General features: G+C 41.8%; 6 protein-coding genes across 9 annotated transcripts; 4 read left to right on the forward strand and 2 right to left on the reverse strand.

Moving 5' to 3' along the window:
- The first annotated feature begins 2,112 nt into the window (after window positions 1-2,112).
- Window positions 2,113-32,820, forward strand: bmp7b (bone morphogenetic protein 7b). The gene is made up of 7 exons (XM_058644008.1): window positions 2,113-2,856; window positions 22,515-22,707; window positions 24,284-24,432; window positions 26,772-26,975; window positions 29,021-29,097; window positions 29,695-29,805; window positions 32,050-32,820. Exons 1-7 carry the CDS (start codon window positions 2,457-2,459, stop codon window positions 32,197-32,199), a joined length of 1,284 nt encoding a protein of 427 aa, XP_058499991.1. The 5' UTR covers window positions 2,113-2,456; the 3' UTR covers window positions 32,200-32,820.
- A 4,560-nt stretch (window positions 32,821-37,380) lies between these two features.
- Window positions 37,381-43,718, forward strand: irf10 (interferon regulatory factor 10). Of its 2 annotated transcripts, none has more exons than XM_058643859.1 (8): window positions 37,381-37,796; window positions 39,326-39,521; window positions 39,627-39,703; window positions 39,840-39,894; window positions 41,331-41,435; window positions 41,534-41,920; window positions 42,017-42,135; window positions 43,360-43,718. In XM_058643859.1, the coding sequence occupies exons 1-8, from the start codon at window positions 37,626-37,628 to the stop codon at window positions 43,462-43,464; spliced, it is 1,215 nt and encodes a 404-aa protein (XP_058499842.1). In that variant the 5' UTR covers window positions 37,381-37,625; the 3' UTR covers window positions 43,465-43,718. The 2 variants fall into 2 exon arrangements, with proteins under 2 accessions (XP_058499842.1, XP_058499843.1); XM_058643860.1 differs by having other exon boundaries at window positions 41,334-41,435.
- A 32-nt stretch (window positions 43,719-43,750) lies between these two features.
- zmp:0000000926 (genetic suppressor element 1) lies at window positions 43,751-65,258 on the reverse strand. 2 transcript variants are annotated; one of them, XM_058643870.1, is made up of 3 exons: window positions 64,991-65,258; window positions 46,435-48,176; window positions 43,751-45,417 (listed from the first exon to the last, which is right to left on the reverse strand). In XM_058643870.1, exons 2-3 carry the CDS (start codon window positions 48,016-48,018, stop codon window positions 44,965-44,967), a joined length of 2,037 nt encoding a protein of 678 aa, XP_058499853.1. In that variant the 5' UTR covers window positions 48,019-48,176; window positions 64,991-65,258; the 3' UTR covers window positions 43,751-44,964. The 2 variants fall into 2 exon arrangements, with proteins under 2 accessions (XP_058499853.1, XP_058499854.1); XM_058643871.1 differs by lacking the exon at window positions 64,991-65,258 and adding an exon at window positions 51,990-52,369.
- Window positions 65,259-83,779: 18,521 nt separating this feature from the next.
- Window positions 83,780-94,147, forward strand: LOC131469046 (dysbindin-like). The gene is made up of 4 exons (XM_058643882.1): window positions 83,780-84,280; window positions 92,188-92,337; window positions 92,452-92,601; window positions 92,854-94,147. The coding sequence occupies exons 1-4, from the start codon at window positions 84,238-84,240 to the stop codon at window positions 93,129-93,131; spliced, it is 621 nt and encodes a 206-aa protein (XP_058499865.1). The 5' UTR covers window positions 83,780-84,237; the 3' UTR covers window positions 93,132-94,147.
- A 3,083-nt stretch (window positions 94,148-97,230) lies between these two features.
- cdh26.1 (cadherin 26, tandem duplicate 1) lies at window positions 97,231-108,149 on the forward strand. Of its 2 annotated transcripts, none has more exons than XM_058643866.1 (19): window positions 97,231-97,347; window positions 98,170-98,229; window positions 98,328-98,420; window positions 98,530-98,691; window positions 98,839-98,986; window positions 100,046-100,215; window positions 100,313-100,441; window positions 100,530-100,712; window positions 101,198-101,469; window positions 101,663-101,808; window positions 101,907-102,137; window positions 102,222-102,443; window positions 103,391-103,515; window positions 103,774-103,848; window positions 104,768-104,821; window positions 104,933-105,010; window positions 105,497-105,535; window positions 105,648-105,722; window positions 105,885-108,149. In XM_058643866.1, exons 1-19 carry the CDS (start codon window positions 97,321-97,323, stop codon window positions 106,122-106,124), a joined length of 2,529 nt encoding a protein of 842 aa, XP_058499849.1. In that variant the 5' UTR covers window positions 97,231-97,320; the 3' UTR covers window positions 106,125-108,149. The 2 variants fall into 2 exon arrangements, with proteins under 2 accessions (XP_058499849.1, XP_058499851.1); XM_058643868.1 differs by having other exon boundaries at window positions 97,316-97,401.
- A 3,098-nt stretch (window positions 108,150-111,247) lies between these two features.
- mtg2 (mitochondrial ribosome-associated GTPase 2) lies at window positions 111,248-114,173 on the reverse strand. The gene is made up of 6 exons (XM_058643879.1): window positions 113,714-114,173; window positions 112,741-112,888; window positions 112,474-112,589; window positions 112,164-112,382; window positions 111,942-112,080; window positions 111,248-111,707 (listed from the first exon to the last, which is right to left on the reverse strand). The coding sequence occupies exons 1-6, from the start codon at window positions 113,933-113,935 to the stop codon at window positions 111,316-111,318; spliced, it is 1,236 nt and encodes a 411-aa protein (XP_058499862.1). The 5' UTR covers window positions 113,936-114,173; the 3' UTR covers window positions 111,248-111,315.
- Between the last annotated feature and the right edge of the window lie 452 nt (window positions 114,174-114,625).

Here is a 114,625-nt window from a genome sequence, read left to right on the forward strand (position 1 = left end):
TGCTACAACCTGTTGGAGTGGTTTATATTTGCACATACTGGAGGCTGTTGGAGGCAGTTGATCATAAATATGTTGTTTTCAGATGTCGTGGGAGCACTTCTGCACTTGAACAATGAATTTACTGCAAATATATCCGGACCCTGCTGGCAGGAGTGAGTCAACTCATCACTGGCCTGGCAGGCATTAGTAGAGGACGTCTTACTTTGCTGCTTTATTGTAAATGGGGCTTGACAGTGTGTATTAGTCACTGTGTAAATATTAGCGCTCGTGTGTATCGACAACATATCAATTTGAGTGAAAGATAACAGAGAGGAATTGGGTCTCTCTCCTCTTTTGGCAGTTTGTCTTCTGTGTGAGTGTCTTTGACAGAAGGTTCAAAGACTGTTTGTTCTGCTTTTCTGCTTTAGTTCTCCCTGTCAAAGGCCTCTCAGTGTGGCTCACCCAGCCTGGCCTCAGCCTGTGCCCGCTGTTTACTATGACAGTCACCAGGTCCATGGAGGCACAAACAAAGGGGGGTCTGTTCTTATTGTCCTGTCCGGGATTGTCAGCCCATTCTGGGTTGACCTCGCCAACCTTACAGCAAGGGTAAGAGAGCGAGCGTAAGACAATGACAGAGAGGGAGAAGAAATTGAGAGAAAGAAAGAGAGGAAGATGTATAGTTATAACTAAAGCCAAGATCCTTTCAAGTCGGCTGTCGGAAACTGCTGTAATGTAAACACCTGCGGCCATTAGCTGATTCTATCTGAGGCACCGGATAGAAATGTTTATATGTTACAGGCTACTACTGAAAGGCCATTTAAAAGCAAATAGAGGATTAGATATACAGAATGAGTAGTGACAGCCTGTGTAAGCTTTCAGGCTTTAAGCTATGTTGAACTGTCACTGGAAAAAAAGGAGTAGTGGAACGCCTTTGAAGACAAGAACAACCACATTAAATGGGCAGGAAGGTGAGCTAAGTGTAGAATACCCCAAGACATGCTCTGCCTCCTTTCCTCCCTTCCTCTGTTTGCAATCATAGCTTAAGCTGTCTGGCAGCCTCTCTAGCTGTGCCATTGAAGTCTAATTTTATTGTCATAAAAAAAAATCACCTGGCAAGCTGTAGCTCGAAAACACACCGAGTGCAGAGCTTTTAAAACTCCACTCTCTGTGTATAGTGAAAGGTTTTAGGAACGTCTGTCATTCCTGGTGCGAGGACCTGATCTGAAGACCCCTTCAGTGAGAGCAGAACCAACAAGAGGGTCAGGAGCCTTCCTTTAAAGTGTGGTGCTTAAGAGGTGCTGGGGCCAGGGGGACAGATCGAGGGATGGAGCAGCTGCCAAACATCTGCACCCCCTCCCTTGCAGCAGCCTGCGCTTTGTCTGCACCGCTGCCTTTGTCACAAACTTCTTGCTCCAGCAGTGCGGATAAAAAGCTTGGATGTCTTCAAAAATGCAGCATGAAATGGCAGTGGTGAGGCTGTAATGCTGCTTTCAGCACTCACCACCACATGACCCCATGCGTTCAGACAGTGCACCTGCAGCAGAACACTGGGTATAGTTTATAGACATATTTTTTTTAGTGTAGTTGTATGTGGTTATGACACATTATCAACACTGACCACATCAACTGTGCTGCAATTTATGGTTGCTGAATATGTTCACTGCATTATTAAGACATCAAATCATGAGACAAATTATCATCATTTGTGTAGATTTAATATGAGAGACTTTTCCTTCTGTTCCCGGATGGATGCCATGTTGTCAGTGAGAGTGTCCTGGTCCCAGGCTGGTTCACGGTCATGAAATCAGAGCCGATAATGCACCAATAATACCTCACACAACCTCACTTAACTAAAACTAAATCTAAAATTCTGTATGAGCACTAACAGGACACTAACAGTGAGAAGTCTTATTGACACTGCACATCTGTCATCACTGAAAACCAGGCAGGACAATCATCCAGGGAGTATGACTTGTGGGAAAGGAATGACAAAAAGTGCTTTTTCATAAACCAAAGTATCATGATACAAATCTCGTCCTAATCCGTTTTGTATTTGCACATGTTGCCTCAAGCCTCTCTACAACTGATAAGAGAAGGCCAGGTTAGCCATCTCTCTCTCTCTTTCGCTCTCACTCACTCCTGCTCCTCCCCGCACACACAGCGCCTCCTCAGAACTTGTCCGTGTCTCTCCCGGTCTCCTCTCAGCCTCCACGCTGCAGTTACAGGCTGCACTACAACTGGCTGGATGAAGACAAGAGTTCCGCGTCAGCGCAGTCTGCCCAGAAAACCAATCAATAAAAAGGAATCAAGGGTGAAGTTGATGGTACATGTGGGAGATTTTCCCTCAATATGAGGGTCCGTGACTGATTTCTCTGGATATTTAAAACGGTTTCCCGGTTGCTTTAAAGTTCTATATCATTTTCCACCCGGAGAGTTTCGGCGAGCAGACGTGGTGGGCGCAATTACGCACGAGAACCATGGCACGGATTTTGGATAGACGTGCTCCAGTTTTGCTCTTGGTTTGGAGCTACTGCGTCCTGGCGGATTCCGCCTTTACGAACTTCAGTTTGGACAACGAGTTCCATTCAAGTTTCATCCACCGCCGGCTGAAGAGCCAGGAGCGCAGAGAGATGCAGCGGGAGATCCTGTCGATCCTGGGGCTGCCACACCGGCCGCGACCGCACCTCCACGGGAAGCACAACGCGGCGCCGATGTTCATGTTGGACCTGTACAACGCCATGTCCACAGACGGAGGCGATGACAGATACTCTTACCCCTACAGGCCCGTCTTCACCACTCAGGGCCCCCCTATAGCCAGCCTGCAAGACAACAACTTCTTGAACGATGCAGACATGGTCATGAGCTTTGTCAATTTAGGTATGGCTCCTCTTTCTTTTACTCTGTGTGATCAAAAGCTATTGGGAAAAAACAATATTCAGCCAAAGCATCGTTAAAGGTGACAGGAATTAAAGCCACTGAAGTCAGTCCAGTCATCTAACCTGCTCCAACAGAACTTTGGTCATAAAAATGAGCAGTGTGTGTGTTATTTATGATCTCAAACACACATGAAGTTTCAAAATAACAGTTTTAAGACTTGTTTTGATTCTAAATCTGTTCCTGTGGTGACTGAAAAGTAGCCAATGTACTTTAATGTAGTGTCTGGGCTTCATTATCACTATCAGGAAGGATTATCCACTTGTTGCAGCTGGTTTTTTCAAAAGCCCAGCAGGGGTATTTCACTCAAAGCAAAGGTTAAGTGTCTGAGATGACATTAAATCTCGGGACTAGCAGTACTTTTTATTTTTATGATGTCACTCCTACATGTGCACACAGGAGAAGAGCACAATGACTGTGTTTATGTGAAATTGTTTACAACTGTTATGCAGCTAATATCCAGGAGTGTCACATTCCAGTGGTCCCTCTCTGTTTAACAGCTGTGTAGCCAGCTAATGTTCAGGTACTGGAGCCAGCAGCTAATATGTCAACCATGTGTTATCTAAAGAATGAGTAAGTCAACATCGTAATGGGTTCAAAGTGCACTGGGTGCTCCCTTCACTCTAATCTGGAGACATAGTTTTAGACACCCAACAAAATAATGCCACTCTGAGCTGGATTGGAGTCACTTCATTTGATTTGTGGTGTTGTAAACAGGCTCGTCCGGTACAATAGAATCCTCATTTCTTCTCCTTTAGTTGATAGTTGTTTGGTGGAAGACGGCGCTTATCTAATCAGCGTCGTTATCAAAAGTGAACAGTTTTATTGCCGTCAGCAACAGTCGGTGGTTGTTAAGTGCAAATTATCACACCATAAGCAGAAGGTGTTGGGTTTATGGACACACACACAACGTCATAAGCAAATAATGCTCAGTCAGTCAGTTCAGGCTCAGCAAATTGTGTTCACTCTCATGCACTCCAGATGAGGATACGTGTGTCTTATTGTAGATTAAACAGTATAACAGCTCATCTTATAATATATGATATTTTGAATATACAGCTGTCATACGATTTATTTATTTGATCGCGATTTAATCGCATTTATGTCATAGTTAACTCACGATTAATCGCACATTTTTATCTATTTATCTATTCCCGCTTGGAGACGGAGAAGTGCACAGTGTGGTGTTGTAGTTTTTCTAACGTTGCTAGTTGTTGCAGCAGCATGTGAAAATAACACCAAAAAGAGCGTTAATCTCGCGATAAAAAAATGTACGCCGTTAAAATGGATTTGCGCCAACACCGTTAATAACGCGTTTAACTGACAGCACTAGTTGAATATGTTTGATCTGTGTGGAAAATTAAGTTTGTAAACCACTCACTCATTCACTCACTCACTCTCCTACGCCAAAGTCTGCTCACAAATTAGCTCACTGTGACACAGATTGTGTCACTTAACTAAATCTTAACAAAGGATTTTAAATACTGATGTCACATTTGAACTTTCTGATCGAGGCAGCAGTGGATTGACAACTGTGTGCCATGATGTGACATAAGGGAGAAGTTAACGAACTTCTTTTTCTCTCCCTTCCGGCAGCTATCAGTGCGAGTGTGAGTGTGTCTAGCCCCCAGACCGGTCTTTACCGGTCCCAGAAAGAGTGGCACAGGTGGCAGCATGCTCAGCAAGCGTACTGTTGATAATGTATCAGTCACTTAATACAGCCACACTTCAAAGAACCAGAACTTTCCCTTTAATACTCCAGTTGTGCATAAAACAAGCGATACAGTAGTATGAACTTTGTTGCAGACACGGTCATAAAAATGTTTGCAAACCCAACAGAGTTTTAGTGAAGTTTTGCACAGACACAGTGGGAGTTTAAATTAAATCCTGGAAAGATCATTGTCGGAACGTCTTGGCAAGAGAGAGGGAGGTGACACTGGCTCCTCCGCTGCACTGTGTAATTACTGTGGGAGCTGCTGCATTGTGACTATTTTAGACAGGCTGCTGTGACACAGATGGATTTGACCACAGAGACTCACAAAGTCAAGGGCCTCGCAAAGTCAAGGGCCAAGTCAGAATTAAGGGAGATTTTGAGAGAGAGAAAGAGAGAGGGAGAGCGATGGGAGGGATAGTTGGCACTGAGTTTATTACTTTTGTAAGGATGACTCCCAAAGTGAAAAGGAAAGCTAAATAAAAACAAGTCAGAATTATTTATTTTGTAATTAGAGGGCCATTGCACATCGGTGTGAGACTGCATTTTTGTCATGTTTTTTTCATTGTCAGGTTTCTCTCATATACTACACCTAATACAATCTCAACATACATTATCTCAAAGCTCTGTACATAGACGACATTATAGAGAGCAGAGAAACCCAACAATTCATACAATTAGCAAGCACTAAGCATCAGTGGAGAGAGAAAAAAACTCCCTTTTTAACAGAAGAAGAAAATCTCTGACAGAACCAGACTCAAAGATGTGCGGCCATCTGCCTCGACCGGTTGGGGTGAAAGGAAAAATGGGAGACAAAGGAGAGGAGGGGGGGAGTGAATGGACAAGAGCGAGGTGAGGTAGAGAGGTAGAGATAGAAGAGAGAGACCAGGAGCAGAAATATAACAATTGTATCAAGCTATAAGGTTTAGACAAGACAGTTCTGAATCAGTGATTACATCTTTATAGAACTTGGTATAGATTGGTGTATGACTGATAAGGCAAATAAGAGTCCATGAGAATTTTGAAAAGTGAATTCTACTGCTCAAAAAACCCAATCGTTCATCAGATTGATGGACGCTGCTGCTGTATATACACAAACGCTCCCTCAGTCAGGTCTGATAGCGTTTGCTTGACATAGTAAATGACTAAAAGTTACACACTGCTACTTTAAAACAGCACAACACATTATAAACTGCCAGTTTGAGAAGACAAGTCAATCAAACAGATTGGTTATTTCCTCTCCAAATTCTTTCCTCTCCACATTGGCTCGTTGTGGGTTTGTTTTCGTATTTAGTTTTTTTTTTCTGAGACTAAAATGAGTGTGGTTTAAAAAAAAAAAGAAAAAAAAAAAAAAAAAAAAAAATCTTCCATGGCACTAAGATGCCAAGGTACATCATTCAGACTTTGGTCCAAGGCTTTCTGTTTCCTGAGAGGCCTGCTTTCCAGCAGAAGTTTACAATTTTTACTCACATAGTATTATTTTCACTGAGAGCGCAATGCTTTGATATGAGAAGGAAAATGTTGATTTCTTTGCCCCGTTCCACTCAGGTGAGCTTGTATACGTTGTCGTAATTTTTTTAATGACTACTGCAGACTCCACTCGCTCCACTCATGCAGCCGGAGTGGGTGTGGGCATTTGGGACAGACCCCAAGCCAGGGACGCCCCGCTCGCACTGAGTCATGTCAGTTGAAAAGTCCAACTGTGTAAATGGCCAACAACATCGCACAGACACTGGGTGCAACACACTCGCTCTGTGACTCTCACATAAATCCAGAAATATAATGATCTGTCTGTCTTTCTATCAGTCCACCATCTCTCTGTCCCTCTGTCTGTCCATCCATCCATCCATCCATGCAGTGATGTTATTTTATCATGTCCCAATGGTCTGTGGCAGCATTAGCCCTTCAGCCACTGTGAATTAAAGAACTTCCTCCTTAACGAAACCACAGCTTCCAGGGCTCCGGCCCACTGCTTTGGTCCGTGCGTAGCTGCAGTTCAGCGTAGTTCACGTTAAACTCTCGCTCACACAGGCTTCGTCACAGACTCTGCCAACCGGGCACATACACAAACATTCATCATGCCCAGAGGAGCCGAAAATGCCCATTCACTCATCCCAGACCACAGGAAATGTCTGCTATTCACATCCTGAATGACTGAAACAGTAGCAACATCATCATCATCATCACCATCACCTCTGTTTATGTTTGGGTGAGGGGGTGTGGGGGTGGTTTTATGGACTTTTACTGTAAAATGTTATCATCATGAGGTACGTTAGTCACCGTTACCCTCTTCCCCCTCCTCCTCCTGTTCCCATGAAACTGTGCTTTGATTTACTGAAGCTTTGGTGAATGTGAGGAGAAGAAACAACGGTCCATTCCAACTACATGTATTTTAGTCTTCATATTTTGTTGTTCTTAGAAAGATGTTATTGAAGTTTTATTCTTTTTTTGTTCTATGTAATTCTTAGTTAACATCAACAGTACACTTCTTTACCTTGTGCGCAGCCCTGACCTCTTTGATTCCCCCTGAAGATGGTGAAAAGATCATCAGCCATTTCTTTAAGAAGTTGTAGTTTTTTTTACAGTTTAAACTGGAATAAATATTGAATTGATGGCAGATACACATTTGGTGCTCAAATTGTACATGTGAGTTGGGCCAAACGTCAGTGTAGAGATGTTCTTTGTGATTTGTTGACAGAACAACAACAAAAAAAAGTATATACAATATCATCAGTTGTACGCGGTCACAGAATAAGGAGTTTGGTCTTGTGCTGTGTTCAAATTGTAGCCTTTGTTTTAGAGTCCTGGTATAGTACATGCTGACTCACTGGAGTACTGCCATAAAAGCAAACATCTTACAGTTCTGGTCTGTAGTTTAGTCCTCAAACCCTTTTGTATCTAAATTGTTTTCTTTTTCACGTCCTCACTGGCACATTACCAACAGACCTTGCACTGTGCATTGCATGCATGGTTTATGTTGATCTATTTATTATGTTTTTATGTCTCGTATTGCACTGCAGCATGGTTCTCTTGTCTAAGGCAAGTTTCCCCCACGGGAGGCAAATAAAGAACCTTTGACTTTGGGCTAGTGTGCTGTGAATCAGTTGCTTTTAAACCTTAGAATGACCTTAATTTCCTTAGAATGAGCCTTTATTTTATATCTACATGAGGAGCAGAACGTCTTTCACACAGTTTGTCACAGTCTGTTTCATCTCCATAACAAACAAACCCCTCACTGTCTCTGGTGTTTGCATTTTTACATGATCTGATTATGATGAAGATTCTCCTAGGTGTTTAGCTGGGACACAATATTATTGCACTGAATGCGACTGAATCCAACCCACCGACCCCTTACTTGTTCAGTGTTTAAAGTCCTATGTGTAACTTTAAGGATGGTTTACTGGCAGAAGTTAAATTATTACCCATAATTATGTCTGAACAATTGTATAATCACTTTAAAAGCGGTTTATATCTACTTTTACGGAAGCCTCCATCCTGTGCCACCGTGTTATTTAATACACAAACAAGAGAGATTTATGCAAAACAAGGAAAAATGGCTCAGCTGACATGAAGCGAATACATGAACCAAAAGGAGCAGAAAGTGGGCAACAACAATACGTGACTATTACGACCTATAGGTGCGTTTTTAAAATAGGTGCCCCCCCAGTGGTAGTATAAATAACTTCAATCTGGTACCCTGGGTGTGTCGTCATCAAGTAGCTTTGATGAGGTTGTTCTCGGCTGTTCTCTGTCCGCAAAATAAACCCACAGTTGCGTTTCAGTCGAAGGACAGGAAATGAGAGGAGTCCATAATGTTATTTTTCACTAAAATAGTGTAAAAAGAAAAAAAAAACAAACAAAGTTTCTTTCTCTTGTTGTTACAGTATGAAACATTTAGTTAGTCACGCTCTCACAAAGTCTAAACCATTGTGTTGCACAGGGTGAGTAGTTATAGTGTTGTGTGTCAACCGATATTTAATAAGATGACGCTGTGATCGTTGGAGGGAGAAGTATCAGTGAGTCAGTGGGTAATTATCGTATGCGTTACCTTGGTGACCTGACGGGGCGCCACCTGGCACTGTCTACTCCCGTAAGAGCTGCCGTCTGTCTTTCTCTCTCTCTCTCTTCCTCGTTCTCTGCTTTAGAGCGAGTGAGTGTTAATGGGAAGGTAATGGAGAGCAGAGAGGGCAAGCGTCTAATGGGAAAATGAGTTTGGGTTTATTACAGACAGCGTTGTGTCAATATGATTCTAGTTAAGTGGAGCTAGTGGAGCTTGACGACGCTGTTCAACAGCCCAGTGTCCTTGTCCCAGTGTACAAGCAGAGAACTGATTTATTGACTGAACCATGTCTGTCCCCACTATGTTAGGTGGTGATAGAGCCACATCCCAAGTCTTCCTACCAACTATGAGCTTCTAAATATTAAATTGTTGTCAGAGAATAAAATCGTTCTCGCAGTCAATCAGACAAATGTACTGGCCTGGATTTTGTCACGCTTTTGTTTGTACTGACTTTTTATGGGTTTCAAGCCCTGGAGGTGGGAACTGTGGTGCATGTGCTGAGCACCAAAGCCAACCTGAATCACACTTCCAGACACATTATTGGTGTCTTAGTATCAGTGGTGAGGGAAGCTCAGCTTCCTCTAAAATGTGGTCAAATACTTACTGTGTTGAATTTACATTTCAATACTGAACGTGGGTTAGAGCGTGGTTAGAACGTGTCACTAGTTTGTTCAGAATCAGCTGTTTATCACGGTTGATGGATTGTCTTACATGGTTTTCGTATTCCCGTAGCAGCAAATCCACTTGAAGCTCAGCTTCAACTGTTCTCTGTGGGATGGCACAGCATTTGTTTGGTGATTGGACAAATGCGGCAAAAAAAGTCACTTCCTGGGAAGCTCACCTTCTCTGGGAGTCACTGGAGCAGCGGAAACCAGTTTTAGATTGACAGTGTTGCAGATATAGCTCATTATTAACTATTATAGCGTTTCAGTTTTACATAATTATCACGATTCCTTGTTCTAATTGTTTGTTTGCAGAATTTATGAATAAATAATTAGGCCTGAAATGAGCTTTCCCTGTTTCAAAGACCAGCAACTGCCACTGCTTAGTATGATGTTTGCTTTAATAGCATATTTTAATCCAGTTTTAGTCACAGACAAACAAAATAATTAGTCATTGTAAACAGAACGACTGGCTTACTCCCACTCACACACTCACACACACACACATACAGCTGCACGCTCAGAAGGAATCACGTCACACCGCAGTCACATCAGAGGCACACAGCTCTGATTGTTTCGCCGATAGTGGTCCACATGTTAAAGTTCAAGTGAAAAACTTTAATATCTTACTTACAAAAGTACTCCAATCCTCTTGTCTTCTTTTCATTTTCTCCCCACCCTCCTCTCTATTGCTCCTCGCATTCCTCTCCTCAGTGGGCTGCCCGTAGTGCTGAGGTTAATACAGATGTTTCCCTCTGTCTGCAGGCCAAAGCAGCTGTGCAGTGAAACTTTATCTTTTCAGAGTCCAACAAGTAACCCCTCATCGCAACCTCCACCATCGTGTCTGGACTGAGCTGTCTCCAGTCCGTCCCACACACAGGACCATGTGATACCAAATTTTGAACCAACAGTATTGATTATCAGCACCAGGCCTCCACGTTTTAATTAGTTAGTTATCATATGGTCCCAGTAGTGTTATGGTGGGGGGTTTAGTCTCCAACCTCCTGCTCTGGTCCTCACCTCCAGAGGTTTAAACCTCCTGTGCTCCCAGACATAAAACATTTCAACACTTTCTCATGTTCTTCTGTGTGTTTTTCTACTCCGCCTCCCTCTCACACATGCACATGTACACATATACACATTTCTCTGAACCCAAAACACTGCTCGCCCTGTCGCAATCACTCACTTCTCTCGCAGACATGCACGCGCACAAGCCCGTTTTGCCCTCTCCTGAGTTGTTGATTGGACGGATTTGTCTTTGTCACCGTGTCTCACACCAGGAGCTGTTGTCCAAAATGTGGAGAACTAGAGAGACTAAAAAAAAAATGAAAACACGAGCCTGTGTTGGAGGCCGGTTTTCCCTCTGCACATGCAGCTCGTCCTGAGCACTATTAGTATGCCTCTTTTTTCATCAAGATTTATGCTTTTGCTTCTGTGCACACTCCCAGTGGACTGAAAGCCCATAGATGTATATGTACATGTGCACGGAGAAACGCACACACTTTTCTTGTTGGGCCAAAAGGAATGCTTCTGGAGCTAATTAGTGTTATTGAGTGCATGTTTATTGCCTTCTGCTGGACGGGGAGTGAGCAGAAACAGAGGAATGTAAGACTTGGTACAGATAGCCCTGCCTTCCTGTCAGGTAATTTCTCTTAATGCTCTCTGCGATTTGATGTATTACGTGGAGGCCCAGTGTGTAAATAAATACTGCAAATGGAGACAAAGAATCTCTCCTTTTCATAAGCTTCAGGCAACTTTACAACGTCCACAGCTGGTGTGATCCAAGAAAGTAATGTTTTGTTTTGTTTAGTTTGTTTTTTTTTCTTCTCTTTTGCTTTGATTCACCTGTTGAACCCATGAGTCCAGAATGACATCTGGATGCTCATAGCAGAGCCTCTGTGCTCTTGGCCAGGCCGAGGCACTTGCTGGGAGAGATGATGAAACGCGCCGCGGGTGGGACTTGACAATGTGGCGAGTGGTCAAAAGGCCCAGATGTACTAAGCAGCAGGCGTTCTCGCTCTGCTCCCCTGATGGACAGAGCTTCTTCAGTGCCAGGAATGCTGGACTCCTTTTAACTCTTCTAATTATTTCAATAAAGTTTTCTTCTGTCAGAAGAGAACTCCAGTTTTTGGTTAACAATGATGATTTGCCGCTCAAAGAAGTGAAGATTTAAAGGCGATACATGCAATCAAAATGTTGGAGGACGTGGAGAAATAGGGAATAAGGAGCCACACCTATGCCCCACATTACACTGTGTTCAGACATAAAACCATACACATACAGCATCTGTTTCAATTTTATAAACTTTGAACCTATATGGTTGATTTTCACGTGTCAGCAATAAGTGGGAGGATTATCACATGATGAGAGGAGACATAAGCAACGATGACAAACTGTAAAAACATACACATTAAACATCTGCCAACAACGTGTATGAAAGAGGGAGTGAGAGAGTGTAAGTTAACCTTGACTGACTGAAGCTTTTTGTTTTGCTTCCCTGTCCTTTCTGGCCTCGTTTTACTTCTCCTCTGGTCAAGACATTTTTAGAGGGGTAGTGAGGCTTTTTAGGTTTGGTATCGTTCAGCATTTCCGACCTATAGCTGCAGTACACTGCGTTTAGCCGTGTTTCCACCGAGTGGAACGATTTGGTTTGGAACAGTCCCCAAAACTGCACCAACTGTTCCATTTTTTGGGACCCTTCCCTTGGGGTACCAGAGTAATGGTACGTTATGTACGGGTGGAGCCAGACCCACGACAGAAAAGCACCACTCCCTTGCGACCGGTGTTTCTACAAAGTTTGACGTCTTGTTGAGACAAACAGCCACAAACTGAGCAGAAAAAAAACGAGCTGCTCCGTTGTTGTCTATTGTGTTGTGTTTGATGTCGTTCGTTGTTGGCGCACCGGTACAATGTCATGCTACACTTAAACGTACTGTTCTGTACTGTTGAAACGCAAGCCTGACTTTATCGTACTGTACCAAACCGACCTGTAACCATGATGGAAACGCACCATTTGAGTAACTCTGCTGGAAGCCCTGTTTAAATGTTACGGGTGGCAGTGTTTAGAACACCAAACAAACAGAAATGACGATTTAAATTCTGAATAAAATGACTGTACTATTGCTCATCAGTGAAACTAGTATTTGATGTTTAACAATACTTACATATAGCACCTTTTAAATGTGAAAGAACAGGACCTGATAAAAAAAAAAATGCTGCGAAAAAACGGAACGCATGACGCTTCCAAACACTTAGCCACTTCCTTTTCATCTGGGCTACTTTGGCTCGGCCTTATCAGTGACTGGCAGCGAATATAAGACTCCCCTGCACTTCCATGTACCAAAGGTACCAAGCAGTGTTGCTGAGAGAGCAGATGTGGGTCAGAGCACAGCCTGTGATCCTGGGACCAGCAGCTCCACTGCACTGCAGCAAAAACAAATAAAAGTTGTCTTTGCTCTGTACGGGGGGCACGGACAGGACAGAGGGGAGAGGAGGGACGAGATGAGAGGACAAGAGAGTGCAGAGGTAGATCAGTATGTTGTGCATTTTCTTTTCATCCATTTCTTTCATTATTGCTTTCCCTTGTGGAAACATAGTGTGATTTAGAGCCTTCGTGTTAGACTAGTTATGTGTGTGTGTGTGTGTTTGTGCGTTGTAAAACACTTTTTTAGAGCCACCTACCCTGCCCAGTCACCAGCTGCACTGTGTGTGTGTGTGTGTGTTATAGTTGCTCCTTGCAGAAGACTGCGTTAGAGCGGAAGCTCGTAATACTGACCAGATTCCTCACCAGGCTGCGGCAGCCAAATCAAAGCTTGTAAAAGCCAAAGCAACAAGTGTACGCAAGCATTTTTATGATAAGTGATGAAATATTGAGTGAGAATGAGCACCGTGGAATATGAATTGCATGTGGCAGGTTTCTGCAGTATTCATTTAGGCAAGTGTGCAGCTGCGTTTCCCTTGTGTTTCCTCCGTGGATATTTTGTTTATTTTAAAAAGGAATGAGCTGTAATCAAACAAAATAAACAACAATCTGATCAAATCTGCGCCAGTGTGCTCGTCACATGTGGGGTGAGGGAGTAAATTATACATATATATACACATATATATGTGTATATTCAAAAAATCCATGTAGACGCTGGAAAATCTGCGTGTCTTTGTACTGATGTGTGTATTGTATGTGCATTTTTCCTGTGGTCTATAATAAGAGGTGGCTTGGCTGGTCGTGGAGGGTGTGGCCCCTGTGGCCACCAAATTAAAGAACATAAAAAAAACAAGGGGATGAGGGGAAGAGTGAGTGGGGGAAACTGAATGGCTGTGGTTTCACGTCTCTGAGTTGCAGCTAAGGGAAAGTGCAGATGGTCACAGTGACATTAGTGCAAGGAAAGAGAAAGATTCCTCACTGCTTGGCACAGATCTCTCCACACTCCTTCATCCTCTGCTCTCCTCAACACGTTGCATCACACCACAAAACAATGACCGCTGGGAGATTTAGGATGTGGGTTTTCTTTGTTGTTACTGTTGCCTTTTACTAATGTACAATCTTTCCTTGGCAATCTTCGGAGGAAACAAGATGATGTCTCAGTTCCAATTTCCGAGATGACTCAATTCGCCCTGTAGGACCTTCAGCTTTAGTGTGGGATCTTCAGATTAAGGGTGGACTTGTGTTTTCATTGGCAATGCTAAAAATGAAGAAGAACACAGCTTCACTATTTCTCTGATTTACACTTTCCTTGGAGCCACATGGGGCCTGAGGCTCTTGGATATTGAAATAGGATAATGATATCTTATTAACAAACCTAAAGGGATAGTTTAGGCTCTCTGAAGTGTGGTTTTATGAGGTATTGGCACGCCTTAACATATTTAAGTCGCAGTATGCTTGATGCTTCTCCCCCTCACCTTTACACAGCCTTTTCTGGCTGTAAACAGAAGTTTGTAAACCACTCCCTACCTGCAGCAAAGTCCATAGGGAAAAGCAGCAATTTTACATCATGGCACACAGGGGTTGTTAATCCACTGTTGACTCCATGAGTAAGTACAAGTGTTCTATCTTTGCTGACTTCATTGCTTGAAATACTTTGGTCAGATTTACCTAAGTGACACATTTACCAAACAGACCAGCAGCTCATGTGTCTCTGCAGGATAAAAACACTGGTTTTCTCAAAGGGCTTTGGTGCAGGAAAGCAAGAAAGGGCTGTCTTATGATGATATAAACACATTCTTAAAATATCATTGACTTAATCTGGCATATATTTTTTTAAGGCAAGCTTCAAGTGGCTAGAGTTGTGTTTTCCTTATGTTTTCCCTAGTTTAATTGAGCTAAGGCCATAGTCCGACTAACACAGGCAACAGACAACTTGCTGAGTCAGACTATACATGCGTGGTAGAAAATCAGTTTATTGGCCATGTACGCCTGACTCCGCATCCGTAGGTGGCGCTGTATCTCTCTATGAGCTAGTGCGTAGTGAATCAGTTTCCTGTTGACCTTTACGTCACAGAAAAAACGGTGAGATGGATCCTGCTGTGCTTTTGTATGTTAATCGTGATACAAAGACGCCGCCACAGTTCATACGTCGTCTCCGAGGAAATTTTGGAGTCTAACTCGAGTCCGACTAAGCGTGTACATGCATGAGTAGTCGGACTATAAATCGCATTATCGAGGTATGTTAGTCCGATTAAGACTAGCTTGATTTACGTCGGATTAACGCGTCTACATGACATTAAGAAAACTGAATTATTGTCTTAGTCCGACTAAAATCGGACTTTGTGTGGGAGTGTCTACCAGTCCCATGCATGTTCTGGGCACGAGCAGTGTATAAGACCCTGACTTTGTGTCAGTTCCTCACAGAGCCACACTTCAGAAAACGCATGTCCCTTGCTGCACTGAAATCAACCTGTATAAACATTAAATAGTTTGGAAGAGTCCACTGTTTCTCTGTGCAGTAACACTGAGGACAACGTTAAAAAGAAAACATTGCAAAAAGGGGGCAAAAAAAACTGTTCTGAACCAGCGACAATTTTCCACTTCATTACTCAGTTGTACTGGGTTGTATACAGACCTCCTTAAGATATACTGTACATTTCAAACCTTTTGGGAAATGGGCTTATTTACCTTTTTGCAATTAGGTGATAAATTGATTTTATGCTCTGCGGTAAATATGAAGCAGCAGTAACTTATTGGAGTCGAAACAGTTGGCCTGGCAACAGCTCCCTGCCAAAAAAACAGTCCAGCATCTAACCCCCATGTGAATTCTTGGTTTTTACACTTAGTTAGTCTGTTTTCAGTCTTTATGCTCCTAAGCGACCCAGCTGCAGTTTCATCTTCAACACATCTCTCATCCACCTCTCTGCCAGGATATGTGTGTGTTGTGTAAATTGATGTAAAAGTACCTAAAATAATAATCTTATATGATAATCAACACAGCTGTTGCTTTCTCGCCTGCCTCATCTGCAAATGGCAGCGGCAGAGCATCATGGAGAGGCTTTACAGTCGGATACATTCCTGTGAGATCCCAGCTGTTGCATAGCCCATGTAGAAATCTCTGGTCCGTGATGCCCAGCGAAGCATGAGGTGGAACCCAGCACTACAGTTTATGGCTGCAGAGGGCAGCGATGATGGCTGCAGTGAGAGGGACAGAGAGAGGTCACCGATGCTGCTGTGGGTTTATCATCACAGACCGCTTGATGACCTCCAGGTTAGAGAACTCCGTAAAGTTGAAGAACTCTTCTTCGTGCTATTATCGCCTCTGCCTGCAGCACACACACACACACACACACAGGCTCAAAGGCGTGGGGGTGCACGTGCGGACTCACTGCGGCGAGTTAATGATCGTTAACTGTAAGTTATTGCATGAAATGCCACTGACCCTCTCCCGAGGAGCCGGCGCTGTCGGGCCCTACAGCAAGATAAATATATCACACAGGCATGATGTCATCAGGAGTCACCAGTGGGCAGGATGTTTCCTAACGTCATAATCGTCCTACTGTGGGTACTCACCCAGGACCCAAGAGATTAAAACCTTGCTTACTCTTTATAGAATAAACATCTTGAGCGATCTACCCCTTCCGTGCTTTTCGTTTTCCTTTCCCTTCTCTCCGTTTAGCTTCTGGAAACTTTTTCCTACTCATTTCCACACCTGTACTTTTTGAGTAGGAGCTAACGTTGGATCCTTATCGTGTAATCAATCAACTTAATATTACTTTTTTTTTTTTTAGTATTACATTACTTTTAATGGACTTCCACAATCCATTATGAAATAATGCAAAAACAATGCAATTAGAAGATCACAAAGGCTTCAATTTAAAATGTATCCTTTGCAGTATGTCTGACCCAACGTTTATATTATAATGTATAATGAAAGAGCCTCAAATGTTCTTATGTAAAACATACACGTTGGAAGTAATCCATATATTAAAGTTACATCCTCACATTAGAATATAGAGACGTTAATATTTAGATGGTATATTATGTGGTAATGCTCAAACATGTTTTAAAGCTGTAAGAGAAGCATGTCTTAAAAGTTTATATGACAAATCAAATCATAATCACATAATCTGGCAGAAAAATTGCAGTCAGATTATGTCCCCAAAATCTTTGAGTTCTATTTACCACTTTACTCTTTGGGTATCAGGTGTGTTGTTAGAGTTAATGGCCTCTACAGGGAGGCAGATAGTGGTTCCCACAGTTCACTCAAAGGAACTGAAGGTGGGGCGAAGCTTAAGCCATCACTTTAGGGAAGCAAGAGCAGTGCCAGGGGTGAAACACCCCCTCCACCCCCCCACATTCATCACCCCCACAGAGAAGCGGAAGCGTGCGAGGCAGGACTAAGAAGTGTGAGGGTGCGGAACAGACACTTGGGCTAATTCGAGCCGTCAGATCTGTCTGCTGCTGCTCCGGAGCCCGAGGTGTCAGAGAAGTGTCTTAAGGTCCACAGGCCCGGGATGAGAGAGGGGAGGGGGGGAGGGTAGAGGATCGGAGAGGAGAGGGAAAAGAGAAGAAAAAAGGGAAAAGAGGGACATACAACTCAGGGCTACATTCACATTAATCTGTTTCCATTCAAAGGTGCATATATTCTGCTTCCACATTTATCCCAACATTTTAAGGCCAATAAACAGAGCAGTGAGAAAGTGACATTGGCTCAGTTTTCAAATGAAAGCTCAGGGGCTTTGTTTGAGTCTGGATGGACAGAAATGGAGACCTTTGAAAACAAAGGCGGAGGTACCAGCATTCACTTCCTGATTGGCTCTTATCAGTCGTTAAAATTCGTAGTAGCACTTTCTGAATCTAAGCAAACAAGTGCAGGAGAGAGAATAAACCTACTGTGTGTTAGTATGGACACACACACACACTGATACGGAGCTGGACATTAGCTGGAAAATACTGTTTTCAAATGAAAATGGAGTAGTATGGATGGAAGTTTAAGAAAAGTGAAAAAATGATAAGGTTGGAAATATTCTGTATTTTTGTAGGCTCGGCCAAAACCTCAGTATAAGCCAGTGTAAAAGGACACAGTTGACGGTTGTGAGGCTGCTGGAAAACAACTGCTTTCAATGGAAAGTAGCCTGCACAGGGACAAATGCAGAATGAGCTTGTTGGACAGTACTGGTGACTCCGATCTGTGGAAAAGCAGTTTTCGCTTTGTCCAAACGTTCCCACATTAGTTGCTGAAAGGGATCTGAAAAGTTGTCAAAGAGGATTCGGCACATCAATGTACCAAGAAAGTATAACTTTCTTCAGAGTTTTGCTTCAATACTCCAAAAATGCTGTGGAGTAAATGTTGGTCAAACAAACTCTTAAAGACCTTTTTTTGTTTTTGTTTCTGCATGTCAGCAGTGCAGTGAACCTCTAATCAATCTATTTTTGGAGTAAGATTTAAGCGGGCACGACTGTCCACAGAGGCAAACACATTAAGGGAACCATTTACCCTGGGCCGCGAGGAAACATAAATCTTGAGAGATGCTAACGCAGCGCTAACCCTCTGGTTACCAGGTGCGAGGATTTTGAAGAATGAAGAAGTCACCCCCCCCCCCCCCCCCCACACACACACACACACGATATCTGTGATGTGTGCTGCTGTGCACGTGTGTGGCCTGTGCAAGTCAAATGATGTGGGGTAACTGTGCATCATCAGCAGTTTGTGTAAAAAGTAAAACAGGCTGAATGATAAAAGCAGCTCACTGTCTGTGTGTGTGTAAATGTGTGTGTGTGTTTGTTTCTGTGCATGTGTGTGTGCTGTTGCATCTCTAATTATGGATTACAGAAACCCATAATGATTGTGTGTGACGCACAAGACTGTACACTTCACAGGCAATACTTTGTGATAGCTGTGTGTGTCTGTTGTGTGTGTGTGTGTGTGTGTGTGTGTTTGGACGCTGGCTACTTTAAATGAAGGGCTCATCTGGTATGAAAGGGTGTGTTTTGCCATGTTTGTGGTGAGCGTATTTGTGCGACACAGGTGGGGCGACGACTACTCACTTCCTCCTGGAGGAAATCATAAATGCTCCCTCTTGGCTTTAACTGTTCATCTAATGACTGCCACCTTCCTGTAACGACCTACGAGAGACAGAAAGTGAAAGAAACAGAGAGAGAGAGAAAGAGAGAGAGAGAGAGAGAGAGAGGGAGAGGGAGGGAGGCTGCTGTTTAAACGAAATTCAGAGTGGAAACGGAAAAGTGGAGTGATAGAAACAGTAAGCATACAGCTGCTCATGGCAAAGATAAAGAGCTTTTTTACAGTAAAGGGTGCGGGAGGCGGCTCTGGAGGCGAGAGGACAGGTGTGGCTTCCTCCCTGGAGAGGCAGCACACCTGCACAGTGCTGCAGGAGGAGGAAGAACTCCCTAGATATATGGCTGGAGACTAATCACAGCCTGGAGTGCAGAGGTAAGAAGGAATCCGGAGAACATTAAGTCATTGTTTCCTGGAAGGATAACAGATTTGAATCCTAGCACACTTCCTTACAGTAAGCTGTGTGCTATTATGCTTCTGTTTTGCAGTACATCATGATAGTATTCAGTGACTGCCTTTGAAAGCAAGAGCGGTCTGTCCAAACACCCTCAAGGTCAGGATCAATCAAGGGATTCCAGGATAAAACATGTGGTCCTTTTTTTCCTTTAAACCATGTGTCACCATTTAGGCTATTATGAATCTTTTTAACGGAGGAATCAGAGAGAGAGAGGGAGAGAGAAAAAAAAACAATTAACAGAATTAAGGGCAGTAGTTGTGAGGATGGGTCACAAGCAGAAACAGTGGTGACGTGGTTAGCACTCACAGCATTAATGTTCTGCAGTCTGTCACTGTCAAAGTTTGCACTGTCCAAAGACGTCCAGATTAGCATAATTTTAAGCCTAATGGCAGCTGGGATTGGCTGCAGCTTCCTTTGCAACAGAAGAAGAATAAGAAACTTTTTGCATTCTGTGTCTGCAGAGATTCATCACGCATTTCCGCTTTCATGTACAAAGCTTTCTTTGAGTGATGAGGTACCAGAGGACTTTCTCACATAACCTCAAGCAAGTGTCCTAATGGAAAAGTGTCTTCTTATGGCACGTGGTACCTGGTACTTTTTTTAGTACCTGCTCTGGCGAGATTCCAAGCGAGTCCTGGACACGACATCCGACGCAAGAATCGAACCAAACAATGCTGAACTGTAGATCAGTTAAAAATCCTTAAAACATGCGTTCATGCATATCATCATACAACATTTAGCAAATACATTTCTAAAATCTCAGAGCAGTCCGGTGTATTTAGCGACAGCACTGCTGAAAGCCGCCGATCGTGAGCTGAATCACAACCTGTTCAGTGACTGTGTCTGCACGGTCATGCAGGAAGTACTGAACTAATTCTAATGATTCAGTTACACTGAATACAACTCATCACTAGTTTGTGTTGCATAAACAACGTCACCGCAGGTTTAGTTTCGGGAGGAAAACGACATGCCTGATACCAAACTGAGTAGAGTAGAGCCCAATAGAGGCAAGTATAGTGCTAGAACTGTATGGAAAAGCACCATGAGTTGTCTCTATTTGGACGAATTGAAGAGAATTCCCTGTGTATGTCCACATAAGGTCTGCAGTAACTGCCATAGACATGAGTGGATGACAACAGTTACAGCACAGACATTGAAAGTATGATTCCGGCCTCATGGATTGTTAAGATAGTCGTGTAGTAGCTGCAGGTGTAGTCTTCAGGCTTCAAGTACCACTTGTTTTAAAGAGTCTGCAAAGTGTTGCTTATGTACATGACCACAGTTCCAAATTATTAGTATATATATTGTATATTTAAAGTTTCAACATGAGTTTGGCTCATCTGTATGTTCTTGTGCTCTTTGAAACATAGGTTGTACATGTGTGGATTTCCTTGCATGACCTCAAGAAGGCGTCCGTGCTTATACTGTCTTCTCCTTTGGACTGTTTTCTGGAAAGAGTTATGCTGTATGGAACATATGCAGTCAGCGTGTTAAGTTGGCAAACTGTAGGGCTGCTTACATGTGTCTTTATATACATGGCCGGAAGATGTCATTCATGTCAGGAGAACATCTGTGGCTGCTGAAAGAAGTAGAATTCTGGCCTAATGTGTTGTTAGGAAACACTTTGAGGTATAGTTGCTGTATGTTGTTGTTGGATTTGAGAGTCGGGACTTCATGAAAGACCTTGTGGGTGTTTGAGAAGTGGAGGTGGCAGGAAGAAGTGAAGCGGGTCTGATTTAAGTCTGCAGTGAAACCACTGACCTCCATTGTGTTCAGGAAGAGTTGAACAGCTTCCCAAAGCAGTCCAGTGTGCGTCCGATGCAGATAGAGGACAATCGGAGCCTAAAGCTCGGCCATCTAATGGCCAACAGAGTGCAGAGCTGTGCCTCATTGGCGAGTAATTAGATCCTTTCTTTTACTCCTGCTCTGTCCAATCATTTCACAGTGCTGCCTTTGTGTTATGTCCTGCAGCAGCAACTGGGTTTAATAGAGACATCAACAAAAGAGGATGTAGCCAAGAAGAAAGTGAGGGGGGGGGGGAACTATGCAAAGGAAGAGGGTAAACAGGGGATGAGAAAGTGTGCATGGAAAAAAACAACACGGCATTCTTGCGGTGAGCGAGGTACAACATTTGCATCATCCCCGACAGCTGTGCGCTGTCATCAGAAATTTGCTGGAATTGTAATGCACTTGTGCGTGTGTGCACGTATTTGTCCGCTGATGTGTGAGCGCGATGATGACGGGACTCGCTTTCCTGCCAAACTCGGGGCTCAGAGCCACGGAGGCAGTCAACTCTGATAAAGAATTGTTGAGTAGCGATGGACGGCGGACACAAGACTTGCCCAGCTTTGACTCGGGGCTGAAGAATTGATCGTTTGAAACAACACAATTAACAAATCAGTTTCTGAACGAGCATTGACTGTGGCTGTAGTTTCTCATTGTTTCCGGGTGATGTCTTTTGATTGGCTGCTTTGTCAGTCAATAGAAAATTGATAACATTGATAGATGATATAATGTTTCATGACCTTTGCAATGTTATTACGTTTGTATGTGCAGTGATATGTGTACGTGTGGGGGGTCTGTCTGACAGTTGATGAAGATAGAGGCGGAAAGGAGACCTCGGAGATGATGAGAGACAAGGCAGTGACCCCTGGGATGTCCTGCTGGGACATGAGAGGAGCAGGGTCAGGTGGGGCACGTCTTTGGGGTACAGTGGGGGGTTGAAAAGCTGGTGCGTGCGTGGATGAGGAGAGGGAGGAGGGGTGGGGGGTTACACCAAACACGATGAAGCCCCAACTCATGAGAACCAGATGACGTTCTGGGGCTACGAGAGGAAGACAAGGAGAAGAAAGGGTCTCGTAAAGCTGTCAGAGCTCACCTGCATCTCTCTATCAGGGTTTAGTGTGCACCAGATGCATCGCCCCTAGTGCTCATGAAAGTTTCCGTCATGAGCCAGCATGTGTAACGCTTGATATGCTTAATCTGATAATCTGACCGATGATGTCAGGATCCTTGCTGACGAGAATAGAAAACAAAAAAAAGAAGATACACTTTGTCTCATTTTCAAACATGTGTTGTTCTCCTGGGAGACAGAGTGTCATATAAGTCACAGCGTTCCTGCAAACCTTTCATGTCTGCCGGTTGGATTGACACAAAGTTTTCTACCCACTGACATTAATGTATATCTGTTTCATTTTGTATTTTTCCACAGTGGAGCACGACAAGGAGTTCCTCCCGGTGCGTCGGCATCACAAAGAGTTCAGATTCGACCTTTCGCGGATCCCGGAGGGAGAAGCGGTCACCGCTGCGGAGTTTCGTATATATAAAGACTTCATTCACGAAAGTTACGACAACGAGACGTTCCGCGTCAGCGTCTACCAGGTGCTGGAGGAACACTCTGATAGGTGAGTCTCTGACAGTAGCAATAACGTTTTATCCTTTTGGAAAAGATTAGTCAGTCGACCGAGTAGTTAATCGTTAGTTAGTAGCTAGTAGTTATGAGATTGGTACAGACATTATAGTAAGAAATACCGACATTCACAACATCACAACCCTGGAAGCAAAGTAAGCTCTACTATTAATTTACTTTATAAGTACCCTACACTTGTGCTTTCTCTACCCTGCCATGTCAAAAATAATATTTAAGCAAAAGCTACACTACATAGATAGAAATATTCGGACGCCTGACCATTACACCATGGTTTACATACGTATAAAGATACGTTAATATGGAGTTGGTCCCCCTTTTGCAGCTAGAACAGCTTCCACTCTGGACTTTCCTCAAGAATTTGAAGTGTTTCTATGGGAATTTGTGTCCATTCATTCTGTGGAGCATTAATGAGATCAGACACTGATGTTGGACGAGAAGGCCTGGCTCACAGTCTCTGTTCCAGTTCATCCCAAAGGTTCTCAGTTAGGGTTGAGGTCAGAGATTTGTGCGGGCCAGTCAAGTACTTCCAAACCCATCAAACCATGTCTTTATAGCCCCTGCTTTGTGCACTGGGACACAGTCATGTTGGAATAGAAAAGGGCCTTCCTCAAACTGTTGTCCAAAATGTCTTGGTATGCTGAACCCTCAACATTGTCCTTCACTGGACATAAGAGGCCTGGACCAAAGGCTGATTGAAACACCTGAATTAGCAGGTGTGGTCAAATTTTTGTCCACATAGTGTACGTCTAGATATCTAATCAATTAAAAATCTACGCAGTTATCAATATCTTCGTCTCCATGCTGCTAATCCGGGCCATCCTGAAGATATAACTCTGAAATGGCCCACACTCTCTCGGACCCCTCGTGAAGGTTTCTGTTGTCCAGAGGGAACAACACAGTCATTTATTCCTTTGCCAGCGATGGGCCTGTGTACGTGAAGGAACCAGAGCTTGGTGACACACAATCTGCCCGGCCACAAAACAGGTCGGGATTCACCAAAGAACAAGAAATATTTTTGGCCTCCGATGGCGAGTGAGCAGAAAAACCCAGAGTTCACCGTTGAACAATAGTGGTGACTTCGATATGCACTGATTCACTCACTACTTTTCACACACTTTTTTTTCCCCCTTTTTCACAGCTGTGTTTTTGTCTCTCACTTTCTCTCTTGCTCTTTGGCTTTCTGGCTCTCCCTCAAAATTCCAGCCAGTGATGGACTGTGTATAGTGTATGAAAGGACTGGTCGTTTATAAAGCCATTATTGTCAATTAAGAAAATGAAGTGTTCCCTTGGGCCTCACCATCTGGAGCCCTCTCTCTCTCCCCCCCACACACCTCCCTCCCATCGCGCTCTCCCTTTGATTCACTCCGTCTCACTCTGCCGATTCCCTCGCTCTCTTCCCGCCCACTTCGCTTCGCGCTCCGGTCACTTAGCTTTACACTCCATCACATGGTTTCAACCTGTCTTTTGTAATTGAGCGTATGATCCTCACTGACTAATGACTTTAAATGTGTACCTTCTTTTTGTTTCGTCTTTTTTTTTGTCCTCTCCAGAGAGTCAGATCTGTTCCTCCTGGACTCGCGGGTGATCTGGGCAGCAGAGGAGGGCTGGTTGGTGTTTGATGTGACAGCCACCAGCAACCACTGGGTCCTGAACCCTGGCAGGAACCTGGGGCTACAGCTGGCCCTGGAGACCACAAATGGTGAGTGTCATTCAGATCAGTCTACTCCTCGGCGTGTAAAAACTTACAGATGGCCATTTTAATGGTAGACAGACATACAGACATACAGTAGATTTTGAAAATAGACCAAAAAAAAAGAAGAAAAACAGGTTGGAGGTTTGCTCACCTAGTAGAGAAAGTGCAGGCTGTGGTCTTGCAGGGGGTGCTGTGCCAGTCTCAGCTGACATAGGGCGAAAGGTGGGGTCACATATAGAGACAAACAACCACGATGTCCAATATGACCCTAAATGGGAACATAATTTACAAAATTGACATCATGTTCTATTGAAGAAGATCTGAATTTAGCGATCGAGACCATTAACTCCTCAGGAAAATGTTTTTAAATCAATTATAAATCAATAGTTTCGTTTTAATCATACATTTCCATTCAAATGAAGTCCTTTTTGCAACCTGCGAAGTCGCCGCTGGTGCATCACTGCTTTTCCCAGCCGACTTCCGTCAACTGGAAGACGACGTCCATTTTTATGTATGCGAGTATGTACATATGGTGTCCTACAGTGGTCCAACAGTGTCTCTCACCCGTTTGTGCGTCCTCTGTTCTGCCCTTACGAGGAGAAAAAAGAACAGAAATAGTAGTGTAGTGATAGTAGAGAAGTAGTGATTCACTGAAAAGAGGCACAAGACACATGTTTGTGCCTTGGGCACATTAGTGGTACGCCAGATTCCCCTGGTGATAAAATCATATAAAATACTGTTTGTGCTTGGAAAAAAAAAAATAATAATTAGAATCACTTTATCTCTCGCTCCATCTTAATCTAATTTCACTATACCAGTGTCTGGAGTATATTATGTGAGGAAAAATCATTTTTTTTGTTTATTTAATGCACTATTGTTTCCAGGTGGTATAATTTTATTTATTCACTGTCATAAAGACGCATCAGTTGTGAGATAAAGACACAGGTATTTCAATATTCAATGTTCAATGTTGTGAACAATAAACATTAATGTTGTGCCTTCAACTCACATGCACCTTCCTGCTTGGGGGTAAAAGTTGAAAATGAAAGAGCCAGCAGCCTGGCTGCTGTCCAGCAACAGGAAAGAACCGTAAAAATCCCAATTTGAACAAATGACCTTGAGTTAAACATCTGCCAGTATTAATACACAGGCTGGCCGCGTTGCTTAGTAACTTCGTCGAAAGAAAACAAAGTGCCTGTCAAGTTTGAAGCCACTCAATCCCCAGAGCTCTCTCCACTGAGTGCCAATCTAATGTTTTTTTTATCACTCTCCTCCTTCACCTGCTTTCATTTCCTCATCCACATTTTTTCATTTAAAATTTGGCTATTCTGCCATCTGTCATTTCCACCACTGGGCTTAATTACCAAGAGAAAGTTTGTTTTGGTTACACAACAAGTTAAGTTGATCAATAAATCATGCGCCCCGGTGGCCAAAACAAATTTAATGAAAGCAAGACTTACGGGGTATCAATATTAATGTGGATAATATCGTTTTTCTCTAAGAATTACAACATGTGCAAATGTAGCCTCCATTCAGCCAAGCTTTTAGCAGCTTCACCAAACTTAAAAACTCCCAGGTACTCCCCACTTTCATGCAAGAAAATGTGTGTGTTATGATACAACGTGCATTAGCATCCACTGTGTGACTTTCCCCTGAAAAACACCAGAGAATCACATGAGAAGATAAGTCCAACCCCTGCTCCTGTAATCATCCATCATTCTGTCAAACCCTCAGCATCATCAGCAGCCATGCAGAAAACACGTCGACTCATTGCAACGATAACATCTCAGCGGGAGTTTGTCATCGTCACAAGGTGCAGATGTTAGTCACCGGAAAACTTTATCAACAAACAAGAGCGTGTTTGAGAGTTTATCTTGTCACAGGATGACAGGATGTTACATGTTGCTTTCACATTGTGGGAGGAGTGAACTCGCGCTCACGTGTGTGTGTGTACGAAAGGGTGAGCGTGTACAGACAGGCAGCAGCGACCAGAAGCCTTGTTTTACCACCAAAACGGTCATCAGAGAGACATTCTTCTGTGAGAGTAAGAGAGAGAAAAAGACAGCGCACAAACACACCCACACATGTCTCTCAAACGGGAGAGACTTTGATGTTCAGTGTGCGTTTGCTTTTGGCATTTCTGAGGCGGAGAAAGGGATGAGAAAAAGGGAAAGGAATTCACAGAGGGAAATCTAATTTGTAAAACTGAATGTGGCTTTAAAGGCATGGCATTTTAAGAGAAGAAGGACCACACACATGCAAAGTGAATGTCTCCACATTCGTCAATACATCTTAAATATCTTTCATTCATTATCTTGCATTGTTCTCTGTGTCGCCCCCTACAGGAGAGAGTATAAACCCCCGTGTGGCGGGGCTGATCGGTCGCAGTGGGCCCCAGAATAAACAGCCTTTCATGGTGGCCTTCTTCAAAGCGACCGAGGTGCACCTGCGAAGCATCCGCTCGACGTCCACCGGGAACAAACAGCGTAACCCCAACCGCTCCAAAGGGGCAAAGAGCCAAGAGGCACTCAGAGTGGCCAGTGTCGCAGGTAAACACTCAAAGTGTGTGCATATATAATGCAGCCATGGATTCACTACGGCTTTTATTGGCTTTGTGACGGATTCATGGAAATGGGTCACAGACGACAGACACTAGTTGGTTCATGTGCAAAAAAAATATGAATAAAAATCCCCAATTAAAGCTGAAATCCAGTGATTGTCATGAAGAGAAGCAACGTTACATTGTTACTTGCTTCAGGCTCTATCTGGCAGTACTATCAGCACAGGGGCGGGCGGAGACAAGGATAAGCATGTATCCCGTCACACTGCTGAAGCGTCGGGTTTTTGAAGAGTAGAATTCACTTCTTTGTGTTTTCAGTCAAGCTTTACTAGCGTAATGTTGTTGCCTCTGTCTGTCTTGACATAAAACAAATCACTTCCTGTGTGCAGCTCGGGAAGTTGAACTGACTAAGGGCGCTTTCACTCCAGCATAGTCCAGAGGACTCAGTACACCTTCATTTAGTTTGGTTTGCTTTCACACTGCTGTGGAAGCGGACCAAACCACCTGGACGACATCACAGAGAGACACAGTTTCAGGCGGACCAGAGTTCAAGCATAAGCTCTCACACCTGCCCAAACGAAGCGGACTATCCGAGGAAACCAACTCTGGTTCGTTTAAAGTGGACCAAACTGATCTGGTGCGGAAGCGCCGATTATGAATTGTGTCTCACTAAGTTTTAAAGCTAAAAAAAAAAAAGGAATGGAAGGTATGGGGAAGCCAAAGATGGTGTTGGCGCGTACCCCATCCCTTCAAACTGTAATGTTACTGAAGTGTAATCCACACAAGAAACAATAAAAATAAAGTGACATTCACTGGCAAACTAGCACTTTGAAGTATTAAGAATAAGAATCTTCTTTAAAAACAATCGCTAACTTAAAATGGCAAATTGACAAGATATAGTAGGTTGATCACAAGTTAAAACAACTTAACCTTCTCTGTTGAAACATTATGTTTATTCACCATTATTAGGGCCAAAGGTGAACTTTCATTCCTAAGTTCAACCACACTGAAATATGTCACAGTGTACATTTATTGCTGTACATGGGCCAACACGTACAGCGTGTACTCTATTCGAAAGCAAACACTCGTATGAGTTCACGTGCATACAGCACGTCCAAGACCAACACAAGTATAGTTGCTATTGTTGCTATTGGAAGTGATGGGATTCTTGCACGGCAGAACTTGCGTGTGTGAGTCCGGGGCCTTCGTTCTGGAGGTGCGCGAGGGCTCTGTTTATATGAAGCACTGAAATTTTACACTGTAATGCCTCAGCTTCAAATATCCCTCCACTGTCTTTGTTTATTTACACGAGCATTACGGCACGGTTGGGGCCAAGTTCCCTGCGTGGAGGTGAGGCAGCGCAGGCTTTTATGGCGGAGCACATCTGTGATGTGCTGTGGGGCAAGCGGGGCCACAACACATGGGCCAAATGGGCCTGCTTGGAACGTTGGATACCAGTGGTCTTTAACTGGATGATGAGAACCAGCCACTCTTGATCACTTCCAATGAGAACCACACTCGGAAAACTAATGTACCACAGAGTCCCAGAGGTCACCAGAAGAAGAGGAAGAGGGAGAGGGAGAGATAATATTAGATAGAAAACAGACTATTCTTCTTGAACACATGGATGGTGTAATAAGCCGAAATGAGTGTGGAGAAAGGAGAGAGGATAAATAAAAGGCTTGAGTTATGAAAAAATGTGGCCAGCCTACTCTTTGTGCACATCTGTTTCAGCCAGTGGGAACTCAAAGCCCAGCAGAGTGACTTCTAAGCAGGGTGGCCCATTCATTTGAAGCAATTACCAAACTGCTGCTGTATCTGGAGGTGATTTCCCTCAGTCATTGTCTAAATGTTAATGTTGTATGTGGGGACACTGGCTGTGTTTGGATCTGTTCTTTGTCTCTGCTTAATTTGGGCCCGACTGTGGTATATATTTAATCTTTGCAGCTGAATGAAATCATTGGACAGGACTGTACTGAATCTCTCTCTGTCTCTCTCTTTTTTCCCCCTCCCCTGTCTGTCCCTTTTCCTCAGAAAACAGCAGCACTGAACAGAAACAGGCGTGCAAGAAGCACGAGCTCTACGTCAGTTTCAGAGACTTGGGGTGGCAGGTAGGAAAAGTGTTCCTCACGCAGGTAGAACCAGGTTACACAAGCCTGAGATCCAGGTCCGGTCCATGTTATCCCAGCATCATGATGAATGACCCAGCCCGTATATACTTAATTAAAGCCCTGTTTCCACCAAGTGATACTGATAGGTTTCTGTTGTGAAACGATTGATCCGGTACCATGCATAAGTAGACACACTGCAGGCCACTGACAGAAAATCATCACTTGCATATGACAGAAGGAAAAATCGATGGTTGTTTTTGGTGCATCCTTCAGTCTTCTCTCAAACAAAGCTCGTCTTCTGTCTTGCTGGATGTCTCTTTGGTTTACTGTGTCATGTTTTTCTTCTTCTTCATGGAAGAAGAAACTTTTTGACAAGTTCTGCACTGGTATGACGTCACACTACTTACCCAGCTGTGAAATAGCGACGTAATGTACGTATGAGGCCCAAACACAATCCAGATCAGGTTGTACCATTCCAAAATGCACTGAAACAAACTAAACTGCACTCGGTGGAAACAAGGCTTTACTTTCCAGTGGCAACAATTCTTTCTTCTCTGTCTTTTCTAAAAATGTCTCTGTCTCCCTCTTCATTATCAGGACTGGATCATTGCTCCAGAGGGATACGCGGCGTACTATTGTGAGGGAGAGTGCGCCTTTCCACTGAACTCCTACATGAACGCCACAAACCACGCCATTGTGCAAACCCTGGTGAGTAACCGGGAAACAAAAACCCAGCAGTCATGTTACGAGTCTAATCATCTCATCAACTGTCAGAGTAGATGCTGCAGCTAGAGGTGGGGAGGAAGGAAAAAGTGGATTCTTTAGATGCGTCGGGTTCTCAATAGCAGGTCTTGTTCACGCAGCACAATGCGGAAAAGGTATTGGCCGCACACACATAAACACACTAAATGGAACAGTGCTTTGTCCTCGTCCTCTGTGACTCACGTGTCCCACTTCCAAGCGTCTTTGTCTCACGTGTGCAGCAGTCGGTGTCTCGCGAGGTCCCATATTAAACTGCAACTCAAAGGGAGAGCGTGATTACAAACCAGCACCAGCTGTGACGGTCGACTTGCAGCTGCTTTCATGAGCCATCTTCATACCCCGCCCCCTCCCCCCCCACACTTCCTGCTGCAGCTGACGGCCCACCACACCCACCACCACGGTCAATTATCACAAATTTAAATCCACACGGAAATGGATTGTTTTTTCTTTGTCGTTTGGAATTCAGTTTTCCGTAAAAACAAGGCATCGTTTCAGGAAATGTCAGGAAACTCCCTAAAATGATTTTAAGCGTTGCAGTACATATGCCAGGCCTGTATGTGGCACTGTGACGCTGCTACTGAAATACACCACAACCACAGAATGAAGAAAGAAAATAAAAGTTATCATAAACAAACAGATCAAACGATCTCCAAACAAAAGAAGAGGACGATGATGATGACAGCGTTTTGGTTGTCAACACGCAAGGGTGGTGTTTTGAGATTTTTCCCACTCTGGGACCTGTTTTCAAACGTCATTTCTGTGTGAATAAAACACAGATTCAATAAAAAAAAAAATGTTGGCGGATTCACATACACATGTTTTCGCGTCGACACCCCTGAATTCTGTATTAAATACTGCTGCTGTTACAGGGACACACTTAGTTTTTCTCCGAATTCTGTTGCCACGGTCGGCGAAACAGAACCCAAATGCAGTTTTCAAACCAGACAAGACTTTAATAAAAACAAATAATAATAAAAAAAGAAACTACTAAGCAAAGAACAACAATGAAAAGCAGAGGGAGGTTAATAAGATAAAAGAACAGAAGAAACTAAATACACACAAGGAACAGGGAGCAAAACCTAAGTGAACAGATGAACACAAAACAGACAAACTAAACTAAAATAAATAAGAGAAACAGAACTAAGTCGTCAGTTACCTTGAATTCACCACAGTCTAAAGAAGAAAAAAACGCTCATGACACATGGAAAATCAAAAACCAGAGCAAACCAGAACCAAAGCAAAGCCAAAGTTCATAAAAAAACAACCACATAACATTCAACAAACCACAACAAAGGTCCAAATCAAACGAATCACAAATCTTATCATTTACCGTCGGAAACGATAGATAATAAATAACACTTTCATCAGTGATTCATCACCCTGTGCGACACTCACTCACTTCTGGTTACGTGTCGTTCTCATTTCATTGAGGTCAGGGGGAGGGGGTCAAAGTCCAACTGGGGGGGGAAAACAACTGATGAACAGTTGTTTTATTTAATATCATGAGCACTAACGACATTTGTGATCACATCATTTCAAAGTGTTTACTTTGATACAGAACGATACATAGTTCACAGTAAAACAAACATATTTATGATGCAAAATGAAACTATAAATATCAAAAGTTTTGAGAGAGTTTGAGACCTGTGGTTTGAGACCAGTCTTTCCGGGTCAAAGCCCGAGCATCAGCAGAGGCGGACCTAGACTCTCGGGGGCCCTTGTCTTTGATAAGCGGCAGAGGAGACTACTTCTACGTCTATGGCTATTTCTTCTGTTGTCGAAATGTTTTTTCCAAAATCTTTATATTATATAATTTTATAACTGAGAGTCTGAAGTTCTGTACATTAATGTAATGCTGGTGGTTTTGCAGATCGTATAACAATCCGTCCTCGGGTGCATTTACACCTGTACTTACAAGTGGTCTGACTCACTCTTTTTAATGCCAGGTGTAAAGGGGGGCCACTGTGTGCCTGGAGGTCCGGAAACCTTTTTGTCTCGTATGCCTGTCGTGTCTGTGCGCCTCTGTGCGTCAGTATCTGTGGAGCATTAACTACATTATCTACGACTGTTAGTCGGACTTTTTCTAATGTCACGTTAGAAAACGTACTAACTGTTTCATTCATGGTGCACGTGATGAATTTCAACATCTGATTTCACCTCTCTCTCTCTCTCTCTCTCTGTCTGTCCCAGGTTCATTTCATTAGTCCGGAGACGGTCCCTAAACCATGTTGCGCTCCCACGCAGCTCCACGCCATCTCTGTGCTCTACTTTGACGACAGCTCCAACGTCATCCTCAAGAAATATCGCAACATGGTGGTCAGAGCCTGTGGCTGCCACTAGCGTCTTCGCACACAGACACACACACACACACAGACACACACACATGCTCCTGAGATTTTTTTTTCCAGTTTGTCCTGAGGCACAAACACTGAGTTAAGTCTTCACTTAACTTCCACATGAACTCACCTCTGTAACTCAACTCGATATTCTCTTTGTCTTTGCCAAACAGGAATTTCAGTCAGTCTTAGATTCTCCGACACACACACACACGAACAAACACGCACACACTCACGCGTTTGTGCTTTCTACTGTGTATACAAGACATGTAAAGCAGTGATTGTACTGTATATTCCTTCACCGCCAACAGTCTTTTTGTTATTTTCCTCTGTTATTGTAGTTCATTCTTTTTACTGTAGATTTTTTATTATATATTTTTATGACTGAGAGATTGAAGTTCTGAATTTCTTATATGTACATTAATGTGTAAATATTTTTTCTCCTTTTTTTTTTTTTTTTTTCAAAATGAAGCAATACGTGTATTTATTTCCTGAAATGTCACATGGGTTTGTTTTTGTTTTTTTTTCCCCCTCCTGCCTGTAATGTTAATGTAATGCTGCCTGGTTTCTTTCACGTGATAGCACACACACACACACACACACACACACACACACACTCGAAAAAGGAAATGAAAACAATGGTGACAGAAAACTACTTGGACGTAAAGGTCGTAAATGCACCTCGAACAGTACGAGGTGACGACCGTGGACCTGTGGGAACATCTGGATGTTTCATCAGAAGCTGTTACACAAACCTGACACTCATTTCTTTATATATATATATATATATATATATATATATATATATATACATATATATATATCTATATTCTGTATATATAGATATATATATAACAACAACATCAGCATCAACTCGACAATCAGCTGAACTGTGGAGAGAGAGACGACGGCGATCTTGTACAAAGCCTTTTTCTCAGCGCAGAACAGTTTTCAGGTTTATACTCCTCTGCTGTAATACGATCTGTCATATTTAAAAAACAACAGATAAGTCTATTTATTTGAGAAGCTGGCTAAGCTGTTGCTACATTGTGCTCCGATGTCTCGAAAACACGTATGTTTGACTGCTGGACTGGTACAACAACAATAAACTGGGAGAAAATGGAATAAATGCATGTGGAGGTGTGTTGTTGTTGTTGTTGCTACATCTGTTAACCCTTAGAACACAGTTACTATGTTTAAACATACAGTAAAAACAGAGGCTATAGGAATGTGCATTATAGAGTGTATTATATCCTTTTTTTCAGCACAACCTAGACAATCTGATGAAAAAAAAAATAATTTTCACCAACTATATAAAAACACCTGAGCAAAAAGAACTGAAAACGATTAAAATCCGATTGAATATGCAAAATTTGGAAATACATCACAGTTCAATGTTCACTTTGCTCGTTTTTATGAACAAAAAGAAAAGAAAAACGGTCTATTTTGTGACTTCTGCACAGTTATTGCTTCTCCATATCACGACTAAAAATGTGATATAAAAATTAATCATAACTTTGACTCAACACACAACAAGACGAAAAAAAGGGCAAGGGTTAATAACTGCTGACATTAGATCTGTCATACGTGCTCCCGAATTTGAAAGCAAACTTTAGTTTTTAGTCAGACGTACATGTTTGATTCACTCGAATGTGTGTTTATGTGGTTTATTGAAGTTAATTCAGCAGCTCATAGAAACATTTAGGATCAAAAACACGATGCTATTAACACACAAAGTGCCAACTTGTAAGAGGTATTAAAATGCAGCTACACAGACATTCATGCACTCATTAACCTATAATCCCACATTCATGTACATGTATACAGTGATCAACAAATATTATTTATTGGACCAGCTGTCATAAAAAATGGGAAAACATAAATATTTCAAAAATGTGTTTAAAGCTAACATTTGTATTGTTATTTATTTGGCAAATAATAAACTGAATTCACCTTTTTATTCTCTGTGGAGTCAGAAATGAATCCAGCATAACATTCAACCACTAAAGCTAATGTTTCTGTTTAGGAATGCAAGTAAATAACTACAATTTGACATTTAAATTAAGAAATAATAATGTGCTTTACTATGGATAATAATAATTATCATATTTTAGCATAAAAAATATAATTTCGGTTAAAAAGCTTCTACATCCAGGCAGAATTTGCTGCCAATGTCACGTAAAATAACCGTCATGTGCCATTTGTGATAAACTGGGAAAATACTGGCAGCTTTATATTACTTTTTTATTTTATGAGATTTATTCAGAAAGCTGTTCATTCTACAGTGATTTTTTTCTTTTTAGGCTCAAGTTTGTGGCACTGAACGCCTCGTTATGAAAAACACAACAAAAGCTGAACAAACACCTGTCTGACTCAGTGTTTAGGGTCAAACTCATGGCTCGTGTTTCATTTGTCAGAGCTAGAATCAGTATTTCTGTGCGTGTGTGTGTGTGTGTGTGTGTTGCAGTGAGTCACACGTCGCTCACACAGTTTTCCGGTTAGATGCAGACGGAGCAGTGAGGGGAATAACGGAAATAATTACTCAATAAAGAACAACATGCTGAGATTTCTGAGTGCGAGAGGCTTTTTTTCCCCCTTTAATGCATTAAATAAAAAACTTTGCCACTGATTATCACGACAGGGGCGCATGTTTACTCTGTGACTCATTTATTTTGCACAGGCAATGATGACAACGGGTGTATTAAAGGGAACAGGATGAAGAGGGTGAACATGCACAGGGTCTCACATTAGTTTCATTATTATTATCATTACCATTATCATTATTATTAGTAGTATTACTATTATTATTATTACATCCCATTTAACTGCTCTTTTTGTGGTTATTCAAATAAAAGTTAACTGGGCAGGAATATGAAAGTAGGAAAGATTTACACTGCCCCCTGCTGGGGAAAAGAACTCACGGACACACACTCTTTTTATTAGGTTATGATATCATATTGTGCTGCTTCTCTCCTTTGATGATTGACTGTTTTGTTTGCTGTATATTTGGTTTGATTATGATTTGAACTGAGCTGTAAATGATGAGCTATTTTGTCCAGATCTCAGCACTGACTCCTGTCGCCAGACGCCCTGATTCTTAAAAAAAGGTTTAAAATATACAAGGATAACTATTTTGTTGTCGGTTTTTTTCAGTTTCAGTGGCTTTGATAAGAATCTAAAGAAGGTGTAGCATGCTCGTAAAGTTCAGGAAAGTGGAGGAGGAAATAAAAACCCATATACTTTCAGTTTCACGTAAACGGTTTGGGTATGAGTATGTGTGTGTGGGTGTGTGTGTGTGTGTGTGTGTGTGCGTGTGTACTTGGAGACCAAAACCTGGTCCCAATGAGGAAGAACCTAATTTCAGAAAAACTGGTTAAAATTAGGATTAAGATGTGGTTTCGGTTTGAGACAAAGCTTTGAACCGACTTGTGTTCACATGAACGGATTTCAGTGTAGTGTCCTCACAAGAACAGCTTATCAAACGTGTGTGTGTGTGTGTGGGTGATAAGTGTGATAAGTGTGTTTTATAGAGCGTGTACAGCTGCTTTCCTCCAGATTAAATCCTTATAACGTGCAAATGCAGATTATTCCTGTGGTCTTTAGTCATTTTGTCTGATGTCCTGGTTTATGCATATGATACTTGTAACATTGTAATTGAAATCATTTACGGATGTTTTTAAAAAAATTAATTTTATTTTATTTATTTATTTTTTTTAATTATCCTTACGGCCTTATGGCTCCTATAGCTTGTGGCTAAAGGGCTATTTTTGCTTTAATTGAAGGCAGTTGTATTTTAAAAACTGTAGCCCACTCAGTCCCACAGGAACAGGTTATCAGAAACGAGATAAGCAGCTACTTTTCCAATAACATTTGGAAAATACCCAAAAAATCTCAACATTTTAACATGTTAAATACATCTAAACATGTATATATATATATATGTATATATATATATATATACAGGTCAGATTATCAATCACAGTGTCACAGACTCTTGTCGTGTGTTGTTCGGGGGCTGACAGTATATGTTTACGATAAAGGGGCACCATATCCCAATCTTGCCCAGGGCAGCAAAATGCACAGGACCGGCCCTGTTAGTATCAATAACTCCCAAAATACACAGGTTGTGGAACGGTTGCGTTGCGTATCTCATCTGGCGTCGCCGCTGAAACGCATCTATTTTGAAAGTAGGGAAATAAAACATCCGGTTAACGCCACATCGTATGTCACCTAAGTACATCACAGGAAGAATCCTTGCAGGCCCATGCAGCGTGCTCCTGTGTCTTCGGTGGGTAGGAACACTGCTCTGTTTGCAGTGTTTTTCTGTTCCCCCAGACGTACCGCGAGAAAGCCTCGTCTTGTGACTCCAGCTGTGAGGAAGCAGCAAGAAGTGTAAATTGGCGGAGCTGCAGTGCATCTGTTAGGTTCTGCGACTAGTGTATTTTAGGGGTAAGGGAAGAGTCCAAAGTGCCCCCCCCCCCCAATCAAAATCTGCTTAGGGCCCCATAAAAGCTTGGGCCGGCACTGGACAGGACACCTGCTGTAGTGCTTTAGCCCACAGACTGATTTCTGTTAACGGGCGAAAGGTTTGAGCAATAAAATGTGATTTTAAGAACACAAACAGCTTTTCGTCTGTTAAATTTTAACACGGTGACCTGCTCTTTTATCAGAGTAACCATATATGTATCACGTTGTAAAGATCTGAAGATTGGCAACTTCTACACTTTAAACTTCTTACAAAAAGTAGCTAAAATTCCCTCACAGATAAAAGAGTCAACCAGAAAGTCTAAATCCTGGTAAGTTAAGTGTATTTTCCTTTTTAACTTATTTCCTTATACTATGTCAACTACTGCTTGTCCATGTATAGAGAGTCAAGCAGTGTATCCAAAGTGCCCCCCCCCCCCCCATCCCCCCATCAAAATCTGCTTAGGGCCCCATAAAAGCTTGGGCCGGCACTGGACAGGACACCTGCTGTAGTGCTTTAGCCCACAGACTGATTTCTGTTAACAGCTTTTTGTGTGTGTTAAAGTTTAACACTGTGACCTGCTCTTTAATCACAGTAACCATATATGTATCACGGAAACATGGACATGATTAATGTTTCATTACATGCCAGCGCGCGCAGAGAAACCGAAAGTTCAGAGTGAGTCAATGTTTTCACTTTCGCTTCTCGCGCGCACCAGCTTCTGCCTTTATACCAAGACTCTTAGTAACGTTTATTTAACCTAACTTCGTCGTATTACATTTTTATTTCTATATATAATCTATATATATTATAATCTCCTGCTTTAAATAGTAGAAGTATTATAATTTTCCTTTGCCGGGTGCGAGCGCGTCTGATCCTCTGTGTAAGTGTGTGTGTGTGTGTGTGCACGTGTGTCTCTGTTAAAAACGGGTGTTCGTTCGTGTCCAGCGAAGCATGTGTAGAAGATGGTCGAAGGAGCCAAGCTGCACCTGAAAGAGTGGCTGATCCGTCAGATCGAGAGCGCCACGTTTGACGGTCTGTGCTGGGAGGATGACGCCAAGACCATGTTCAGGATCCCGTGGAAACACGCAGCCAAGAAGGACTACAACCAGATGGAGGACGCGGCTCTGTTCAAGGTCAGGAAACGGCACCGATGTGGACGTTTGAATCCACGTCGTGTTTGTTTACAGTGCTTATAACATGTGTTTAATAGATGCCATATTATGTTCAGTTACAGTGAAGTCAGTGAGTTGCCAAACCTAATTTAAGTTAAACAGTCTAAGCGCAATAATTACTACTTTGTCTCAAGGGCCAAAGGAAATGAGCTCAAGGAAAAACAAATAATAATAATAATAATAATAATAATGATGATTATTATTTTTACCTCTTCCAAAACCATGAAAATATGGTGTTGATTTCAGGAGTCTGATAGAATGATGTTTTCACATGCTGTAGGTACAAACTACATGAGATAATTCTAAATTATATTTACTGTTTAGTTATGTTATTGTAAAAAAACAAAACAAATATGAGGTTTTCTTTCTAATTTCACTGGGAAAAGTAAACATTTGTCACTTTACTGTGACAGACGTGTGTTTTTACATTTATTTTCAGGTTTCATCATCAAGGAAATGTAAATATGAACAGTTCTTAAGTTATTATTATTATTTTTTCTTTAAACGTTAATTTCACTTTTATTATGTAAAAGCAACAAGTTGAAAAGATCTGAAGATTGGCAACTTCTACACTTTCATCTTCTTACAAAAAGTAGCTAAAATTCCCTCACAGATAAAAGTCAACCAGAAAGTCTAAATCCTGGTAAGTTAAGTGTATTTTCCTTTTTAACTTATTTCCTTATACTATGTCAACTACTGCTTGTGCATGTATAGGGAAAAAAACCCTGACCAGTACTGAAACGGATTAATTTAATCAGTATCACTTCAACATATTAAAGGCAAATGAAAGTATTAAAGATAAAGAATGTCCTATTTCTTTAAATCATATAATGTAACATCATTATACATTATATTAAACAAACCAAAGGGGGAAATTATAAGTGTTACAGCAGTGGAAAAAAATGCAGTACTCTGCAAATTATATATACAGTGTACATTCAGTTTGCTACTTTCAAAATACTATTGTTAATGATCATTAATTAAGTTGATTCAAAAGTAGTAACAGATCAACCAGTCTTGTATAAAGTACCTAAAAGGGATACATGATACAAGTATCTCACCAGAAAATGACTTTAGTAGAAGTTGAAGTCACTTTTTATAATATTTACTTAAAGTATATGACATTTACTGCACTTAAGTATCAAAAGTCATATAGTCTATATAAGTCTGTATAAATACAGACCATAATACCAACTCTTCTTCTGATTTTATTTGGTAGTAACGAGAAACAAAGATAGTTAGAGGAAATGTAGTGGATTAAAAGTAAAAGTTGCTAGAAATGTAAATAATAAATTAAAGTACAGATATGTGAATTTTGTACTCAAGTACAACAATGACAACAACACACATTTTCCTGATTAACAAAATGAAATCATTAGTGCAGAATTTTTCTTTCATTCAGTCATTTTTTTTTTGTATTTTTTTGCTCCCTACATATATACAGTAGTTTATTCATTAAGATAGATAAGTATGATCATGTCTATGTTCAGGCCTGGGCGGAGTATAAGGGTAAATACAAGGAGGGGAGGGACAAGCCCGACCCCACCATGTGGAAGACTCGCCTCCGCTGTGCGCTCAACAAGAGCACGGATTTCCAGGAGGTTCCTGAACGCAACCAGCTGGACATCAGTGAGCCGTATAAAGTCTACCGCATCCTGCCCGACAACGGCTCAGCCAGGCCAGTAGGTAAAACCAAAGCATATGTTTCTTTTTCTCTTTTAAATTCTTCTTATTATTATTTTTATTGTCTATATATCTGTATTTTATGCAAACTCTCGTCTCTCTCGTCAGAGTCTCCGCTCGTTAAAGGTCGTGTGATTAACCAGGTGAAAAGGTCCCCAAAGAGACAAGTTTGTGAGAACAAACAGGTCAGCAGGACAACTTAAAGCGATGAAACTATAATTTGATTTAAAACATAAAATGAAGCACTGAACTGAACTTTCCAAATACTTGGCAATAACCTCATTCTATGTTTCCCTATTGTTGTTGCTGTTTTATTTGCAGATTCGTTTTAATAATGAATCATTTCAAGTGAAAAAAGAAGAAAAACCATGGACTGGTAAGTTTTACACACACTGTAATTCATACTGTACTGTTATGTCTTATGTCTGCATCTGCCTCCAAACAAGCTCGTCCATTTAACCACTGTATGTGTGATATGGAAACAGGTTCCACTGCCTTTTGTTCTGGGCCTTGTTATAAGTCATTATTTATGAATATTTATAGCAAACCTTAGTTTTTTTTACTATTTAAGACAGCGCCCAATCTATTTTATTTCTTGGAAGACTGAGAGGGATCACAGTTAAAGATACACAATAGTGCTGCTGTTGTTTTTGTTACAATTGCTCCCACTGAAGCGTCACAGGTTTATCTGCTAATTTTAGTGTGAAGGAAACTTTAGTGACATCTATTGGTGAGACTCAACTCATCCCTCCCTTTCCCAAGTTTGTCAAGGAACTATTTTAATGGCCTTTGCAAACCAAGAGGTTCATTCTTTCATTTCTTTATTTGTCTGAGTCGTAAACTTCCACTTCTTTTGCATAAAAACATGCTCTGGCTACTTTGTCCACTCACATTATTAGGACCTTAAATACAGCAGAATGTCTGTAAAGTAAGAACGAGAGGTATGAGACAGTGAAAGTAAACTGACTTGTGCCGCTCTCCTACACGTGTGTCATAATTTGTGCTTTGAATGGTCATTAAGAGCCTCCCTTCCCTTTCTGTGACATGCCTTTATCAATAAACCCGTGTTGTCACAGTCTCACCCCGGTCTGCGAGTGTGACTCCTCTGTGATCATTCCTATCGTCGCAGACATGATTTTCACACGCTGATGTCACACGTTTGTCAGCGTCTCAGCACCGTATTCCTAAACGGTTGAATAACTGCCAGATATCAAAAGTGAAAGTGATCTTGAAAAAGGGGCAGAAGCACTCAGTCGTTGAGCATTTTTATGACAATTCCACAGACGATCATTGAGGCTGCGTTTTTCCTTTACATACAGTATATACAGAGGCTGTAAGAATGTGCAATATAGAGTGTCTTACATGCTTTTTTATCAGCAAAGTCTATAAGCACTCTGATGTTTTTAACATCACTAAACACACCTGAGCAAAAAGTACTCTCATTTTATTTTTAAAATTGGATTTAGAAATTTTGAAATACGTCACAGTTCAAAGTTCGCTTGACTCGGTTTTATGGACAAAAATAAAAGAAAAAACTGTCTCAATTATCACTACTAAAAAAAATATGCGATACAAAATGAATCATAACTTTGACTCAACAACACATAAGAAAAGCCTGAATATGTGACCTGTAAACACACATCCCCAGGATGTCCATATAAGGAGTTATGTGCATTATTCCCACAGCAATTTACCGCGGGTGCACTACGATGGAACAAATTATAATGGACATGTTTTGTAGGGATTTTTACTCACGTGTGTCACGGTGTACTTACCGTCCTGCGAGTGTCACGTGTCTCTGTGTTGCTTCAGCAGATCCGATGAAGGAGCACATGTACTGTGAATTAACCGGGAGAAAAAAACAGAATCAAGTTCCCGCTTCCATTACTCTCCTCCAACCTGGACTTAATGTAACAGGTAGGCATGTTTAAAATCAACTGAACATGTTACTGACCTTTGTCTTACACTGTACGACCTGGAGAGAGAAAAACAAGCAGCATTCTGTGTGTTTGCAGACGTCCGTATGCAGGTGACATTGTTGTACCAGGGTCAGAAGGTGATGGAAATGACCACCACGAGCCCAGACGGGTGCTTTATCCTGCAGGGACAGGTTCCTTTGGGAAACGAACGCATCTACGGACCCTGCACCGCCCAGCGGCTCCCGTTTCCGTCCCCGAACTCGGTGTCGTTGCCGCCGCACATGACCGAAGCCATGAACTGCCTGTTGTGTCACCTTGAGCGGGGCGTGCTGCTGTGGGTGGCCCAGGACGGAGTGTTCATCAAGCGTTTCTGCCAGGGCCGGGTGTACTGGAGCGGTCCGATGGCCCAACACGCCGACCGGCCCAACAAGCTCGAGCGAGAAAAGACCTTCAAACTTCTTGATATACCTAAATTCATCAGTGGTACTGCAACGCACGCATAAACAACAGTTAGATTAGTCAATCATTGCTCAATCTATGCCATGGATAATCTGAATATCACAATTACTGTCTGTGCAGAGCTTCAGAACTGTCTGCAGGGGAAGGGAACAAAGCCGTCTTACAAAGTTGAGCTTTGCTTTGGAGAAGAATATCCCGACCCCAACATACCAAGGAGCAGGAAACTGATCATCGCACAGGTCAGTCGTGATTTGTTCGTGCTTTGTGTCAGCTGTAGTTTATATTATATTATATATATGTAGTGTATATTACTCTATACACTGTATAATGATTCACTTTAAACTTTAAATTAAATAGTTTTCTTATTTTTCCTTTCAAGGACCTCTTAATCAGGGGCCTGTATAAGGCAGAAATCCCATTTCTTTTTTTAAAGCGTTTCGACTCGACTTGAGTATGGTATAGACATTTAACACAACAATCAAGCCGAACAATGCCGAACTGTAGATCAGTTAAAAAGACTTAACAATCCAAAAAAACTTGGGTTAATCTCCAACAATTACCAGGGAAATGTCTAAAATCTGAATATTTAACAGAGGAGTCTGGTGTATTTAAAGAAAGCACTGCTGATCACAACCGGCGAGCGGTATCACATGGCAGTTTCATGCAGCCGCGCAGTGATGACTCCGCCCACTAAACTGTGCTGTGCCGAGGTGAGCTGGGACCATAGGTGGAAAAGGGTCTATACTGTTGAAAACTATTAATATCATTAAATTTCATTAGCTGCTTTTCCAGGTAGTTTTATTACTAAGGAACGTTGTAACCCGGGGAAAAGAATTCCCGGTAATCTGTGTGTGGTTTGCGTTTCCACCACGCGCATCTCAAAGTTCCGGAAAAATGACACTTGGCCGTTTCGTGAGCCTGGACCTCGACGTCCGTCCACTTCTCATACGTCATTTCTTTTACCCTTATATTTTTTAAATGACAGACCACCAATTAGTGTTCATCAGCACCTAGCCCCGCCCCTTTAGAGTTCCTGGTAATCCGAAAAGTCCTTAGTCGCTAGTACGTACTTCTTTTGATGAAAGTTTGGGATCGGGGGAAAGTTTTTCCCCGCGTAGTTTCGGTGGGAACATGCCAAAGTTTTCAAAATTCCGGGTAAATGAGAAAAGCTCCTGTAGTTAAAAAAAAAAGGCACTCATGTAAAGGTTAATATTATTGGCTCATGTATGTGGTAATAATGTTTTATCAATGACAAACACATACAACACAAATCTAATCACATTATCTATCAGAAAAATCACAATAGGACACTTTGACAGAATTGTTCAGCCCTTGCTGTCAAAGGTCTGTTTGCGTTCATCTCTCTGTCAGTTTAGACTAAAGCAGTAGTATTATAAACCACCAGAAGATGTCCTCATAAGCATACTGAACGACTGCGCTACATTTGTTTTCCTGTCGCTCAGGTGGTGCCATTGTTTGCAGTGGAGCTTCTGCAGAAGTTCAACCTGGGAGAGACGGAGGAGAAGCAGTCGGCTCTCGGCTCGGACACAGCGGGTGACAACATGTAGGAAAAGTGTGAAAACCTACCCTGCGCCAGGGAAACCATGAACAATTTGCAGATTCTGAAGCATTGTGAAGCTTCAGGCCTTTCCTGTGATCATCAGGAAGTAGAATATCATGAGTCGAGATGTAGAAACAGTGGATGTAAATCTTTTTGCAATACAAAAATGAGCATTGAAAGCAATGTTCTTGTTTCTCTTTATAATACTGAGCTGTAAGTAAAACTTCTTTTTGTTGTGTATCATACTTTATATAAGACATATGGAGAATAAATTGACACTTTTAATTAAATCTATAAAGCTTTTTTTCCCTTTATTTCTAGCGAACATCATATAACAGATTCACAATTGTTTTTTTAAAAAATATACATATATTTTTTGTAGCTATAACATTTAAAAAGGAAAATCAACAGGTCATTTTTTATTTATTTTTTGGAAAATAAAAAAACAAACTCAAAACTAAAGTGAAAGAGTGTGCTGAATCAAAGGAGATACCCGTATCTGAGTTTAAAATACTTTCATTGTTTTTCCCTGCCCTCGAAACATTATACAGTACATAAAAAAAAAGAAAACGAGATGGGAACAGAAGCGTACAGTACACAGGGGTCGAGAGTATTCACAAAGCATCATGTTCCAACGTGTTATTAGCACCAATACTCCTCAGCCAGACTGCATTTTCTTTTTTTTTTTGCTCTTTCCATTATTCGGTTTTTAATGGAAAAACACCATGTGTGTCAGGACGATGTGGCACAGACCCGTCTGTGTGGGTGGGATTGTCTGTTACGCAATTTTCATTAGTGTTCTCCCTTTCTCAGAAACAATGTTAAGAACATATTGGAGGGTAATGCCTTGATGAACGACCGATTTGAAATGACTCCCAGTGACGAGGATGAAAGAAGGCGAAAGAGTTGCTCATACATTCACTTTGCCTTTTTTTTTTTTTCCCAGAGCCGATACACACGCATCGACATCGGCTCAGAAGCGAGGAAAATTAAAGAGAGAGGAAAGAAAAATGCGTTGGGGGAGGAGAGATTGCATTAAATCTGTTTAGCATATTTACTGTATATATAACATCTGTAATATATATATATATATATATATATTTATAGTCAAATATTGTTCATATATATATACCTGCACTTCTTCAATAGCGTTTACTTCCATGACTCTGACTGAAAGATGATACCCTGCAGAAAACACTGTCAGTAATTAAGTGTGTGGAACTATCGTTACAAAAACAGAGTGAACACGGACAAGTGCTTGATTGTCTCACTACAAAGTCTTCAGTGCGTCTGTAAGGAGCCTCCCAGAGATCCTTCCACGGATCCTTCAGTGTGAACACCCGTAAACTGCATTTTCTATATATATTTATATTTAATTTTTTTATTCCTTCCCTGCAACCCTACCTTGAGGTCTCTCCATTGTTTGTCTTCATGGGTGCAACAGAGACAAGGAGGGTGTGTGTGTGTGTGTGTGTGTGTGTGTGTGTCAGTGTGCACGTGCAAGTTCCTACTGCCACTTCATTAGCTTGGAGCCATGAGGTAAATCCAGGAGACTTCCATCAGTTCCGGTTGCGGGAAGTGTGTCGGGGGCAGACCAGCGGCGTTTGCGCGGACGCGGCTGCTCTTGAGCGGCCAGAGTGCGTGGAGGTGCCGGCGCGGTGGGGGGAGGGTGGTGAAGAAGAGGGGGAGGAGGGGGTGGCGGTGGCATCTCCTCCCTGTGTGAGCCGCTGGACTCTCCCATGACCCTGGAGGAAAACTGCGTGCGATGGGCCCGGGAGCTAGTGCGCGCATGTGTCCGATGGCTTTGAGTGGGTGTGGGGGTGAGAGCCAGGCAGACGTCCCCCTCCATGAGCTGGCGGCATGGCAGGCCATACAGCTGCGTGGTTCTCTGAGGACAGCAAGAAGACCAGCCTCGGTCCTGCACAAAGAACGGATACTCCGCCAAGACCTTCAGTAACTCCTACACAAAACCACAACATTGTAAAACACTTGACCAGGAGTGTTGTCATGTTTGACACGTACTTTCACCACATTTCTTGGGTGTGTGAAAATGCATGTGGATCTAATTTGAGTGTTTAGGGTATGAAGAACAAGAAGAAAGAGTCCAAACTCATTTGGCTGCTTTACACACACTAACCATATATATGTACGTAAGAAGTATGTTATAATAGTCAGGGGTTAGGGGTAAGGATGCTGTAAGGATGAGGGGTTTAACTGAAATACTGGCTTCACTGATGAAAGCCAGTTCATTCACAATTTAAATTTTAAGATTTTGCATGTTTTAGTTTGGTGTTTAGTTCTTTTTGTGCCGAGTTGTGCGAGTTACTCAAACTCAGCAACCTTAAGAGGCCTCGCTGCCCATCTCAAAAATGTCTGAACCAGAAAAAAAGAAAAACAAGGGTCTGCAGAAATACGTATATGTACATATAGGTATATATATACATATACATTCATATATATATATAAAAACATATTTATACATACATATATATATATATGTATATATATATATATTTATGTATATACATACAATACAGACAGATACAAGTGGAGAGAAAGTCAAAGTCAGATGATGATGTGAATAATTTTCTCCCCGGACAGGGAATCAAAACAAAAAGCTCCAGCCAAGGTTAGCTAATGCTCTCTCACTCTCTCTCTCTCCAATGCTTTTACACTCCATTATTGTCGCCTCCACTTATCATGTGGTAATTCTCCGGTGCTGCTCACAGCAGACACTTTCACTTTCAATTTCCACTGGTGGCTGCTAAGCGAAAATTAATAAAATGGGTTGAATGTTTATAAAACCAAAACAGATGGTGGGACGGTTAGGTGTGTGTGTATGTATGTGTAACGCAAGTGTAAAGCCGGGTATAAGTGCAGCTCCATGTTTCCATGTGTTAGCAACTCTGGCAACCACACAATAATTTGAATTGGTAATGTAGACATAGACATACCTAAATCTACTGACACCACTGACCTGAGTGTTGCGGTCTGTGAGGTGGACCTGCAGGTGGCTGAAGCCCCGTGTACTGCTGGGCGAAATCAGCAGCACGGTGCAGGTGCTGAGGTGGAACTCTGAGGACGTGTCCGCACTCCTCAGGAAGTCCTCGGTCCGCAGCTCCTCCACTCGCTTCAGCCGCCCACTGGCCAGCTCGATCAGAGAACCCTTGGTGAAGTGAGGTAGGAGCGCATTGGGGGATGGGTGAGGGTCTGGGGGCGAGGGCTGAAGATGGCAAGGAGATGACTCTCTCCCTCTGTCCCTTTCTCTGTCCCGTCGTCTCTCGCGCTCTCTGTCCCTTTCTTGGTCTTTGTCATGTTGTACGTGCTTCTCTTTGTCTTTACCTCTCTCCCTGTGTAGGACTTTTTCTCTGTCTCTTTCTTGGTCTCTTTCCCTATCCCTTTGTAACCTGTCATGGCTGTTAGGAGGACCCAGGGGTGAGTGAGGTGAGTTCCTTAGATTGTGCTGCCTGGGGCCTGGCTCCCTGTGCAGGTTGTACATAGGTGTTCCTGAGGGGCTATAATGGGGGTAGGTTTGAGGAGTGGGGTGGTGCGCTGAGCCCAAAGAGTAGTAGATCTGGGCCTCAGCTGGTGTGGCCCCTAGGGGGTCCATCAGTCCCCCTCTACCTGCCCTGGAGTCTGGTCCAAGGGGATGGGGACTGGTGCAGAGTAAATTCGAACTTGTCTTAACTAAACCATGTGGATGTCTGTCCTGCAGCGAGGAATGTGGGTCAGGGTCCTCCTGAGTGTGCGAGTCTGACAAAAATGTCTCTCCAGATAGGACACTGGATGTTGGATCCTCGTGATGTCTGCGTCCACCATTGGTATGGGAGCTGTGTGGACTAAAGTCCATCCTGGTTCTGCTGCTTTCATATTCTCCTGTGAGCAGAGGCCTGGAGTTTGAGACAGTCCTGCTGCCTGGCCCATCCAGGCCATTGGGCCTCTTGCCCAAGTACCTGTGTCTGGCTTCAACTAAGTTCGGGTCATGGGGGTAGAGAGAAGGGTGGCTAAACAAGTATGACGGGGAAAAGAGAGAAGAACTGTAGTCCCGACGGCCACTGTTGACGTAGGACCACATCTCTCTAGAATCGGCTGGAAAGGGAGTCTTAAACGAGGAAGCAGACGAGGAAGAGGATGAAGGTGGCAAGGAGAGGGAACCCTCACCTCTAAGCCACCTAGAGGAGTGAGGCAGTGGAGAGGAGAGAGGATCATCTTTCCAAGCAGGAGAACCTGAGCCCCTCCTCTCACGGACCTGTCCAGGGAAAAGGGGAAGAGAGATTGAGGGAGAGTAGCCCAGGTGCCACGGTAAGGACAGAGGGAGGCATGGTGCAGGGGCAGGAAGAGATGGAGGGGTGTGGAGGAGATGTGGGTTTGGGTTTGTCAAAGCTCGGTCCCTTTCACTGGCTTCCCTGCTTCCTTCCCCTCTGCCTGTGCTGGGCCGACTTCGGACCGGCACAGGGGGTTTGAATTCGTCCAAAGTAATTTGGTGTTCCACCGATCCTTGCCGAGACTCCCTCTTCTTGGGAGGGAGGCACTCTTTGCTGCGATCGGGGCTGGGATTCATGGGTGGGCTCCAGCGACAGCAGGGGCCCCCTGTGTGTCGGCGTAGGCTAGGTCACATGGGCCTCACGTGAGAACGAGGGGCGCAGACAGAGCGGAAGGCTGCGACACAGCATCACTGTCAGAGCACGGTGGATTCTTTTGAAGTGAAGCACCACTCACCTAGAGAGAAGATGAAAGAGGACAGAAACAGAGATAAGGTGGGTAATAGAGCATGGTGGGAAAGACACAGATGTAAGGAAAAAGTGTGAAGAATTGAAAAGGACAGACTGCCGGGTTTGTATCCAGAGGCGTTTAAAGGGTCTTTGGAGGCCCCAGGGGTAAGCAACCTGGGGTGCCCATCAATCTAGGAAGCTAGTTGCATGGGCCTTTGTTGGGATGTTTCAACTAAGGCTTTGTTGTAGACTTCTGTGTCTACACTGTATGTAAGCGATCAAAAAAATTAAGGGAATTCTCACAAAATTGCCATTGCTAGAGCCTATGGCCCTTCAAGAGGAACTCTTTTGCAGTTATTTGCCAGGTTTTGGAAATAAATATTGTTTTATGAGACTGATGACAGTAAAAATCAAAGTATGTTTTTTTTCTTCACAGCTACACGGGAAACAGCATCGTTTCCAAAGGTCCAAAGGTCTCCATTTTTGCCTGTCCTGACCAAAACTCTCAACCTAAAATGAAGCCAGTAGCATTTTTAGCCACCTCAGTTCTGAGGCTCTGAAACACCGGGGGTTGTGTGGAAAACAGGTGCATCCAGAGCAGAATGTATCTGTTTTTAAGCAAAAACGTAGCCGTTCTCCTCTCTCCTCTCAGTTTAGGGCCCCCAGGCAACTGCCTGTTGCAGTGCACCTGGTGGCATTAGTTAAGGCATCGCCGTCAGTCACGTCAAACGCGCAAACAAACCTCTAGCCTCATCAGGCACATCGAGATAAATCATCCACTTGACCACATCCACAAAGGTCAAAAATTCTGAGCCTCGTAATAGCTGTTGCCAATTAGTCAATCCCTCCATGCACTGTGGTGGGACTGAAACTACATAACTTACTCTTTTCATTCAAACACAGCACTCCCACATATGGTTTAAAAATACATTTTGTAGCCATTGAAGTTCAGAGGCAGAAAACGCACACACACACGCACAAATCACTCACAGCAGGCGCGTTTTCATCTCTGACTCTTGGGGGATGATTGGAATATGTAGATATGTTTTTGTACCACTTTCGTGAGCCACCCCCACGACACCCCCGGGTGTTCTCTATATTGTTTGTAAGCTTACTACTGGCACCCCCCCCTGTTTTTTTCAAACACACATGCATGGACAGCAGCGGACACACCAACTCTCCCTCGGGCGGCTGTACTTACTCCCCCAGTGACAGGCAAAGCTGGTCACCACCCACCCAAAAGCTGACAGAAACACTGTTGATATTACCACCAGTTGTTGTGCATACAGGGTATGTGTCTTAGCATATTAATTATGTGTCACAGCAGGAGTGTGGGGAAGTGTGTGTGTGACTGTTGGTCTGTCGATGCATGCATGCATGTCACGTTTGTCTGTGCATTTGCATAATGTTTTTTGTTTTTTTCCATGGCGGAATTGTGTGAAAGTATGTTAATGTTTAAACGGGGGTTTTTTGTGAAGTGATGGCTGCACTGCAGCGCCATCCCAGCTGTTCCCTCCTCCTCCTCCTCCTCCTCCTCCTCCTCATCCACCACCGCCGCCGCCACAACACCGCGATGCCACTCAGCCCCACACTCACCCGCAAGTCTGTCTCAACAGCCTACCAACTCCCTGCCATCTCACCATCCGCCACACTGTCACCATGGCAACTGTGTCCACACACACATCCATTCGTTTGGAGAGGTTAGATGGGGATACACCATGGAGAGGCGGGTAAACTGTTGCTCATCAAGTGACTTGGTCCAAAAACAGAATAAGTGTTAGCGCGGAGCAAGCTGTTTGTGCATCTGAATGGAAAACTGAAAACGGGGTGGTGAAAGGAGGGAGGTCCATTGTCCCAAACACTGACAGGAGGGGGTGTGAATGTTTGTGATGAACAGTTTTTGTCAGCAGTTATTGGGTAAATAAGGGTGTTTGTGTTATGGCGTGAAAGCATTTTAAGTCCAGTTTCAGTTGGTTTATTCTCAGTTTGGCAGCAGCACTCTGCAGCGACAGTAAATGAACTAATTGAACTGTTTTTTTTGGTTTTTTTTAATCATACACTGGAGATATAAGGCCTGTCAGGCAGCAGCAGAAACCCGGCAGTCATTCCTTATATGAGTCATAGATGCATATCTACACGTACATACGGGTTCATTTATTTTTACAATTATACTTTTATATCAATTAACAAATTAATAGCATCATTATTTAATAAAATGTGATGACTATTTTTATTATTAAGGTGGCACAGAATGAGAGTCTAATCACTTAAGTGGTAACACTGTACATTGCAGTATAAAATATGGTAATATTATGGTAATGACTTGTAATAGGGAAGTCAAATTATGTTAATACAAATTTATTTCTATCATAATCACCAAGTAATGGCTTGGAAATAACAATGGAATATGTGCGAGGATGAAGTCACACAGCAATACTAAGGTAATTACCAATTAACTTCATATTTTAATGTAAAGTATTATAATGGTGGTTCTTATTACCAAGGTTTTAACTGCATGTTATGTAGGTAATAATAACAATATTGGGAATAATATGATAGTACTGTAATATTATCTCTTTACCACACTGCTAACACTTTACAATGAATTTACGTATCATAATAATACTTATAAAATGATGAGTAACCACATTACCGTGTTATCACTGTGATGTAAAGTAAAGTGAGTCACTTGAGTCACTAAATCTGGTTCAGCTCTCTGCATTTTCCAAACAAAATAATCATCATGTTATATCCACAAAGTGACCTACTGTTAGACTCTATAGCTTTTATTTAAATATAGAAACAGTGCATGTGTTTGGAGGAACGCTAATAGTTTACCCCAGTGAGTGCAAGCCTTGAATTGTGGTAGTTAATGACCCGTATATAAAAAAAAAAAAACAACAACTCCGAGAACACAACGCCAAGTTTCTCACAGTGTCAGTACACACTTCTAAATGTGGATTCATATGAGGATCACCACCAAAATACAATCATTTCATTCCTACATCACCAGAACATTTGATCCAAATCACTCCATTACTTTTCAAATTGTGCTGTTGACAAACAGACAAACTGAGAGACGAGCAGGACCCAAAACATAACTTCCTTTGTAATTATTAAATTAGTTTTTTAATATGTTTGCCAATTAAAAAATGTCCGTGGGAAAAGAGTATTGAAATACTGCCTTTTTTGTCTAAATTCTAATTATTTCTTTTCTTTTGTAGGAAAAAGCTTGGCAGCAAAAAAAAAAAAAGGTTGCAAAAAAGTGTCTGAAAACAAAGAATTGTGCATGTGGAGGAGTTTGCTCAGAAACGTCTGGTAAGAAAACACTCCTACACTGTGCAGACATGCACGCAGAGCTGGAGCTGATCTACAGCGACTGTGATTGAAGCATTCAAGATCCAAGGGATTGCAGTAATAAAGAGGTTACACGTTTATTTTGACTAATCCTTCCTGAAGCCTTCTCATTTCCTTTTGTCGCGTATGAAAATGCAAAAATGCCTTTATTTTTCAACTTGATCTCAACTTGCTGTCACGTATGACAAGTCTTTTTTTTTTTTTTTTGCACTTCTCCCTCTCATCCCGCCTTTTTCTCTGCATGCATTTCTCAGGAGAACTGTACCTCTACACTTTTAATTGCAAACCTCATTACAAAAAAACCCACACAGAATGTTCACAACTAGTTTCAAGTATTTTACAACACAAACTGATTAACAACATCATCACCTCGTGCTCTTAAAGAACCGTGGAGAGAGAATGTGGGAGTACAGACCGACAGTGATGGAGCTGGCAGATGTTGTGATGTGGCGTTAAGACTGACCTTAGTGCGGGTTGAGCTCACGTCCCGGTATTAGCTGTCATTCATAATCCAGTCCTCCCAGAGGGTCAACCCACTCCACAGCTTGTCACTGTGCTACACTGCTCCTCCACAACACCAGCGCCATGCAGTTACAACACCCGCAGATATCAGCCGCCTCCAGCAACACACTGCCTCTGATCTCTGTGTGTGCATGTAATAACACCAGCAAGCCCACCAAACTGAGGGAAAGAACCGAGAGCCCGCTATCTGTCTCTCTGTCAGTTGTGTATACGAGTGTGTGTGCGTGTGTGCTTGTGTGTGCAAAGGGCTGAGGAAATGAGTAATATCTAGCAGTGAGAAACATGTCTGCTAAGCAGAGCCACATAGGCAGACCAGTTGCTGCTGCCGCCCACTTGCTTTAATCACTGTGAGGGATACAAATATGCATACACACACACACACACGTATACCTTATGTGCACACACACACACACACACAGAGTCTAGGATGCAGCATGCACGCATGATGTATGTGACGCTTTGCTGCCTTTATACTCTCTGATGAGCTCATGTGAAGTAAGTTTCCCCGGCTAAACTGATCACTTCATTAAGCAGTCGTCAAATCCTTCATCTGTGTTTCTGCAGAACACTTGAGACGCAAGATTAAGACATAAAAGAGAGGGAAAAGATGGAGGGGAGGCAGAGAGTTCATGAGAGGCAGGGAGGGACGAGGTGGGAGGCTCATCCTACACACACTCTCAGACATAGGCTTGCACTGTTGCCTCTGACTCAAAACTAAAACTCACAGCACATCACACATCACACACACACACAGACGGTTCGTCTTTGTGTCTTGCGCTCTCATCGGAGCACTTTTGCGATTAACACACTTGTTAAAGGAGCTTTTATGAATACATCTGTGTTGGCCTCATGTGCAGTCACATAATTATGCACATGATGTGAACTCACTGTGACTTTGCACGCATGCACGGACTGAATGATGCGCTCCAGTGATCCAGTCAGTCCATTTAAAAGTATGCTAGCAAGTCAGAAGTCAAGAAACCTGTCAGCACCAGAGAACTTAACACGACCAAGGTTGGAACTGCAATGTTGTGCAAACACCTGTTTATGAGCGTGATACTGTGATAAAGCCACATTTTAAACACTGGTGTGAGAGTGAGAACGGGAGCAGGGGGAGAAACAGGATTTAATGAAGATATCTAACTCTCATTGGTGGTTGATTGTATAAGCAATAAAAAATGATAAAAAAAAAAAGAGACTCTCTCTTGTCTCCACAGGCAATTCATCCATCGCAGAAACACAAAGCAAAGTGCAGACTCATACCCATCAACAGTAAATTAGAGTTTAACCTTGTCTAACTTCTCCACCTCAGTGCAATGAAAAGCTAATCAGACTTGGAGGTGTGCAGACACATCATCTTGAAGGCCACGCTGAAACGCTCTCAAAAAGAGGTGACAATTGACAAGAAAGTCTCGTCTGACATTTTCTCTCCCTCTCTCTCTTTTTTTCTCAGTGAATGCTGTTTGAAGATTGTGTGCACCGAGGTTGTGTGGGCACAAGTGCTGTCTGCTCTGGTTTTTCCTTGTAATTGTGTGCATTAATAGAGACAGTTGGAGACACGCGCACACACACACGCAGAGAATAATAACTTGAGTATTGGTTTTGAGTCACTGTGATACTTCATCTTGGTAAACAAAAGTAACCACAACATGTAATCGTGTGGAGTACAGAGAATTACATCTGTATACTTAATGATATTATATAAAACAACAAAAAAAACTCAATAGGCCAAGAATGGAAACTTTGAAACCTTGTATTCCTTTCTCATGCATTTAACATAACATGCATTTAACAGATAACAGATAAATAACTAATTTGTCTGAGTAGTTCTGCAAATATGTGAAACGATTACATTACACAAAGCAACCCTGACCTTATCAGTCACAGAGTCAGCACTCGCCATTTAAATGAAACTGTCCGACACTCAATTATACAACATATCCTCCCACATAGATAACATTTTATTCAACTAATACCACAACGGATTAAGTTCCGACTTCATCAGAAAAAGGTGCTTTTTTCTAATTGAAATGTATGAAAAAATTATGCAGTGCAACAAATCAAATATTGAAAACAAGTCTGAAGTATTTTTAACTCAGACTCAACACCTCTGCTCTGTAATCACCATTGAACTAATGCAAAAATACAATCACACGTTGTAACACATAAAGGATAAATCAGTGTTTGATATCATTTTTCACGTAATGCGTCACAGTCCAATCATAGTGAAAGAGAAGGGAAATGGAGCAAAGCGTATTTACTACGATGTGGAGATATAGAAATGAGTGTTGTGCTCTGCTTATGTATAATACTTTGATATTTAGACCCACACACACACACAAATCAACACCAGCTAACACATCATGGAGTCATACTGAGCTGTCGATCAACCACACGGGCATTTAGAGCGTTCTCTCTGCAGCCTCGTCACTCTGACTGACTTTGTACTATTTAAACGATCCATAACACACACACACACACACACATAGAGGCGTCATGGCTGTACTAGGGAAGGTCAGACTATGTGTCATAATAGTAGTGATGGATGTGTTAAACGGCATCAGAGGTCAAAGACAGTCGAGAGTGGAATAACCTCCTGCTCCTGAAACGGTTTCTCCTCAACTCTCACATTATTTGCTGTCTGAGTATTTGGTACAAGAAAAAACAGAGAGGCCATTTTGCTTATCTTTCTTCTTCTTTTTTTTTTTTTTTAACATTCCTCACACGTAGCCTTGTATCGGGTGTCTGATCACGTTTCAGGCCGAGTGCGGGATCTATGATGGACATCTGATGCAGCAGAAATTTGTTGCTGAATGTAACGGATCTGAAGAGGAGAGGAGAGGAGAGGAGAGGAGAGGAGAGGAGCACTGTGACAGGACTCAAACAACCCCTCAAAAGATCCTTCACACATCAACCAAAGCAGTAACGTAACCGTAACAGAAATGGGAGGCGAGATGGAGCGGCCTTGTAGTGCCACGACTCAGGCAGAGGAGAGAGCAGCTACAGCCATGATGTCAGAGTGACATCCGTGTCATTGTGGAGCGTGCTCTTTCACCTCAAAGGCCCCGGTATACTTCCGCACACATGCCAGGTCACACTGCGTGGACCCTGGCGGCATACCAGTGTGGACCGTGGTATACTAGCGCGGACCCTGGCTGCATACTAGCGCGGACCCTGGCGGCATACCAGCGCGGACCCTGGCGGCATACCAGCGCGGACCCTGGCGGCATACTCGCGCGGACCCTGGTATACTAGCGCGGAACCTGGTATATTCGCGCGGACCCTGGTATACTCGTGCGGACCTGGTATACTAGCGCATCAGTAGTATCTGACTTCACCATCGGGTGGCGGTACAAGTCTGGACGCAGGGAATAGGACGCATTCCTACCAAAGAAGTAAGTATACCAGGACCAGCAGGTAACATGTGCATCTTTTACTATTGTTAGTGATTAGTAACATAACTGAGTTACGTCGTCAGTGATAGTTCTCACTCATCCAGGTCACAGTCTTCTGACAGAACCGAAGAAGCCTCTTGGATGAGCGGTGAAACACCTTCAACTCAACTCGCGTAAGTCCAGTCGCCTACAGCCAACTACTGTAGAATAGTTACACAATTTTACACACAATACACTCTGGTGTCCTCTCATATGTGCTGTGCTTTATTTTCCATCATTTACAAAATCAACATCACTTTCCCACAGATTTAAATTTAAACAGTTATTTTTGCAACCAGCAGAGTTGCCCCCTAGTGGCTATTCAATATATTGTTATATAGTAACTTCCAGGTTGGCTTCAGGAAGGAAACTGAAAGACTACCTCCATTTTTTATATATGGTCTCCAGGTGGAGGAGGGGAAGTACTACGAGCCTTGTGGGTGTGGTGTGGTGTGGTGTGGCTTACTCCATAAGGAGCTGGGCTAAGCTGATAAAAGGACAGGGTGATACGAGTGTTCGCTTCACGGGCAAAAGGCCAGTTCAGTCTTCAGCGTCCTGACCCATTCAGGATGAGCCAGCAGCCCTGCCCGTAGCAGGGTCACCCACAATGAGGATGGGCTTACGGCTCAGGAGTTACTATTAACACCCTCACATACACACTGAATTGCACAGGCATGCACGCACATGGTGTACTGCTAGTGCACAAACTGTTTTTCTTTCTTTTTTTTTATTAAATTAAATTAAATTAGATGTAATGTAAGATAGTAGTTGTGCAAACTCTTGACGGACAAAAAATTACAAGTTATTGTAAATTACAAGTTATATTATCAGTAGGTGGTGTGTAAATGTTTATAAATCTCATTTATGAACTACTAAAGAGATCTAATATGCAGGTGTGATGATGATGCAGACTATAGGGTGGCAGCTGTAATGTATTGCTAGGTTAATCCCCATGAATCCTAAGTGGTACGGCCTAAGAAAGGCTTAGTATATTATAGTGTGAGGAAATCCCCCTGTGTGGTGGTACAGGCCATTAGCCCCTAGGGTATAAATAGGGCAGCTATGTCCCCTTAAGCTGGCTTTTACGCAATATCAGTTAAAAATATGACTTGACTAATTACCGTACATGCGGGTCAGCCAGTCAGCAGAAGCAAAAAAAATTCCCCCACCTCGCTGACCGCAGTGCATGACGGCACTGTTCCTCGGTCTCATGCTCTCTGCTTGAGTTATTGCACGCACACGGGCACACATGCAGCCGTGCACCCACAGGTCAGCAGAGATCGACCTGAACAGCACTTCCACAAAACGTGTCGCGGGTGACATTTTCTGAGGCGGCTGTCGCGCTCTTGTCACTGACATTTAAGTGTTTTTTACTAATTAGCGCTTTGTCTCTCCGTGATCTCAGCAGCGATAGAATACGGCCTTTGTTTTTAACCACAACTATGGTTTCAATTCAAATAGGCATCATAATGACTAATGACACAAACATTGAATGCGTCACTGGTGGTTAGACGACAGCCAGTCACGTACTTCTAATGCACGGTCATGTTTTTTATTATTATTATCTTTTTAATTTCCATTCTTGCTGTTGATTTCAGTTTTCCCAGCGCCCGGCCGGCTTCACCGGCTCACAGGAAGCAGTGACTCTCATCAGTCTGTGACATGATTAGGCCTCCTTACACCCCCGTGAGTAGTACACTCTCACACTATGAGATCAGTGGCTTATGAGAGGACAGGAGCAGATAGTAAAGGAGAGGAGAAGGAGTGAGAGAAGCAAAGTGTGACAGGGTAGAAACAGCTTGACAGAGCAAGTACAACAGTGTGTGTGTGTGTGTGTGTGTGTGAAAGAGGAGAGGGATTACTCTCCATTCCAAAGATTTGTTGTTTTTGGCACTGTCCCCTGGTGGCTGCCAATCAAACCAGAGTTTCTGTCGGTTCTCTGGTTTAGCAGCAAAATGTCAGCAATGTAAGCAAACATGGCAGTGGTATCTCCATGGAGAAAGAGCACAGCCAGGTCTGGCCGTGGTGGCTCAAGTGCCATTCATTTACAGAGAAACTGTCTAGACTGGCATCACAGATGCTGTCTGGATAACCTTTATCACTGGCAATATTCAAGGTAACATTGCTATACGCTATAATCATTGCTATACAACTCCTCCTACATTCAATCTGCTGCCCAGTCTCACTCTCTCTCACACACACACACACACACACACACACACACACACAGCCAGTTACTCAACACATCGGTATAGTTAGAGGGAGCTGCAAATTATATTGAAATTATATATTTCTGATGAAAGTAAAAGGAGGTAGTTGGCTTGTCCAGGTGCTGCTTCTCACCCCACACAACAGCTGGAATTCTATGATATATGTTGTATAGATAATCAATGAATGAATGAGGAGATGGATGGATGGATGGAAAGTAGAAGTTCCACTTGAGAATCAGGGAGCAATATAGACAAAACAGGCTACCGGGAATTTAACAATGGCACCTGCAAAGAACGATACCAGTTGGCCATCACACTGGTGTGCACTCTTTCGTATGTGCCACAATTTGTCATCTATTTTCAACATAATTTGCATTACTGACATCATGTGCTATTGAAGAAGACCTGAAACTAATGAGTAAGATCATTAACCCCTCAGGGAAATGTTGACTGATGTTATAAATGAAGTGAGAATTAGACTCATTTCCCATTTTCACTGCTACTTCACATCCTACTCAAACTGGAAGACTGTGCCTTTATCCAGTCTCATTGGAGATCCTTCACTCACTGGCCACTTTATAACACAGGACACTTAAAAAATGTAGCCCATCCACTTTAAAGTCCGACATGTTGTGCGTTCATAAACGGTCTTCTTCATATCTTGGTTGTAACGAGTGGTTATTTGAGTACATTGAGTCATTGTCCTCTGACCTCTGGCATCAATAAGGCGTTTTCTCTCAGAGAACTGCTGTTCCCTGGATATCTTGTCTTTTCTTGGACCATCCTTTGAAAACTGAGATGGTCGTGTGTGAAAATCATACTCGATCATCACTCTACGTTCGACACATCAGGTCTACATGGCCTGATGTGTCGAACGTACCTAATAAAGTGGCCAAAAAGTTGTGATTTGCTGTGTGATTTCGATACGAGGCTGCACGGTGATGTGGTGATTTGCACTGAGGCCTCGCAGCAAGAAGGTCCCTGATTTAAATCTCCCTTCAGCCGAGTTCTCTCTGTGTGGAGTTTTGCACGTTCCCCCGATGTGTGCGTGGGTTTTTCTCCTCGTATGCTCGTACTCTCCCTCCCACCGTCATCAGACGTGCAGATTGGAAAATCTAAATTGACCAAAAGGTGTGAATGTAGGTGTGAATGTTTCTGCGTCTCTGTATGCTGGCCCTGCGATGGTTCTGGTTGACCAGGGTGAACTCCTGCTTTGGCCAACTGTCAGCTTGGATTAGCTCCAGCTCATTGCCACGCGACTAGAAGAATAGATAATTTGCAGAATGAAAAAAAGAAATAAAAGGAAATGGCAAGCGCTTCAATGCTACAAGGTCATACACGTCCACACTATATAGACACTATAGGCTACAGGATGTCTCAGATGTTACACTTTTTATACAGTGATATTGATACTGTGCCATATATATTGTTTTGTCCACGGTGGGTACAAGGCAGCAGATTTACTTGCATGTGCTCGAGCAGCCAGAAAGACGAGCCCGGCTGAGGGAAAAAGAAAACAAATAATAAATAAAACTGTGGGTGTAGGTAGTGGGTGGCAAGGTTGAAAGGTTGTTCACCCCTATTGTAAATAAAGTGTGGAGGAGGAGGAGGAGGAGGAAGAGAGCATACTGCTTGATTATACATAAATGTTAGCGAGTCAAGGCTAAAGAAAACCGATCCACGTTGAACACAAAGAGAAGAAAAGACTCTGGACAGTTTGTGTGTCTCCATTCGAAAACATCCGCGCTGTATTTTCACATACGGAAAAGATTGTACACTTTCCTCTCACGGGACATCCCAGCTGACAAGTGTGTCTGTCACTTTAACGTGCTCCGACATGGTGTCAACTGTATTCAAACACCTGCCTCTGTTAAGGATTATTTATCAGTCCTTTGGCTGAGCTCCCAAGCCAATTCATACTGTATACGTCTCCAAGTGTCGGAGTGCTGATCTGGGAACAGTCGTCAAGCAGGATAACTCCATGTTGAATTTTGTGCAGTGCAATTTAGTCTGTGATTGCATCCTGGTTGATGCACAACAAAGCAGGTGGATTGTTTTAACATTATTGAATAATTCTTAAGTAAAACACTTGAAAATTGCATTTTACCCCCAAAAAAGAAAAGTCTTCCATGACTCACATATGTGGGTCTGTGGGGAATGACAGTAAATCCAGAAGGAACTTTTCCAGTGGCCCTTTTTCCAACAACTCCACAAAGAGGTGGACCTCTCTGCTCAAAAGTTTGGGTTCGTTTGTCAGTAAATAAATTGCCCTCTCACTAAATGCATTCATGAGGCGACGTATGCAGGAGGAAGAGCTGCTGCTAATGGTGACAGCAGATGTATAAAGTTAATTAAAATCAGCGCGCTATCAGCTTTAATTCATCTCTTGACACATGGCAGATGTGCATATTTTGCTTGACTCGTCAGCTCACAGGAAAATTAAAAGGTTGCACCTTTCTGACTGCTTGTTTATGCAAATAGCGAAGCAGCCAATCACGTGGCAGCTACCTCATTTAGACACATGGTCAAGACGGCCCTACTGAAGATCAAAACTGAGCATCAGCATGAGGAAGAAAGGAGATGAACTGGAGGTGAATGACTCTGAACGGAACTACAGTATGTCGCCTTGTTGACGCCAGAGTTCAGAGGAGAATGACCACACTGGTCCAGAATGAATCACAACAGAAAATAACTTAGCTTTTTACCAACCAAGGTACACAGGAGATTTCTGAATGCACAAAACATCACGCCTTGAAGCAAAAGGCAGAAGAGCACACATGCCACTTTATGGCCAGTGAGAGCACATTTCTGTGTTAAAGTGTAAAAAAATACACAGTGGTAAGCGACAGTGAAAATGATGATCTCTTACTCTCTCTCTCTCTTACACACACACACACACACACACACACTCACACTCTCACGCACACACATCCTGCAATGAGCTGGTGAGTGTTTCCTCGTTCTCTGAGACTCTCAAGAGGAACTATAAATGAGTTGGTGTGGTGCACCCTCCAGCACCTCCTTATCTGTATCAAACACACAATAAATGTCAGTGGGGTGGGGTGGGGTGGGGTGGGGAAGACGAGGAATAAACGCATCATATACAGCACAAGCCCTTGACACAAAAGCATAGATTCCTAAATGATCCCGCACAAGAGTGTCGTCTCTGCATGAATGTACACTTCACTAAGTTTGTCTCTTTCACTTTCAGTCGCCCCTCCCCACCCACACTCTGTCTTTCCCTCTCACTTATCTGTCTGTTTGTGAGCACACACTCAGCGTGGGTGAGAGTGCTAGAGTAGAGTATATGACTGTCAACACAAGGTGCAGGGCGTGTGTGTGTGTGTGTGTGTGTGTGTGTGTGCGTGGTGCTGAAAGTGGTGAGGCACATCAGGGTGTGATGAAGAGCTGTGATAATGACAGGCCATACATTATATAACATTCAGATTGCATAAGGATTAAGGATAATTTTAGGTCCAGATATCGAGGATGTATAAGTATTTTCCTCTCGTGGGCACGCTGCCTCTAAGTGTGTGTGTGTGTGTGTGTGTGTAAAAATGTTCTAAAGTGTCCTGATTACTTGAGCAGCGTGTGGGTGTCAGTAAACTAAAGTGTATTATGTGTTTGTAAGAAGGGGGCACGAATGTTTTCGGATTTCTTTCATAGCTATCTGCATATCAAAACAAGTACGTGGGAATGTTGGCACGTTTGTGTACAGTGTGCATAAGGGTGTCTTTATTTTGTGAGCTCCCACTCATTATCACTTTTAGACTTCACAGAGATCCACTCGGAGAAGACGAGGGAGCCAAGTCTCCTTACTGAGTGAAAACCTGGTAACTTCCAGTTTTTTGGTGATTTTGCTCACAATGGAAGAGCACGTGCTCCTTCGTAGAATTTAGAATTCTCTCTCACGCAGCTACTCAGTTACAGGGCTAATGGTCCAATAGGATGCGTTGTATGGAGTCACAGAAGTGATGCAGAGCAGATCGAGTCCTCCTCTGTGCACTACGCTCCTTGCATGAGTGTGCCCCTGTAAAAATAGACCTCTTAAAGGGCCAGCAACCACTCAACCTTCTCCCACAAGAGGCCTGTTCTGCTCTTGAGGGTGACAGGACTCTAAGCAGCACGGGATGAGAGAACACGCTGTATTTCTCATTCAGCCCACAGAGACAAGACAAGGTGTTATTCCCCTCCCCACCCCCACCCATCATCATTCACAAGGGCACATCTCTGGTACAGAGTGAGAAAGGAAAGTAAAATAGAGGCTCTAATCTTGTTTCAAACAAAAAAGTACTGGTAACAAAGGAGATCAGGGTTTTGAAGCCACCTCACTACAACTATAGCTCCACGACAACATGAAAAAACTGATTTTGAGATATATATAAATCAAAGTTGTTGCACTAACACACTCAGATAATGTGGTTTGGAACAGAACCAAACTGGTCCAGAGACATATGTACATAGATGCCACATTTGACTGCAGGAAAATTAGGCCGTCAATGTCACCGCCATGTTAGGATTGGCATTGAGAGCGAGAAGGATCCGTTACTGCTGTGCTGCTCGGGACTGTACACATCGCTTTTCAAACAAGACCCTGACGAATTAGTAGCCTCCTGCACAATTTCCATACGAATTAAACATAAATCCTTAGATATAAAATGGATTGATCCATTAAATGTCAACATTAGTGTGTTTTATTGTGAAAAACCACAGTTTCCATGTCTGCTTGTATAGTTTTACAGGGCAGACTTGCCCATACCAAGACGAGGGATGTGCTGACGTATCACTGAAATGGGTAATGTGGCGTCTCCCTAAATTTGTCTGCAATCTGCTCATGTTCCACAGTTCCCGCCCCTAAGTTATGAACCTAGAAGTAATAGAAGTGGTACGCAGCAGAGGACGTTTCGCAATCCTGTCACGCAACAGTCAAAACAAAACAGCAGCACATTGGCAGGAAGCCGTGCTGTTTGCTTGTTCTCCATGGTGTTTCCCCCCCGCCTTTCGCCCTATGTCAGCTGGGATTGGCACCAGCGACCCTCATGTGGAGGACACAAGCGGTTGAAGGTGAAGGATATTTCAAAACACTCGGGCTCAAGCAGAGGGAGAGCATTTTACCCAATCCCCAAAGAGTTGGATCACTGCTAAAAAAAAAATCACTCGAAATGAGCCTAGAAGACAGAGCCGTGAGAACCCACAGGCAACATGTACTGTATTATATCTTTTCAATGCTTTCATTTTGAGGTCTGAGCATTCTCCGGGAGTACGATACGGGAAAGTTTTTTCAGAAAAGATGTCAGGACACTGCAGACGTGGAAAAATGTCCACTCCAGGTTTTTCCACACTTGTAAAAAAGCACCGTGGGAACACGATACGGGTCAGTGATACGTTGCTTGATCTCCCTAGATTTAAAGTGTGCAGTTAAACTCTGATCGCAGGAGACCAGACCTGGTTTGGTTCATTTTTGTAGAAGCCTTTCCTGCCTCTGTGGTAGTGTGGCAACATACAGAGACAATAATAAAGGATTGATGCTTTGTCAGCTGAGAGAATTAAATATTCAAAGTGAATAAAGTTGTTTTAGTCTGTAAGGCAATAGTTTAACTGGAAATCGCTGAAGCTTACGGGGGTATATCGCCACCTAGTGTAGTGGAGTGAGACACACTTCATTTAATAAATCAATTTCTCATATAATGTATAATTTATAACAGGACAAAGGACAGTAATCCAATCAACTGTACATGGAAAAATACTGACAGAGACACTGAGGGGAGGGGTTCCATGATTCAACAAGCAAGTAACAAATCCAACACTTTCAGCAGAAGAAGCACACTTTGTGATCACATACTCAAAACAAGCTTTCCTATAGGTTGAGTAATTTGTCAGTGACTAAAGACTTCCTGTTGGCGCCGGGCAGATTGGCATCATAATTGAAACGGGCTAAGTAAATTAAGTCGGCAAGCGGGGGATAAATGTTGTGCGTCTCCTATAGCTGAGATCTGTTTGTAAGTATTCCTGCGTGCAGCATATGGCTACATCGCTGCAGCAGAAGGACACGCCTGATGTAACAGAAATAGACGTACAGTAATCATAATTGTGTACGCTGGCATAGTGTTTCGACAGAACGGTGAGAAAGACGGTGGGAAACGGAAAAACAGAACCGCAGACGCAGCTCTAAACGGGTGGAGAAAGAGACACACACACACACACACGTAAAATCAGAGACTGTGGAGAGTCAAAAAGTTCAAATTTAACAAAAAAAAAAAGGAAGCTGACATGAGAGGTTGTTTCAGTAAACGGCGTGTCATTTATAACTGACTGAATATAGCACTAGTGGATTCAAATGCATCTGCATCCCATGTTAGAATAAGATCTACCCCAGAGTTGCCCCAAACATCTGCACCTCCTATTTTCTCTCTTCCGCTCCTCCTCCCTAATTCCATCTCCTTCCAAATTGTACCCGACTCATCTAACATATCCATTCATCCCAGTTTAAGCGGGCTCCTCCAGGGCCTCTGCCTATGTCTGGACCAGGGCTATTTAAGCCCACTGCTCTAATTCTGAAAGTCCTGATCTGCTGTCAGGCTGAGTAATGGACCTACACCTCTCCGTCTCCACCCCTCTCTTTTTCTGTCCGTCTCACACGTTCATTCTCTCCGGATCAGTCACACTTTCCCTCTCGTTCACACTCTCTCTGTCATTCTCCTCAACACTCAGAAAATCACCCACACACACAGGTGCTGACTTAGATGAGTATACATTTGACAATCACACACACACACAGGTTTAAGCAGCCATCTGCTCTATCTATCTATCTATCTATCTATCTATCTATCTATCTATCACACCAAATATATTTGAAGAATACTTCCCATCCATTAACTTAAATGTTATTTATTAAATAACGTGCATTAAACGAAGCTGTGATTCAATTAACAAACGTGTATATTTTGGAAAAATGGCTGATTAACCTATTCAGAAATAATAGTAGGTGTTACAAAAATGGCAGCATAACTAATTTTGCTCTATTTATGAATCGGTTCATTCTAGTCACTCGTCCTAAAAATAAGTCTCTTAAGGTTTATACCAAAAAAGGTCCTGAAGATGTAGGAAAAAGAGTACACACACACACACACACACACACAGAGAGAGTACCTACAGCAACTCCTGAACTGGTTTTCCCCAGAGCACTCAATTCACACAGCACAGTCTGTTTATCCCTTCATTCAAAGTTGCCAACACACCTGCACTCCCTCTCCCGCTCCCTCTCTAAACACACACACACACACACAGTGGTCACATACCTTGCTAGTGCCTTTGCGTGGCAGGTTCACTCATTGGATCAGGCAGCAGCAGCAGCAGCAGCAGCAGCAGCAGCAGGAGCAGGAGCAGGAGGAGGAGGCTCATATATATATGATTATCCAGTTTGGAGAGTGTGGAGTCTCTTCCTCCTCTCTACTGCTCAGCCTTCCCTCCCATCATCATCCTCCTTCTTCTTCTTCTCACTCTCTAAATGCTTCTTTGCTCTCGTTACGTCCCTGAGAGTGTGCTCTCTTTCTCTCTACCCGGCTTGCTTGATCTTTCCAACCCCCCTTCCTTCCTTCCTTCCTCCCTCCCTCCCTCCCTCCCTCCCTCCCTCTCTCTCTCCCTCACTCTACAGTAGCTGACACACACCTTCTATCTCAGCCTCACAACTTCAACCTACAGCCATGCCTTGCAGTAAGTCTCTCTGACACACACAGTGACACTTGATAACTTTTTTTTCCTTCCCTGCCTAATATGCCCTCTCTCTCTCCCTCTCCCTCTCTCTTTCTCTCTCTCTCTCCCCCTCTCTCTCACTGGGAGCGTATAATTAGACAGAGCTCAGTGGTAATACAGTCAGGCTCATTGTAGGAGCCTTTGCATTGCTGCTCATGTTTGGCTGACGGCCCAGTGCCTTCACTCATTAACCTCTCTTGAGCTGCAAACTAGACCAGCCCCACGGCTCAGGCTATTTGCTGCGCCACCTCAGCCTCTTAGACCCATCAGCCAATCCGGCGGCCCACAAGGGATGATGGGAAAGGTGTGCTCACTGCACTGCACTGTACTGTAGGTGAGAGCGCCGGACATTACGACCAACACGAGGTTATGACATACTGTAATATTCACAGGAAGTGTGATGCCAGCTGGTCCAATCTGAAATACCTCAGATTTCATCACAGCATCACAAGTCACTTCCCGTTTAGGTTTAATCATTGGTTCATGACCTGCACGCAGTGAAGTGGCATCATGTGCTTTTTTTTTTTTTTTTTTCTTCCCTTCAAGGTTAAAAAGACACACATTGATCTTATTGTGAAACCACTGGGAGGTATGGGAATGTCCTGCGTCTGTGAGCCTCACTTCCCGTCATACGTGACCATGTATAAACCCTCCAGGGTGTGTGTGTGTGTGTGTGTGTGTGAGTGTCTTATCTCGGTGAAACAGCAAGTGCACATAGGGAAAAAGCCTTGAGAGAGCGAAGTTGCAGCGAAATCACTTCCATTAAGTTTTGAACCATTATATTTGATTAAACCTAAGTGGTTGAATAGTGTCTGCATTAGCCTGTGCCTCTTTGTAATTAAAATAAATGAGCGCTTACATCTTATGCTTTAGAAAATGTGAAAATGTCTCTAATCACCAAAGATTGGTGAGAAAAAAATGGATCATTGTTTGTGAACGCAAAGTTTACAAGTCAAACTGAACTTAACATATATATATATATACTGTATATAAAAAAAAACACTATTGCACTATGGGTATGTATTTTACACAGGAGAAGAAACTTAATATGAAGTCGAGGTTATTGCTGTTTTGTTTTGTGTGGTTTTATTGTCAGAAAGCAAACAAACAATAGAACAAAAGGATTTCTGTCTGCATCTCTCGCTCTGGTTTAAACAACACAGGTGCATTCGTGTCCCTGACCACTCATCTTTCATAAGTAACTTGTGTGAAATACTAAAAAACACAAATAATCGCAACTTAACGAAGCAAAGCCATAGCTAAAATCAAATAGAAATAAATACTCACTATCAAGAAGCTGATTATAAAAAACAAACTAAATACCAAAACAAACTAAATGGAACACGAAGAATTATGACTATTGTTTATAACGAGTTAACGATACAATGTGTTTTTTTATTATTCCCCGCACTATTTTCTTGACCTTTACACAATGTGCAAATAAACAAACTTTAATCTGGTTTATTGTCTCATTTGTCTTTAATGTAAACAGTGAAACCTGAATAAATAAATATGTGTGTGAAACAGCTGACCTCACCATCATGTCATACATATGGAATGATTTCCTTTTTTTAAGATGAAAATAATAAACTACGGTCACATTGTGAACATGCGATAAATCAGTATCACAGTTTTCTAATGTTCGGTGAAGTCATGCGACAGGTTTATGCCACTTATTCTATTAAAGCGGGCTTCGACCACAACAAGGACTCCATTGCGTGCGGTTACATTTATAGCTTAGGTTTTTTTTTAAATCTCATAATTGCTCTGTCTGCGGTTCACTATTCTGTGCTTTCACCGGCAACGTCGTGCTCAACTCTAACGCTGAAGACGAAGAGAGGCCCTTTCAACCAAACAGATTAAAGCTAAAGTACATCGCCGCATCATAACCTTCATAGATCATATTCTCTTTAAATCAGCACAGTGATAGTCGGAGCTATTGTAAGCCATTAGGTCAGCCTTTAAATGTTGAGTCATCTCCGACATAAGCTTTGAATATCCTCTGATACTTCAGAGCCTGTTTATGGGCATAAAAGGTCTAGACTGTGTGTTTGAAGAAATATATTTTAAATCATTTATATAAACTTTTATTTGCCTCAATTAATGTGCAACACAGGTTATCACGGATTTCATGTCAAGGAAGTCTTATCTGTTGAAAGTTTCTGTTTGACTGGAGTAGGAGGGAGATAGTGATCAAACACCCAGAGAGGACGGGAGGGTGTGACTACAGCATGTATCAAGAGATCACATGGTGTTTGTGTGTGTGTGTGTGTGTGTGTGTGTGTGTGTGTGTCCGTGTGCAGTCACAGTTGCATGTATCTTTTTTCCTCTTGTGATCATTAGGCACTGTGGAGGCCAAAGTGTCTTGGTATCGTTTCCTCTCTCCTTCTGTCTCTCCCATTCTCACTTCTGCATTCACACTACAACGTCCTATAAACACACATGTAAATAGAAGTGGGAAAACATTTCATTTGTCGCTTAAAAAATAGACTCAAGAAAAAAAAAAGAACTACGTTTCTTTTGGTCAATTGGGTTGTATTTGTGATGCAGTCAAAACTCCAACTTTGCACATCTGGGGTATTCGGTGCCAGCATTGGAACAAAAACAGGGTCATTGGTGATGAGTTTGCGTAAAATGCTTGATCCTCCACATGAGGGTCACGGGGGGTGTTGGAGCCAATCCCAGCTGACGTAGGGCAGAAGGCGGCATGTACTCCCTAAACAGATCACCAGGGCCAACATACAGAACAACCATTTACCCTCACACTCACACCTACGGTCAACTTCACGTCCAGTGACCCTGATCCCTACTCGAGCTCGAGTACCCGGAGAAAACCCATGCACACATGGAAAGAAACTGTCAGTATCAGTCATGTAAACTCCTAGAGCAGTTGCATGAGTGATTAATGTCATAATTATAATTTTGCTGCAATGGCAAATGAAGCAAGTCTTGTTGCCACTGAGTCTTTTCACCGCACAATTAGACACAAGAAGCCGCTCACAACTCTGGCCTTATATCCACACGGAATCAGAACTCTCACCCCATACCGATGTGGTGCACATGAGGGTTAGGTTCGAGAGCTCGGACTACTATGACATCATCTTTTTCCCAGAGTTGCATACTACAGTCCTATACGCAAAAACGCAAAGGTGGCATATTGAGATTTTATTTCACCCTGGGACCCGTTTTCCAAAAATAGTGTTTTAGGGCTTCCAAAGCGCCGGCTCCATGTGGTACGCAGCCGTCAGTCATCTGAGGTCCCGTGTGCCACTTACTGCATTTGAAAAAGGCACCAGCTGTGTCAGTCAATCAGCTCACCTGAGACTGCTTTCATGAGCCCTGCTCTCCACACCTTACTAGAGCTGAGTGCCAACCACGTCCACCTTTAAATCAGTTGGTATAATGTTCATGCACTATGTGAAAACACCAGATATACTGTCATTTTACATCTGACTCTTTAACACCTAAGCCTCAATTTTTTTTGCTTATTTTAACCATAAAAGGGCTAGAAACTGTGAGTAGTGCCATTTTTGCAAAAATAACTTTAAATATCTGGCAGTTATTTACAATTTACTGCATGTTAAAATAGTTTATTAACACAAACACAAACTCCAGATTTAGTTAAATTTGAAATAAAAGTATAAAACATTTGATTGCGTTTTTGTCTCAAAACAGGCCAAAAAATGGAAACTATATACAGGTGTTTTTACAACTCTCTCCGCTCTGGTGACAAAGATGCTAATTTGACAGCTTCCTGCAATAGTGCGAGGGAATTTACCGTAATAACCACATGTTGGTGTTGACGTGCAACTTCTCAGCTTTCAGAAACCGCTTTACGATAGCACAAGAGTTAGCCAAAAGATGACACTGCTGACAGTAGCTTTAATAGGCCCTTTGTGCGGCCGCCATTTTAAGTAGTAACACGATTACTAGTAAAACCACCGATGTAAAAAAAATCAAATAAATAATGGCATAAGGGCTAATTATCGGAAATGCATCACAATAATGACTGATATTGAGTGATGTCATCGACCACATCGGAAAATGTGGTCGATGACTTCCACCACAGTGGAAAAGTGACCATTTGATTTGGATTCTCACAGGATTTGTGAACATATGAACCCACTAAATAAAAAAACAACAAAAAAAGGCAATTAACACCATCCGCATCGCCAGTGGTGTTGTGTTGTGGTGTGTGTTTTTTCATCCCTGCATCACCTGATTTGTGAAGTCGAGAATGTGCCAGCGACATAACGAGTGGAAGGATGAGGAAAATAACCACATGTCGCAGCTCAGTGACAAAATTATGGTTCTTATTCCGTATATTTTACTTTGGTGCTTCAATCTTTTGTCTGATCCAAACAATGAAGTTGTAAAACCGCTCACAAAACGTTCATGGTTATGTACAGTGCTCTCCTATAGTATTGGAACAGTGAGGCCAATTCCTTTATTTTTGACTGAAAACATTTGGGATTGAAAAATGGGTGGGTTCAAACCAAAGGTGCTATCTTCTATGTTGTGTATCAGATCCAGACGTAAATACCTGGAAGTAAAAGCTGAAATGTTCATCTTTTGATGTCAAACCCAAATGTTTTCAATCTATGGCAAAAATAAAGGAATTGGCCTCACTGTTCCAATACTATAGGAGGGAACTATATATGGCTATGACTATGACCTGCAAACGACACAGGTATTTGCATCACTGCAAAAATAAAGAAGAGAAAAATACCTACGGGCACTGACTGCACCATCATTTGACCCTGGAGTGAATGTCAACTGAACACATTCCCTCTGGTCAAACTGTGAAACTCTGACATCACAGTGTCACAGTCGTCTGAGAGACGGTGCGTAACATCTCCGTTTCAGAGAAAACATTACTCAGAGCTTAAAGCGTAAAATGGAAGCCACGGATGGGAAATCTGTGATTTCTTATGGCTAAAAAAAAAAAGTCATAAAAACTGACAAAAAGAGTCAGCCACAATGCAGCAGCACACAAACGTGACTGCTGCCAACACACACACTCACTCAGTATGCGTGTGTGTGTGTGTATAAGTGACTCACCCCGTGTCAGTTACTCCTCGACTAAAGTGTCCTTTCCTTTTTTTACTTCACACCTCCCCAGTTTGCTATTTTTGGGCCATGTTAGCAGAACTAGTAGTATCCATGAGATCTATCTCTCTCACACACACACAGATGGACACGCAAAACACACTATAAAAATTCAAAAGCCTTTGGGGGTGTTTTGGAAGAGCACGCGCTCAGGAGAGCGAGAGAGAGAGGAGACAAGCATGTTTTATGGTGTGCTGGCACAATAGCTGATTCAACAGAGCAGACAGAAATATCCAGGGTTACTCGCAAAGTGAAAAATATCGTATTGCATAAGATGGTGAAAGGACCTGATCACGTAAATGCAACAGTACCTCGCTCTCTCTCTCTCTCTCTCACACAAACACACACATACACTGTGATGTCCTAATAGTGTCCTGCAAGCAGGCGGGCAAGCAGAGGAGGGCCAGGGTAAAGAAACTGGAGCTGAGGCAGAGTGCTGACTCAGGGAACAAATCAGTGGGGGAGAGAGAGAGAGAGAGAGAGAGAGAGAGAGAGAGGGGGGGGGGGGGGGAGACGTGAGGCTTCACAGAGGCCCCGTGACTTGCGTGTGGTGCAAAACCAAAACGTCTTGACCACCACTCGCTCGGAGCACTTTATCTTGTTTTACTCGTCAACGCTGAGGTTAAGCTGCTCTCTGTTGTGAAAACAGAACCAAAAGTTGTACACATGCAGGAATTCCATTGAGAAAAAGGAGAAGTAAAACAGATAAATCAGTTTCGGTTGTTGTAATGGTGTTTTCTCAGTACGCTGTGACATGTATACATATATGTGACACATACATATATATATATATATATATATATATATATATATATGTACATTTTCTTGTGCTGAACGTGCTGTAATCATGTGGGAAAGCTGCCGCGTCATTGTAGGAGTGGCTCTAACCCTCTAACGGTATTGTCTGTTACAACCAGCGGTCTAAAGTAATCAATTACATTTACTCGCGTAACTGCAATCGAGTAGGTTTTTTCGTGTACTTTGTAAATTTGTAATTTTACTTTTACACTTTTACAAACGTTGGAAATCACATCAGTTATTGAGTTCCAAATATGGTCGCCTGAATTTAAAAGAAAATAACCTTGTTAAAAAAGTAAACTATACTTCTTTTACTTGTCTCTAAGTAAAATGTTATCAAAAATAGTGGCACTCTGATTACAACTGTCAGAAAACAACGACACACATTTAAAGTTATCAGAACCCAATAAGATTTATGCGCAAACTATTTGTAACAAAGTAGACATGGACCAATTCATTTGCTGGCTGGTTTTATCAGCTTGACGAATCCAAAAAATGAATCAATGAATGTCTTTTTTAAGTTGACCCAGTTTGGATCATTTGTTGTTATTAAACTGCTGTATTTCCTTTTTTTTTTTGTTACCAAATGGAGGGAATCCTATATCAGCCATGAGTTGCACTGAAGTCTAAAGATTGGCACACATATCGATCGACAAAAGTGATCCATCTCGCCATAATCCAAACTCACGAGTGTCTTTGTACACGTTTCAGTGTGAGTGTGGAAGTGTAATACTTAGAATGTGCTCTAAACAGAAGAGGAGCGAGTCAGCAACATCCAGGTGGTTTTGTTTTACCCACAGATTTCACTTCCCCTTCTCTCTTTCTCTCTCTCCCCCTCTCTCTCTCTTTCTCTCTCTCTCTCTGCCGTACTCGTCCTCTTGTTGTCTCCCTATGTCTTTCCTGCTTCATTATTTGTCCTTTCTCTCCGGCTAAAAATACTCGCTGCCCTGTCACTATAACAGATCACCTCAGAGGGAATTTGTTGCAGACAGAGGACAATATCTGATAATGCAACGATACAAACACACACACAGACACACACAACATAATAACAGTGTCAATGAATTAATACTGTATAAAAGAGTGCAGTAACGACAAGAGGTCGCAGCAGTTGGCGAGCTGGAATAAGAGATACTCCATCTCTCTCACACACATGCGCGCACACGCAGACTAGGTTGCACCTGTGCTGCGTTGTTCAAAATCACAGGAATATATTGTGTGAGAAAACTACTTTGAGTGGAGTGATGCAAACAAAGCAAAGCACAGACGTGTGAGAAAATGTCCACGAGGGCCCCGCGTGAGAATGGGTTTTCATGCAGGGGGAGAGAGAGTGTGAAAACGAGTGGGGTTGACGGACCACTCTTGTGACTCGTAAAGAAAATTAAATAAACAACAACTTCTCACTCCTGCTTTCACACTTGATGTGCAACTCAGCCAAGTCTGTCAGAGCCGGCGTATAAGGAAGGTGTCACTGGTTAGTGCTGAGGAGAATTTTCTTTTTCTTCTTCCCATATATCCGCACTGTTCCCATGGAAACTGAGCTGTGACCTGCGGCGACCCCGCCGACAACTGGCGAGCGATAAAGGTGAAGTTGCCATTTAGCGCAGGTCAGCGGTGGAACATTACTGCATTCATCATTTCTTGCAGGTCACCATGGTGAAGTTGATTATGAGCATCGGTGATGAAGATGGACAGTTTTTCTGTGCGGATGTGAAGATGGCGAAAGCCGGTGTAAAGCAAAAATATGTATAAATCTCTTCCGACTTTGCAACTGGCCAAATGTGAATGATTAACGAGGGTGGAGGTGTTTAAAAGTAAGGTTTCCAAACGTGTAAAATACAGCAACATTCTCTACTCTAATGCTGTGGGGACCAAAGTAGGTTCATCTGTGTTTGTACAGGATTTAAACCAAAACAAATCAGCATCAAACCTCCTGTTCAACAAACACGTGGAGAAGCGACATGTTCATATGTTCATTCATATATATACGATATACATAATATAAGCAGTACACAGACGAATACAACAACAGCAACAATAACTTTGAAAAATTAAGGACTAACATGGATTTGTCATATTAAAGACAGTAGAGTACGAGAAGGTGCAGTTTTTCCACAAGAGAACGTGTAAATCTGTGATAACACGTTAATTTGAGGAGGAGTTACTCTAACTATGGCTCCGGTGCATCATCGAGCCATGCTTTTAGCCACGCCCTAAAGAAGTCCTGAACAGAAGACTGAAGAGAAAATGACTCCATAATTCGTTACTATGCAGGTTTTTTTTTTTTCACATGTTTTCAGCCACTATTTTCTAACACATATAATGTGTGAAGAGGAGACACAGTCACAATATGACACAGTTAACCAGAGGCTTTTAAAAGTGGGAGGGCCTTCCTCAGGCCCTCCCACTTTTAAAGAGACAAAACATTTTCAGGGGTAAATTAATGCACAATTTGGGTGAATGGATTGTTGCTTTGGAGACTTTTTCCAGCAGAATCGCCCTCTAGTGGCTATTCATTATATTTTCACTTCCTGATTGGAAACCGAGGAAACCAACTAACGCTGGCCATTGTTTATATATGGTATAAGTTTGGCACTAGTTTAGAAACCTTGATTGGTTGGACAATGAGCACACGCAACACACATTTTTCTATATTACTCTGACAGTACTTGTAGCACAGTGATAAATGTATCATGCGCTGTGTACTTCAATATCTACTGTGTTTTTCTTTCTTTTTGAGGACATTTTGACATATTTCCTGGAAACCTTAAAGGGTTTTTAAGGGTTAAGACTTGGTTTTAGGGTTAGGTTTAGGTTTAAGGACTTAGATAGGATGGTTAAAGTTTAGGTAAGGGGCCAAGAAATGCATTATGTCTATGAGTGTCCTCACTAACAACGATGTAAAATAATGTTTGAGAGAGAGAGAGAGAGAGAAAGTTTAATTTTTTTTTTTAATAATTTGTGAGTGCAAGGTCACTTTTTAATTAAATGTATTAATTTAATGACCCTCTTTTAACAAATATAAATGCAAAATGCAGTGTTTTGAAGGCTGCACAGTTGAAGGTAAAGTCGAATGACAAAGACCTCGGTCTTGCTCCATCAGACAGAACAATGGGATTGAAGTACGCGCGTGTTTGTGCTTGTGATGAAACAAAGAAATATCAAAGACGTTAGAAGAGAAACTAAACTGAGCAGGTTTTTACCACAAGTGCCAAAGTGAGTGTAAAAGAACACTGTAGTAAGAAAAGTACTCCGTATCTGATTGTCTGATGTCTTAGATTGTCTTTCCAGGCTCTATATTGGATCAAATAAGAAACTTTATTGCATAGACATGAAGAAATTGGGTAGACATGAGTGAGTGGGTATAGCAGGGTGAAGAAGCACTATTATGCAGGGCAGAGGGGACTTTAAAACCGTATGCTGGAATCTGACACGCATATGCGACAATTTGATTTTCTTAATTTTAATATGAATGTTTTAATTTTCCATTTAAATGGCCTGCCTTTTTCTTTTTCCTTGTCTCGCTGCATCTCTCTCACTGTGTCTGTCTGTGTGTTTGTACAAAGGCTTGCACCACAGCCATGCTACCTGTACTTCGACAGGCTGTGCTGTCTCATTATCAGAGTGACATTTGTGCAGTCCTGCAGAGCCATCTGGATGCGTCCCACACACATGTGAGAGAAACCAGCCTGGGTTTGGATCTGACTCACTTCAAACAGCCTCTCAACCCACACACACTAGCATACACACACACACACACACATTAGCATATATACGCACACACTAACGCACAAACAAAAAAATACAGACGGCACAAATTGAGCAGTTTCCACAAGTGAATATCTGACATTTAACAAGCAGTGAGGTGACAGAGTGACTGAGTAAAAAATTCCAACAGATGCTTCACAGTTAGAGTTTCTAATCACAACAATGGAGGGTCATTGAAAGCAGCTGCATGTAAAGCTGTTGACTGCTGAAGAGCGAGCACAGGGCCCACAGTGCTCAGTGGGATGTGCATGTGTGTGCGTGTGTGTGTGTGTGTGTGTGTGTGTGTGGGACAGCCCCACAGTGAATGCAAATGTCTGTGTAAGTGCCACAGGTTGGAGTTGTGAAACTGTGTCTAAGACTCACTGACAAGGAGACCATGAACATCGGCTTCATGTACCCAAATGCTCAATCGTCCAGGAAAGCACCGAAAAAATTCAATATGTGATCGAAGTTATTGCTGTAGTTTCAACAAGACAACAATGTCGACGAATGTGAAATAATGTGATATCGAGGAAACAAAAACAAAAAACACAATGGATGCATTTTTTTTATGTTAAAGCTTAGTGTGTGTGTGTGTGTGTTTTTTTTTAATTCCTAGAATGACTTTTCTCAAAATAGTGATTTTGTGGTTTGGTGTATAGGTGCCGTAAGCTACAAGGACTAAAAAAAGGAACAAACATAAAGAAGTCTGATATATGAGTCAATCTGTAAGACTTTCTATGTGTGTATATGTGTGTGTGTGTGTGTGTGTGTGTGTTCATTCGAAAATATATGCATGAGGACTAATTTTATATCCTCTTTCCTGAGCTCGCTGCAACCAACTGAGGGGACATTATGACTGTCGCGCAACTTTTGTGAAAATACCAAATGTAGTTTCGCTATGACTGTGCCAGTGCACATGTGCACCCATATGTGAGAACCTCAAAGTTAGCATACTGACTTATGAGTTAATACATGCTAAAAAAGGGTGCTTTGCGAATAGTGCATACACACTTCTATGTTCTCTGTCTCTCCCCCACTCTCTCTACGCAGAATCCTGGCTCTCCCGAGTCCATCACCTGAGCAGCTGTGTGCATGCGGGTTGCAGTTTGCCACATGTGCTGATCATTGACATGCTACAGCTCTGCTGCATGCAACGCAGGCCTCTCTCTATCCCCTTCATCTCACTCTCTTTTTCCCCCTCCTACCTTCTCTCATGTATAATTGATTGCTCCCACTGTACCAACTTCATTTGCTGGCTGTGAATAATGAATGAGACACGGAGTGGAGGCGCTTTTTTCCTCTCTGCTGGTTTGATACCCGATTAGCCATTGTACAGTGTATATACAGTACATGCTATCCGTGACCCGGGCCTCGGGTTCCCAACATGTGCCACCAAGTGACGGAACGCTGCCAAGAAGGCTGCTCTGCCTGAGAGAGAAGGCATGACGGCATGAAAACAAATTTAAATTCAATTAATACCATTCAATAGGTTTATATACAACAAAGACAATGCAACATTGATGACCAAGCAACAGGCATCTGCTTTACTGCATTGCTTGAAATCCTCTTCACATCCCGATTGTAACCAATTCAGCTCAGTCAGCTGTGTAACGGACAGGACCTGTAAAAACACCATCCAATCATGTACAATGGCCTGAAATAATGAATTGGATCGTGATGCATCAATCAACCTGCCATCTTCCCCCCCGCATTGCCATTGTGGCTCTGTTTCTACTGGACAGGTGGGTTAACAGGTGGGTATACTTTTAGCATAGTATTTGTTGTTTTTCTTTATCACGTTGTCAATTGAACAAGTATGCAACCGTCACAGAAAAGAACCAAAAATGACATGACATTCATTTTGTGTCTGTTTTGGTTTGAGGTTTTGGTCTGTTGTGAATCAGACATTCCAATCACTACCAAACCTAAAAAAAGCCTCACTGCACTTTTATAAATCATCTCAATCAGAGGAGACTGAAAACAAGTGTCTGCAGTGGAGAGGCATCATTAGAATATAGACAGCAAAGGGGAAGTTGAAGACAGATCACAGCTTCTCCTAGACAGATACACAAAACAGGGAGCTTTAGTAATTTATATATATATGTATATAACGTCTTTACAGTCTTTTTTTGTTTTGAACTGCAGTCGCCATTCTAAACGTCCGTGTTGTAGCTATACAGTAAGTCATCTTCAATACACCGTGAGTCAGAAACAGCTGTGCTGTTGCATGCATATGAACCCTGTGACTTATGGCAAACGTACAGTGTCGCGCGGTGTAAGCGCCTCCACGCACAGATGCGCACATGGGTGCACATAATTCATACTGTAGTCACACAGTTTCAAAAATACACTCACGTGACACGGACTGTCACACCGAGCTGCTCTGTCCGTGCCATGTGACGCACACTCCACTTACCTCCTTGACACTATTAAGTGGACCTTGAAGCTGTGTCTAACATGCACCAACACTCACTCATTCACTCATTCACTCACTCACTCACTCAACCACACTCACTAATAGCATGTTTCAGTTCCACAGTTGCAGAAGTGCAAGCAAAGCATTATTCTTTCTTCTTTTTTTAAATTAAGGGGTTAAAGATGACATCATGGTTTGTTGAGGGGGGGGTTACATCATTCCACAGCCTCACGTGTCCTGGAAGAGCCGATATGAGTGGCATGCACACACACACCCCCGACTCCCCCACATCCTCCTTCATCTTCATTCCTGACTAAACCACACACCTGCTCACACAAACACATCCTCATTCATGAAAACAAAACCAAAAAAAAACCCAAAATGCAAATGTAACGGTGACGCTCATGTGCACGGATAAAATAATAAACACATTGTTGGAGAAAGTTGTCTTGGACAGAAGGGGCTCAGCGGGGGCAGCAGAGACCAGAACTTTCTGCAACCTGATGGAATGAGCGTGTGTTTGTGTTGGATGAGGCAGGGTGACGGCAAGGATGCTAATGAGGGTAATGAGGGTGTGAAAGAAGGATGAAAACAGCAGTGTGAGAGATGGTGGAGGTTGGGGGATGAGGATAATATTTATGATGTTTGCATCTTCAGCTACAAGCACCAATAAGCTTCTCCATACATGTACATCTATTCTGTTCTGTACACATCGACACACAAAAGGACTCGAGAGTGTTTTCCTCCACCCCGCAGAGTTAAGCGGCTGTCAGAGTCTGAATATGTCTCGATACACAAGAGGTGAGTGAGACAGACAGACAGACAGACAGACAGACACACACACAGAGGAAGGGCAATGAGAGAAAAGACTATAAGAACACAAGGGAGCGTGAGAATGAGAGATGTACTGTAGGGAGCTGCATGGGAGGGAGGTATATAGAGAGAGAAGCAAGAGAGAGACGGAGGCAGAGTAGATGAGTGTGTGTGAGACAGATAAATAGAGACAGAGCGAGAAAACAAGAGGAGGGGGAGAGTGTAAACAGCAGGTTCACTGGGTTCAGTGTGCAGCAGAGGAGCTGAAAGATGGGCATCAGAACTCAAAGCCCAGGGGGCTGGATAGTGGTGCGTGAGTCACATACCCATGCATACATTCACACACACATACACACATACAGTATACCAACTGTGTGTGTGTCTGTGTGTGTGTGTGTGTGTTCCACAGTGAGAAACGTCTTAATGCTATTTCATTTCTGAACATGAACCATTACACACGCAAACCCCGGGGAGACAATCTGAGACGTAAATAATGAAGCAATTTAAAACGGGTGACAGCACTGACAACAAACCTTTAAAAAAAAAAATGTATTAAACAGCCTGGTGGCATTCACAGATTCACAGAGGGATAGTTCCGGCTTTTATAAGTGTGGTTTTATGAGGTAGTAATACAATATAAACAAAGATTTTTGCAAGCGTGCCATAAACCTGCCTGTCATAAGAGATATGTTAGCCTCTTAATGAAAGTCCTATCTTACAACATCTATGGCTGCTTAAGTCTTTAATATCTTAAAAACATATATATTGCTGTCTTTTCCTCATCATTCCACTGTTTTATCCTGCATTTGTCAGCTGTTCACTCTGTAAAGCAAAAGTCTGAAGAAAAAGGTCAGCTCGATTTATCTTAACAAATGTCAAGCGAAGCAGCATTTTCATGTCTAATACTGCAACACTGTAGACACGAGTCAGCATAGATTTTATTTGGTGGCTAAACTTTAACTGACCTGAATTAACTATTACATTTTTTATTTATTATGATACGATAGGTTTTTGTTGTGTCGACTCACAAAACATAATCAGTCACTACATTATCTGCAGGTCACGCAGGCCGCGTTACTGTGTGGTTTTGCATTTGTATCTGCCGATGACTAATATCCACCAGAAAACGCTAAGTTCAGTGCTGTTTATCAGTGGCAACGCTCAGCATGACGAGTCAAACCGATACTGTCACAGTCGCCCTGTCCAAGTAGCCAGTTTTCTCTACATGAGTCACGAGCTCTCGTTGAGACGCCGAAAAAACACTGCACACACTTGCAAAAACTGACATCACAAACCATCATGTTAACCCACATCTGATCCTTCCGTGCACACGCTTTCACAGCTCGTGTGTAAACACACAGCACAATCAGAGAGCTGTGACTATTTCCGATTTCAGACCTCATTCAGCGAAACTGGGGCTCACACAAAATAACATGTCCAGAGAAGCAGGAAAGAGCAAAAAACGCACCTGGGACATGACATACTGCACCGTGCTCTCCGTCAGAACGTTTCAGGGATATAACAGGTACATACTGTAACTGTCACATCCACAAAGACAGAAAAAGAGTGCACTGGTTGTATTCATCGGATTTTTGCTGATTTTAAAGAAGCTGCCACTCACTATGTCACATTCTCTACAATGTCTGGCAAGCTCCGTTTCACATAGAAGGTTGTGCATCTCACAGCTGAAGAACAACTTTCTACTCGCACAATGGCTAATTAACACCTCGACGGAGCCATGTGCTTCTCCGTCGGCGAGAACAAAGGCTCGGCAACTGTTGCCTCTCTGTCCTGCCACATGTAGCAAACTGCGTCTCTCAATACTGTCTAACAAGGAGGCACATGCTGGAAAACTGGCAGGCAGGTGTGCTCGTGGCACTTGGATGTCTGTTGCTATGGTGACCCCAAGAATATCCCCACACAGCACAATGTGATATTTTTAATAAAGTATGAGAGCTTTGACTTCACTGTCTGGCGAGGCGGAGAAGATGTGAAGTGATGATGTCAACTTTTCTTTTTTTTTTTTCTTCTGTTGCCAAGGCAGAGCTTCAAGTCTTTCACCTGAGAAACCCCATCATCGCATGTCAACAGGCTCACTGAAGACTCAAATGAATGCATCTGGGATAATCATATATGTAGTGTGTGTGTAGGTGTGAATGCACGTATGCGCGCGAGTGTGTGTGTGTGTGTGTGCGCGCGCACAAATGTGTATATTTACCACAGTATGACTCACAAGCCACATCAGAGTCTGTGCTGCACAAAAATTGAGACAACACAGTTTCAAAGAGGAAGCCAGCACTGACAGAGCTCAAAGAGCAACAGGCACAACCCCCACACACACACACACACAAGTGCGTGCACACGCACATGTGGTCAGTGAAAATCCCCTTTTATTCACTCGTGAATGAATGAAACCTGGGAGAATCTGAGACAATTTCAAACCCTCGCGCTTCATTCAACAACAAACGTGATAAGTCTCCTGAAGTTTCCTCCAAAACTTAGGCCCTCCACTTTTTGACAGGTCACAGGAGGAAAATCACAGGTGTCACAGGTGTCACTTGTCAGACGAATGACGACTGAGTGACATTTAGCTTCCTCCCTTTCGCGGGGAGCATGTGGGTTCACCATGTTTAATGTCAGCACTAACACCTGTGCTATTTCTGCTAAGACATGTCAAAATGGCTTCTGTGCAATCGGACCTTTCATGTTTTTTTTTTTGTTTTTTTTTTGCCTTAAGTGTCAGTGTCATGTCTTTTGGAGGAGTCGTCGTGCTGAAGTGCACACAGCAGGTATTTTTCAGTGTGCCCAACAATGTAATACACAATCTTCCCCAGCAGATGTCAATATTCACTCACTGGAGAAGTTAATATGAGGTGGCGAATAGATGAAGTGATGTGGGGGGAAAAGCTCCCACACGCCAGTGTTGGACTGTGATAGGACGCAGCTGACTCGTATGACTTCCTTTTTTTTTTTTCAACACAGGTCTAACATGTGATTCGGATCAGATGTGAGAACTGTGAGGCGCTGAAAGTCTCCCTCCGTTTAAACGTGACATGGAGCAGATCGGGCCCTGAATTGCACCTTGTTTTATCTCCTGACAGAGTCTGCAGGGAGGTTTTCTGTGACATTAGTGGCTGGACCGGAGCAGCCACTTCCAGCTGACGTGTGATGCAATTGGCTGTTAGAAACCTCTTATTAGGGGGAGGGGGAGTGAAGACCAAAGACTCTATGATCCTAAGTGCCTATTAAACCCCCCCCCCCCCCCCCCCCAGTGTGACAGTTACAGCATGTGTGCGTGTACGCGTGCACATGCTTAATTACCGTTTAGTTATGTATGCTGCTGTTTAGCCTTGCATTTGGAAACCTCTTCAGCCACAAAGTAATCTGATTTGATTTACTGATGCCAAAGTCTTTTCTACAAAGTATATATACGAGAAATTAATAATAAAAGCTCTAGTGCATAACTTATAAATATAAACAAATGACTCCTACATTCAAACCTCTGCCAAATGAGTTCACACGACGCTGATTAAGCCCATCAGCTCCACATGTCTCTCTCTCTCTCTCTGTTTCTCAAAATAATAAAAGTGTCTGGATGTCGTTGGGTCTGGCGACATTCCCGTGCTGCACACAGGAGGTGACTAAATTCAACATTACATAACACAAGACAGAGGCAACAGCAACCTTGCACTCGTAAAGACACAGATGGTTCCAAACAGGTTGGAGTAAGACTATAAGCAGATATGTCCATGAAAAGTTTCACAAAAAGTCATTTTTGGGAAGTAAGCTTTGCAACCCTTCTCACAAAAGGCCTCTGAAATGTTTAGTTGTAAATATTTTCGTACAATTTATCGTATTATCGTACAGTATACCTACAAAGGATCACAGAGGAAAGTGAAAATGTCAGGGACAGAGTTAGCTTCCGCTGGTATTAATACATAATTGATGACTTACTTTCTAATAAGCCATTCGGCCTAAATGTTATCTAATCGTTAATAAAGGGCAATTGGAGTTTCTCACATTTTTAACCTCGCTACCAAGTCTGTCAGTGTCAATGTTCAGAAGACGTGGATGCTCTCGCGTCTCTTTTCCAGAAGGTATAAGTGATCAAATGGTCCATTAGGCTGCTCCTTCTATTGCATTAAAGTGCTGGCTGAAAGGGAAAGCAATGCTGGAGGGACAATTCACACCAGCCAAATGGATTTTGTGCTACCTATAGGATCTTAAATTAAACAACTAAAAGGGGGAAGACCATTAGGTTTTTTGATAGGAAATTCTCAGCAGCCACAGCTGACCTATTTGTTTCTAATTAATGAACTCTCTTAACTTGATAATGTTGAGCATTAGATTTCAGTCACTGAGCAAATTAACATGCTGATGTAATGTAGTGCTTACGAGACTCACAGGGATGCGAGCGCTGCTGGTCACATCCTACAAAGAGGCAAAGAGGCAAAGTGAAATACAAATGTAAGGAAAATAGATAAACAAACACAATTGTGCATGACAACCCATATACAACGCAAACAAGAAATGATGTAGATTCTAGAAATACATGGACAATTTACTCATATTATTATTATTTAAATTTTTTGACGTATTTATTTCTGTAATTTCCCTCAAGTTAACGTATAGTAAATCTCTGCATTTACACCTTTATAAAGTCAATTAATTTCATGAATGAATGAATTGCTGTACAAAAATGAGTTAGTTTTAGACTGCTTTGTTTTGGGCTATTGTACGGAATATTTTGTTTCTATCAGTCTCTATTGTATTGTATTTTTTTTTTTATTCAGCTTATTACGCGCAATCTGCAAAATAATAATAATAATAATTATTATTATTATTATTATTAATAATACATTTTCATCATTTACTTTACTTTTTTGTGTTTTTGTATTCATCATAGTCTATTCTGGCCTATGTACTGATATATGACATTGGTTTTTATCTTTTTTATTGTATCTGTTTTTATTGTTTGACTTGTTTGCTTATGTTGTTTTTATACTTTCTGCAGTATGTTATTGTTTTATAGGTCTATTATGGTCCTATGTTTCTACATTGAATTTGTTTCATTTATCTCTGATGTACAGCACTTTGTTTCAGCCGTTGTTGTTGCTGTTGTTGTTAAAGTGCTTTATAAATAAAGTTGGACTGGACTGGATTGGATAAATGATGGGTTTTTATGCGAGCCACTATATGTTACATGTGGTATGAATAAAATGCAGCACCTCCTCTCTTAAGACAGACCATGTCTAAAGCTTTAATTCCTCTGCAAAGGGAATAAAATAAATAAATAACGTAAATAAGCTGTGGTGAGCTGAGATGGGAGGGGTGTAATCCTGGAACCGTCCTCTTCATTACATAAAAAGCGTATACTCCTTCTGATCCTGCTGACCCCCATGGTGTCACAAGTTGGTACAGGCCACAGTGCTGTAGCCCACTACAACTCACCCCCCCTCCTCAATCCCCCTCCCCTCCATCCCTAAGCTGCACAGCTCCTTACAACCCCAGTGAGCCTGTCTGACACAGAAGGCAAGACAGCATGTGTGTGTGTGTTTGTGAGAAAAAGAGAGAGACACAGAGGCAGCTGATGGGATTGTGAAGCAGCAAAGGCAATCAGAAAGAGAGGGAGAGCACGTCAGCAAACAAAAGGCAAGAGAGGCAGAGCAGGAGGAGAGGAAGAAGAAGAAGAAGGGAACTCGAAAGGGGGTAAAGGGTGATGAGAATCTACTGTGGTTGATAGTTCAGGTGCCACCAAAGTCCAGGGATGCGGTGACTAGATGACCAGCCGCTGCACACACACCAGCATCCTGTCCTGGAGCCTCGACAGGACGGACGAGAAGAATCCACTCTCACTTTAGGGCAAGAACACTCTCCTCAACCCAGTCCCACATCCACTGGATCATCATGTCGTCCACTGGCTCAACCAACCACAACAAACGACTGGCATGTAAGTAATCAACAGTGCACAATGTTGCCAAAGAGAAACTTTATGTTCTCAGCAGGGATTTGTTTTTCACAATACAGTGTGTTATGATTTAAAGTCCAGGTATAGTCCAGTGTACTGTGAGCAAGTCAAGCTCCAATATCAATTCTACGATGACCTCTGCATTGAATCGCTCATTGATCAGCAAAATATTACAAGTTATTATGAATAAAGTGTTGCTTAATCTTTGATTGGATTGCGACTCCTTAAAAAAACAACAACATCTAAGTAAGCCATGACTCATATGATGTTCCTGTGAAGCTCTTACTGTCCAAAGTAACAGTAACTGCCACAGGCCAAACCGCCTTTAACCAAATAAGCCCTTGATGGTGACGCAACACCGTTGAGCAAGATGAAGTTTAATTACAGCAAAGGGATCACCACGGCTTCCTATAGGGTCTGACTAAAATAAATGAAGAAGGTCTGTACTTAGGAGGAGACACTAACTGCTACCTGCCTGACAGAGAAAGTGTCTAGCACCATGTAGTTGTCTCACGAGAGCAGTTTGTTGTCGAGAGGAAAATCTGCTGCTGTCTCGTTGCTGCTTTAATGAATAAGTGTCTGTGTGAGGGGTGATAATGTACAGACTGTACGCACACAGTTAATGTATAGGGAGGAAAGGCAGCGACGACTGAAAGCCCTGTTTTGATTGACCTTAATGGGGTGCAGTGGGCATTGCTGGAGGTCATCCCGGCATTTAGCCCTGAGTGAAGTGCTGTAATGGCTTTGGGAATGGGAATGGGAATGGCCTGGGAATACACAATCTGATCAAACACTTAGAGAGCGGTTGGTCAGACAAGGTTCAAGAAACACTATGTGCACATGCACCGTTGGGATAATAGGAAACCTGAAGGTGACAGTGAACCGATGAAACAGATGTAGCCTTCGAGATACGACCGTGACAATGAGTAATTAGATATCTATTTAAATAATGTGTTAATGTTAATGTTTATTGCTGTTGTAGGCTAAGAGGTCCAGTGTGCAACACCGACATTTAACATTATGTTTGTGTAACTGTAAACGGTAAAGGGAATTTATGCCACTAGGCGTCTCTCAAGCAAAACAACAACAAAAGACCTAGTTTGCATAGATCGGGAAACAGTGTGGGATCATGGGAATTGTTGTCTTGTTCATTTCCGTTCCCCTGTGCCTTCACTTTTTATGGGGGAGAGATTCCTTGGTAGAATGTGCAGCAAATGGCAATGATTAGTGGAAAAATACAAACAATTTAAAAAAAGACGACACAATAGCTGGTTATAAAAGTGTTACGGGGCCTTTGACTGAGAAGTTATGTTAGAGAAGTGAATGGCGTCATTAAATGGCAGCCAAAATGAAACGCTCCATTACCTTGAATAGAAAATACTGATTTCTATGTATTTTTATGGAGTACAATACCTAATAAAACCCATTAGTCTCTTTGTTTTCACATATTTTAAGGCAGAAATGCTCTATTTTTTAACTTTAATTAGTTATACAATAGAACATTTATAGTATGTACTGTATGTGTTTTCATACTAGAATTAATGCAGCATTAATTCTAGTATGCAAAGACCACCCTAGTTTCCCAATGTGCTTGGGAACGGGAGGGGGGTGTTTGTTACATTCTGCTATAGATACTATATTCCCATTAAATGTCACCAATTATTACATCCTGGACCTTTAGGTTTCCCAAGTCTAAGATAGTGTGATGAGATGACGAAAAGCAGGTGCTCTGGTGGCACGAGTGACCAGTCTGGATTTATTGTGTGTTCATGGATAAGTGTGTGTGTGTGTGGGGGGGGGGGGGATTGGGGGATTGGGGGGAGGTGGCGGTTGTGGTGCAGTGATCTCACTCATAAATGATTTATGCTTGATGGATTGCTGAGTCTCCGAGGCCGGCAGAGGAGAGCAATTGCCTCAGTAAATAATAACAGTAATACCTAAAAATGATGTGGCCGTTTGCGGCCGGGAGCCGGGTGACACCATATTTGGCCCGATGGGGGGGGGGAGGAAGAAAGGGGCCGTAAGAGAAGAGAGGGTGGAGTTTGAGATTAATGGGCTGTCAAATGTGACCGGCCACGGTGTGCAACAACCTCACTTGCTGCGTCCAACACAAATAAACACCGAGCCTCTCTGTTCACAGAAAACAGAAAGATGATCATGGGATTTGCTTCCATTTGCCGCGGGGGATTGACTGCTCCAACATGTGACTCTGTGGTTCAATAGAAACATTTGTTCCCTGCTTCCAGTTCAGTTCCTGGGAATCTTGATATACAACTGCACCATTAAATGACACAGAGCAGGCAATGGTGCATGTGTGGATTTAGAGTTGAATGTTTCCTGACAGAAAATGTGTGGAGGTTCCCTGCGTGCCCCTCGTATTTTGAGAACGCGGTTTACCTGGGGCAAGAAGACACAGTTAAGCGATGCCTCAAATCACAAAGACACAATAGCTTAGAGACCAGAAATAATGCACAGTAAACTCAGGCGTCATGAGACCACATTCTCCTTCCTTAAACAAACTTTCTTTTCTTTCTCACTTCTCACCAACTGAGCCGACATCCCACATTCACGCATGCATGAGCAATTAAATAAATCAGTAAGCTGTACAGTTATGCACTGCAGCGGAGTAGGAGTCCAGCATTACAGGGTGCAGAGATGAAGGATTGTACCAGCGTTATGTAACAGTAAGCCTCAGGTAATTATGGTTCAGTGTGGGCTTAGATGGAGCATGGGTGTCTGGGTAGGGGGCGCATAGGTCCTGGTCACATGTGTCATGGAATCTCAACAAGGCTGACCTCAAAATACTGCGGAGATTAACACAGTGAGTGACCTACGACATTTGACATCCTGTCTTCATGCAGACTGAAATCATCCATCATCTGTTATTTTATTTTTTTTCCAAATAGTGTCATCAGATGAATAAAACAGCATTTTTGAAACTGCTATAAAGACTTCAGTATTACTGTGCTTTGTATGTGTGAAGTTTCAAAACAGACCAGCGTTAAGGACTCTGCTGGGAGGGTAGATGTTATCTGATAGTGGAATATATCCAACTGGTTGGGTTGTTTGGACAGAAGGAAAAATAGACTTAACAGAAGGCTTCCATCACCACTTTATCTCCTGCCAATCCCAGCTGACAAAAGGTGGAGTACACCCTGGACAGGTTTCCAGTCCATCACAGAGCCACATAGAGACAAACAACCATCCACTCCATCATCAATTTAGAGTGTCCAATTTAAAATCTGCATGTTTTTGGACTGTGGGAAGAAAACCGGAGAACCTGGAGAAAACCCACACACACACATATATGGGGAGAACATGCAAACTCCATGCAGAAAGGCGTGTTGTTTCTACTGGGTTGTGAGAGGCAAGAGTGCTAACCACCACACCAACCGTGTACTTAACATGCTTGCTAAAGTCTACAATCGTTTCTTGCTGGAATTAGTTATGCTCTCATGGCTTTTTGTCATTAAAGGAAATTAATTTCAAACACCACAGTCACAAGATACCACATCTGACCCCAGTAACTCCTGCGTGTTGCGATGTTCTCAATTGACTTAAGTACATTGTTAAAAAGGCTCTTAGACAGGGAAAAACCTGGCAGACATAGAGATATAAAACATCATAGATTAAGCAGGCATTGGTTATATGAGGTGAGCCTTTTGTCGGGTGGCCTTCATCTGTCCCTGCAGGCAACCTCGGCCAAACTTAGCAATGTGGCATGACAGGCCTGTCAAGTTGTTGTTGGAAACCTATAGATGAGGCTGTTAAGTGAAGTTGCCCCAGGGCTTTTCTGCTACTACTGGGGCAAAGTTATGAAACCAGTCAGCATGATGTAAGCCCCAAATGTTACCATACCTGCAGTACAAAGCTGCCATTAGCTACATTAATTAGTGGGGGAAGGTTTTATGTTAAACCCACGCTCAACCCAGAAAAAACAAATTAAATTAAGTAAATACAGAATTCTAAGAAGTGGATGCTGATGTTAGAGCATATTACGGGTGAAAACTTGCCATCGTTTCTTCGTAAAAGGTAATCTTATCTCGGGGAAAATTACAGGCTCACTGCAAATGACTTCTTCGTATTGGCTGCGTCACAGATGGAAGAGTCGATTTCCAAATTCCTGGATTCTGTTTTAAGAGTAACAAAACTACTCTGTCCCTGGGCACTCGTTTGCAAAATAAGTTTGTTAGACACTGCCAGAACCAGTTTTGGACATCGTAGAAGCACTGAATTGTTAATTATGAATACACATTGCATATTTTTGTTTCCCTAGTAGTCGTTGCAACAAAGCCATGGTGTGTTTTAGGTGCAGTGCCTCTAAATCACTATTTAACTGGTCCTTTTCTGCTTCATCTGCTTTTTTTTTTCCTATATGAGCCCTGTCTCTTCATATCCTGAGGATCCAGGATTCAGCCATCACAACTGTTCACCTCATACAGTAAATCATTTCCATGTGACCTGCATTTCACTGCTGTAAAACGGTCAAATCAGGTGCATATGAAGGGAACCTTCTTATCTTATGCAACACCAGGATTATTTGCTCCTTGCACAGACCTGTCTTAAACATGATTGACATTATTTGGCCGGTCTTGCTATTTATTACACAACTCATTCTCCCACTTATCTTAATGCCTCGGAGAGACTTAGATAACCTTGAATTCAAGAATTAATGTGATTCTTTTTCTTTTTTCTTTATTTGATATCGATGGTGGTTACAGTAATAGCCCCGTTCAAAGGCAACGGATTCCCCTGTGGAGGCTGTGAACACATCAGGGTCTCACAAAGCATGGTAGTAAAGTAACTGCAGTGCGTTTGTGGGGTCCGCCTACATGTCTTCCCCAGCAGGGGTTATCTGGATGAATCAGCTTTTAACATACATGTTTTTCTCCCACTCAGGGGCCGACAGTTGAGTCTGTGTGTGGGCTGGTCATGTCCGCAGGCTATCTGCGCTCGAGTAGTGAAATGTGACTTTTAGACCAAGAGAGAAAGAAAGAGGAGGAGAAAGTAAGAGAGAGACTCACATACAGCCACCAGGAAAATCATCATCATCATCATCATCACAAGCCTCGTCATAGATGTGACCGCCTGTAGCTGGTTTATTTGTCTCAAGCTTTCCGCTGCTATGAGATGTTTACTGTGCAATCTATTGGCACCATGTCATTTATTCCAATAATTAAATTCATTGTTTTTAGTTCCTTCTCATAGACGGCCATGGTGTTATTTGTCCTGTACCGTTCACCCGCAACAAATGTGAATAGTTAATGTTAAAGTGCAACGTCCGCATTCTAAATGAATAAATAAATAAATAAATAAATAAAAAAGTTTAAATTAGACTATTAAAAATAGAATTCAAATACACTAGAATCAGGGCGCTGCATCCCTGGCGCAGTATGTCATTTCTGCTGCGAGTGGTTTCCAAATCAAAAAAATAACAGAAGGCTTATTTTGATGATTTCGGGAAGCAGAGTGGGAATCATGGGAATTGTTGTCTTGTTTGGTTCACCTGTGTGTTTGCGCCTTATTTATCCATTAGTGACAAATACACAACTAATAGTTACACATAAGGTTTCATGAGGAGTTTGCATCAGAAGTTATGGCAGAGACAGGTGCGGTGGATAATGTTACTAAAAGGCAACCGTAATGTCACTGACTGTGTTAACTGCAGGAACATCGGTCTCCACAGACAGCTTGAACGGTACAATAAAGGGCTGTCGTTGGTGCATGACAGTGGACACACGCTCGCCCTCAGGGCTGTGGAAGGGTGAGTGACAGACTGGCTCACAGGGTCTCTTTAGAGAGGGAGCTGTCTCTAAAGGAAGGCCGGGGGACAGTGATGACCTGCCGTCTTTGTTGTCAAACAAGGAGAAAGGCAGCACTGACAAGAGTTAGCAATGTTGATGTGATGAGGAGAATGTTGTTCGCTCTGGACACTTCTGATGGCGTCGCGTTAGTCGTGGAAGATTTAACATTCTTAACACATGTGCAAAATGTCTTCCTTTCTGAAGAGATTTGATCCAAGTGATTCACTTTGAATGATTTCTTTGTTATCCAGAGCAAAGAAATTAAGAAAATACTCACATTTAAGAAGATTAAACAATCGGAAATCTTGTTTTAATCATGAAAAAAGCTTTGAACCGATCAATCGATTATCATAGTTTAATAGAATAATTTAGTAATCGATAAATAATCAATTAATTGTTTCCGCTCTACTCACAGGACATTTTCTGGCCCTTTTATGGTTAAAATAAGCACAAAAAAGCCCTCTGGTTCAGAATGAAATTTGTTTCTGAACGGGCTGCATCAGATCAGAGATTGGCATGCTTACAGCTTGTGAGTGACAAAATTACATAAGCCACAAGATAGATTACATGTATACCGATGTACACAAGTATGCGTGTCATACGCATACAAGATTCATGCAGATACACGGGCACACAGCCATAAAACACTAGTGACATGAGTCAAAATGTCAGCTCATGTCAACTCATGTCAGAGCAGGAAAGCATAACATGAGGTCAGGCTGTAGCACAGTTACACAGTCAGTGCTGCTCAGAGGTCCATGTTAGAGGGAATAAAAAACCTAGAACAACTGATACTCGATAATTTTTATGTCAGTATTTGCACACGCCGACAAGGATCGGCGCAGTAAAGCGACCTGCCGTTCCTAGAGATCTGCAAGGTTTGCAGTGCAAGTCTGCAGACACCAAGAAAGAGTCATTGCAGCTGAACCAGGGACCTCACAGAAGCATCGTGTTGAGAAACCACACTGCAACCACTGCCAAACACGGTGAAAGCCAATCAAAAGCCAAACATCTTGCCAGAGCAACCACTGGCTTGGCATGATAACCAAATCTCAGGATAATCATTTTCTCTCAAAAGGCACAAGACAGAACGACGTAACATAAATTACAAACCCCATACAGCAGCTGCACAACAAAGAACCAACATAAGATACTGTTCTGTGCAAGGTTAGCGAATATTCTTGCCGTTATGGACATGATAATTGAAGTTCTTCTCCAAGAGGACTGTAAATTGCACTTATGTACAGCTGCACATACAAGCCATGCACAGGCATGTCTACCTTACCCTTCTGTTATATTCAACATTGACCATGACTGCAATCAAAACTAAAGGTTAGGTATTAAGGTAACTTAATACGCTTGCTGATCATACTCGTTCAAGTACTTTGTTCTCAAGATCAGACTCTTCGTATGAGCACATTTTCTTTGCTTTCAGAAAATTCACAAAGAGGGCTGATTGAAAAGAACGAGGGGGGGAAATTGCATACAAATGACGCCGTCTGATAAATGGCTTCTTCTCCCTCAACCTTCGGTTTCTCCCTTTTAGGGGTCGCCACAGCTGCCACCATCTTGCCATATCCCTCGAGTCCTCTTCTGCTACACCAACTGTCCTCATGTCCTCCCTCACAACATCCATGAACCTTCTCTAGGGTCTTCCTCTTTTCCTCCATATCCAAACCGTTCAACCTGAGCTGTCCCTCTGATATATTGATTTCTAATCCTGGCCACTCCCTACGAAAATCTATGAATCATGAACCCATACTGCTGCCTTTTGATATTCACCTCTTTCCTTTGTCTGATAAATGGCTCCAAAATAACACAATGACAATAAACCTATAACTACACTGATTACAGGATTATCCACTCAACATGACAAACTGAACAAGAATGTGTTATGATTAAGAACACAGGTGAGAATAAGAACCATGCCAGGATGCAATGAAATGATACCTTAACCATGCCAGGACAAAACGCAGCAAAGGGCAGTGACACTAGCACTAGTGTGTTGGTGCTACAGAAGTTATACACTGAAGCTTTGAAAGTTATTTAAAAGTTTTCTTTTACGTGTGTTGTCTTTTTGCTCAGCGGAGACAGGCAACTCTCAGAGGGCATTAGACAACGATTCTGCCCAGCACCTGAAGATGAAGGAGAGACAGCGCTTCTTTGAAGATGTCTACCAGCACGACATTGACAACTACTTGCCCTCGTCTCACTTGCAGATTGATTCCAGGAAACGTGAGTGACGGTCGAAGAGACAATTACTCATAAGCCATGATACACATCATTTAAGATGCTGACAGGGTTCAGTCGTGCGTTACATATATATGCTGCTTTGTTCATTATATGCAGCACCTATGGGCAGTATTTCATCTATGGAAGTGAATGTGGACGTCCTGGAGCAGATGGACCTGATGGACATATCTGACCAGGAGGCTCTCGATGTGTTTCTCAACTCAAGCTCTGGAGCAGATGAAGGAGCTTTGGCATCACCACTACCAGGTACAATCCATCCATCCATCCATCCATCTTCTACCGCTTTATCCTCCACATGAGGGTCGCGGGGGGAATCTCAGCTACCAGGTACAACAATTGTGTCGAATCCAAATTACATAAATCCATTCACCCGGAGGTGAATAAGCGTACTGCCTGGATAAATGGAGAGTGTCAGGGAGGGCACAGGTGCATCCTACTGGCATGACTACAGTATCGGTGGCAGAACACATGCAATGTTCTAACACCTGCTTTTTACAGGATGTTACAACGAAGATGACGAGGATGAAGACGCAGAGGTTGTGTACAGGGAGCGCGCTCCCTTGACGCGGCAAAATGAAGTTTGCCACGGCTCGAAGTCGCGCATGTCCTCCACGTCATCCGGCTCCAGTGATACCAGCGGGGCCGGTGTCGACACACCCGTGATCCAGTCCGACGACGAAGAAGTCCACGCTGACACTCTGCTGCTGACCTCTGTTCCCCAAACCAGGGATGAAGAAACAGAGGAGGAGGACGAGGAGGAAAGAAAATCCCCATAAATCCTCCCTTTCTGTATACAGTGAATGCTCACTTAATTTACTGTCTCTCTTTACATGTGGTAAACTTGGCATGGTTGACTTGGCTACCAAGGGTTGTCTTATTATCGTCATCATTTCTTTTCCTTTTTTAAGTCAATTAACAGTTTTACAGCAGTTACAACACGTTCTGGTTGAGATGATTGACAGTTGACAGTTTCCTCCTGCCAAGTTTGTGGCATGAAACAAAGCACTACTGCCGAGCAGCCACATGAAGACTTACCGGGTAAAAGAGCAAAAACTGATGGAAGTTTAACCATATTCATTGAACAGAATACAGATGTGCACAAAGAAAAGGAGATAAAATAGTTTAAATAGTTGCATTTAGGATTCACTGGCATTTAGATTAAAATATGGAGCAACCCCCTTTATCAGGGCCTTCAAACCTACTTATGAAAGAAACATGTGCTCTGTGAACTGGTTCACATGGAACAGGTGGTGTCTTTTTGGTGAGCATTACAAACAAACAATCATTCCAGACTTCAGTTATGGCCACTGTTGCCAGGACAGTTTAAATGGCAAAGTGCAAAAGAAATTCCACACATTCATCATGTGATGACAGGGGATCAACGTGAATGAGGCACAGCGTGCGACACTCTCTTCTCATTAACCCATTTCTGCGTGCATGTGCCATTTGAGCTGTGGTCAGTAAATGCACGGCATTTTGTTCTTGAGTACTTTGTATGTTTTCAATTCTGTAAGTAGAGAGTGTTGCATTGATGGACTACTGCGTAGTAGTGAAGCCTGTTCCTCTCATTCATGTGAGATGCAGTCTGTGAGTTGTTTACAATGGAGTGAGTGATTTCCTCTGAGTGTACATTTGATGTCAGTTTGAATGGGTGTGTCCTTATATGGGTGTGTGTGGTTGTGGATCGCCAACAAGACAAAACATTGTTTTCACAGTGTTATACATGTTGTGTATTTCTTCTCCATTTGGACATCTTGTTGTGGACTGAATGATAATAAACCTGTTGAAATTATGGTATGTTGTTTACCTCTGTCTCTACGATTTCCAGCAACAGTACTGCAGTTTATATGTCCTTTCCTTGTACTCTCGGGTCAAAGACAGGGGAGGAAATGTCGGTGTATGCGCAGAAGTGCGACTCCAGTCCAACTAAGCATATACATGCAGGATTAATCGGACTATGACTCGTATTATCCAGGTATGTTAGTCCGATTAAGACTAGTTTGATTTTAGTCGGACTATGTGTTTACATGACATTAAAAAACATACATATATTGTCTCAGTCCGACCAAATTCGGACTAATAAAGGTGATATATTGTATATAAAATGTCCTCAACAGCAACCTTTTGCTTTTAAAATGGTTACTGCAATCCTGATTGGAAGCAGTGCAGGGAGTGCGATTGCCAGATTTTCCAGAAATGTGTAAATGAGGCCCTGCACATTCACTTGGCGTCACACTGTGTTCATGCTCATGCACAACTCTCCCTCGCTTGTTTTTATTTTCACAAAAATCAAACCCATTTGGTTCATTTTAGCCTACCGGCCACAGCGAGAGATTGAATACATCCACCAACGAAGTGTATATGAGAGCGAGTGTTGACTAACCTTGGCTGAAGCTCCCTGTTGCTACCTTGTCCAGGAGAAAAGTATCCACACCAGCATGTCTGATGCATCTGGTCCCTCATCAACTTCCTCTGCGCTGTGAGCCGTCTGTATTTTAACGCATCTCCAACTGCAGGCTATCTGTTGAGATGTTTTGAGAGGGGTAGTGAGGCTTTTTAGGTTCGGCATCAGGTTCGCTGCAGGTTGCATTATTGGACGGGTGGTGCAGCAACACACAGAAACACCAAACCACAACACAAAAGCCCATTTTTGTGGGCCCCCAAATTTTATTTCATGAATATACTGGCTGCACCATCGTTAACAGTATTTTAAACATATTTCCTCAATCTCCGATGACACATGGCACTCGTTTTATGTCAGTGTATAGTATAATACATCTCTTACATATAGAACCTTTACATGTAACAGACTGGAAAGTGCTCCGACAGCACATACTGTACATACAGTACGAGAATCAATTTGAATTTTTTTTATTTGCTCTCTGAAGGGCCCACACCCTGTCTTAAAATGTTTATGCTGTATCCACCCTAATTTGGATCAGATTTACAGGTTTTTTTTGATTAACTCATACTCCACCCTTCCACCGAGTTTCAACTGAAATGAGTTTGATAAACACACACACGCACACAGACAAAATAAACAAACACAACTGACCACATATCCTCCATGGTGGAGGTATGATTATTTTGACAGTACTTCTAGTAAGAGGGCATCACTTGCTGTGTATGTGATGTCGGGCTATATTAATAAAATTGACTTGATTGACACTTCTTTTCTTTTTTTTTTTTTTTTTACTTAAAAGGCTTCAGGTCACTAATTGCAAAAAGGAAAAATGGTGGCCTGAACCGCTAGGAAGGTTTGGTTGTCACATGAGATACTTTTTCAGGTGTATCTCTGACACGGAGCTGAAAAGCTATTTTTGTTAATACGGGACAATAACATAATTTATTTTATTGTATTCAAGGAACATTTTTATCAACCGTCTGTAAATAAATGACCTGTGTGACATTTTGCACATGTTGCTTTAACATAGAACTGCCTTTTTGTTATTATTTAAATGAGAAAAAGATACTGCAAAAGTCAACTCGGTTTCCGTCAGCCTGTTTTGATGCACATTTTCAATTGTGCTTACAAAAATAAACCAGAATGGAAACACAGAAAAATCGGAAAAAAATGAAATTCTTTTTGTTTATGTTATTATTTATTAGCCAATCGATAAAAAGTAACTGCAAATAAGTGTAGGGATGCAACATATAACTGATTTATCAATTATAAATCAATTACTGTATGGGAAAACTCAAATATTTGGCCTTCTTTAGATTAACAGGTTTCACTGGCAGAATTACAGCGGATGCCTCACTGTTGAGATCTCACTTTTCATGTTTGGCATCGTCTCTGTTCTCCTCGAACTCTGAGCGATCGTCAATAAATTCTTTCAACTTCGCTCATCACTGACTCCAGAGATAATCAAAATCTCGGGAACCATTTCTATGTTAATCAGTAAATATTGATCAGTTTGATCAATTTGATGAAGTGAATTCTGCTGCTCAACAACAACCGGTTGTTCAGCAGTTTGACGGGATAACCCTTCTTGTCCCAGCCCACACTGCTGTATACACACAAACACTCTCTCAGTCACTTCTGATAGTATTATTTAACAGAGCCTGGTTTCAGATGAAGGACGCAGTGTACAAATATAATTTCTGCTTAACAGTAATGGATCTAAAACACGCACACAATACATTTGTTTTAACAAAATATGCGATAAATATGAAGTTGCTGGTTGTCAAAGCAGCAGAGAAGATAGATGACAGGCAAGTCATTATTATTTTAGTGACAGTCTAGTGTATTACATTTTATGTGTATCTGATTTATAGTTTCTGTGGAATGGGTGGGGCAAGGTTTGTACTTCACTGGTACTACTGCAGTTGATTGACGTTTTCCTATGTTTTGTTTTGCGCTGCCAAAAAAACTTGTGAAACAAACAAAGGTGTTTTTCCATGGAAATATATTGAAGCTACGTGTGAATGTCGGATGTAGGCCAGATTCAGAACACGTGGACAATACAATTTTTAATTTTTTTTCCCAGCATTTGTAAAAGTTATTCATAACTTAACAGTTGACAAGTTTCTTATTTTGGTGAAGTTCTTCATAACCTAATTCCTGGTCCAGCTTTAAAAATTCACGACACACTTATGACAATAAGTACCAGTAGTAAGTAACCAAAAACAGTTTTTATTGGCTGACCACTTGTGGAGAGCCCTATGGTTTGAGACAGACATAAATAAGACATGGGAACCTGAGCTGAGAAGCCGGGGGGCCAAGTCAGCCTGTGTTCAGAGGAATATGGCTTCAGAATACATTTGTACATAGAGGCAAACAAATGGGCGGGTAATGTGGGTAGAAGCGCAACTCCAATTGGTCTTACTAATGAATAGGTTGAGCAAGCTTATTCAAATGTCACCTTGCACAGCTGCATACACACGAACAAGCAGCATTTTGTGAACTGCAAACTCAGCCAACCTGCTACCTGGAGGCATTGTGGGTCGACAGAGCGTATCAAGATGAGGACCGTTTCCATGCTCCTGTTGGTAAGCGAGGAATTCTGAATTGTCTCCAGTCTTAAGAGAAGAGCAAAACTTCAGGTAGCTTTGTTTCTAAAAGACAGAGTTGTTGTTTTTTGTGTTTGTTTTTTTAAGGCAAACTGAAAATAACAGCCTAAAATATTTGTAATTACAGCACATCACTGTTATTATATCTAGTAAAATGTCTGCAGGCAAATGCAAAAACAGTCATCAAGCCAAACCAGTTTCTCTTTGTCTATTATACTTTTTAATACTCTGGTATTACAAGAACAAAGAAAATGGTTGATGGGCTAAAAATATTAGTTTAATTGTTAACACATAATGGAATTCATTCAATTAAAACTAAATTTAGGCAGCAGTCTTCACATAATTTGCTGACTGTAGTTAATTTCGGTGTAACCATTCGACCATTTTCTGTTTTTAGTGAACAATATGTCACGTATAAAATGAAACACATGTTAAAATAAGAGCCTAATTATCAATTATCATTTGAGTGAATCTTCACATGAAGAGATTTCCAGGTGCACAAAGACTTCTTTACTTAGAATTTTGTAAAATACTCTGCCTGTCCTACCCGGTGTTATCAATTCATCAGAAGGGGTGTGTGCCTGTCAGTCACCCAGCGCATGCTGGCACATAGATGTAATCTGACTAAGAAAATGCCGTGAAGGTAAATGTGGGTCAGTCAGAGAGACAACCAGGCAAACAGCAAGTCCGCAGCAGTGAATGACTGTATGAGAGATTCCCTTGAAATGAGATGTGAAGGAAGAACCTGTAATCTGTGTCGAAATTACGTTGCATTACTACATTGTCTCCCTGTTGTTGCAGGTTTTTGTGGGTTGCATGTCAGAGTCTCACAGTGGGAACCGTAGCCCTCGAGCCAAGCGGGTAAACTGTTTAATGTCTGAAATTGCACTCTCCTGCCAAAAAGTTTTGCTTGGAGGAGCAATTACAGCAACTATGATTTATACTGATTTTCTAAACAGGAACTTTTGCTGCGTTCCAAAAGAAGATGGGTCTTGTCCACCATTGAACTAACAGAGGAAACACCTGGTCCATACCCTAAGACAATTTCACACGTAAATCCAAAAGCTAATTTTATAAGAAGAAAAAAGAAAAAGATCAGCATTCATGGCCAGATCTCACATTCAAACAATGACGGCTTAGTTGTGTGTGTTTTGACTCTAGATGTTTAATGACAAGAAGGACAGAAATTCAGAAAGACATATCTTTAAGTTAAGCGGAACGGGTGTGACTGAAGAGCCACTGGGAGTCTTCTCTATCAATGAAGAAACTGGAGAGGTCTATGTCCATAGAGCTATTGACAGAGAGAAGTACGCGCTCTTCCATGTAAGATTCCTATTGGACCAGTTCCTTTAATAACAAGTACACTTCATACTAATATTTTATATATATATTTTATTTTTATTTTTATTTTTTTAACCAACAGAAATCATCTTTATCTTTATTTAACATTATGTGCACCTTTATCCGCAGCTCAAGTTTCAAATCTTGGACAAAGACACTGGTCTACAAATAGACAGAGAACTATCTTTTGACATAGAAATAATGGACATCAATGACAATGCGCCAACATTTGCCAAATCCCGAATCACAGCCGACGTAAAGGAAAACTCAGAAGAGGGTGAGTATAAAGTAATATAGTTGACGCATGCAAAAATGGAAATTTAAAGAGCAAGAGGTGGTTAGCAATGACACCTTACAGTAGTACTTTCACCACTGTGATCATTATAATATTCTGTTTGACTTAGAACTGCCTTTTTGTTATTATTTAAATTAGAAAAAGATACTGCAAAAGTCAACTCGGTTTCCGTCAGCCTGTTTTGATGCACATTTTCAATTGTGCTTACAAAAATAAACCAGAATGGAAACACAGAAAAATCGGAAAAAAACGAAATTCTGCATAAATGTGGCCCAGTCCACACATAGGCACATCATTTTGAAAATGTTGCTTATGTCTGTGCAATTTGGCCTTTTTATACATGTGCAAACTGTGGGTTAGGTATCTGAAAATGCACAAGGTGAATATTTTCACAATATTTGTGTGCAGTGTATGTGTAGAAAGAAAAAACAGAGTTTCATGCTTGTAACATCACATCAGTGTGCAAAGTTGTATGACAGTGTCAGACACCATCAAACTTGGCCAGTGTTAGCAGTGTTAACTGGACTTTTAATATGCTTAGGCCAACAAGCAGTTTGTAGTAAATTTGTTACGGTTATATTGCCTCCTGCTGACTTGGCATTCTTAGCTTAACCATGGGTTTTGGTATTTTCATGTGGACAAATATGGTTTGAGAACTTGGACAGGAATACATTAAAATTGGAGGGGAAAAACCTTTAAAAAAAAGAGAAAGTGTGGACTAGACCTAAAAATCACATGTGTGGTGTTGCAATTAGCAAAGCCTTGGCAGTGGATTTTTTTCTCTGAAAACACGCTGCAGTGGCTGCAGTGGCAGCAGGCACAGCAGAAAGGTGGGTGATTTCTCACCAATCTGTCTTTTTTAAGCAGGTGGTTAACCATGAGATTAGACAGCTGGTACAGGAGACTTTTTGGACAGCTATACTTACACTTTATGGACTCTCCTTTCAGATCAAAAGCGTGGTCATTATTTTCAAATTTTGCATTACGATTTCTACTGCCATTTTGTGACCCATTCTCTGTTTTTTTTATATTTATTCAAAGGGTATTTGCCAGTGCAGCTACATGCCATGGACAGCGATCAAAGAGGCACACCTAACTCTAACGTCACCATCAGTGTGATTTCACAGAAACCACAACAGCCCGTGATTGCTTTGAAACAGATTGATGACAGGCTGGCCCAGCTCACACTTACAGGATGTTTCAACTATGATGTGAGCTGCTCATACATGCATTCGCAATCATCATATATTTTTTTTTTTTTTTTTAATGTAATATCTGAAAATTCATACATGTCTGTGTGTGTTCCAGAAAACAAGGAATTATGAAGTGATTGTTCAGGCAAAGGATCAAGGAACCCCACCCCTTTCCTCAACTGCTGTTATATCTCTCAATATTGTTGACACAAACACCCATCCACCAGTGTTCAAGGAGACTAAGGCAAGGGTTGTCATCACTATCCTGATGATGAAAGTTTCTCTTTTGAAGGTTGTATCATGTTAAAGTTCAAACTGTATTTCCTGTCCAGTATAAAGGTGAGGTGTTAGAATCAACCATTAAAAGAGATGTCTTGAGAGTTGCAGTAGAGGACAAAGATACTCCAAATACTCCAGGCTGGCGTGCCAAATATTTCATCAAAGGGAATGAGGATGGAGCTTTCCAAATTGAAACTGACCCAGCGACAAATGAGGGCATTCTAAGTGTCATTAAGGTAACTCAGCTATTCATTCTACTAGACCCGTTGTTCCATTCACAAGCGAAAAATGCCTGTCCAAAAAAGTCACATACTTATTTAGTTTCTACTGTACAAGCCTGTGGGGGCGGTGTTAGGATCTGGAGTTTCTTCAGTTGGTCAGGTCTACTTTAATTACTTCATGTGTCAATAAAAATGAGGTTGACTACCTAAAAATACTGAAAGACCAGGTTTTTCCAAACATATTCCAAGATGAGCTCTACTAGACCACGCAATCATTACTTTAGAGAATGTGATGCATTTCTAGGCTGTATAATTTGAACTCTAATGGGTTTTTAAGGTTCGAGTTTGAAGTTTCCCCTCCAAGTATGACCGGATATCGAACGTTTAGATAAAAGTGACCGCCATAATCGAAGCTCAAGGCCGTTAAATAAAAAGGAAAGTGTGTGACTTTTTTGGGTTTGCAGTGCAAGTCCTGACTACAGCTTTGTTGCTTCTTCCAGGAAATGGATTTTGAGAGAACATCTTTATTAGAACTGCAAATCGGAGTAGAGAATGAGGAACCCTTATTTGTTTGTAAAGACAAATCCACTGGCACCAACAAACTTCCTCCTCCAGATTCAGTCACAGTCACAATCGAAGTGATCGATTTCAACGACCCACCTCAGTTCAAGAAAGAAATAATTGATGTGTACCAGAGGGAGGAGGAGCCGTCAGGAAAGCTACTGTTCACGCCAGAGGTTCACGATGAAGATTCTGATATCAATAACATCAGGTTGGTGTTCAAACAACATGTATGCCTACTGAACCGGTTTCTCTCTGTGAATAGATCCCCAACTAATCTAGCTTAATCAGGATATCAGTCATCTCTGTCAACATTTAAAAAAAAATGTTGCTTGTTTTCTCTGCCAGAGAACACTGCAAACAGATTTCACAGTTTCCACCTAATATGTCCTCTTCCTCTTCAGATATGTGTTGTTACACGATCCAGCCAAGTGGATGGGAATTGATGCGAAAACAGGACAAATCAAAACAATTAAGATAATGGACAGAGAGTCACCTTTCGTTAATGAGGACAGCATTTACAACATCACCATTGGTGCCGTAGATGACGGTACGAATGAGCTCTCCTGTATGACGCAGCTTTTCTACAATAGTCCATTCATAAACTAGACTCAGACAGTTGAAACAAATGTTGCTTTGGTTACCAAGGTAAGCCCCAAGCCACAGGTACATGTACTGTGCTGGTCCACCTGAAGGATATCAATGACAACACGCCTCGACTGGTCAACAATCACGTCATTATGTGTGGAAACAAGGTGAACAAAGTCATGATAGCTGCCGGAGACGCAGATGACCATCCTTACAGTGGGCCCTTCATCTTCTCTTTGAGGGATGATGATGGAACTGTGAAGCGGCTATGGAAACTAGACCCTTCCGTAGGTTAGTACAAACATTTACACATATGTCACTTAAATCAATCCTGTCAAAAAGCCGTCGTACTCCTCTCTTTACGCTCTTCACCAGGGGAGGAAGGTGGCCTCGTTAGCTTGAAGACACTTCCTTATGGCAACTACACAGTGCCCCTGGTGATTCAGGACCAACAGAGCATGCGTGCAAACAGCACTTTGGGAGTGACGGTGTGCGACTGTGGAGAAGCGAGCGTTTGCCGTCGTAAAAAGCCGCTCTCAACCAGCGGCGGGGCATCTTGCATTGGAGTGATTTTTGCAGGATTGCTGTTATTTTTGTGTGAGTATATGGCAATCAGTGGACAGGCTAACAGAACCATACATAAACCCCATTTACAGAAAAGTCTGGATGTAATGCAAAAAAAAACTAAAATATGTCAGTAGTTACACCGCATATAGTTTTCATTGACAAACTTATCTCTTAACCCCTTATTAAACGTAAACTTTAATAAAGTTGCTAAACTTACATTTTAGATATTGATGCAAAACAATCAAACAAATTTGACATTGCTGTAAACCAGACTCAACAGTCTGTGTTCACCGTTGTCTGACTCTCCTTTACATAATGTGCAGTATATTTTTTGGCAGGAGCACATAGTATGTCTCTCAGAAATTCCAGATTAAGCTTCAGCTTCAAGCGAACCTTCACATGCAGATCACCTATGCCATGATAACCATCACACATTTTGGATTTGCACTTTTACCTTTTACAGTCTGATGTCTATCTTTCCCCAAAACAAGCTGAAACATGGACTCATCTGACCAGAGATCATGTTTTCACTATCTTTTAGTCCATCTCAGTTGCCCTCAGCCTTTTATGCACTGAGATGTCTAAATCTTTTCATGATATCAAGTGTAGATGTCTTTGAACTGACTATCCAAAAAATGGTGACCCAGATGAAGCCTGACAACACTGCAAACCTTTTCATTTTACTTTTATTTGTTAAACAAAGGTTCTATTGATTTAATAAATTAGAGACTTAAGCTTTTATTGCAGTTTTAGAAGGTGTCCAAACTTTTCTGAAAACGGAGTTTGTAGTTTATGTTCAGTTGATGAAATAGCTCGAAATGTTAAGAATTACTAAAATGAATACAAACCAGTGGCTCCATTTAAAGACTACGCCTCTCTGGCAGATCAAGTATTTGTGTTCATTTTTATTTATGTTTAACTGAAAAAACATGTACACTCTTGCCTGATAATGATGTCATTTTGATTTGTTCCTGCAGTACTACTCCTCATCTTTATGTGTGAGTGTGGAAAAAAAACACTCAATCACGGCCACATAGGGCAGGACGAGGGAAACCAGACGCTGATCAAGTACAACCAAGAAGGAGGGGGTGCTGAAAGCATGGTGAATTGGTTGTATTGTTTGTAACTTAGTGGGATAGAAGGTCCAGAGTGTAGGGAGGAGGGATATCTTGCTATCGTCTTTGTTTGATGTTGTAAGCTTACACTTCAAAATGTGAAATGCACGCTCTGGCTAGTTTGTTCATTTGGGCGACTGTAGAAACAACACAGTGGCAATATTATGTACTATGTCTCCACCTATCACAATGTTTTTGACAGTCGTCTGCCTCATCACTCATTCTGTTCTCTCCCTTTCTGCCAGACAAAGCCAGTTCTGCCCTCGATACCTACAAATGGAGTAGCTGTGACAGAAGGCCTAAAAAAGGCCACCAGGCAGGTACTCCTCACCCTCCATATATTTCTCCTTTTGTGGTGGTTGACATTTTCACAGACACACCCCATGTGTTTGTGCAAGTGTTATTTTAGTATGGATCACAAGGCATGAGTGGAAAAAAAGAATGAAGTATCGTTTGTGCTTTAGAAAATAGGAAAAACAAAAACCTGCTGGAAATGAACAGAGCTATAAGACAGTGACTTTGTGTGCAACTCCCTACGCTTCATAAAGCTGAATATATAGATGGGTAAATGATTTACGATGAAAAGTACTGGGGGAGACATATTTATGACTTAAATTACAGGGTTTGCATGACATGTGTGAAGGAAACTTGCCGACTGAAATTTAGCAGTAAAGGTTCTCACGACACAAGACATCACAGATTGCCTTGGGCATTTTCACATATGCAAACATAAATGATGCAATGTGTAACTTCTGGTGATGTCGACGTTCTGCCTCCATTTAATCTTAGTGAACAGAAACAATTTAAAACTATTTGTATGCTGCGTCCTTCATCTGAAAAAAGACTCTGTTCCGGCAACATTATCAGCTCCCGTCAAACTGCCCGAACAACCAGGTGCTTTGAACAGGAGACTTCACTTATGGAGCTTTTCATGGGCACATCTTGGTATTTTCTGTCATACTCCAACCTGTTGACATCTGTCTGACTTTACTAGCTCAATAATACTGTTGCCTGGGAGGCACAAGATCTAAACAATGCTATGCCGAGGAACAGACAGAGAGAGCGGTGTGGAGCTGAGGCTTAATCAGCACAGTGTGAACTCATTTGACAAGGGTTTGAATCTGGCGAACATTTGTTTATATTTAAAACTCAATACTACACTACAGTTTTTTGCTACAGACAAATATGCTGCGCAATTTTTGCTGGGCTCTGCTTCGTTAATGTGCTCTGCTCAAATAGGTCAGTGAAACCGACGCAGGGATGATCGCGAAGAAAGATGCATACAACACACAAGTAAGTGATAGTTCTGTTAAGTGTGTTTTTTTTAAGTTTCACTTTCTAAGACAAGGAAGTATGGGGATTTTTAAAAGAATGTTTCACAGTGGTATGACTTGCCCACTGCAGAATGTGAATTTGAACAACAGCACAATGGGAGCGTATCAAATGGACTCCGACTTCAGAGGCCTTGGAAGACAAAACAGGGTGAGTACATACGACTCTAGCTGCCTCAGTTGACATGTTTCATCAATAACTACCTGACTAGAGCTACAACTATATTAACTAGCAACTAATGATGATTTAATTTGATTTAATTTAATTTAATTTAATTTAATTTAATTTAATTTAATTTAATTTAATTTAATTATGTCTTTTTTTAATGCCAAGATTTAACACTTAATTTAATCCATGAGTGGTTGACGACAGAAGTATTTTTGACAAACCACATACTGAGCGTTTGACTTTTCGTTCGTCGACGATATGTCACTCTGTTTCAAAATGGCTTTAAGTTGATTTTGTACGATATAAAACTTGTGTTTAGCGTTGGAACCACAGTTGGAAGGATGACGTAAATGAAGAACCTGATTTAGTCACACACATCGACACACCCGCATAGATAAATGACCTGTGAATTAGGTTAAACAAGGTTTCAGGACTGATTAAAAAGTATGTTTTTGTTCTTAATTTTAGTATTCTTCCTGGAGTACAAACAAGTCCAACTCCTTCCATGTAAGTAGTTCTACTTAACGATTATGTCTTGTTTTATTAATGTGTAAAACATAAACCTAGCAGTGGGAAGCCATTCCTCATTTCTCTACATATTTTTTATTCTCTCCAACAGCAGGGCCACGGAAAACGGTATCAACGCTCTTTGAGCCAGCAGTCACAGCAGTACATTATAGATCACATTGACAAGGTAAGACAGTGTGTCTCCCATACGGCAAGTTAAATTCAATACACGGTAGTGGGTGTAGAACACTGTGGCCAAACCACAATAGTGCCCATACTTATTTTTCCTACTTCTACCTAAATGAACACGCCTAACCTAAATTAAACCTATTTTTACTCAACTTCACAGAAACTGCCCATGCTTGATGGAGGCCACGTTGAATATCCCCAGTACCAACCCTACAAGTATGTCTATGAGGGAGAGGGCAGCACGTCTCAGTCACTGGATAAGCTGTCCATCGGCAACCTGGGAGACGACTTGCAGTTTCTGAATGACTTGGAGCCAAAGTTCAAGACGTTGGGCAACATCTGTCACAGGGCAATTCAAGAGAAAGAACATACGGCTTTGAAGAACACAGCTGGAAAGTGATTTGTAGATCGTGCATTGAGCTCTTTCTAGTCCCTGACTGTGACCACGACCTAACCTGGACAATGGCATACAATTCAGGGTACATGTTACAATACACTGTGTCGTGTTGATTGATGAAGTCAAGAGAAAATCTCCTTCACCACCTTCAGTGTTTCCCCCCCCCTTACAATGATTTTCAGCAAAGGTGCCGTTATTATGAATTGTTGTCTTTTGTGTCTTAATTTGCGGCTTCTGGCGCTCACTTGTGCAAGAAAGTTATGAGGGATAATCATTAGTGGCACATAGATATTAATGATTGTGTGAAATTTTAGCAGCAGAGCATAATAATGTGGCAGTGGCGGCACACCAACCAACCCTAGCATTACTGCTGTAGTTATTTCATGACCCTAGAAAGTTTAGGACGGCAACTATCTATACATTAACAACACTAATTCATGTGTAGAGAATTTTCACAATTTACAGATAAGTTGTTCAGCCCAAAAGTGTGGAAAAATGTCAGTCAATGTTTCCCTAAACATTGATATAAATGTTTGGGATATAAAGATATCTATAAAGCGACAAGGAAACAAACAACCAGCACACCCAAAGCACTTAATAATAACTTAATGTAATAAAACATTGACAATAAACTAAATCAATGAATCGCTGGAGTCCTAAAAAATTGAACAATTGTGCAATATGTAGGGCGTTTTTACCTAATTAGGCCATACAGACTCTGAACCTGCAGGCAAATGTGGACTTGTTTTTCTTGGATACTGTTTACATTTCCAGAGAAGCAACTGACTCAGGCTCTGAGAATGAAGCTTCGAGGAAACCAAAAGCGATTCTTCAGTCCCACATAATAATCCATGAAGTATGTGACGTGAAACAAAACATGAAGCTCGTAACACTCATAACACTTAACGCTTAAAATAGCTCAGTACCTAAAGTGATGGGCAGGAAAGGGTGGCCATAACTGATACCCACTGAAGTGGATTGAGTATTTCTTGAAAACAAAGAGTATCTTTGATCTCTGAGTATCTGTGATCTCTGCCAACTGATGTGTAATTTATACTGAATAAGTATGGCGCCCAAACTACCATGTGAAACAAGGATTATAGCATTTAGTTTACGTGAGATTAGAAGCTGGTTTACTGGTGTGTTCTTAAACTAGGTTAGGTTTTCAGTGGTTACCTGCAGATTTTAGCGCTAATTCAATTTGATTCCAAATGTTTGGGTTTGTTGATCCAAAATTGATTCAGATCATAGAGTTTGTTCAGAAAAGGGATCCCGTCATGAAATGAGAATATTTGTAAGATTAGGTCGCTTTTATATTCAGGCAAAAAGTCCAAGAAAGCATTTTACATTTATTTAAGCAAAATTTGCACACACATTGGCTCATCATAAAAGTGGAGCCTTAATTTTCTACTATGCTGAAAGTGATTTGAAATGAAACAGGGTATGGATGTGGTTATTCTTTTTGCCCATTCAGAATTGGCTGGAAGTTTCTTGCAGTGGTTCAGTGTGCGCTGGTCAGCTGCTGGTGTCCGCCTCCTTTAACTCAGGATGATTGGCACGTCACATGTGCCCGTGCATTTGTTGTATTTCTAAAAAAAAAATAAAATAAATAACCTGCACAGCTTGCATATTGTGTGGGTCATGGCAAGCTTCAGTTTCACGATAGTGATGGGAAACTGAATCAAAACTGAAGCAATGTTATTTTAATCTTGTCAATTTGTTTTACCTGAATCTAATGTTGATGCTTCTGACTGTAACCTAAGCAAGTTGTAAATAGTGTCATTTTTATGCTCTGCCACTAGGATATTTCATAGTAAATAAGATTCCTGTTTGTCTCTTTGTAAATAAGTTTTGTGTTGAATTATTGCTCCAGAGTGGTACGATGTAAATAATGGTGGATGTATGGAAAGAGTGTAGAATAATGTACTCGTGAAAGAAATGTTGGCAGCAGTTAATTGTCTTTTTTTTTAACCTATTTAGTAGGGGTAAGTGTTGAGGTCATTATAATAAAAAGAGTTAGAAACACTATCTCACAGTTTTGAGACCATTTGTACGGTAATTTGACTTGTTTCAATTTTGACTGCTGCTGCTGCTGCAAACTACATTGTGGATCCGTTGCTTCATTTTGGTTGCATTATGTTTATTACAAGTTGAGAAACATCCCAACTTTCCAAAGCATCGTGGGAAGCATCACTGGCCAATCTAATCACATTATGTTCCGGCACAGGCTCAAACACGGCAAAGAACATTACGTCACTATCACACAGTGCGTTTACGTGCACAGTTTAAATTGAGCAACGGCCGTAGTCTGACGAAGATGGGCAATCAGACAACTTGCAGAGTCTCACTCCGCCTCCGTAAGTGGGGCTGTATCTCTAAATAAGGTAGTGGGTATTGCAGCCGTGGCCGTACGACTTCTGGCAACAGTACTGCAGTTTATGGGCCGTGATTAGCCCGCGGACCGGACTTTGGACATGCCTGGCCTATACAGACACAATCTGATTTGAATTCTTGCCATCATTGGCACTTCTGTTTGCCAAAAAGAAAAAAGAAAATACCCCTCACCGAGTAAATGACTCACGTAACGACATCACTGTCTTCGGAACACAAGCAAAACTTCATCAGTCTGTCAGCAGAAGCTGTAAAAACCGTACCAATGATGATCACTACACAAGTTTCACCTAAGGTGAGAGCACTTTCCCGACCTTGATGATCACTCAAAGTGCTTCATACTTCAGTTCTGCAATTCACCCATTCATCAACACATCCACACCGCGCTTCAGTGTGTGGCGCTTTCCTGTCACATACCATCCACACCCATTCACGGTAACACATACATGCAAGCATTCACGCACAGCCACCAGAACAATAATGGTTTAATTGCCCGAGGACATATCAGGATCAAACAGGTTAGAAGATGACACATGCTAAACTACTGATCCCCAGCCTAACCTGCAGTAAATTATTATTATTATCATTATTATTATTGTTTAGAAATGTCCAGAATGAGCCGAACATTTTGATATATGAATAGTAAAAACTTAACTGGAAAGAATGCGGAAGAATAAGATACAAATAATAATCAAGAAATGCTGACTCATTCCCAATAAATAATAGATAAATCAGGAAAACAATAGTTGCAAATGTTACTAAAAATGCACAATAAAATAAATGCCATTGTAATGTTGTCACGTGTGTGGGAACCTAGTGTGATGATGAGTTAGGGTATCAAATTTACAGTGTTTTCATTGGACAGTAGCAAGTAATAAAAAAGTAGTTTTTGCAAAACTATTAACCTATCTAAAATAGGTTAATAGTTTTGCAAGTGTTTTTAACATTTGCTTTTGTTTTTCCATGTGTTTTTAACACTTGCATTTGTTTTTCACAATTGCATTTGTTTTTCATGTGTTTTTAACATTCCACTTTGTACACGTTTATCATGTATAGTCTTGGGCCCGACTTTTTCAGTTTGACGAGAAAATTGTTGTCGTGGAAACATTTGCACAGCGGTTATCCACTGTGTAAATAAGGCACTACGGTAATTACAGTCAGCCACTACCAGCTTTTCAAGCGGGTTTTATGTTTCTGTGTTTTCTATGGGTTTATTCTTGCATGTGTGTGCATAATTTTGTGAGTATGTATGCGGGTACATATCCACAGGTCTGAGAAAACATGTGAAGTGGTCTGTATATACTACAAATGATGTTTACTTGTGTTGTTTCATTTTACTTACATCAAAAACGTGCCTATGGGATATGTTATACACTGTGCAAAGTGGCAAAGATTATTCGTCATTCATTTTTCTCACTTCTACAAATTCCTCATTATGAAACTACTGAAACACTAGGACTACTTGTGAAAAAACACTAATAGACCAATCAAGTGATGAAAACCCCAAAAAACAAAAACTGCAAATTATACAAATCAAAAAGTAAATAACATGATGCAGATAATGTAGCAAAATAAATTATATTTTTCGTAATGATTTATTTCTTCTATCTTTTTTGGTTTATTTTCAATGGAGTAATAAAAAAAATTAAAACTGTAATGTAATGTCATTTTTAATTTAATTTAATTTAATTTAATTTAATTTAATTTAATTTAATTTAATTTAATTTAATTTAATTCAATTCAATTCAATTCAATTCAATTTAATTTAATTTAATTTAATTTGACTTTATTTTATTTTATTACATTTCATTAAATACCCAAAACCATTAGGGACTAATTTTAAAAATAGATTTGAAAATAAATGTGCAAAATTCTCCGCCACAACATTTAAAGTGATAACTGCTAGTCCTTATGTTATGGTCCATTGTTGTAAATGTGTACAATAAGCAGAATGTACTTATTATTCAAAATGATGTTGCATCATGCCCCCTGCTGGTTTATTTTGGTACTTGAAAAATAGTGTTTCCCAATTCAACCTAATTCAACCTAACTGTAATGAATGTCCATTTTTCATCAAAATCATTCTTCTCATCTACAGGTCCACTAATGTCTTTTATTTGTTATATTACCTTAAAATTATTTGTCTAACTGGGGTAAACTTTGACATGAATTTGCCAATCCAACCGCTCTCCTGTGCACCAAAGTCCATGGATAAAATCAGCAATTTTAGATCACAGCATACAGGATTTGTTAATCCAGTACTGTCGCTATCATTACATTTAAATGTGTTTTCTTTTGAGTGTCTGAAGTGTTTGAAATCACTTGCTCAAATTTACCTCAGTGACACAAAGTTACGGGGTGGAGTGGCTCAGTGGTTAAGACCGGTACTCGAAAAACATCATAGTCGCAATGGTCGCAAGTTCGACTCCACCCCTGGCTGATTGTAAGTCGCTTTGGATGAAAGTGTCTGCTAAATGTTAACAGTGAGATAAAGCAATGGAAATCCTCTTAAAATATTGCAGGAGTGCATTTTATGAGGCAAGTCTGTGGTTAAGTGGCTAAGAAACTGTGTTTCTGGGTCTCAGGAAGTTTCACAAAAACAGTAGTGCACTCATTTCTGTAGCAAAGTCAGTGTTGATAATGTGTCGATACCTTACACTCCCAATTGAAAAAGACCTGACCTACAGTATGTCTTCTTAGCAACAAGTGTCAGATAATTAATAAAATACACTAAATTTTGCCTTGTTTAACTATTTATTAAGCAATAATACATTCTATAGAAATTACAGATGACATTTTACAACTATGTGGTTGGTTTTCCTTCACTAGTACCTTGTGCTTGATGGTATCCATCATACAACTCTCTGAGATGAAGGATGAGCTCCTCTGTGTTGTGTCCTGTTAGAGCTGACACAGGGATGACAGGTTCCATGACACGGCTCCTTAGAGTCTCAAGCTTCTCATGGGCACCAGGTAAGTCCATTTTGTTGGCTACGATGGCCTTAGGGCGCTGGGACAAGTCCGGCTCATACTGGTCCAGTTCATAGCGTAAGTTCTCCAGCTGAGTCCAGGGCTCTGGAGAGGACAGGTCCAGAACAAAGAGGAGGAAGCGACAGCGCTCTATGTGTCGCAGGAAAGAGATGCCCAAGCCTCGGTTTAGATGAGCTCCTTGAATGATGCCTGGGATATCAGCCACTACACAGAGAAATTAGGAATAAAATAATTGTGTGTATGTCTTGTCTGTGTGTGAATTGTATATGAAAAATTAGTAAAAGCAGAACATGCATGTTATTTTTTAAATCATAAAAGCTGCAAAACAAGATACTAGTGAAGCTTATTCTGTTGTAAAATAATAAAGAGTAAAGAGAAAATGAAATGTAACAAAATGTAAAATAATAAATGATATGTTAATATATTAAAACCAGGTACCTGCAACTTGCTCATGATCCCTGTAATTGACAATTCCGACATGTGGGTTGAGTGTTGTGAAAGGATAAGCAGCCACTGCAGGCCTGGCATTAGAGATGGCTCTCAACAAAGAGGATTTCCCAGCATTAGGAAACCCCACCTGATGAGATATTAATTTTAATTAAAATAAAAATCTTAAAACAATAAAGCAATGTTTTTGCAAATTACAAAGCATTTTCTCACCAGTCCAGCATGTGCCATGGTGCGTAGCTCCAAGTGAAGGACTCTCTCGTCGCCGGGGATTCCTGCAGTTGCGGTCAAGGGGGCGCGGTTCTCGTTGGACAAAAAAAAACGATTCCCCTTCCCTCCGGCTCCTCCAAATGCAGCTAAAAACTCTTGCCCATGTTTAGAAAGATCCACTACAGTTTTGCCCTGCTCCTTCACCACAGTACCTAATGGTACCTTTTAAAATATCACACGGATTAAGTTAGGCAGGAGGCTGAACAAACATGATGGAAATCTATTTATAAATATATTAAATGCACGGACTCACAAAAACATGGGTTGAGCTGCCGTTCCGACCGTAACAATTCTTGTTGCCACCCGATTGCCCATCCTCTCCCTTGTAAATCGCAGCTACTTGCGCCAATGATTTGACAAATCGATCAGCTAAAAGGCACACGAACCATAGACACGTTTATGGAAATGTGTTTTTAAATGAACAGTGTGTAAAGACATTTTTGAAAAAAGTGTAGTATACACATGGCATATAGACTTGTGTCAGTACACATTTCTTTACACAGACGAAGCCAAAACTTACCTTTAATAATGATGCTTCCTCCATCACCTCCATTCCCTCCATCCGGTCCCCCCCACTCTTTTCGGGGTTCACTGTGAAAGCAGCAGTTACCTTTACCACCTGACCCAGCCACTAGCTTCACACGGCGATGGTCTACAAAGTGACGAGTCTATGGGACACAAGTCAAAGAATAATTAGACCAGGGATGCAACAAATAATTATTTTCATAATCATTTAATTTGTCAGTTCCTTTGGTTTGATTGTTTGGTCCATAAAATGTCTATATATTGATCTGTGTTTTCCATACTTCAAATGATGACGTTCTTTAAGGTCTTGTTTTGTCTACAAACTAAAATGAATCAGTTCTGATGATTTATTTTGTAACATTCATATCGGTTATCGAAATAGAATAGAGTAAATTATCAAATAGTAAAATCAGTGAAGATGCCCAGTCCTCCAAAATACTTCAAATTAAATTTCAATTTTCAACTTTTCTTTTACACTCAATTTATCATGCTTATTGCTAATTCTCAGCATAATCTTAATCTGGGTAATGAAACAAAAAATGAATTTAGCATTGACAGTGTCATTATTGACATATGACTGATGATGTAAACACAGTTACTAATACATGTTGGTGTTTGGCAGTTAATAATAATAATTATAATGCCTTTAATGTATGGGCGCCTTTCAAACACACAAGGTACCTTACAAAATAAAATAAAAATAATAAAAATACAACAGTTGTGCTTTAGGACAGTGTAGCTGCTTAGCAGAACAAATGTTGCTATAATAACGGGGACAAAACAAAAGCAGTGGACTCTCCCAAACATAACAAGTCTGAATATGGTATTATAACTAAATGTTGGCTGCAACTGTTGTTAAGGTAATTCAGTTATTTGTTGTTTTTCTTTAATACTAATTCACAAATGCATATAAACTCGTTTAGTGTGGTAAAACAAAAAACAATAATAATAAAAAGCTCAGTACGTACCAGTTTCTTCTCTGAAATCTCACTCTTCTGGTTTCCTCGGACTTTGGCGAACGTTGTACGTGAGGTGCAGACATTTCTAACATCAGCGGTGTCTTTCAGTGGAGAACTACGAAACACCAAGCTCAGACCGTTTCCTCGAAATCTCGGTCCTAATGTGGACCCTGACAATATTTCCGTAGAAAGCAAGCGAGGGAGTTTAACCCTCGACAAAGTCGCCAACATCACTGTGAAGTTGCTCGTTAGCTAGCTAACATTCGAGAAACAGTGTCACCTCCATTCATTTTTCCTCCTCCGCTCACATCATTTGTGACGAGTAAAATGGTTCAACATGGTTCTCTTATGAGAATAAAACTTAAATGGCTGTTGTTAGCTCACTTTGGACATTAGACAAGTCCAATAACTCACTACAGGCACGTTTGACATTTACATGTTGTCCTCACGGCTACGGAATCCGTGAAGGAACATTGTTCTTCTCATGCATTTCCGGCAGGCTGAACACCGTGAAGCACAATGCTGCCCCCCGCAGGTAGTACTTAGTATTACTATACTGATTCTTTCTCGTTTTCAACGGGTGTCAAACTGCTCTAAGGTGCATTAACGCCACCTAATGCTTTGGAGTGGAGAAAAAGATATTTAATCATAAAAATAAAAAATTAGAAATTAGACATTTTTGAAAATTTAGAAACTAAAATAAAATCCGCTGAGCATCAAATAGTTGTTTATGAGCCCAGTTTCTGTTATAACACTGGAAATTGGACTCCCTAAAACATTTCTAGACTCATTTGAATGACAGGAAGCCTTTTTGTGCTAAAGAGAGGCAGAAAAAACTAAATGTGGTTGGCCTTTAAAAGAAAATGATGATACAGCAAAAGGTCAGGCATCTTCGTTTTTCATAGAAATTGTCTGTTGGGT

This window comes from Solea solea, chromosome 11 (assembly GCF_958295425.1).
Source record: "Solea solea chromosome 11, fSolSol10.1, whole genome shotgun sequence".
NCBI lineage: Eukaryota > Metazoa > Chordata > Actinopteri > Pleuronectiformes > Soleidae > Solea > Solea solea.

Excerpts from the sequence above, each read along its gene's own strand:
- bmp7b (XM_058644008.1), top strand. The coding sequence starts at position 2,457 with ATGGCACGGATTTTGGATAGACGTGCTCCAGTTTTGCTCTTGGTTTGG. Across the intron at positions 2,857-22,514 it reads CATGAGCTTTGTCAATTTAG|TGGAGCACGACAAGGAGTTC; the intron begins GTATGGCTCCTC and ends ATTTTTCCACAG. Across the intron at positions 29,806-32,049 it reads ACGCCATTGTGCAAACCCTG|GTTCATTTCATTAGTCCGGA; the intron begins GTGAGTAACCGG and ends TGTCTGTCCCAG.
- irf10 (XM_058643859.1), top strand. The coding sequence starts at position 37,626 with ATGGTCGAAGGAGCCAAGCTGCACCTGAAAGAGTGGCTGATCCGTCAG. Across the intron at positions 41,921-42,016 it reads TATACCTAAATTCATCAGTG|AGCTTCAGAACTGTCTGCAG; the intron begins GTACTGCAACGC and ends CTGTCTGTGCAG. Across the intron at positions 42,136-43,359 it reads GGAAACTGATCATCGCACAG|GTGGTGCCATTGTTTGCAGT; the intron begins GTCAGTCGTGAT and ends CCTGTCGCTCAG.
- zmp:0000000926 (XM_058643870.1), bottom strand. The coding sequence starts at position 48,018 with ATGAATCCCAGCCCCGATCGCAGCAAAGAGTGCCTCCCTCCCAAGAAG. Across the intron at positions 45,418-46,434 it reads TCACAGACCGCAACACTCAG|GAGTTACTGAAGGTCTTGGC; the intron begins GTCAGTGGTGTC and ends GGTTTTGTGTAG.
- LOC131469046 (XM_058643882.1), top strand. The coding sequence starts at position 84,238 with ATGTCGTCCACTGGCTCAACCAACCACAACAAACGACTGGCAT. Across the intron at positions 84,281-92,187 it reads CCACAACAAACGACTGGCAT|CGGAGACAGGCAACTCTCAG; the intron begins GTAAGTAATCAA and ends CTTTTTGCTCAG. Across the intron at positions 92,602-92,853 it reads TTTGGCATCACCACTACCAG|GATGTTACAACGAAGATGAC; the intron begins GTACAATCCATC and ends TGCTTTTTACAG.
- cdh26.1 (XM_058643866.1), top strand. The coding sequence starts at position 97,321 with ATGAGGACCGTTTCCATGCTCCTGTTG. Across the intron at positions 101,809-101,906 it reads CATTGGTGCCGTAGATGACG|GTAAGCCCCAAGCCACAGGT; the intron begins GTACGAATGAGC and ends TTGGTTACCAAG. Across the intron at positions 105,536-105,647 it reads ACAAGTCCAACTCCTTCCAT|CAGGGCCACGGAAAACGGTA; the intron begins GTAAGTAGTTCT and ends TCTCTCCAACAG.
- mtg2 (XM_058643879.1), bottom strand. The coding sequence starts at position 113,935 with ATGTTGGCGACTTTGTCGAGGGTTAAACTCCCTCGCTTGCTTTCTACG. Across the intron at positions 112,383-112,473 it reads GCAGCTCAACCCATGTTTTT|GTACCATTAGGTACTGTGGT; the intron begins GTGAGTCCGTGC and ends ATATTTTAAAAG. Across the intron at positions 111,708-111,941 it reads GGATCATGAGCAAGTTGCAG|TGGCTGATATCCCAGGCATC; the intron begins GTACCTGGTTTT and ends TTCTCTGTGTAG.